The 144,179-nt window shown below is 38.9% G+C and overlaps 1 protein-coding gene and 1 long non-coding RNA gene across 5 annotated transcripts; one reads left to right on the top strand and one right to left on the bottom strand.

Moving 5' to 3' along the window:
* Window positions 1-23,840: 23,840 nt before the first annotated feature.
* On the bottom strand, window positions 23,841-132,165 carry CUL3 (cullin 3). Of its 4 annotated transcripts, XM_054723513.1 has the most exons (16): window positions 131,686-132,165; window positions 109,335-109,532; window positions 86,938-87,051; window positions 56,387-56,547; window positions 54,425-54,539; window positions 53,002-53,230; window positions 48,819-48,964; window positions 47,905-48,081; window positions 46,552-46,722; window positions 45,924-46,031; window positions 43,734-43,858; window positions 42,548-42,644; window positions 40,953-41,087; window positions 38,451-38,637; window positions 27,308-27,453; window positions 23,841-25,023 (listed from the first exon to the last, which is right to left on the bottom strand). In XM_054723513.1, the coding sequence occupies exons 1-16, from the start codon at window positions 131,749-131,751 to the stop codon at window positions 24,892-24,894; spliced, it is 2,307 nt and encodes a 768-aa protein (XP_054579488.1). In that variant the 5' UTR covers window positions 131,752-132,165; the 3' UTR covers window positions 23,841-24,891. The 4 variants fall into 4 exon arrangements, with proteins under 4 accessions (XP_054579488.1, XP_054579489.1, XP_054579490.1 ...); XM_054723514.1 differs by lacking the exon at window positions 109,335-109,532 and having other exon boundaries at window positions 131,686-132,163; XM_054723515.1 differs by lacking the exons at window positions 109,335-109,532; window positions 131,686-132,165 and adding an exon at window positions 108,011-108,073.
* Window positions 131,733-137,375, top strand: LOC114232854 (uncharacterized). Its single transcript, XR_008557541.1, has 3 exons — window positions 131,733-131,752; window positions 133,553-133,652; window positions 136,268-137,375. It is a non-coding gene; the product is annotated as an uncharacterized LOC114232854 (long non-coding RNA).
* Window positions 137,376-144,179: the final 6,804 nt, after the last annotated feature.

The following is a 144,179-nucleotide window of genomic DNA, read 5'->3' as shown; positions in this document are numbered from 1 at the left end:
AGCAGCGATGCAGTGGGCTGCGCGGGAATTTTTACTCTGTAAACCATACTTGGTTGGACAAATAACAGCACTGCTTTGGGAGGGGTTTCTTTTGAAAATACAAACCAAATAACTCTTCTTCAAACTTGATCGTATCCAGTCAAAGACAAATATCACTCAGTCCTGCAACTACTTTTATAGTTAAATATGCAAATCTTACATTTCAAAGGGCATCAGGAGCCTGACGGGGAAATGTGTGAGCGATAATATGTGTAACAGAAATGGAAGTTCAGAAAAGAATGTGTCTGGACAGACATGCCTATTTATTAGAATAATAGTCTAATAAAAGTTCGTATCCCCTATTGTTCGGGCCTTCCTTTTAGGAAGAAGTGGGGTTCCGTGCTGATGCAGACCAATCCCAAAGTAATTACCGATTTCCTCTTGCAGAGTCAGATAAAACAAGAGCAAATTCCCCACGCTTAAATGGCAAAACAGTTTCCCTTCATTTGGTTGGAAGTACTTAAGTTTATAGTAAAATCTCCAAGTAGGTAGTATTTTTTTTGAAGAGAGGAGCTGCCTTTAACTTTATCAGAAAATAAAAGAAAGTTATAGTAAAAACCTCAAACTTTCTCAACAAAGTCACTCTCTGGGGCCCCTGTATTTAGCTCAGGCACTTGGCCTTGCTAAAATAATGTCCACAAAGCTGACACTGAGCCTGAAGCTTTTCAGGAGCCAAATTCAGATGCATTTCACATACTGCAATTACAAAAGCAGGAGATTCAATAAATGCATTTTCTAAGATTTCCCAAAAGGAGCAGAAATGACTAGAGCTAAATATTCAGCTAACCAGAAAAACATGAGCTCCAGGGCCTGCTGGTAAGCATTCTGATGGTCAGGCTTTCGTGCTGCTCAGATGATCTATATTTGACAACAAGGAGGAAGGTATAACTCTACAATGTCCTGCTTGGATGATAGTTCGTCAACTGAATCCAGGTCGAAAAAAAGGTAAACAGTTGGATCGAGGCATATTTTAAAGGATGAGAGATAAGAGGAAAAATAATACTTGCTGCTTTAAGAATCACCAGTTCATGTGAGACAGGTGGGGGAGAGGATAATCTAAAGGTTTTCACAGTGAATTTTGTGACATTCTCCACTGCCCTGTGACCACCAAGAGCCAGAAGGCTTTCCAGAAGGAATGTGTATATGTCCTTTACCATATGAACCCTGAGGGGAAAAGAAAAGAGAGATACCTACTAAGAAGGCCTTGTGGTGGATAACGGGGCTAAGGAAAAAAATAAAAAAGCAGAGCCTGGCAACCATTCTGTACACAGGCCTCTCACCCGAACTGCACTTCAGAGAGAGGCCTGCACTGAACTGCCTGCCTGCACTGTGTTTCTCCATCTGAGCCAGCCCTTACAAAGGTTTCCTGGAGTCCTATTTCAGCCAATAGGACTGAGGTTTCCCTATTTAATCAGAGCTGCACAGCTCTGACCAGTTAGAGGAGCTCTATTCTGACCTATCAGAACAGTGCCTTTTGGACCAATCAAGCTTGGTGTCCTCATTTGCATGAGGACAGACCAATCAGGAACCAGGGGCGGGTACTTCTGTCCATATAAGCCAGCTCCCCTCTGGTTCAGAGAGTGCACTTCCCATGGAAGACGGAAGACTGCCTTCTCCTGGCTAGAACTAAAACACAAGATGTCTGCAGACCCTTGCAAAGCAAGCAGAGCAGAGCTACCAAGCTGAAGAGAGGTCTGGCCTGGAGGCAGCCTCACAGCCAGGTGTGCTGCATCACTATTGAGCTGTTTGCACCGAATAAAGTTTCCTTCTTCACTGCACCCCAAATTGGGGATTCCTGTTGGCGTTAAATTGGAGCCAATGACCATCAGTTGACAGCCACTGAAGTCTTTGTCTGAACCATTATCAGTAATCTTTGAAAAGGAAAAATAGTGAATTTCATAACAGCATGACGGTTTACATAAAGAGCTTAAGCTCGGGTCACCACCCCGGGAGAGGGAACGGTTTTCAGGTAAATAGAAAACATTTCTAATAAATACAAAAGTCCAATGCGGACTGGGCTGTTACCAGAAACTTAAGGTAGTTTCAGGCATGGACCTGAGAGTCAGTCTCAATGAAAAAGGTGGCTCCGCCATTCTCACTGAGCTCACAGCCCCTGGTAGATGGTCTGCAAAAATGCCCGCCAACACGCCTCCATCCCTGCGTGCACATGCGGCTCCATCTCCCCCCTCCCTGAACCTGGGCTGACCCTGTGACTTGATTTGCCCTACAGAAAGTGACCGAGGGATGCCATGTGACTTCAGACCTTTCCCTTGCGAGACTTTGCAGCTTCCTGTTTGTTCTTTTGGAAGCCAGCAACCATGTAAAGAAGAGGAGGTCATCCTACATAAGGATGAGAGACCATGGAGAGACAGAGTGGGTGCCACCCTGAGGGGAACCCAAGCCCCCAGCCAACAACCAGACGAAGGCCCCAGACACATGAGTGAGACCATCTTGGATTTTCCAGCCCCTATTAAGTGGCCCCAATAAAAAGAGAGAGACCCAGCCAGTCTCAGCGTGTCCCAGCCAGCTTAGCTGTGACCCCTAACCTCTAGAGCAGAGAGGTGCTGACCTGCTGAGCCCCACCTGAGTCTCTGACCCACCAGATCTGAACAAATAAAATGATGGTGAAGCCCACTAAGTTTTGGGGTGGTTTGTTACATAAAAATAGGTGATTCATCTGCAAAATGTGGCTAGTTACACCAAGAGTGTTTACCTCACTGTAGGGAGCGGCTAGGGTCAAGCCTTGGCTGACCTGGGGCAGGGCCACAAACAAGTCCCAGCCTGGAGGGCAGAGCTCTCCTCGCATAATTAAGCCTGACCTTGTAGCCCTCCCTAATTCCTTCCGAAGTAGCTAATGGGCTGTGGGAGGTGCAGCAAGTGTTGCCAAAACAAGAACATTTGAATACATGTTAATATACCCTTGTTTTAATCAGACTATAAAATAAAGCATCAGCTTGCAGGCTGGGTCTTTCTGTGTCCTCATCCAGGCATGGGAGATCCACCGAGCCCCAACTGTATTCTCTTTTACTGTCTTCTTGAATCCTTCACCGCCCCTCCTCAGGTTCACCCTGGGCCGTGCTGTCTCGGCACACCTCACCACGATGAGGAGTCGTGAATACATATGTGGTTCTTCAGCCGGAGAAGTGCTTAGCGCTATACCTGTTCCTGCCAGGGAATGAACACCCCCATCAAAGTTGCTGTTGTTGCTATCGTTGCTTTCAAAGAGAGGCTGACTGACTTGCCAGTACTGTTGTAATGGGAGATTGTTTTTGAAAAAGAGGTTGTTTCTCAAACCCTCTGAGGCTCTTTTCCTATCCACACATTCAATGGGTGCTGAGTCACGGGTAACCTGAGCACCTTCCCCAGATCTGAGCTGGTTTGCTCTCCCAGCAGAAAACAATCTATGTCCTGGGGAAGTCTCAGCCCCTCCCATGGAGGTGCCTCCTGCAGACCCCGCTTTGAGAAGCAGCCCCAGACAGTTCTTAAAGCGCCGTCTCCTGGGATGACTTCTTCCCTGCAACTTTTGAGGAGCAAAACTCTGCTCCTGGCCTCAGGGAGACCAAGTTGGACCAGTTGGGTGTTCTTTCTAGGGAGGTGTGAATGGGGAAACCAGAGACCCACAGTTGATGTCAAAGATACCCCAGAAGGAAGACAGAGCCTTGGTAAGCAGCCGCAACTGGGAACAGAGCTGAAAGAAAGTCGCCATGAGGGAAAATGATAACGGATCCCTGCAGGAACCTGCTTCCAGGATTCTGTTAAGGTCTCTGTGAGGGCTGCTGGTTTCTGTGGAAGGAAACTAAGGCCCTCATTTCCCTAACATCTTTAGAATAAAAACTCATTTTTTTGCAATCAAAACAACCCAAATAAAACAAGAGATGGTTGGGAGAGGTCATGCTTTAGCAGCTGTTATTTCTTTAATCTAGAGTGAGCTACTCCAAATACGGAAGCACTCTCAAATTAGTATATTTGGCCCACACAGGAGCATCCAGACAAATCCGCAGGTGTCCGGAAGGAGGTGGTTGCCACCTACACTGCAAATTCTGGAGCTGCCACTGAAGAAGACACGCTGACTTCCTTTTGAACTTGATCTTTTTCCCATTTGCTCCCCACATCGTGAGAAAATTCCTGCCCCGGGCTTTAAGGTTCTTTCAAAGCAGCCCATTCCTCCCCAACCCCTGCCCTCTTTTGATTTGTGAGCTGATTCTGTTGCCAGTGGAAATGGGGCTCTTCCATGGAGTTGCAAGAAAAGCATCTCGGGGGCCCGAGGATAGGAGGGTGAGGTGTAGGGGTGCGATTTATTGGAGTAAAAATAAAGGTCTGTGCCCAGGTGTCCGGTGTCTCATTCACGACCCGGCGGCTCAGCTCCCTCCCGCTGTGGAAGAAGTCCAGCCTTGTCCTCAACAAGCCCAGAAGGGCCGGGGTCCAAAAATTCTGTGCCATTGGCCCGGCATCGGCAGGGAATCGGAGGCTTCGGTGGTTCAGTTCAGTCCACGCCAAAGCTGGGTCCAGCTCAGTCTCTGTCCTTTTGGCAGAGATTCCGCTATGGCTATGCCCTGGGGTGTCTGAAGCTGTAACTTCCAGACTTAAGTCTGATTAAGAGTAACTTCTAGACTCAATTAGGCTTAGCCAGTCTAGCTCCCTTCTCTTCCGTTAGCTCCTAGCTGCCTACGCTAACAATTCCTATCCCCAGCACAAATTCCTCACTCTCCCACCTCCACACCAGCACTGGGACCCACCAGTCCCCTCGCTATAGAACTAACTCTGCTGTTGACCACAGCATACCTCTCTCCACTTTCACGTCTCCTGTAAGCTTTTGTCCCTACACCCCACCTTGCTGCACCCCCCACCAGCACCACGCCCTCCCATCTACCAAGTCCTTTCAGATTTACTCCAAACATCATTGTCAAGTTCACTGGGTTTTATGTGGAATCAGGATGCTGTATAAAGTTAGTCAAGGCAAGCCTTTACAAGCCTTTGCCTAAGAGGATTTAGTTATAAAATCCTTAAAGGACTTTATAATGTAAATTCAGCCTTTGTAATGTAAATCCAATTGTAAGGCCCTTGTGTACAGATGAGATCAATATTAATGTACTTACTATTTCATTATTCTCCCTTCTCCCCAACACCCCCTGGAATGTAAAGATTCCCCAGGAGCAGGAAGAATATCTTCTATTTTTTTCTCACATTTCAAAGCACCTTTGCACCCTGGGAAGGCTAGATACTGACCTTGACAATGACAAGAAAAATTGGGAAACACCCAATATCAAAATGGGTGCTGTGGCTCTGTGAAGTCCTGACAATGATGCGTTCCTTTCTAATCCTTTTGTTTAATCGATCATAAATTTGGTTACAGAGTTTTACCAGCTTTTTTATGCCACAATCTGTAAAGTTTTCAAGTATTCTTTTTTTAAAAAAATGTTTTTATTGATTTCAGAGAGAGGAAGAGAGAGATAGATGTTTTTATTGATTTCAGAGAGATGATGAGAGAGAATCATTGATTGCCTGCCTCCTGCACACCCCCACTGGGGATGGAGCTCACAGCCCGGGCATGTGCCCTGACCGGGAATTGAACCGTGACCTCCTGGTTCATAGGTTGATGCTCAACTACAGGGCCACACTGGCCGAGCTATATGACTCATTATTAAAGCCATCACCATTTCCCATCTTTGGATTGAAAACACTACCCAATCCATTAAAGTAGTAATTCTTGAATTGGGTTTACCCAAATTGCCTTTTTTTTTTTTTCACTCCACAGTTCAACCCGATGCTTTGCTTTCTGCCCCTATTTTTTTCTTTTTGTTGTGCCCGATATTCTCCAGCTTAAAGCTGTGACAAAGGCTCTGCATTGTTGCTTGTTGGAGGCCTGCTCTGTTTGGCATTCCTAGCTCCTAAACTGCTCTTTTGAACGCTGCTGATGAATGAAGCTGTTTCTCACTCCTACTGTTTACTTCCTACTCCCTAAAGTTAGTGAGGTTATCTGGTGGCAGGGCCCTCTAACTTGAGCCATTATTCTCTAAGGTATAAGTCTGTCAAGCAAATGGCAAAGTCACCATTTGAAATTTTCTTTTCATTGGGTCCACATTACAGAAGTAACTGTAATAAGTGTGGCCTTTACACAGCAACACCTGACCAACCCAAGTCCTAGGTCCTAAAAGGGGGAGGGGGAATGTCCCCCTGGATACTGCACTTACTGCCCAGTCTGTTCCTGCGCAGGTAGTTTTCGGCCCCACAGGCCTCTCATTCAGGATCTGGTGGTCCTCACCCAGCCACCCACTCAGCCTCTAACTTATCCTCCGACAACTGTGCTGGTGTCACCACTCACCTTTTAGAACAAAGAAGGAAAAACACTTTTCAGTTCCAGGAGAAAACACTCATGACCAAAAGGGTGAAAATAAGGATGGACCAAAGAGTGGATTTCCACAAACTCCCACCAAAGGAGATGGTGGAGCCTGGGTGATCATGGGACCCGGTTTGAGAACCACTTAGGGAACCTGGTCTAAGCCTGCTACTGGATCTTTGCATGATGGGCTTGGGGATGGGGCCAGGGCGGGGTTAGGGCAGGACTTTGTGTGTGTGTGTGTGGGGGGGGTGTGTGTGTAAAGTGCAAAGTGACCCCTGTGTGCTGTGTAAGATGGGGGAAGGCCGGGATAGCGAGATCTGAGCTGGGGAGATGGATCTCAGAGGAATTCAAAACGGGAAGCCAAAGAGAGTCAGGGCGTCAGGATTCAGGACCCAGAATCACTTGGTCAATGAGACAAAGCCAGAGCCAGTGAGAGAGAGGGAAGGAAAAGAAACGGACTCCCCACTACCTGCTCCAATCCCGCTCGATGGGACCCGAGACGCAGCCGGGCCAAACCCCCACCACTATCCCGGGCACCGCATCCCCCCGCCCAGACGAGGGCCCGGAACGCAGCGGGTCAGGTGCCCCCGCCAGCCTGGCTACTGGCAGGACCCAGACCTCGGCTTCCCGCCGCGCCCAGGCTCGGATCTCCGCAGCGCCCCCCACGACCGCTCCGTGGCCACGTGGGCGCCGCCGACGAACCAAAGGACCGGCGGGATGCGCTCCCGGGCGGTCCCCACAGTCGCTCTACACTTCCCTCGGTCTCTCGGGAGCAGGTCTGGCCGGTCCGCTCCGGACTGGAACCCACGCCCCTCCGCCACGCCCAGGTCCCTGCGCCCCGCCGCGGCCACCTCCTGAGGCTGCCGGGCCCCTCGCCTGGCTGTGGGCACCGCGCCCCCCGGGCCTGCGCCCTCGCCCCGAGCCACACCTACAATCGGGGCCACTCCCGTGGAACTGCCCGGGAGGGGGCGCCATCCCGGCAGCTTCCAGGAGACGCGGAGCAGGAGGGATGGAACCCGCATTGCCTCCGGGTTGAGGATTCTCATTCGGCGGCGTTTCTCCTTAGGATCCGTTTCTGAGTGAACACGTGTGGCACCTCTCCCCCGTCTCACACCGCCACTTTGGCGGGGACGCTCCTCTTCTGTAGATCCGCGGGGCCTTTCAGGGACACACACTCGCACACACACACACGCACACACCACCGCCACCTGCTTTGAGTGTGAGAAGTGCTTAAAGATAAAGAAGCATCCATTTCCCCTCTCGTGGCAAACCTTGAACTATTCTGCAGTTCACAGCAGCGACCTCCCCTCTGAAAAGCAAAACCCAGTGCAACACGCAGGGACTCCAGATTCCGCCGTTCACGTTTCCACGCGGCCCTCGGTCCCCGACCAGCATCAGCCGCAGGGCCTCGGCGGCTCCCGCCTGCGGGAGTGCGCACGGCCCCGTCTCCCCCCGCGGGCGGCAGGACCCAGCCCAGGCGGCCACCCTGACCGGCCAGGCAGGTCCCTTCTGTTTCCGGACGCCTCCCCCTCTCCCCTCGGGGTCTGTCCCAGCGGATGACGCCGCACCGGGGCTCCGGCCGCCCTTCCCTCCCACCCCTCCCCACTCCCCCCAGGTACACGGTGGACACCAGCATTCTCGTTGTTTCTCCCTAGCACGTGGGGGCAGACTAGGGTTCTCCTGAAGGAAAATCACTTCGGAATGGTTTTAAACCACGGAAGTTTATTTTAAAAGTCTGTTTCTGCAGTCCAGGTTTTCAGCCCTTCCTTCCATTTGCTTTCGCAGGTTTGACCCAGAGATATCCCCTTATCCTCAGACTATCTCCCAACCCCACCGGGACGTCTTTCCGGAGGGGGAGGGGGATGTGTCTCAGGGAGAGCCTGAAAGCTGTCATCCCTGAGATGACCTCAGGTCAAATGTGCAGCACATCGGAGACCGCTAATTTGTGGGTTGTTTCCTGAGGATAAGTCTTGGGGATCTCAACGTATAAAAGGAACCGCCGGCGCAATGGGGTTATTCATTTTTCTCAGTGACATCGGTGGTAAAGGAAGGACCGCCCAGTTGGTCTTGCAAAGCGCTGGGACATTCTCCGGACTGTCCCAGCGGCAGAGATGGCAAAGGAGAACCGGAAGGCATTGGGTGAAGTCGGTTCCAGAAGCCCCTGTCAGGCAACCCCGGCAATCCCTCCAGACAGGTGGCTGGACCTGGGCGCCAGAGAGGAGTATCCCCCTTGACTTTCAAAGACGCGAGCCCTACACCTGACCAGCCAGGGACACCGGACCGCTTTCACCGCTGAGCCCCAAGAACCAAATCAGAGGTTCCCTTACACTTCCCACACTCAGCACGTTCATAAGGAAGGCAGTTCTACAAAGGGGGGCGTCTGGTTTCTAAGGTGCTGTGAACGCCGGGTTCATCGATGCTCCCTTACTAGACAGCTGCAAACAGCATTTTCCAAAGTGCATTACGTAGAAGTTAGGTACATAAAAGCGTTCCATGGCCAAACAGATAGGGACTCGTAAATGTGGACTTGAAAACAAAGGAAGACGTCTCTGTGCTTAGGTGCTATGCATGTAGTTCTTTACCTTCCGAAAAGGGGACCTTGGTTGTGGTAGCCAGCCCCCAGAGGCCCCCAGAGGCCCCCAGTGGCCCTTGCCTCCTGCTCTTAGGTGCCCGGGAGCACAGAACTGCTGTGAAAACAGCGGGGTGTGGCTTAGGAGGCCAAGTCAAGAAGGCATGCAAGTTTCCACTTCGGTCTCTTCAATATACATACTAATATAATTCTGAATTCAATGTAGTTGTATTTTAATTTAAAATTTTTTGCATCTAAATCATACGTGACATTTGTCTGTGACTTTCTGTTCTTGTACTGTGCTCGTCTTGCTTGGTACCAAGGTTATATTCGCCTCATAAAAGGAGCTGGGTAATGAATTTCCTTTTTTTTTCTCTCTCTCTCTGAAACAGTTGAAGATAGCATGAATGCTCCTTGAAAGTTTGCTGAAGCCCTGAACTCCAAACACTGTAAAATCATCTTGTTTGGTGTTTTTTTTGGAAAAGGTGGAGAGAATGACACAACCTTTTGAGTATTAATGTAATTTCTGCCATAGCTATTGGTTTGTTCAAGATTTTAATGTTCATATGTGGTTTTTAAAATCTCCACTAAATCTATAGATATATCTTTGTTTGTTCCTAATCTTGTTTGTGTGTGTGGACATCTGTCTTTTCTTTCTTTTATATTTTTCCTCAGTTCAGCCACAAAACTAGTTTATTTCATTGATACTCACTGTTTCTTTCATTTATACTTTATTACTTTCTCCTCCTATTCTTTAAAATTCCTTCCTTCTACTCTTTACTCTGTTCTCTTGCTAACTTGAGTTGAGTGCTTTATTCATCTGTTTTCAAAACAACATTTACGCCTACAAGATGTGTTTCTAATAATTGTTTTTGCTGCATCCCACAAATTTTGATATGTAATAAATTTATTGTTCTGGTCTTAAATGATGCAATTTCATTGTGATCTCTTTTTAAATCAATTCACAAATTATTAAGGGAGCATTATGGTTTCCAAATGTGTATGCATGTTATTTATTAATTAGTACTTTCATTATTTATTTTGCTATTTTTTATAGCCTGAGAATGAATGTGGTTTGTGTTATGTATTTTTTAAATTTTGTAGACCCGATTGCCTATTATGTTGTTCATTCTTCAAGATCTTTTTGAAAATAATCCATTACATCAAATTTGTTGATTTTATTTTTTATTTCTATTTCCTTATATATTTTTAAAAATTATGTAACCAATCAGTATCACTGTAGAGATGTGTTAAAATCCCCTTATATTGTAGGTTTGTGCATTTTTCTCATGTAATATTTGCTTTCTAAATTTCAAGGCTATTTTTAGGTACATCTGTTCATGAATACTATATTTTTCTTTTATTACTAAGTTCTTTTCTTCTTTATCTATAAAATGTTTTTGCCATAAATTATATTTTGTATGAAATTGATATTGCTATTCTTAGAATAATTATTTGTATAATTTGTGTGGGACAAGTTTGACCACCCCTTTTGATTTAGTCTAACAGGACGGTTTTATTTTATGTGTATCTTCTATAAGAAGACTCTGCCTAGATTTTAAAAGTTCAATTTAATCTTATAACCTCTCATTTTTATAGTGAATATTTAATTTTTGATTATTCATCAATTAAAAAAATTTTACTCTTTTTGATTTTCTGTTTATTTTCATTTGTCCTTGTTTCTCTGCTTCCTCCTTTCCTGCATTCTCTTGAACTAGGACAGCTTTCTGTACTTTCCCCCTTTATGGCTAAGAAACTGTTGATGGTGTTGTCATTTTTGACTGCTTATCTTTAGTTTTTAACATATATATTAGACTATATATTTTCCTAAACAATCGAAAATGATCAGTAATTTTTTTGTTCTGAAAAACACTAGCCAAAAAAAAAAAAAAAGCCTTTAGCACACTAACTGCCCATTGATTTTCTCTTCAAATTATTATCTACTAGTAGCCCGTTTGCACGAAGATTCGTGCAATAGACCTTCATTCACCTGGCTGCCTGCACCAGGGACCCAGGCCTTGGCTGTGGCCACTGCCTTCTGCCTTCTTTCAGGGTCGGGGCTTGGCCCCGGGTGGTGGCCTTGGACTCGGCCGAACCCAACATCCCTGCTACAGATCGTAGGAACCGACCCCCTGGTCATTGCCTGCAATCTGTGCAGGCTCCCTGCTGGTTTCCTGGTGGGCGTGGTTGGTGGGCGTGGCTTGGGCGTAGCGAAGGTGCAGTCAATTTGCATATTTGTCTATTATAAGGTAAGATGGTTTTAGTTTTGCACTTCTTGAGACCAAACATTGAGAATTGTTTTTACAGTTAATAGTTACAAAACATTTGCTTACACTTGATCAATTTCCCTGTCTCCCCCCCCCCCCACACACACACACATACATTTTTTGTAATCCATTCCTTTTCTCTAGGCTCCTTTTCATTCCTAGTGAAGGATATGCTTTAATAATCATTTTAGTGAGGGTCTTTGTGTGGTTTTAGTTCTGTTCATAGCATTGCATTTCTGCTCATTTCTAGTCCATGAAATAATTTATTTCATTTTTTGATCCAGAGCCCTTCTTAATGGTTTTCCCTTTTTATGGCTTATCTGTTTTTGCTATGGGTTTGGAGCCAGGGGGCTGAGTTAAAAGATTAGCTAATGGTGCCTTAACTGGTTTGGCTCAGTGAATAGAGCATTGGCCTGTGGACTGAAGGGTCCCAGGTTCGATTCTGGTCAAGGGCACATGCCCAGTTTGTGGGCTCGATCCTCAGTAGGGGGCATGCATGAAGCAGCTAGCCGATCAATGATTCTATCTCATCATTGATGTTTCTCTCTCTCTCTCTCTCTCCCTTTTCCTTCCTCTCTGAAATAAATAAATAAATTATATATATATATATATATATATATATATATATATATATATATATATAGACACATAGAGAGAGAGAGAGAGAGAGAGAGAGAGAGAGATTAGCTAATGGAGTCATCTTGACTAAAAAGCACAGTTAATAGTTACTGAGTTCCTGGTCCTTGGAGGGAAGGATCAAAGCTGTACAAAGCAAGCAAGTATGGCAACTTGCCTGAGAGGGGGAAAAATTAATTATGGGCATATACAAGTTGCAAAGGGCATTTTTCTTTTCTAAGCTTTCTCACTTTTTTTCTTGGCTCAACTTATATTGCTATCAGAGTGGTAATGCTTGGTGTGCTGACCCCTGGTGGATTCAGCATGTGCCTATTTATTACAATTTTTGGAGTTGAAATAGATCTTATTCCATGAGTCACAGACTCAAATGCCTTCAGAGGCCAGACAGGTTATATAAATGTGTCTGGATGATGTATATGACAATAGATCATGGTGCCAATCAGAATAAAGCTGGAGAATGCAGGCTCCAGCCAAGGCATATAAACCCAATGTTTTGTTTTGTTTTTAAAGTTGGTAAAACACACACAGGTACAACCTAGAGTGGGTGCTTGATTGGGCCAATCAACTTGGCCTGACCTTTCACACTACGTCACACACAAAAAGGTTAAGCAAGCCTCTGTCTGTCCTGAGGTCACACCCAAAGCTTGTTTTGTAAGTGAATAATAAATATTCTTTCCATGATTCACTCTTACTTTCCAAAAATGTAGCAATAATTCTATAATGGGCTACATTTGTAAATTAAAGTGACACATTTGTTGACAAAGCCCAATGCAGGGAAAATATTAATCCTCAAGTGCATTCATATATTATTTCTGTGTTTTAAGGTAAAACAAAACAAAACAACGTTGTCCTAGATATTGAAACATTGAGTTAAAATATTAAATGTGATACAAATTTTTATTTTTTCTGTGATTTATGCAGTCATCTTAAAGTTTTAAAAATGTAACCTCAGAAACTAATCTCAAAATGCTATACTTTTGACTGAAGAGCACAATTAAAGAGAGTAAGATTGAATTGTGTAAGATTAGAAGGGCAGTAGCATTGTAGACCAAATACTTTGTCCAAATTCTTTGGAAAAACCCAAGTTACATTTCTACTAAGAACATTTTAATTAATTTTAATTGTCAAAGGGCACTTAATCTTTTTTTCTGATTTAAAATTATCTAATTCATTTTCCAGCATCTGTCTGATGTCTCCCTTTGAAATATCAGTGGCTTCTCTTATCTACCAAGTTCAAGCACAATTTCCAGTCCCCACCATCATTCCCTCTATTTTCCCACCATATTTCTGTTATCATTGTGCCACTGGAGAAAATCAGCAGCTTCTCTTCTGTGAAGGATGCCTCTTCTCCGCCGCCCGGCTGGGGCTCAGCCTTCTAGGACCTGCTGTCAGCGGTCAGTACCCATCTGCTCTGCATATCCTAACCTTCTCCTGCCCTCTCGGATTTATGCAAAAACCAAACTATAAAAAAAACACCCTTACTCTCATTTTTGTAGGATTTCAGGAGGAAGTGGAAGTTAAATGTGTCCATACCTTTAATGAATGGTTTCTATTTATTCTTTCAGGTAAACTTGAGAACCAGTTTTGCTAAAAATGTATCTGTGATTAATCACTCTTCCTACCCAAGGTCAAACTCTTGGTTTGATCCATGATTTCTATGTTCTCTTGCTTACCAATTAATTTTTTTAAATTATATCTTTTTCTTTTGATTTGTTTTGTGGTAATTTTTACTATGTGCTTGAATTCAATGCTGAGTCTTTTATTAATAAAATATTGCATCCTGAATTTTCCTTAGCATATGACTGTGGCCAAATTCCATAGTTATTGATATCTAATACTCCCATTGTCATTTAATTCTAAGGAGCTTGTAATTTCAGTTTTGATTTCCTTTGGGACAGGAGATATTTACAAGAGCAGTTTTAAGTTTCCAAATGGGATTTAAAAAATAGTTTTACTTATTAATATTTTATCTTGTTTTATTGACCAATAGTGAAAGTAAACTAAAAATTTTACTAAAATTTTTTTCATATTATGCCACTCCTATATTAAAAATTATTTTCTACCACCTGTAAACTTCATAACTACCTTGTGAAAACTAGACATAACCATAAAGTTTCTGTAGAGTAATGGATAAAATGCTTTTATAAAAATTTATCTGCTTTTCTCTTTTGCCTTTCCAAATATATGAGTCCAAGGTGTTCATCTGCCATCAAGAGATGTTGGAAAATGAGAATTATTAAAATTCATTTATAGAAAAAGAAATATAATGATGAACAAAGAGTTTTCAGTTTCTGACATTTAAATGGCATTTTGCAGGAAGGCAATAGGCAAATATGCTTGAAAGTCAGTTGAAAACAAAGAAATGTCTAAATTCCTTCACTTCTACTTAATATATCAAATGCAAGGCAAAAAAAGCAGTAATGCTCCCAAAGTTCATAAAAAATAATGTCTGTCATAGGGTTTAGCCAAGAAGGTGGAATCAAGAATGGGGAAGATTATTAACCCAAGGGAGCAGGAGGAGTTTGTCCATTCTGGTCCTGGGGGATGGTTGGAAGGACAAGATGGAGAGGCCAGGGAGACTAACAGGGTGGGTGGGAGGAAGTCGCCGTGTGTCCATTTCTCCGGGAGCCTTGGCTTGGTGAGAGAAACTTGTGCTGATGCTGCTGAGGCCTCCATTTCCACTGGGACTGTGGAAGGGGCCTGAGGTGCAGGTGACCCTCTGTAATCAGGGAGGGCAGTGTAGGTGCACAGTGGGTGGATGTCAGTCTGAGGCCCAGTCCATCTTGTTCAAATGTGGAGGATGCTGAGCTGACAGGCAGGGGTGGGCAAAGGCTCTGGGTGGATTGTGGAGCTAAAGCTGGGATGGAGCTTCAATCACCCAGATGTTGGTGAGGGTCTCAGCTTTAGTGAAAATTGAAGGGAGGAGGATGAGGCAAGAGGGGCAGCTAGGCTCAGACAAAGCCTGGAAAGAATCGACTATGAAATCATCACCTCCAGAGGCCAGAGGCAGGCACTGGCAAGATGCCCAGAGTAGGTTGGGACCCGCCACCTCTCAGCAGATTCAAGTGACATCCAAAGATCAACTTGAAATCAGGTGCTCCCTTTACCCCCGTTGGTTGACATCCAAAGATGAACTTGAAATCAGGTGCTCCCTTTACCCCTGTTGGTCCCACCCCAAGTTCCAGAATTGTTAGAAAGGAACAAGGGGGTTAGGAACCACAAGACTGCAGTTAGCCCCCAATAAACTGAGCCTAGAGATTGTATAAGTAATTGTTTTAAACCAAATTGAAGTCTTAAATTGAACCCAAATTTAAGCTTTCCCACCACTCAGGAGGTGGGTTGTAAGAATTGAGAATTGTTTTAAAAGCAGAGCCTCTCACCTGGGAATCTTATTTAAAGATTCCTACAATATTGATGGCAATGGAGATTGGTGCAGCCATGGTGGAAAGCAAAAAATTAAAAAAGGAACTGCCTTATGACCCACTAATTCCACTTCTAGGAATATATCCAAAGAAATCCAAAACACTAATTGGAAAGAATATATGCATCCCTATGTTCATTGCAGCATTATTTACAATAGCCAAGATGTGGAAGCTGCCCAAGGGCCCAACAGTAGATGAGTGGATAAAAAAGCTGTGGTACACTTACATAATGGAATACTACTCGACAGTAAAAAAAAAAAAAAAAAAAGGAAAGCTTACTTTTTGTGACTAACGAGTATTATGCTAAGTGAAATAAGCCAGTCAGAGAAAAACAAATACCGTATGATCTCACTTATATGTGGAATCTAATGAACAAAATAAACTAACAAATTAGAAACAAGCACATACAGAGAACAGACTGACAGCTGTCAGAGGGGGAAGGGGGTTGGGAGGGTGGGTAAAAAGGGATTAAGAAACAAAAACAGAGAAACCAAGATGGCGGCATAAGGTAAACACCTAACTGTTGCCTACCACAACAATTTTGAAACTACAACTGGAAAACAGAGCGCACACCGTCCAGAACCACCAGAAAGCTGGCTGAGTGGAAAACCTACAACTAGAGAAAAAAAGAGAGGGGGACGCTGAGCCTCAGGAACTGTGGAGGTGCGGAGATCCGTGAGCGCGGAAAGGGCGGGCGGCTGAATACGCAGCAGGCTTGCTCACAGCACGCGGAGAGGGAGGGCAGCAGACGCTTTGTGGCTAGCTTTCTCGTTTGGGAGAAAAACAAAACCTCCCGACTGCACTGAAATCCAGCTGCGGTCGGGGAGAAACTGGGCTGTTTGGCAGCGGACGAGGCTTGAAAGCTGCCTTCTCTCAGAGGCGCGCAGCCATTAATTTGGGCACAGAGAAACCTGCCCTCTTAGGGCGAGGACAGAAACCAAGTTTGTCTGCGCCATTCTGAGACTCCGCCCCATCCAAGCTGAGCACAGCCCTCCCAGTGACTGGATTTCTCGTTCGGGAGAAAAACAAAACCTCCGGTCTGCACTGAAATCCAGCCCCAGCTGGGGAGAAACTGGTCTGTTAGGCAGCGGGAGAGGCTCGAAAGCTGCCTTCTCTCAGAGGCGTGCAGCCATTAATTCGGGCACGGAGAAACCGCCCCTCTTAGGGCGGAGCAGACGGGAAACCAAAGCTTGTCTGCACCACCCTGAGACTCCGCTCCATTCAAGCTGAGCACAGAAGCTCTCCCAGCAGAGACACTGCTGATCCTCACAGCCAACTGGCTTGGAGATCAACTCCTGCCAGTGATACCAACAATCCCAACCACTCTGAACTCCAGTTTCTGGGGACACGCGGGGGATCCAGATGCCTACAGGACTCTCGGCCGGTCGGAGAGTGAGAGTGACTTTTCTGTCGGTGTGGACGACACCAGATTTCAACCACTCTCATAAGGGACACATTCAAGAGGCAGACTCAGTGAGCACCAAAGCCCTTCTGTGTCTCCAGCACAGCAATTCTTCCGTTATAGACACAGCAGGCCCTCACAACCAATTGGACTGGAGGTCAATTCCTCCCAGTGTACCAACAGCAATCAGGGCTTTTAACTACACCAAGACTTTCCACTCAGCCCACAAAGGGGAGTACCAAGAGCGACCACCTAGGGTGATTGGGGAAGCTGAGCTACCAGCCCCTATAGGTCACCGACCACACAAAGCCACTCCATCAACACAGGGAGGCAGCCAAAATGTGGAGACATCAAAGTATGTCACAAGTAGGAGAGATAGATGAAAGCAAACTAATGGACGACACAGTGTTCAGAACCATATTTATAAGGTTACTCAAGAATCTTCTAAAAACCGCTGAGAAACTTGAAGAGACCTTCAAGGACCTTAATGAGAATACCAAAAAAATGGAAAAGGACCAGTCAGAAATTATGCATACACTGTCTGAAATGAAATAGACTTACAAGTTCAGGAAGCGCACAGAACCCCAAACAAGAGGAATCCAAAGAGGACCACACCAAGACACATCATAATTAAAATGCCAAGGGCAAAAGACAAAGAGAGAATCTTACAAGCAGCAAGAGAAAAACAGTTAGTTACCTACAAGGGAGCACCCATACGACTGTCAGCTGATTTCTCAACAGAAACTATGCAGGCCAGACGGGAATGGCAAGAAATACCCAAAGTGATGAATAGCAAGAACCTACAACCAAGACTACTCTACCCAGCAAAGTTATCATTCAGAATTGAAGGGCAGATAAAGAGCTTCACGGATAAGAAAAAGCTAAAGGAGTTCATCACCACCAAACCAGTATTATATGAAATGCTGAAAGGTATTCTTTAAAAAGAGGAAAAAGAAGAAAAAAGTAAAGATAAAAAATTATGAACAACAAATATCTATCAACAAGTGATTCTAAAAATCAAGTGAATTCAAAATCTGAGGAACAGAATAAACTGGTGAACATAATAGAATCAGAGGCATAGAATGGGAGTGGATTGATAATTCTCAGGGGGAAAGGGGTGTCTGTGTGGGGGGTATGGGAAGAGACTGGACAAAAATCATACGCCTATGGATAAGGTCAATGGGGGGGAGGGAACCGGGTGATGGGGAGATATGGGGGGAAAAAAGGAGAAACAATTGTAATAATCTGAACAATAAAGATTTAAAAAAAAAAGAAACAAAAACAAAAAACTCTCAGACATATACAACAGTGTGGTGATTACCAGACAGATGGAAATGGAGGTACGGTGGGGTAGAGACATGCCTTGGGTGGTGAACACACAATACAGTGTACAAATGATGTATTATAGAATTGTACATCTGAAACCTATATAATTATTAACCAATGTCACCCCAATCAATTCAATTTTTTAAAAAGTCAATTGAGAGAGGCAGCTTTATATTATACAGGTACTTGTCATTATTCTGGAGGTTAGATATCCCCTACACTTCTGAATTCAAGCTCAAATTGCCTGGCAAAGAATAAACACTCACAAAGCTAGGTCCTTCATTCCTCCCTTCCTTCTAGTGGTTGTGCCCTGAGGTTATTTTGTTTCCATCTCTAGCAGAGAAGCAAGGAGGCTGTAGGTGGCAAGTTCACTGAGGGGAGGCATCGCTCTGCTGGACTGGGAGGCACAGAAGGAATTTGAACAACTGCCTTGATGGCCATCTAGCCTTCTCAGAGACATATCGGGTGACATATCGACTCACCTCTTTTCAAAAAGATACCAACATGTGCAACACAGCTGTAGAAAAATGACATCATAAATTATGAAAAATATATAAATCATAAAAATATTTGGCTGTTTAAAATAAATTTTCATATACCATATGTAGACATCTTCATGTTTATGCATTTCTAGTATTTTTTACCAAAGAAGGGAGTTATTTACATATCTAACACACATAACCATGGGAAATTAACTTATAAACACAACTTTGTCTCCGTCAACACATTTCCTAGAGCTCCATCTATGTAGGCTTGCATGTATGTGTACATTTTCGGCCATCAGAATTTTACTGATATTTAATAAAACACTATTTCTTAGTGAATGTAGTGAAATAAAACAGGTTTAAACTTTATTACTATGTGATGTGTCACTTAAACTATATATGTAATATATTGCAGAGATTGCCAATCTACCATCAACTATCCACTTTTAAGAACTGTCACTTATCATGCTTATGCAAATTTGCATGCACACACACATACACATACGTAATTATATGTGCAAAATGTACACACAAGTGATTTCAACATTGTGATTTATGTAACCTTTAATAAATCACTTTTTGGTCACAGTGGTTGCAAAAAATTAAGTAGGAAAAAATGGAACATTTAAGCAAGGACTGCAGGAAGTTCATAACAAATTAAGCATCGTATTTCAAGAAGTTAAACTAGTTCAAAGGAGAGGGAAGAACAGTATGAACTGGTTTAGTGTATAAATCAGTATTTAGACAATAAGTTCAGTTGATGAGCACGATGTGATAAGGCTAATCAACAGCTAAGGGCTATTAGCTATACAGAAGGGTGGGCCCTACGTTGTCTCATAAATGAATGCTGCAATTAATAAGATGGAATGAAGTTCGATTGGAGAACTTGCTGACAGGCATCATGCTGAGCTGGTACAATGAGAGCGTGCTGCCCGCTGCTCCCTTGGTAAATCCAAGCTCTAAATCTTCTAGAAGCTATCGAGGGAAACGTCTCTCTCAGAAGCAGTCATGGCCTTTGTCACCCAGACTTACCACTGGATTCATAGTTGGGCCTGTGGAGAAGCAAAAGTTATAAAGAAAAGTAAACATTAATGGGTTGGGCATCCACACGGGTTGAAGCAGCAGTCACTGTGGCCAGGATTGTGAGAAGAGCAATAATTACAGAGAAATCTCCAAAGTGAACCTCTTTAAGCCAAAGACCCCCCCTGCTTCACCAACCTTGAGAATTAGTTCCCCTGTTGAGGAGCTAAGGGTTTCCTTGTGCACTTAGATCTTAATCTATGCACCAATATGGAGGAGCTATTTTTATGACTCTCAATTTCATTTTCAAGAGAAAAAAATTGAAAACATGTATTTTGCTTAATTACTGGTAGAAGAGAATATGGGTGTTTCTATGAAAGCCCATTACTGAATAAGTCAGGTTTTGAGTATTAGGGAGTTGTATCATGGTCTTAAGCGAATCACTTCTTGTCAGATTAAGTGGGTGATCATGACATGGAAGACTGAACTCCACTGGAAACACTTCACTCCTATTGGGTTACACTAATGGCCCACACTACAATTACCTTTATTACCTGACAGTTGGCAGCACAGACCAACTTTTGTCACCCACATCTCACTAAATTGCTTCACAAAGGTTCTAACGAGGGGAAAAAAAGTCCCACACTGTTCAGACACTTGTTTTCCTTAGAATCACTTTTAGTTGTTAGCTAAACTCATTCAGACCAGACACAGGTCGCTGAGCTGTGAACAGTTGGTTTCTAAATTCTCTTTCTCCCAGTGGAAGTGCCTAATGAAAACGTAAGACCACAGGCTGCCCTTTGACTCTGAGGACACTATTATGGATTCTCCCCCAACTAGGATCACCGACAATTGGTTGGTTATGATTATCACTGTGATCTGTGACCATGAGTAGCATGAAGTTCATGTCCCACTTTTAATTAAATCTCTTGACTTGACCAAATGTTGCCTTAACCAGCTGAGGCAAAGTTAAGTGCATGTAAGATGTTAAAAGATCTCACAACTTCCATCACATAAGATGCTCTCACCTAATTAGTAAAATTGGGAGTTTATATGCTTTATTATAACTTATAATCTAAAGCAATGGTTCCCAAATTCAGCTGCACAAAGACCGCCTCAGACCTACAATATCAAATCTACAAGAGGCATCAGGTTTGTTTTGAAGCCTCCCAAGGAAATTCTGGTTTTAAAACACCAAAGCACTTACCACTCCTCTTTTGGAATAGTTTAGTCTGCAGCACATTCTTGTAGTACCTTCATGAGTACCCTCTGCTTCTTTGAGAATGGATTGCATTACTTTTAATCAGTTCAAGTCAGTTTGGTGAATATGAATGCCTTATTGGAAATTGGATAATACTAATTTTGGTCAAAAAATAGTTAAGAATGCTTTCCTTAGTACTGCAAAATTGCTTTGCAGGCAAACTTTAGATTGAAAGGGCACTCCCTTCTTTCCTCCTCCTTCATTCAGATGTAGATGTTGCATAGGTTTTGGGCAGAATCTCCCTATTTTATACTTACACATACTGGTTGCCTATTGCTAAGGCTGCACTGGAACAGAACACAGATTTTGTCCTCCCCAACCTGATGCCAGGTTCCTTTTCTGTCTCTTCCGACCTACAATTCTATTCCATTAAAAAAAAAGTCTAGTGGATACCTTTTAATACAGCATCGTATAGGAAATGTGTTAAAATTCATTCTACAGATATTAATACCTAACATTAATTAATTCCTATATACTATTTACACCAAAATGCACAGGTAATATCACAAAAATTTTCTTTTGTTCAGGATCTATAAAAGTTCCACAATATCAAATCCTCTAGGGAATATTTTCTAATTGATCAAAACAAGCTTTCACCAAAATACTCACCAAGAAAATTTACTTTCAGATCTAAATTCAATTGATAGTTCTGATCAGAGTCTGCCAAAACTGGAGACACATTAACACTCATTAAAAGCACAATTTTCAAAATCAGACAGAATTGGGCCCAAATTCCTGCACCCCAGTAACTATGAGAGGGATCTTGAGTTTTTCTATCACTAAGTCCGAAATATTTTCTTTCATAGGATGTTGGGGCTCAAACAGCTTTAAAATCAGCATTTAATATCATCTGGAAGAAGCCAGAGGTTGCTTTACATTTTCTACTTTTTAGCTAGTTGAAAACCAAACATGAAATAATTTCCATTTATAAAAATATAATCCTTATACAATCAAATATTAGTCATACTCCCAAAAATGCAGTACAAATTTTACCAAGTTTGATTCTTTTAGGACTTTCTTTCAAGACATTTAGTGATCATTAGGCACATTCATCTGAGATTTACTGAGCGCCTACACCCACCACATGCCAGACATTGTGCTGAGGAATTTAAGTATTGCAACTGCAGAAAGAATTTTGAGAGTTAGCAATTGTAATTATCCCCACATTGCAAGAATTCTTCCATACAATTTTAGGTATTATTTGGATTGTACTTTCTCATCTGAGTATTGAAATTTGACAGTTTTATTAAGTTATTGGGGGAACAGATCAACAGTGCTTTACCATGAGAAGAGTTCATACTGAGAAGGCATATCAGCATCTTGGGGGTTTGGGAATGGAACATGTCTGTTTATAATGCTGCACAGGTGATTCTAATGCATCCTTCCCCATGCCCTTTTAAAATTCACTGACATAAAGAATCCTTACAATGACAACCACATTTTATTTGTGAGGCTGTTCCCTAACTGCAAAGAATTTTTAATATTTAAATAATATAACTATATAACAATTCAAAGTAAACACTGTCCTGGATTTGAGGATATCAGAGAAGTACAATTAAACAAGTGAACAAAGATTACATCATTTTGCAGTTGGAAAACTACATATCCACCCTCCTTAAAATTCTTCAAGTATAAGTCACCAAAATTTATTCACATCAACAGGATTAAATAAATGGTTAGGATGCATTAGTCTTTGAAATTAAGACATTAAAAAAACTGAGAAAAAGAACATGAATGACTTCTTGCTGAAAAGAAAGCAACATCAAAATGTATTATTATGAGCTTACATAATAGTCATGACCTAAAACACACAAGCATGTTAGGTGATCCAATTTTGCTTTTCAATGCAGCATCATCGTCCGATCATTCAACTAAACTGCAACTGATTGAAATGCAACGGAGTACAAATGGTTGCATTCTCCACCATTCAACTCAACTGCAATTCAGAAATGCGTTGCAATATAAAACATTTAGAAGCGTAAATATCAAACCTGTGCCTCCCAACGGACATGTCTCTAAATTCTAGATTTGACTGGTTATGTCCACACTTGAGATAACGACATAAATTTAACTTTACAACTTTTAATACTTTAAACTAGTGTTTAACTTTTTCTTTTTGTCTCATTTCTATTTCAAGTGAAGTTTTTACATGCTTCATATTTATTAACCTGGCAATGAGTTATTCTAATAATCCCCAAGGTGTTACATATCACTTAATTGGGAATTGAGAGCAATAATATTCTGAAACCTTAAATACTAGTATCTTCCTGTTGATTTCTGTTACAGAAATCCCAATTATGTAAAGAATCAGAAGCGAAATCCTTCAGCTTTCTGTTACACCTGACCTACTATTGCTCAAGTATGGTTAAAGTATCCTGAGAATAATATTCATGATAGTTTTCATCTGTATCTTAATTGCATCATGGTAAAGTGGAAAATGTAGAGACTAAGAGCATAATGTTTATAATTCTACAGTAAAAAGGAAGGCAAAATTAAATGCAGTAAGAGCATATCTGCAAGTCTACAAGGAAAATTATAACCCAAGACGCATGGGGAAAAAGATTTATGTGGAGTTTTTAATCCATATTAGAATTCAGTTGTAACTTGACCATAAATTTAAACAGAAACCATCTTCTGAGACATACATTCTAATAAATGTATCAACAGTACTGGTAGTCAATGAAGGGTCAGTTATTTTAACTTATTAATAACATTTCATTTTTCTATCCAATAGAATCTATAGTGGTTTGCCCCAATTACATATCTGAAACAATGTCTTATTAAAACAAAATGAGACAAAATTAAACGAAAGATAAAAATACTCTGATGTTATTAAAAATAAAGCAAACTATAATCCTTGGCAGATCAATCAGGTAAAAAACATTGGTGGAAGTTGGAAGCACAGGATAACCGACACGAATCTTCAGCACAAAGCACATCTTTAAAAACATGAAACGATGACTCTTTGGAGGACAATAGCTAAATATCCAAGAATCATCAGGTTTGAAAAATATTGCTTAATCACTTTCCAAAACACAGTTAGCTGCAAGAACTGAAGATCCTGTTAAAAATATCAAGGTAATCATATTTATTGCATCTTTAGAATGCATTTCGAAACAGAAAATTAACATGCACCTCAGCTTCACCAAAATATATATATTTAAGAGGGGGGAAACCTACGATATTTTATAAACAAAGTGTAGACTATATGTGCTTTTCAAAGGGGCTGAATTAAATATAACCAGCTGCCAATGTTGTGCTCTAACATACTTGAATTAGTGGGTATGTGTATGCTAAATTCATTTATTTTTGTCAACAATAAATGAAATAAAAACACTGCCCTATACAATCCACTATCAGCAGTGAGTACAACAGCAAAAAATTATTGTACAATTTATACATACTAAAATATTTTCTTCCTCTAGAGATAATGCAGAACAAAACCTAATCACTATAAGACTTAATTTGGGAAATCTCAAATTACAATAGGGAAAAACCAAATCAGGGTGTGTATTGAGCCCAAAACAAAGGTTCCTGGTCATAAGGCTATAAGATTATAAGTGCAAGTGGTAGTAGAATAAAGCATGCTCAAATTGTATGCTCGGGTCGTTGTATATTAAACCTTTAAATTAAACAAGACTAGCTAAAGAAATGCCTTAAGCATAGCAAGATAATTGGGAATCGTGTCATCTCCTTTACCACTTTTGTTACCCAACTTATACAATGCGCAAAGTGCTAAGCAACACTACAAAAACACATTTACATCAACACTGAAAGACCTGGGGAAATGAAATCCAACAATTTTATTTAATGAGCTTGTATTTTCTAAATTTTGTTTTATTTTTTCCTGTTTTCATACAGTATTGAAAACAAAACGCGGCACATTCACATTTTCCCGAGGAACTGTAAAGATGATCTCTACAGGGATAAACGTTGTAAAGCCTGAAGCTCAATCAATTGATGTTGAAAACTCTCAAAGGAGTAAAGGCTTGATCTGAATGGTCTAGAACATGTACTGTAATTTAATAGAAGAGATGGTCGTCTTAATATTTAATGATTTAAAAGAACTTCCCAGTCCATGCGAAGAGTACAGTCCAAGAATAAATCAAATTTCTGGACGCATTTTATGCTACATATGTGTATACTTTGCGATCCTCAGGTGTTCGTGCCAAGTATTCTCTCTCAATAAGTCCTTCAATACGCTTCTTAATAACAACTGGACTTGGTAAGAATCGAGCCTTCAATTGCTGAGTTACCTAAAACAGAAGGTAAAACAACGATTTCTCACCAGAAAATTTAAGACACATAACATTTCCATATTAACACAAAAATTCTTATCTTTGAATAGAACTGATGTGTCACTTTAAGACTCAGATCAAACTTTTAGTAATCTGATTACCTTCTCACATCAGAATGTGAATACTACAGTAGGTTACAATTAATGGAATATATCAGTATGATGTATACCACCTACTACTTAACCATTTTTACTTCTGGGATATCCTCCCAATTCACAGAATTTGGGTAGCATGTGTGTAAGAGCACAAACTCTAGACCCAAACCGCCTGGACGCAAATCTCAGCTCTCTGACTTACTAGCTCTGGGACATTGGGAAAGCTACATAACCTCATGAAGTTTCTATGTATATTAAATGAGTTAACAGACGTGATGCTTTAGAATAATGCCAAGTGCTGCTGTTGCCATTATTTTCTCCAACTGAAGTCAGGATTCTAAGTATTGTGACACCAGTTATAATAAAACAGTAACTATAGCAGCAGCCAAAGTCTTGACTGTGCACTATGTATCAGGCATTTTGTATATATTCTAATGTAATGCTCTTAGCCCCATAAAGTAGGTTGTCTAATTTTTTCAAGTGAAGAAAATAAGCCACAGAGGAAAACTGAGATCAACAAGTAGTAAACTGAGCCAGTAGTTAGAGAGGAGAACCCACACCGCTCTGCCGCAAGTCCATGCTTTCCCCAGGAATCCACCGGCCTCTCTTGCAGAGCATTCATCCATAAGTCAGCTTTTTTTTTTTTTTTACTCCTGCTGGATAAGCTCATTTCCCAAGGCCAGTGAATTGATAATCCTTTAAAGTCTGAAACTTCAGCATCTCACTCTCCACCTAAAATCTACTTGTTCTCAACCCACCTGAATTCTCTAATCCTCTGACCCTTTCGTCTAAGCAATTAGACAACCTACTTGAATAACTTCTTTTGAACTTACCTCATCTCTGATGGGGGTTTAGACTGCACATAAGATCATTTCAACACTCAATAGTATCCTCAACTCTCTGATTCCTTTGGTTCTAGTCTATAAACATTCTTTTAACACTTACTACATCATTCAAAATCTACTACTTAGCTCCCTGCTGAGTACAATTGTAGTTTATAATACCTTGTGTAGACCAGGAGGCAGCAAACTGCAGCCTGCAGGCCTAATACAGCCAACTGCCTATTTTGTTAATTCTTACTAGAACACACTCACTTGTTATCTATGGCCACTTTCATGTTAAAACTGATTATTAAGCGCACACACACACACACACACACACACACACACACAGTCTGCCAATCTGAAACAGACTGATAACACAAATTTATAGTATTCAAGTTCACCAAGTTTCTAAGGACAATAACCTCACATCCTGTTTTATGTAGGGAAAAAAGATCATTTCAGTTTGAAATTCCTCGAACTCCCACCTTACACATATACGTTTAGCCATACTTGAGTCCATTCTTGACTAACACACCCCTGCACCCTATATGCTGAGGAAGAGGAATATTCAGTAACATTCCTCTTAACACAACTACCACCCACCTGTGCCCTGAACAATCCTCTCCCCTTTCCTTTGACTTTGGTACCTCAATTATCCCGTTTCATTTTTTCCTTTTGTTTTTAAGCATTCCCTTTTTAAAATTTTTATCCTTATATAAACATGCTCAATATCTTCCCATCTAGAAAAAGAAAACCCAGAAACCCTCAACCCTCAACCTTTAACACTGCTCTCTGCCCTTTCCTACGAGCCAACATCTCAAAGGCTAAGCCACTCTCTTATGGTTGCACCTTCATTTTACTTCTCAAGGCACTGCCATAAAATACCCACTCTTAGCAGTCCAATGAAAATGCCTAGGAAAACTAACCAGTCACCTAAGTGCCAATGTGCCTTAAGTGTTTGATTTGATTTTTCCATTTTTGAAATTTGTAACATGTGAACACTCAATAAACAGTAACTGATTAATTTTAGAAATAAAGGTAGTTTGTTTTATACAAAAGTATTGAATAGCAGTGAAATTTTTTGTTTTCATGTGACAACATTCTATGATTTTCGTAACAAATGTTAGTTCTTGAAGTGTGCACATATTTCGATGTATGGCTGTGTTTAAATATCAAGTGTGTCATACTTTTAATAGTATTATTTGATTATAGTTTTCTAACTTAAAAATTCTATTTTAAATCAGTTGAATATAGTACTTTCCTAAATTTCGACTGTTCGTGTTGTTTTGCTCTTCTACACTAATCCAGCGTCAGTGTCCTCACCTCTGCTACTAACACATTGTGCTGCATCTTCTTTCTAGACTTCATTATCCGCACTATAGCAGCTTCTATCTCATGTTTCCTGTCGTCATCTACTTTCTGCCTTGTTTCTTTCCTTTCTGGGTCAGATTCACCTTGTTTGGCAGCAACTAAAAGAGAAATAAAGACATTTATGTGATTATCATGTAATTTCAAATGTAATGAAAAAATGTGGCTTATAAACAAAATATAAGTTAGTAATATCCCCTGAGAAAAACTACAGCAAAACCTTGTTTCTAGAACTTAATTCATTCCAAGAAAGCTGTTCAAGAAGTGATTAGAAAACCAAATCATTTTTTCCCATTAGAAATAATGTAAATTGAATTCATTCCCGACCCCCTGATGATTCCATTTTAACCTTTTATATAGTACATGTCTAAGGTACTGTTTAATTTATAAATAAACACTTCTTTTCTTAAATTTATTGAACCACTCCCCACTAGCCTTAAGCGAATTTTTCATACATCACTGCCTCGAAATTTCTATCACCAGCTAAATGCTTTTTGTCCAATCAACAGCAGTTTTTCTACCTATTCAATTGCCTGTGATTGTTTTGTTAGCACTTTCACACCCTTAGCAACATTAACACTCTTGATGGCCTATTTACATTTTAAAATTGTGGTAATCATTAATGTGGATTTTGTCAGCAATAAAAGCATTTTTTCTTTTGTTTGTTGCCTGAGAGCCCCTTTTAGTCATGCTGAGGTATCAGCATAAAAGGGATGTCAGGTTGAAAAGTGAAGTGTTGGTTGACAACCAAGACATTTTTTCTGAGAACTTGGTCCAGAACTGAATTGTTCGAGATGGGAGAAATTGGAGAATCAAGGTTTGACTGAAATTTCAACCTGACTATACACATATACTAATTTCTAGTAAACATCCCAAAAGTGCCAATTCAGTGGTTAATAAATACTTAAATAACAAGTAGTGATATAAAAATCCTATAATCCTAAATTATTTATTTTAAATATTAGGAATTTATTTTTATAGAGATAAGAAAACAATTTTATTTTTTATAGAATATGATTCCTTTCCTGAAAGAAAAATGATAGGTGATTATCTTTAGCAGTTAACTTATCAGTCATTTTCATTGTTTGTTGACTCCCACAGGTCAATTAGTACCACTTCAACTCCAAGCTAATCCTCACTAAAAGTATCTCAGGTAAGAGAATACCTGATGGTTTACCAACTCAAATTATGGCTGTAATCTCTAATGCTTAAAGAGGAGGCAAGAATGCCAACTAAAGAAACTCCATAACAATTAATTCATTTACACTTCTCACCAATTATCTAACAATTTGTCATGTATCTTATTAAATTTTTTATTTCACAATCTCATTATCACTAGGCATACTATATTCCAATCTTCAGGAGAAATCTCATTCTGTTATTCTCTACAGACTTCAAGGCAATTGCTAAGGGATTAAATATAGAAGTTCCTTTCTCCTACAACTTTACTCTCTTTGAAGTATCAGAGAAAGAAAAGTGATAACTAAATTTTGGGTTATTGGTGTTCAATAGGAGATAGATGTGAAGTTTGTGGTGGTAGAAATTGGAAAATTACAAAGAACCATAAGGGATACTGCTGTCTTAGGCAGGGGCACTCCCATGAGACAGTAGACACACAATTCAGATCATTCTGGTATGGCCATCACATACATTTATAAGTTCCTAGCTGTTTCTAACCAGAATCCCTTGGCTGAGAATTCTGCTTTCAGTGTCTTTCCAAGTTAAAGATCATCAGTCTTAATGAAAAAGAGTAAAATTAGATTAAAATGTTCTACCGTATTTTCCGGCGTATAGAAGATTTTCCTGGGTTAAAAAGTCGTCTTATACGCCGGAAAATACGGTACTAAGAAAGAATAATGCTTTTCCTCAAAAAAGTCAATGTCAATGTCACTTAAAAAAGATAGGGATTGCTTTCAACAGAATTCAATTCAATTGAGACATATAATTTTGTTGGGTGTGATATAGGATTACAATTAGGAAGGGAACTATCTTATTTTAAGGACATATATGTATGCTGAACTATTTGGAGGGAAGTGTTATGATGTTTGCATTTTCATTTAAAAACTAGCAAATACATACCTATATGGAGGGACAAGGGAAGGGCGCCTGAGCAAATGTGGCAAATTTTTAATGACTTGTAAATATATGTGATGGCCATACCCATGTCCATGATGGTACTTTTCACCTTTTCTGTAGATTTGGAAATATTTAAAACTAGAGGCCTGGTGCACGAAATTCATGCACGGGGTGGGGGAAGGGTGCCCCCCCCCCCCAGCCCAGCCTGGACCCTCTCCAATCTGGGACATCCCTCTCACAAACCGGGACTGCTGGCTCCTAACTGCTCACCTGCCTGCCTTCCTGATTGCCCCTAACTGCCCCCCGCCCCTGCCAGCATGATCGCCCCTAACTGCCCCTCCGCTGGCCTGGTCGCCCCCAACTGCCACCCCCCCGCCAGCCTGGTTGCCCCTAACTACCACCCCCCCCCCTGCCGCCAGCCTGGTTGCCCCCAACTGCAACCAGTGGTTATTTATTATATTCTATTAACTTACACAAAATACCTGTTTGCCCCCGACTGCCCCCCCCCCACTAGCCTGGTTGCCCCCAACTGCAACCAGTGGTTATTTATTTATTATATTCTATTAACTTACACAAAATACCTGGTCGCCCCTGACTGCGCCCCCTGCTGGCCTGGTTGCCCCTCACTGCCCACCCTGCCGGCCTGGTCGCCCCATGCAGCCTGCTGGTCAGTTGTTTGGTTGTTGTCCATTGCTAACCCCCCTGCCGGCCTGGTCACCCCAAGCAGCCTGCTGGTCAGTCGTTTGGTCGTCCCTCGCTACCCCCCCTGCCGGCCTTATTGCCCCACGCAGACTGCTGTTCGGTTGTTACTGTGAGGGCGGCGTGACCAATTTGCATATTACCCTTTTATTAGTATAGATAAGAAGTTGGAGGGAAAAAGAAATAATATTTTAAATAATCCATTTGGTTCATCTGGATTTGGTCACCTTAATAGGTGTACTCCAAAATAAATGTGAAGATTGTGGTGAAACACACTCTATTATGACTTTTTAGAAAACATGAGGGCAGGCACTCACTCCTAGAGCCTAGCACAGTATACTCTGTACTTAAGAGTACAACAGAGGTGTTTGCTTGTGTAAGTGGGTACCTATCTATGCAGATGTGTGGAAGGGGAACAGAGGAAGAAGGTGAGCAGTGGTGATGGAAAGACTCTCAACTACAGAAACTGCTGTAAATTACAAAGAACCTAGTTCTTTTCAAAGGTTGCATTAGGTAATACTTTTAACTCCTTTGCTGGAACTTCTATTATTTACTACAGTAAAAAGCAGCATAAAAAGGTATGGTTACAGTGTCTGAATATTTGATTTTTATTCTAAGTACTTTCTCCAAAAGGCAAATGGGTATTTTGACAACTTAAGAAAACCTTCAGGGGTCCTCAAACTTTTTAAACAAGGGGCCAGTTCACTGTCCCTCAGACTGTTGGAGGGGTGGACTATAGTTAAAAAAAAACAATGAACAAATTCCTATGCACACTGCACATATCTTATTTTGAAGTAAAAAAACAAAACGGCAAAAACACCCGCATGTGGCCCGCGGGCTGTAGTTTGAGGACACCTGAGTCCTATATGGTCACAGTACTTATAACCAGAGATAAAATTTTAACTTACACAAAATACCAGTAAGAACTTTAAGAAGTCATCTAGTCAATTTTTTTCATCATTTATATACGTATATAAAAACCTAAGCGACCGTTACGACCAGTTACTATGATGATGCACTGACCACCAGGGGGCAGACGCTCAATGCAGGAGCTGCCCCCTGGTGATCAGTGCACAGCCAACCTCCTGTGGTCCCTCCCGCGGCTGGCTGGCACCGATCGCCCCGATTACTGGCCAGGCAGAGGGACCCCACCAGTGCATGAATTTGTGCACCTGACCTCTAGTCCTATCTAATAAAAGAGTAATATGCAAATTGACTGTACACCCGCTACACACAAGCCACACTCACCAGCCAATCAGGAGCAAGTATGCAAATTAACCCAACCAATATGGCTGCGGCCATGGAGCTGCAGCAAGCAGGAGGCTTGGGTTTTCCCTGGCAATGGAGAAAACCAAACTTCCCTGCCACTCTGGCTGGCCCAAGCCTACACTCAAGGCTACAAAGTTTCAATGATAGAAGATAAATAAATCCCAACAAAAATGGCGGCAGCCACGGAGGTGGAGAGAGCAGGAGGCTTGAGTTGACCCTAGCGATGGAGGAAGCCAAACTTCCCTGCTGCCTTGGCTGGCCCAGGCCTACACTCAAGGCTACAAAGTTTCAATGATAGAAGATAAATAAATCCCAACAAAAATGGTGGCAGCCACGGAGCTAGAGAGAGCAGGAGGCTTGAGTTGCCCCTGGTGATGGAGGAAGCCAAGTTCCTGCAGCCCTGGCCTGCCTTGGCCTCCGCTACAAAGTTTCAATTATAGAAGATAAATAAATCCCAACAAAAATGGCTGCGGCCACGGAGTGAGCAGGAGGTTTGGCTCCACTCAATGATACGAAGTTTCAATTATAGAAGATAAATAAATCCCAGATACCAGGGCCTCCGGCTTGGGTTGCCGGGGGGCGTGGCCGGCCTGCAAACCACCACAGGCCCCTCGCCCAGGCTGCCATGCCCCAAGGGAACCCCAACCCTGATCTGGGACACCCTTCAGGGCAAACCAGCTGGCCCCACCTGTGCACCAGGCCTCTATCCTATCTAATAAAAGAGTAGTATGCAAATTGACCATAATTCCAACACACAAGATGGCCACCACAAGATTGCCAGCAGGGAAGGTCAGTTGGGAGGGACCAGGCCTGCAAGGGAGGACAGTTGGGGGGGGGGGGAGGGACCCAGGCCTGCAGGGGAGAGCAATTGGGGGGGGGGACCAGGCCTGCAGGGGAGGGTAGTTAGGGGCAATCAGGCTGGCAGGGGAGTGGTTAGGGGGCGTTCAGGCTGGCAGGCAGAAGCGGTTAGAGGCAATCAGGAAGGCAAGCAGGCAAGCAGTTGGGAGCCAGCAGTCCTGGTTTGTGAGAGGGTTGTCTGACTGCCTGTTTAGGCCCGATCCAGGTAGGGGTCCCAGTTTGGAGAGGGTGCAGGCTGGGCTGAGGGACACCCCCCCACACACACCGTGCACAAATTTCATGCACCGGGTCTCTAGTATATAAATAACTATATTACAATTTTAATCAGATCTAAAACACTACACACACAAACACCACCAAAAATTAAAAATTCATGAAGAGAAGACTTTTTAAAATAACAATACTATCTGACAACATAATTGGTGGATATGATGAAACCTGTGATTGCAAAGATATTTATTTAGGGTAAAGCATTGTGAGGCTAAGTAATTCAGATCTATTATGTATCACCATACATTTTCCTCCAAATCTAGGATACAAGTCCTGAAACCTGAAACCCATATCTGTTGAAAATTATAAATTCACATGTCTTGCACTTTGGAGAAAAAAGACATTTTATTACAGGACTCACTGGCAGAGTTGTTTTATTTTTACTCTATAACTGTGTCCCAAAGATATGGGATCAATTTTGGTAAAGAAGATACAATGACATGGTTTTCAACTATAGGACAAAGTAGTCAAGACTCTGACAAAAACACACCACACTGCTTTGCCAAGCATAGGGATCCTATCAGGGTCAAAAAGGAAAACAAAAGTGTGTATATAAAGTTCTTGAATCAACATATTTTGGCAATCCATTGTATATTTAGCATTAAAATAATTTTAAAAAGACTATCTTTTATTAACATACTAGAGGCCCGGTGCACGAAATTCGTGCACGGAGCAGGGTTGTCCCACAGCCCAGCCTGTACTCTCTCCAATCTGGGACCCCTCAAGGGATGTCCGACTGCCCGTTTAGGCCCGATCCCGGATCGGGCCTAAACGGGCAGTCGGACATCCCTCTCACAATCAAGGACTGCTGGCTCCCAACTGCTCGCCTGCCTGCCTTCCTGACTGCCCCTAACTGCTTCTGCCTGCCAGCCTGATCACCCCCTAACCACTCCGCTGCCAGCCTGTTTGCCCCCAACTTCCCTCCTCTGCCGGCCTGGTCACTCCTAACTGCCCTCTCCTGCAGGGTTGATCACCTCCAACTGCCCTCCCTTGCAGGCCTGGTCCCTCTCAACTGCCCTCCCTTGCAGGCCAGGTGCCTCCCAACTGCCCTCTCCTGCTGGCCATCTTGTGTCCACATGGGGGCAGCGATATTGTGTGTTGCAGTGATGATCAATCTGCATAGTACTCTTTTATTAGATAGGATAGAGGCCTGGTACAGGGATGGGGGCCAGCTGGTTTGCCCTGAAGGGTGTCCCTGATCAGGGTGGGGTTCCCTTGGGGCGTGGGGCGGCCTGAGCGAGGGGCCTGTGGTGGTTTGCAGGCCGGCCACGCCCCCTGGCATCTGGAATTTATTTTCCTCTTATAATTGAAACTTTGTAGCCTGGAATGGAGCCAAGCCTGGGGCTCCCTCTGTGGCTGGCAGCCATTTCTGTTGGGGTTATAATTGAAACTTTGTAGCCTTAAGCGGGTGGGCTTGGCCAGGGTGTGCAGAAAGCTTTGCTTCACCTGTTGCCAGGAGCAACCCTGGCCTGCTCTCTCAAGCTCCATTCTGCCGCCATTTGTTTGAATTTGTTTACCTTCTATAATAGAAACTTTGTAGCTTGAGTGGAGGCTTAGGCCTGGCCAGGGCAGGCGGAAAGCTTGGCTTCTTCTGTTACCTAGGAAACCTTGCTCTCTGTGGCTGTAGCCATCTTGGTTGGGTTAATTTGCATACTTGCTCTGATTGGATGGTGAGCGTGGCTTGTGGATGTGTCAGAGGCATGGTCAATTTGCATATTTGTCTATTATTAGGTAGGATAATGTAAACACAATTTTTTAAAATAAAAACTATTTAAAATTTTCTCTTATTTTAAAAATAGTTTTACCACAAGATATTAGCTGTAATAAATAAATTAATACTGGAACACTTCCTGATACTAGTTTTAAGACCAAGTAGAAAACTACATTAGAGTTTAAATGTCAACTAAGGTAGAGGGCCTTTTTTTCCTTTAAATGCATTGAAACACACATTTTACATAATGTTAAATATACAAGAAACAGAATGTTCTTAAAAATGAAGCTGTACTAAAAAGTGCTCACAACAGTCACTTGTACATTTTTAAGTTAGAATATGAATTTTAAGGTTTTCAAACTTAAAAATATTCATCAAAATATAAACAGCTTCATCTAAAGATCAAATTTTAGATAGGTAACTCAATTTTGAGAAATCTGTAAGTCAGTTTTAAAAACAGACATCCACTGAATATTATTTACCCACTTAAAAAGAATAACTTTATAAGTAGTAATATGTTCATAAAAAACTGTAATTCCTCAGGGATATTGGCCTCTAATTCTTTTTTCTTTATAGTGTCTGTATCTGGTTTTGGGATTAGGGTAATGCTGGCTTCATATAAAGAGCTAGGAAATGTGCCTTCCTCTTGAATTTTTTGGAATAGTCTGAGGACAGGTTTACTCCCCTGTGAAGCCATCTGGTCCCAGGCTTTTGTTTGTTGGAAGTTTTTTGATGACTGCTTCAATTTCCTCCTTAGTTATCGGCCTGTTGAGATTTTTTGATTCTTCTTAACTGAGTTTTGGAAGGTTGTATTTTTCTAGGAATATGTCCATTTCCTCTAGGTTGTTAAGTTTGTTGGAATAGAGTTGTTCTAGTATTTTTTTACAATCCTTTGTATTTCTGTAGGGTCTGTTGTTATTTCGCCTCTCATTTCTGATTTTGTTTATTTGGGTCCTCTCTTTTTGCTTCTTGGTGAGCCTGGCTAGAGGTTCATCAATCTTGTTTATCATCCTTTCAAAGAACCAGCCCTTGGTTTCATTGAACTTTGGTATTGTTTTTTTTGGTCTCTATGTCATTTATTTCTGCTCTGATCTTTATTATCTCCTTCCTTCTGCTCATTCTGGGTTTTCTTGTTGTTCTCTTCCTAATTCTTTAGGTTGCAGAGTTAGATAATTTATTACCATTTTTTCTTGTTTTCTGAGGTAGGCCTCTAATACTATGAACTTTGCTCTCAGGGCTTTCACTGTGTCCCATAAGTTTTAGATTGTTGTGTTATCATTGTCATTTGTTTCCAGGATGCTTTTAATTTTTTCTTTGATCTCTTTGGTAACCCAATCATTGTTTAATAGCATGCTATCCAGCCTCCAAGTGTTTTAATTTTTTTTGACTGTTTTTATTGTAGTTGATTTCTAAAATTATGCCATTGTGGTCTGAGAAGATGCTTGACATGATTATAATCTTGAATTTGGAGAGACTTTGGTCTGTGAACCAAAATGTGTGCTAAAATCCTTAACAAAATCGGATCCAGCATTACATTAGGAAGATCATACACCATGACCAAGTGGGATTTATCCCAGGGATGCAAGGCTGGTACAATATCCGAAAATCAATAAATGTGACACATCACATAAACAAATTGAAAGACAAGTCATATAATCATATCAACTGATGCAGAAAAGGCATTTGACAAAATCCAACACCCTTTCCTGATAAAAACTATCAGCAAAGTGGGAATAGAGGGATCATACCTGAACATAATAAAAGCTTTATATGACAAACCGACAGCAAACATCATCCTCAACAGGCAAAAGCTAAAACCATTTCCCCTAAGAACAGGAACGAGACAGAGATGCCCACTTTCACCACCCTTGTTTGACATAGTACTGGAAATGCTAGCCATAGCGATCAGACAAGTTGAAGAAATAAAGGGCATCCAAATTAGAAAACAAGAAATAAAATTGTCATTATTCGCAGATGACATGATACTGTACTTAGAAAACCCTAAAGACTCCATCATAAAACTACTAGACTTAATAAATGAATTCCAGCAATGTAGCAGGATACAAAATTAACACCCAGCAATCTATGGCTTTTTTATACACAGAACTCACAGAAAGAGAAACAAAAAAAAAAAATCCCATTTACCACTGCAACACAAAAATTAAGGTACATAGGAATAAATTTAATCAAGGAGGTAAAAGACCTGTACTCAGAAAATTACAAAACGTTGAAACAAGAGATAGAGGAAGACATAAACAAATGGAAGAATATTCCGTGTTCATGGATTGGTAGAATCAACATCATTAAAATGTCCATCCTACCCAAAGCAATCTACAGATTCAATGCAATCCCTGTTAAAATACCAACAGCATACTTCAAAGATCTAGAACAAACTCTCCAAAAATTCATTTGGAACAAAAAAAGACCCTGAATAGCTGCAGCAATCTTGAGAAAGAAAAACAAAGTTGGAGGTATCACAATACTAGATACCAAGCAATATTATAAAGCTATTGTTCTCAAAACTGCCTGGTACTGTCACAAGAACAGACATATAGACCAATGGAACAGAAGAGAGAACCCAGAGATCAACCCAAGTCATTATGCTCAATTAATATTTGACAAAGGAGGCAAGAGCATACAATGGAGACAAGACGGTCTCTTCAATAAATGATGTTGGGAAAATTGGACGGATACATGCAAAAAAATGAAACTATGCCACCAACTTACACCATATACAAAAATAAACTCAAAATGGATACAGGACTTAAACATAAGACAGGAAACCATAAAAATGGTTTAGAAGAAGCCATCGACAGCAAAATAGCAGACATTTGTCGTAGTAATATCTTTACCAATACAGCTCCTAGGGCAATGAAAACTAAGGAGAAAATAAACAAATGTGACTACATAAAAATAAAAGGCTTCTGCACAGCAAAAGAAACCATCAACAAAACAATAAGAGAGTCCACTGCATGTGAGAACATATTTGCCAATGTTATCTCTGATAAGGGTTTAATCTCCAAAATTTATAGGGAACTCCTACAACCTAACCTAACAAAAGGAAGATAAACAATCCAATCAAAAATGGGCAAAGGACGTAAGTAGACACCTTTTGAAAGAGGACATATAGAAGACCAAGAGACATATGAAAACATGCTCAAAGTCACTAACCATCCAAGAGATGCAAATCAAAACAACAAAGAGGTATCATTTCACACCTGTCAGAATGGCTATCATAAACAAATCAACAAACGACAAATGCTGGAGAGGATGCAGAGAAAAAGGAACCCTCTTGCACTGCTGGTGGGAATGCAGACTGGTACAGCCACTCTGGAAAACAGTATGGCATTTTCTCAAAAAAATAAAAATGAAAATGCAACTTCCATTTGACCCAGTAATCCCACTTCTAGGAATATATCCCAAGAAAACAGAAATACCAATCAGAATGCACCCCTATGTTCATAGCAGCACAATGTATAATAGCTAAGATTTGGAAACAGCCTAAGTGCTCATTAGCAAATGAGTGGGTTAGAAAACTGTGGTACATCTATACAATGGAATACTACGCTGCTGTAAAAAACGAAGGAATTCTTACCATTTGCAAAAGCATAGATAGAACTGGAGAGCATTATGCTAAGCGAAATAAGCCAGGCAGAGAAAGATAAATATCACATGATCTCACTCATTTGTGGAATATAATGAACAACATAAACTGATGAATAGGGAGAGAACCAGAGTCATAGAGGCATTGAATAGACTGTCCAACCTATGAGGGAAGGCAGGGGGTGAGGGGGTAAGAGATCAACCAAAGGACTTGTATGCATGCATATGAGCATAACCAATGGATACAGATGGGGGTGTGAGGGCATGTGCTGGGGGTTGGGGGCGGCTGGGGAGAGGTCAATGGGGGGAAAGGAGACTTATGTAATACATTAAAGAACTTAAATTAAAATAAATAAATAAAACAACTGTAATTCCTGCATCAAAAATCTATTCAAGTATCAAATTCACCACTATGAATTACTTCTTAAAATGTTTACTGTACTTGGATTCCACTGCATTGTGACAGGAACAAAGATCGATAAAAGCGGCTTTAATTAAGCCTATGTGTCATGCAGCACCAGAAAAGACTTTTTTAAAAGCTAAAAGTCATACTGATAAGAATTTTTAGAGAAAAAAACAATACAATTTGTTTTAAGAGGAACAATATAATACCTGTTTGAATCTTGACTCTGTGTAGTTTGGATGTGAATTGATCATTAACTGTGAATATGTGACCATTTTCTATTTCCTTTGACTTGGGTTCTTTTGTGAGAACCCGTTGTGTTGGTTTACCACAGGCGAGGGACTGCAGGGCTCTAACAAGTTCCCTTTCAGGGATATCCGTTTCTTGTTGAATTTCCTGAAATTTTATCAGATCGACATAATTATAAATAGACTTTTTGACAGGTTAAGGCAGATTAACTAGTAAGTAAAACTGATCAAGCAGTGATGAGAGAGGTAATATCACTAAGGTAATATTTTACAACCAAGAAATCCCCCCATTATGGTACTTCACCAAAATCTCACTAATTTGGAAAAAACAACAAAAAACAGAGAAAAACGTGATTCAAATTATAAAATACAGAAAATACATGTACTTTTTTTTAATTTTAGGATATAATGCCCAATCTAAAAATATCATCCAGCAGAGAATATTAGGAACCTGCTTTAATAGTTAGGTAAAAATAAAGTGTTAACCAACATATAATTGCTACTTTTAGAAATACTCTACAATCTTCCTTACAAGTTTATTAACATGATTCCTTTGCTTAGTAACTTCTTTTGTAGAGAGAAGCGAAGTAAGCTTGAACTAAGACCTTCTATCAGACAATCAAAATTTATATTCCAAGTTGACCATATCTACTGTCTGTATGACCAAATTAAAAAAATTAAGTACCTGGTAATTAATACTAAATATGAAAAGCAATAAACCGTTATGAAGTGCAGGTGATAGCAGGTGATAATTGTTGCTACAAGTTATGAGATAAATAAAATACATTAAAAGCAGTTCATGAAAAAACTGTATAGTTGCCACGAATGACATGGTTTGAACTGCATGGGTACACTGTGGATATTTGTCAACAAATATAGTCGACTCTTCCCATCCATTGGTTTCACATCAACGGATGCAAACAACCTGGGATGGAAAACAGTATTTTTGCATTCTCAACAACAGTTTTATAATCTGGGAATGTGAAGGGCCAACTACTTATAGAGTCAAACTAGGGCTGGATTTTCAACTGTAGGTGGACAGGTGTTGGACTCCTAAGCTCTACCTTGTTTAAAGGTCAACTGTATAATTTTTAAAAATATATTTTATTTTTTTAGAGTGAAAGAGAGAGGAGAGAGGGCGAAATATCGATGAAACAACTATCAGCTGCCTCCTGCATACCCGCTACTAGGGATTGAGCCTGCATCCCGAGCAAGTGCCCTGAACTGGAATTGAACCCGTGTCCTCTCGATGACTGGCCAGGGCTCAACTGAATAATTTTTAAACTCATTATAATCTTATGTCAGTGGGAAAGCAAGAGAATTGTACATGGATAGGATTTAGTCCCTACCCTACACAACTAGAGGGATGTATGGTGCAACAAGTCTGCACACTAGGCTATACCACTTTGATTCACTGCATATTGCATAGTCCATGGACACAGAAAATAATACAGTGAAGGCCTGGAGCGGGGGGGAGGCTTTGGATAGAGTGGGACAAAGGGGGGCAAGAGGGGGACATCTGTAATAGTGCAACAATATTAAAAAAAAGGAAAAAGAAAAATCATACCACTAGGAAACTGAAAAGGCAAGTGAAAGTCTGAGAAAATATTCATAGGACATAGATCTGACAAAGGATTTGTATACAGAATTTATAAAAAGCTTTAAAAAAACTCAATAAATATATGAACACCTCACCAACAAGACACATAGTGATATATGAACACACAAAAGATGCTCAACATCAAGGAAAGGCAAATTAAATCCACAATGAAATATAATTATACATCAAATGTTAAAATGGCGAATATTAAAAAGACTGATAATACTACATTTGGGAGAGTATGTGGGGCAACTGGAACTCTCCTACACTAATGGCAGGAATGTAAAACCGTACAATTTGGGACATAGTTTGGCAGTTTCTTAAAAAGGAATAAACTACTAAAACTACACATGCAACAACATGGATTATTCCAAAAAACAAACAAACACTGTGCTATGTAAAAGAAGTGCCACAAAAGCAATTCATATTGTATGATTCCATTTATGGGAAATGCTAGAGAGGTAAGACTAGTCTATGGTGATAGAAAGCAGATCACTGGCCGCCTGGGTATGGGAATAGTGGGAGGGAATTGACTGCAAAGGAATATAAACATTTTGGGGATAGTATTCTATAGATTGTGATGGCAATTACACAGGTATGTACACCTGTTAAAACTCATCAAATTGTGCTCATACATGGGGTATGTTTATTACATAAAACTTACACATCAATATAGCTGATTTCAAAAAGCCAAATGAAATGTGACCCAACAAATGTATGATTTTTCACAAAGTTTACTAAAATAGTGATAATAATCATCATCAAATAATAAATCTAAAGGTTATTCATATAAGAAAGATTCAAGTAACATGTGAAAATTAGAAATAAAACAACTGGTTAAAATTTATATAACCAAACCATACCTCAAATGTATATTTTTCTCTATTATTAAAGAGCATTAATATGGTCATCTGGAAAGTGGAGACTTGCAGTATGTGTTTCCGTGTATTAGAGCCAGTGACTTGTGCCCCTCCAACACCAACTTCAGATCCATCTTCCTGTTTCATTTTTTAAAAAACATAAAGAAGACATTATCACATCCTGGTAACTTTAACAGTTTATTTGAGAAATAACCCCTGTAATGACAAACCCCTCCTTTACAAAACTACATTAAAAAGAAAATGTTATTTAAAAACATGTATGTGTGTATGTATACATATACCAAATCTTCAACTAGGGTTGTCGTTGTATGTGTAAACAATTTAATTTTACAACTAAAAAATTATTTTAACAGTACACAATAGAATAATAATGGACTTATTATCACTCCTTTATACCACTACCAAAAGTAGTAGGATTAGGTTTCTTTTTGTGTGGTCTGGTCATAGCAAGAGATCAAATGATAGCTAGGATATGGGGGAATTCTTTGCCATTCTTACAACTGATTTAAGTACAAAGTAGAAATTTAAGTCTCCAATAATTGACATATAAATTTTGTTTTAAAAACCTACTGATCTGTTTTATAAAACTTCAAAAGATAAAATAATGGTTTAGGAAAAAATCCTCTCCTTTAAAATCAAAACAAACAATTAAAAGCTGAGTTTTTTGGTATCCTTGACCTTCCCACTTACACTTAAATACAGGGTGGATCAAAAGTAGGTATATAATTGTGAGTATGAAAAACAGAGTTTATTCTTGTATTATTATTTACTAATTATTGTATTATTTTTCCACACAAATAGCTATAAACCTGTCCTCTCACCCTGTATATAAAAGTTTCTAACATTATTCAACTAAATAAAATACAAGGAATATTTCCCATTTCCATTAAATATAAAAATTAGAATACACATAGCCATTTTAATAACATATAAAACTACTAAAATTCTAATTACAATATAGAATAAAACAGTCATTTGCTGCCTGGATGACAACTTATGTATTATCTTTTATGTTTTGCTGGAAGCTTTTATTACTTTTCTATTTTTAAGGAAAATGACCCTGACTAGAGTTATACCAAGCAGTAAAAGTACTCTAAACCTCACAATGTTAGATATAAAAAAGCGATTACTTTTTAAAAATGAAGGCCATTCACTAGCATAGTGCTCACTTTAAAATAATCAGTTTAGTAACATTTTGTACATCTCACAAATCTCATGTTAACGTTTCCAGTTTTGATTGCTGAAAATTAATAAGGCTTATAGGAAACCAAAAATTTTGGAAAGGGGAGTCATAGCTTTGTATGTCCTCAAATCAACTTACTTCTTATTATTTTATGCAATATGATCTCAAGTCTAATCTTATAAAAAATGTGTAATTATTCACTCCAGGAAGGCTATTGGTATAATCTTCATATTGTCAAATGAAATTATTTAGCAACTGAGTGAACAGAGGTAAATAAAGCAAAGTTCCCACCTTTTTAATATTTGAAACAAGGATATAGGAGAAATAACTGACCCAAGTCAACAAAAATCACAAACCAGTTCTATAGACTAATTTTAAGTTACTTAATATTTACCTTTTTGACTGGTCCATAAAAGGTGGCATTGAGATCTGCAGAACCCATATGATGCTGGAGTGTGAGCTGCCGACCACTGTGTTTCGCTAAGTAAAACCTTCAGCAAATCAAACCAGGTTTTAGAGAATCATACAACTTACATATTTGAAATTATAAACTACTAGTGGCCCAGTGCACAAATTCGTGCACACTGAAAGGAAATTAATTAGAATATTTTAATATCGCTATTTGCCCTCTGTCTATAAATAGAAGTATCAACCAAATTCACGATTGACAATGACAGATCAAAACACATATGTGTGATTGGCATCAGCAAGAACTTTGTATGTATTATGCATGCGCGAGTCAACTTAGCCTTTAGAGATATAGAATAAACTTGATTAATTAGACCGGCTTTCTGATGTAGCTAAACTTTTTCCAGCCCAGTGAAGCACCCCAACTTCTCTTTCAGGTAACTGTCAGCAACACAGCAGTAAATATCAACATGAAGCAGATTATTATTGCAGATCACACTGGGAGAACAAAGGGTAAAATATTTAACTGCAGCAGTGTTTGACTATATTCTGCGCAGTGAAAAAACCTGAAGTCATTTTTAAGGTCCACCATTTCTTACTTCTTTTCAGTTGGGTCAAATTTCTAAACTTTCTAAATCTCCGTTTTCCGGCTAATGAAAACAGGATTCCACTGAGTCTCCTACCTACCTACTCCAGGACTTCTGTGAGGATCAAATGAAATGAGGTATGGGAAAACACTTCACAGACATTTGGTTACAGTGTGAAATGTTTCCACCTGGCTATAAAGCAAGTCGTGTTCCTGGGCTGAAGAAACTGCAAGGAGGCTAGTTTGCTAGGGAGAGGATGCCGGGCATTGCTACGTGACATCATTACCCAGACGGGCACTTAGCATATTAGCCTTTTATATGTATATAGATAGGATAAAACTTATGTAAGGTAGAGTTAAAAAGTTAGCATGCAATAATGCTGAAGGACATCAATAAAAAATTCCTTTGAAAAGAGTTTATGCAATGCATATTCAAAGCATAAAGGATAATTCTCCTTTTGAACATGAGGTAAAAAATGGAGTACAGCATATTTATCCTCAATCAGGGACACTACAAATGCTCAAATTTATTTCAACTTTGGACAGTTATTTGTTCTTAGAAATACTAAGTTTGATCTACATTTACCTCCTGAATATCTCAAAAGCATGTCTTGGTGCTGGTGGGATGTTGCACTTTGGTGTGGCTGACTGAGTGGGCCAATATCCTGTTGTGAGCACCCGGACTGTGAGATCAACACCACCTAATGATACCTGTGTAAAGGAGAAAAAGATGTTCCCCAACAATTAACTAGGATTTGTTATCTGTTCCATATACACTGTGTCAGTTATCAAAGTAGTTAGCTTCATATCCGATACTGAGCAAATAAAACATTATCTTCTTAAAGGTAAGGCCCACCTGTGTTTTTCAAATTTTAACTCTCCTGTCTAGGATTTATATATATTGCTTAAGATGTTGACTTTAAAACACTAGCCAAAGGACAGTTGTTAGCATGTGAACAAAGGGTTAGTGGTGTCATTGAGAAATGCAAACTTTGGCCCTGCAGCTTTTTAAGATAAAATGTTAAGTGGTCATATCTGTGTCATTTAAAAGAAAAATTTAGGATATTAGCTCTCATCTCAAATTTTAGTATTTTTATCATATTAACACACAAATAAAATAATTCTATTGCATTCATACTTGAAGTATATTGACCAACATGTTTTTGCCTGTAGTTCACATTCTAACAAACTTTGCATAGGATACTAAATCCTGTTCTACATAGTAGATGCTCTATGAATATTTGAATATGGATGACTACTATCTCTATTACATTAGGTATTTTCTTCTTGCTAAACAAATTAATTTAACAAAAATAAAGCATACAAAGATTCTTAAAGGTAAAATAGCATCTTTATTATTGATATTCACAGCTTATGATATTCTAAATCATTGTATTTTTATCTAACCTGATTTAGTGACAGATTTTTAAAAGGAAGAGATCAGCTTATAAAAAATACCTTGAAATATTCCACTCAGATTTCTTCACAAATACCTATTAAATGATCACTCCATTTCAAAGAAACTAAAACTAGATAGAAATCCTAGATGATGCACAGGAGAGGATCACAGCAGAGACTCTTAGATGATGAACGGAGGAGGGCTGAGAACTGCTGGTACTTTGTAAGTTGGGTGGACTGGGGTGTTGAGCTCACATCTTGGTTCAGTACACCCAAAACAGTCTCTCTCTCTTTTTTTTTAAACTTTTTAACCTTTTCTCCCATATACTCAACAAAGACTTTACCTTCAAGTCTTTTCTTAAAATCTAATTTTTTAAAAGAGACCTTATCTGACCACCCTTCCCTATTACAAATTTCCTTTGTATGTTCTATTGCCAGCTCAGATGCTATGTGTTTACGCATCTTGTTTATCATCTGTCTCCCAGATTAGAATATAAGCTCCACACTGGCAGGAAATTTTGTCTGTTCCACTCTCTGCTGTACACCCAGTGCCTACAATGCTTGGCACGGACAGTTAAGTGGGTCAGAATGCCTTGATAGGTACTTGCCCTTTTCTACAAAATTAGCTATTTTCACATATTTTGTTTGTTATGAGACTGTGGGACCATTAAATACTAAAGGAAAGACCTAGTATTTTAAAAAATGGTCGTGACATATCTTAACTACAAAGTAATATACAGTCACTTGAGAGAGAAAACTTTTAAAGAAAAACTGCGGAGTTCTCTAAACTTAAGGTAAAGTTGTAAAACAGTTAAAAAAATAAAATTCCGAACTTAATTAAATCCTCACAAAACCCCACTGGTCTCCAAAGTCATACAAGTTGCAGCTCACCGCCTTCTAGAGTCGCAATACAGAACCACACTTAGAACACACTAGTGTCTATGTTTTTATACTCAGCCCATCCCCACCAATCCCGAGGATGTCAGATCCATTTAATACCAATTAAATAGGAGGTAACAAAGACAGCTCAATCCCGGGGTAAAGTGAAAAAAAGAGAACTATACTTTAGAAAGCTTGCATAAGCCCAATATTCTTTTCACAATCTATAAGAATTTAACAGCAGAATCATTCTATTTATTAAATTTTCAGCACATTCCTTCAAGTGAGGAGGATAAACTGTTTTAGAAGAATAAAAAAAATAATTTAACATCAATAGTTAGAAAAAGAGGTTATATGAGGGAAAATAATTTTTTAAAGCACTCACAGATACTACTGGACATTTTAAAAAATGACAACAGTCCATTTGATATATGGATGAAAATGTCCACTACAAAAGATTTTACATAAGATATATATAAGCAGAAATAGAACAATTTACCCCAGTTGCCTGTAGATGTTGCCTGAATTCATCCATAGTTGTATTTGAGATGCTCATATCCCTAAACATTCCTTCCAGTTTTGATGTGAATTGACATCCACACTCAGTCTGTGTAAGAAAACAACAAATAAATGATGTTTTTTTTTTATGAGAAAACATACAAATAAACGATTCCATGTTACTGTCATCATTTCTAAATTTTTCCAATGGTTGCTCTAAAGTACAGGTACCAAACTTTAGTGTTTAAAATGCAGATTCTAAATCTATCAATAACCTCACTGAAGGCAGGGGCTCAGAACTCGTGTTCACAAGCACCTCATGTGATATGTGTACAGGTGGTCTGTGGACCACACCTTTGTACTTTTGTGACAGAACTATATAGCAATATGGCCTTTATTGTTTCCCTTGTACTAATCCTTCCCATATTGCCATGAATGTACCCTGCCATGCTAAGAGAAATTCCAGCAAACTCCAAATATTTGAGAACTTGAATAAATGTAAGTCAGCTTTATAAGTTTATAAAAATAGTATTTTAAATCAGTTAAATCTTTTCCAATCAAATGTTGCTGTTCAATCATGTGACAAACATTAGTTAGGTACACTCCATTCCATCTTATACACACCTTACCTTTAACTTAGATATCATATTTTTTTCAGAGTCATCAGAAACACTTTTATTTGTAAGAAGTCTCCTTGCCAAGTGTTGTTTATAATAACGTTCAAATACATCTTTTTCTTGCATAAACCTAAATAGGACCATTGCCTTATCCAATATTGTTTCTACTTCTTGTTCTGTTAGCTGCAAAATCAATTAAAAGAGTACTTAATAATTTCAAAATTTTAGTTGTACAAAAATAGCACCACAGTTCAACAGTTTAAAAACAATACTGCGACAACAAACATAAATACTTGGTTGTGCTATGTCAGGAGGGATCTCCTTAAGAGAAGGTGCCTCCTACTTCATAAGGGAGCACACCACAACTCTGACATCCTATTCTAGTGCAGCATCCATCAGGCATTGATGTGGAGTTCCATTTCCTAGAGAAGCGGTTGCCAACCAGTGGTCTCCAGACCACTGGTGGTCCGTGAGGTCCGAAAGGTTAGCCCTAGAGGGCTACTACTGAAATGATACTTGGCTGGATTAAACGATGATGAAGAACAGATGAAATAAAGTTGTAAATGCAAAAAAAGAGTATCTTACAATGCCTTTGCATAATATGTAGACAGGAACTTAGATAGCCAAAAGACAGATATTGTCATATAAGATCAGTCAAATCTAAACTGTGCAAACAGAAGGATAATCATTTGCTGTAATTTAAAGCAGCGGTCGTCAACCTCTCGGACCTCTCTGACCCCCAGTGGTCTGTGGACCACTGGTTGGCGACCGCTGCCATCACCCTTATCTTTTAAATAGGGAAAGGTGATACTGTGGCAGGTTGTATTAAGCGTATATTAAAATTTATGGAAGAATAAACAAATGTGTCTTTTATTCTGTCTTGAACTTTTGTTTCTGCTAGAGGAGCCTGTAAAACCTGTGGCCATTCATTGCTTTTCCCTTTTGTCTAAAAAATTACAAGGTGAAGTAAAAAAGAGCAATTTGTGTGTAATCACAATACTCTTAATTTAATTTTCTATGCTATAGTGAGCTTCCAAGATCCCATGCATACAATCAAAACTTGAAACTGAGCTTCAATATATGCTTTCAAACTATTTTCTGTTACTCTAGCCTATGCCTTCAAATTCCTGGCATCCAAATATTATCTGATACATAACCCCTTTAGTTTGTTTTTATAGATTAAGTGAAATGTCAAAGTACCTCTGGCCATTTCGAATACCGTAAACAATCCTTTACATTTAAGCATAGCACATGGTTATTTTTATATTTAAAAATTCCTAATTTTGTATTTGATTTCCCAAGCTCATATATAATTTTATATCTATAAGTTAAATTTAAATGTATTTTCAAATATACTATACTTACCCCTTTGACTCCCTTTTTCAACTTATCATCAATAAATAATGAGAGGTATTCAGGGGACCTGGAGTTGAGGTTGAGAAAATACTCAAAGTCACCCGCAATAGTTTGTTTAAAGAGTCGGTCATTATTAAATGATTCCTGCAGGAAGCGATCAAACCTACTCTTCAGATCCAATAAGCCCTTCCAAATAAAAAAAGAAAGTTAAGATTCATTATAATAATGTCTCTAGAAACAATATGCATGCAAACATGTATGTTTATTTTAACTTTGCTGGTAATATAAATGTGTGCATTCAGTGTTAAACTTAGAGATTCTATATTATTTTCAAGCCCGTATCTAAGCCTGTATTAAAATGTCAGTGATGAGGGAAATATTCTATCATTCATTTATTTATTACTGCACTTAAGATGAACCAAAGAACCTCTTCACTTGTTTCTCCTCATCCTATCTTTATTAAGTGGGCAAGCCCGAGAAAACTAGCTTTAAAAATGTACCATGAGAGCCCTTTATTTATATTAAAACAGGAAAATTTGGAACAAAATCTTCTGCTCTTACTATTGCTTGAAAGCAAAACATTTTGAAACAAAAGTATTTAACACATGGTTGTTTTTGTAATACACTAAAGTATATGAGCACTTAGGCATATAAAAAAGTAGAAAGGAATAACTTTCATTCTTAAGACTATTTAAATAAGGTCTTTACCAGACAGAATAAATAAAAAGTAGCTGAGTCTGGCTTCCTAATATATACATACTTTGCAAAACTCTAAAATCTTTAAGGATAATTATACATTCTAATTTACTAAAAGGGACAATTAAGTAAAAAATACATACTACATGTCATAGTAAGTGACCTTTTTAGTACTTGTCAACAGTAGTTTATCATAAACTTAAAGATAATCTTCTGTATTTACCTACCTGGATATAGTCAACGGGATTCTTTCCTTCGCCTTCCTCAGAAACAAGGGCTTTACCCTGCTCTCTCAAATAGGAACTCATACACTCACACATTGTTTTCAAACCATTTGGCACACGACTAAATAACTTGTACATGCAAGCAAGGTCTGTAATCAGAAAGCAAACACAAATCGGCCACATTTAAGATTAAGAAAAAGTGTGAATCTCTGTTCATGCTGGTTTGTAATACTTAAACTTATTTTTCCATTGCAATCATTTGCTGACATGAAAAACTACTACCCACTCCCCCAAGCAAAATAGAAAAAAGGAATAAACAGGCCAATAATTAATGGTTATTATTGCAATTTATGATACAGGTTCAGATGAGACACTCTGAAAGCATCAATAAAATGTCTCAGCAATTTTAGTTTACATGGAAGAGAAGATGCCCAAACTGATTAACAAAGCCACAAAAATGAAAACTACAATTTTTAGTTTCTGTATAACTTATCCTAAGTAATTCTAATCTAGAACCTAGTATTACTATAAACTGTATAAGGATAACTTTCTTTATGGTGTAATTTGTAGTCAATAAATTTTTTTTAAAACCTATTAAAGTCTTATGAATATTTTTAAGCATGTCTATTTTAAAAGTTCAAACAATAACCATGAAAACAAATATACTAGAATTTATTTCATTTCATATCATGGTAAAGTTTACATGAAATGTATAGCATAAATTCCTATTCTTTAATATTTTCCTCAGAGCAATCTCTAATATTTCCCAGGTGATGTCTTAAAGCCAGTATCTGTATTTGAAAAATTGGTTTATCTCAGAAAGAACACTTTTGACTCTGTCCATTTTTGGTATCATGTTCACAGATTAAAATGTAGAGTTGAAATACTGCTTTTCCAAATGTCTAATGTTTCTTTGAAATAAGAACGTATAGGGAGACTATCATATTAGAACTTTACAACAATACAAAAAAGTTTTATAATCAAGAACTTTTGAAAATGGAGCTAAAACAAGCAGTAGAGATTAGAGACTGAGAATTTTTTTTCTGTCAAGTGCCAAACAGTAAATATTTTAGATTTGTGAGCCACATATGGTTTCTGTTGCTATTCAATTTTGTCATTGTCAAGAAAGAATCCATAGACAATAAATGGGCATAACTATGTTTCAATAAAACCTTAGTTTTTAAGTCTAAAATGTTTATTATGTTCTGTGTAATAAAACATATTCTTTTTAAAAAAATATTTTTATTGATTTCAGAGAGGACGGGAGAGGGAGAGAGAGATAGAAACATCAATGATCAGAATCATTGATTGGCTGCCTCCTGCACACCCCCTACTGGGGATTGAGCCCACAACCCAGACATGTGCCCTTGGTCGGAATCGAACCTAGTACCCTTCAGTCCGTAGGCCAACACTCTATCGACTGAGCAAAACCTGCCAGGGTGAAGCATATTCTTTAAAAAAATTTTTCCCCCACCAAATTGGTGGTGGGCTATATTTGGCAAACAGGCCATAATAATTTACCTAGGCTGGTCTATATTTACAAGAGAAATTAAGTTCCTAAAACTAAAGTTGTATGTATTTTTAAAATAGTTAGAAGCAAATTTTATAAAAGGGGCTTCTAAAATTTGTTTTTGTGACTTACAAAAACAAATTTTATTTAAAAATAAGTTTTCATCAATAATATAAATCTATAGTAATCTATGCAGAACAAAGCTTACAGTCTTTCTCATTTAGCATACAACCAAATTTCTCATGCTGAAAATAGTTATTACAAATTCAACAGTATAGATATATACTACAGTAATTTGGCATATCAAATACCTCTAACACAACGGTTCCCAACTTATGTTTTGTTCCTATGCTGTCACAGTTTTGCTTAATTATATGCTATATAGTTAATTGTATGTAAATTAATACATTTCATTGTCTTTCACTGTATATAAATAATGGTGTAGTGGAGGATGTGAAAGAGAAAATGAAAAATACTTGGGATTCAAAATTAAATACCAAAATGAGATGCCATTTGAACTTCACAGCACTATCTGCATCTGATAATCAGTCAATCCTTTTCATCCTCCAATTACGGTGGGAAAACTGTTTTTCACTTTTTGATTTATGAGACATTTGGCTTCATAATGGTGAAGCTGTGACCCTGACCTATTTTTGACAAAATGATCATGAGCAGAGCCTAGTAAAATTAAGATATTGCACAATTAGGTTTCTAGTGGGAGGTCAGGAAAATTGAAACCAGATTTTTACAATTTAGAATCACAGATAGTTGCTTATATATGGTAAGTAGCTACTGTGGTGTTTCTTCATTCGTGTACTTAAGCACTTGCCATGTGTCAGGCATAATTAATGCTTTTAACTGAAGTATCCAGGTTATAGAGATACTATAATTCAGGCATGACTAACAATCTCTCCATCAAACATTTCATAGCTCCTAATCTTCAGCCCATTTAATCTCCCCCCTCCCATCCTCTCAAGGTAGGTAAGAAAGAATTAACTCAATGGCTAAACAGTACATTAGAAAATTTTTAGATTCTAATTTTGTTTAAATACGGACAATGCTTTTCCTAAAGTCCAAGTCTGCCAGGGACCATTTACATCAGGAGTCATCAAACTGTAGTCCGTAGACCAAACAGAAATACAGCCCATCGTCTTTTTTGTACAGCATACGAAAAATAAATCAAATGAAGTTTTACAGAAACATAGTCAAGCTTATTCTTTTGTAATACTGTCTATGCCTACTTTCTCAATATGCAGTATGCAGTAGAGATGAGTAGTTTACTGTATGGCCCACACACCTAAAATATTTACTGCCTGCTCCTATACAAGAAAGTTTGCTAACCCGACTTAGACCTGAGACATGCAGGAGTAGCTTATTTTAGAAAACATGACAAACATATTTTGTAAAATGATTTTTGTTCTGTTGCTTTTACAAAAATGTTTACCAGAGGGTTTTTTAAAACGAAACTTTTTTGGCTTTAATAAAATCTACAAAGTTATACACAACTTTTTAGAAACTTATTACACGTTTACAAATATAACCATTTCAAAACACAAAGTAAGGATTCCATTAAAGGAAGCATGGGACAACCTCTCTTCTCATGTTTCTTTTCCGTTTTCTTATATCCTCCTTTTAAAAAAATTATTCACATAAAAAATTCTTCTTTTCATTCCCTACCTAGGTCATTACCCCAAATAGGCAATATGTATTTCATCTATAGGTCATTACCCCAAATAGGCAATTTGTATTTCATCTATAAGAAGTAAGTGGCTAAAACATTGCCAAAACTTCATTAAGAAGCAGGAGAAAAGAAGAGTAAGTACCAGGTTTATTTTTCAATATCATGTCAGTGATTTATTTAAAAAGTCAGTTTTAAAGCAAAACTTCAGAAATTAAGAGGACAACATAACTATTTCCTTATTTCTTCTTGGGTACTTATCACAAAATACTGTGTTCAGGAAAATAAAAGTAAATAGCCCACACAAGGAAATGCTACAGTTGTCACAAAGTACTGTTAATAAATAAATAAATAAATAAATAAATAAATAAATAAATAAATAAACGAAGGTAAATAGCCAAAGTGAGTAAAATGCTACAGTTATCTCAAAATTTCTATTTTTACTTTTATGCAATTCTCCCTTCTCCTTTTTTAGTCTATAATTTCAGAATCCCCAAAACCAATGAACTAATTTATTTAAATACACCAACAGGAAAGACACCTATTTTTGCATTTTTGGAAACCTTATCACAACTAACTCCCATAGGAAAGCCTACAAAAATTTTAAGATTGGAACTTCAGATTTTAAAAGAATCATAAAAACTACAGGACAGTATTCGTGAATAGAGTCCAAACCCTCTAGCATATAACACCAAAGTACAGGAATAGATGAGGAGCTTGTTGTCTTCACCAGTATTACATTTATCTTCTGGGTAAAGAAAAACACAAAGTGAGGAGACTTAAGACGAAAGATAGAAAAAAGTCACTTCACTAGAAACATCTAAAATCCTCAGTAAAAAATGCTAAGCTTTACCATTAAATCCTACCAAAGTAACAACTAAATTAGTGATATAAACCACTTAAAAACTGACATTCATTATCTTAATTAGAGAAAAATTTAAAAACAATACTGAGAACTTGGTAGAACTATAAGGATTTTTCCAACTGCTAAGACTTACCTTCTGTCTTTCCATTTTTCAACATATGTACTAGCCCAGAATTCTCCATTTCTACTATAGTTTTCATGTGCTTGGAAATAAGTTCCCTCTCCACCACCTTTACAATTGGCTCTTCAGTTGATTTATCAAGGCAGTGCATCACCCGTTCTATTTCTTCATTAATTCTAGCTTCTACTTTCTTTATATAAACTGAAGCACTGTTTTCTGCTAAAAATTTCTGGCTTTCCATCTGCAAATAGGAAGCATGATTCTTTAAAAACACAGAAGCAAAATGTGTTTCTGCTTTTAACTATATTTCTATAGTGTTTATCAAAAATCAAAACTAATATATAATAAGCACTATTAAAACTTTATATAGTTTATTACACATGATCATACAGTCTGCGTTATATACTTTAAAGCATTATTTACATAAAACTGAATTAATATATTATCCTTGAGCAGTGTTTTTCAAATACTGCCAATGTACTCCAAATAGCAGCAAAAGTAAACACATGCCAGAATAAAGCATCTGACTCAAAGTGAGAGTGGCAAATTCTTCTTTGATCTGTTTTAATGTAAAGTTATGCCTAGAAGGAATTATCACGTTTATCATATAGTTTTGCTGGCATACTGTTAATTACTGAAGTCCTCCTGTCACCCCGACTCTCAGGCTCAAAAGAGTATATATAATGAAGTTGGAGAAATGGAGCTTTTAAATAACTATCAATCTTGCCTGCTAACACCAACCTTATAGAGGTTCCACTAAATTATAAATGTCAACCCAAATGATTTAATAAACCTATTTGAAAGTAGGATTAATGAATATATCTAAGAATTACATAATAAAAGACATGTTGATATGAACTATAGATAAATTTAATAACACTTGCTACTATTGTAACAAAAAGTAGTCTTAGTCCTTGAAAATAATCAAATTTCTAAGAACAGACATTAACACACCAAACAAAAATCTTGGTGAGATCATCTTAATAATCCCTGGCTATCATCATTACCTTATAAATACTGTCTTCTATCTGTCATGTTCCTCAGTTATTGTTATTATAACTTCATTATAAATGAGTAATAGTTTAGCTTTGCTTTCAGCAATTTAGTTCGTTTTGGGTTGTATACTGCATAATGCTGCAAATGTATATCAATTGTACTTACTGACCTATAGCTTTCCAATCAACAGTCTTGAAGACATATATGCACTATGGGATCATGCACATTCCTACATTTATTTTACTAGTTACTTATAATATCAAAAGCCTGTATAGTGAAACTTCACTGGTGATACACTGCCTAGTAATTTGTGGGTAAATAATTTGCAACATAATAGCCTCAGTAAAAAAAGGTAAAAAAATGTTCAAATTAGTAACCACATTTAATAACTTTAAGAACATCTTAGAAGAGCACTTATTTATATATCTTCACTGATTACCTGAAAAAATTCTGCAGACATTTCCAAAAAAGGAGCCTCAAAATCTTCTTCATAGACTGATCGTCCTTCAAGACCTAAAATCATTAACATCTGGCATGCATTTCTTATTGCGCCTCTGTCAAAAGAAGTTACAAACACTTGAAAATCAAATTACATCAAAGATTCATATAAAAAATACAACAGAAATAGCTAGAAAGTTTCAGAATATGTTCTAAATCAGTGACCAATTTCCCAGAAGCAGCTTCTTTGTAACATGAGGTTTTAAAGTAATTTTCATTGGAAGGCAGTACCTTGACTGCACAGGTATTTATCTCATTGTTCTCATGCAATAACTTAAAACATCTGAAAGATATGTTTAAGATGTCATGTCTAAATAGTCCTGTGTATTTAAAAACACCGAGAGAATAAAAAAGCTATTATATCAGGAAGCAAGGAGGATGAAAGGAGGCTGCACTGCTTGATTTGTAAATTTTTGTACCAAATGACTTTTGAGCAATTCTGACCAGGCACCAATGTGGAAATAAAAAACTTTACAGCCCTAGCCGATTTTGCTCAGTGGATAGAGCATTGGCCTGCTGAACAAAGGGTCCTGGGTTCGATTCTGATCAAGGGCATTTACCTGGGTTGCAGGCTCCTCCCTGGCCCGGGCCCTGGTTAGGGCTCATGCAGGAGGCAACCAATTGATGTGTTTCTCTCACATCGATGTTTCTCTCTGTCTTTCCCTCTCTCTTCCACTCTCCCTAAAAAAATCAATGGAAAAATATCCTCGGGTAAGGATTAAAAAACAAAGAACTTTACAAGTCTTCATCTACTAGTTGCTTTGAATAGAGAAGCAGAGAAAGCAGTCTTGCATGTTTCAAGCCACTAGAGCTGGTGTCACTGTAATCATTAGAAGGAATATGAGAATGGTACAGTAGTTCTTAGCTGGCTTAGACTATGTGCAACATTTTTCTTTAAATACGTTAAGAAGAAAGGCTAGCCAAAAACCCTTAAAGACAAAAGAAAAAAAAATGTTATCACCCAGCCAGAAAAAGAACAAAATGCAAGAATAAAAAATACAGCTCCAACCCGTTTGGCTCAGTAGATAGAGCGTCAGCCTGCGGACTCAAGGGTCCCAGGTTTGATTCCGGTCAAGGGCATGTACCTTGGTTATGGGCACATCCCCAGTAGGAGGTGTGCAGGAGGCAGCTGATTGATGTTTCTCTCTCATTAATGTTTCTAACTCTCTATCCCTCTCCCTTCCTCTCTGTAAAAAAATCAATAAAACATATTTTTTTAAAAAAAGAAAAATCAAAGGAAAAAAATTGCCGTCCACTGCATACTCTGTGGGGACAAGGCAGAAGAGAAGAACTCTTGGAGAAAGGTCTAAAGGTGAGAGAGTATGAATTACAAAATAACTTCTCAGATATTGGAATCTTTGGTTTGGGGATCCAGGAACACATCGATCTGGGGATCATAAATGACCCAAGCATTGATATCTACAGCCTGGAATTCTATACGCTCAGTAGGCGAGGTTTCAGCATCGCAGACAAGAAATGCAGTTCAGGTTGCAATGGGGCTCATCATAGAGTCAGCAAGAAGGAGGCCATCTGCTGGTTACAGTGAAAGTATGACGGGATCACCCTTCCTGGCAAATAAATTCCCGTTTCTGTCTAAAACGCCAATAAAATATTTTCAGTGAAATGTAAAAAAAAGAAAAATCAAATGGGAAGACTAATGGCTGAATTGCTTTAAAAAAAAGTATACCAAATTAAAGGTTAAAATGGTCTCTTCTAAAAATAGAAGTGTGTTTTTAAGTTAACATCTATGTAACTTTGTTAACTGTGATGCAAGTTTTTGAAAATTTTCATAATGTGCTAGAGACAATCAAACTTTCATTTTAATAAAATGTTGACAATAAATTGGTTCTCAGGGTATAACTGCTAAAAACCAAAACCTAATGAGTTAAAAGATGATTAATACCGGTCTACAACTTCTCCTTTCCGCTCTCTTGCGATCATATCCAATAATGTTTGTCGTAGATGATCCCTAATACAGCCATATCGTACAACTTGATCTCGAAAAATAATTAATCCCAAGTTGTAGACATTCTCCACATTATTTTGTTGTACATATACACGGTCCTGCAGTGAAAATAAAATCATAAAACATGAGTAGAACTCCTGCAGACATAATAATCACTGTAAGCTACAACAGTAAAGGAAATAAAATTCCAAAAGCAGTCAGTTTTGCAGGTGAAAAACACTTCAAGTTATCTTAAGCAACACAGAATATTTTACTACCTCCTAAGTTACATAAAAGATTTTTCAATTTATAATCGTTACTGAAACAAACAATGTCCATTTACCCTAAGAAAAAGGGAGAAAAAGCTAGCACACACCAGGAGGGGCAAGTAAACAGAAAGCAGAGGAGAAAGGTAGTCAGATCTTTCTTTCTCTCCAAAGCCGTACCATGCTCAAACATGGTTCTTACTTTATTAAATACTCTACTTGAAGATCATATTCTATGAATGAAAATTGTGAGCTGAATGAAATACAGATCCGAATGATTTAAGTTGATTGCTTATTGGTAAATATTAAAAGACTCTAAGACTTATAACAGAGCAGCATTAAATATTACATAATTAAAACACCTCCAGTTACTATCATTTTAAACAAATTACCTACTAGTAATCATCTTATGTTCAAGTTCTTACCAACATTGATTACAGGTATCTCACTATAGAGCAGTGGTCACCAACATTTCGGACCTAACGGACCACCTGTTGGTGACTGCTGCTATAGAGCACAAGTAACCCAGAACTATTGGCTATGAAAGTCCTATTTTGGGCATTATTTGAAAGTCAGTATTACATCAAAGTACACAGAAACAACTATTGTTTTTAAGTCACAAGAGGATTAGTAATATAATTCTTTTCTGTTCTTAAACACGATTTCTCTGGGCTTTGGTGGGGCTGTGAACTTCCTAAAATTATAAAATTAATATGTTTGTTCATTTATAAGTAATTTGGAAACAAAGCTCAGAGCTTTCACCAGATTCTTAAAGGCATCTGTAATCCAAAAACAGTTAAGAACTTCATACGGATTTTTTAACATGTGTGGTGTTGTGTGTTGTTTTTTTGTTGTTGTTGTTTTTTTTACATTTTGTCAAAGTACTACAGTACTTAGATTTAGTAAATTTTAGAAGCTGTACAACAAACAGTTAAGAATAATTTGTATAATTTCTTTTAAAAGAAACATTGTCATTACAAGCAACATCAAAGCTGCAAGCTGAACAAGAACAAAAGTTCTAACATATTAGCAAAGCAGCTACAATGATATTGATTAACATTCCAACCAATTTTTAATAAATTCTCCATGAGTACCACTCTCTTCATATATCATTCCTCCAATCTTCTTTTATGTATCTTACATAATGGTACATAATGGACACAAGGAAAGCTGCTCTTTTATTAGCATCTGTGGTGCTCACATTATTTTTTTTAAGTCCTGAAATCAACTTTAGTGAGTTTGAAATTTTCATTGATAACTTCGACAAGTTCTCAGGCTTCACACTACTATCCTCAAGATCTTAAATTCCAAAATTCCCTCTGCACACATCTTTCCTGCTTTTTTATGGCTCTCACTGTTTCCTATGCACTGAAGCTACTCTTTATAATCATGCCCTTCAAGTCCAACTTCCCTACTGTCATCCAGGTTTGCCTCACGTTTCAATATAAAACAAGTTGTCCTTAAAAACTGGCACAAATCTAACCTAATGAAGGAAAAAGTCACACAAGTTCAGGAGGCCCAGAGAGTCCAAATAAGAAAAAGCCATACAGGCACACATCCAGCCACATCATAATTAAAATGCCAAAAATTAAAGACAAAGAGATCATCTTAAAGGCATCAAGAGAAAAGCAATTTGTTACAAAGGAGCTTCCATAAGGCTGTCAGCTGATTTCTCATCAGTAACTGCCAGAAGGGAATGGCATGAAGTATTCAAGGTAATGAAAAGCAAGGATCTGAAACCAAGATTACTATATCCAACAAGGCTATCATTCAAAATAGATGGTGAAATAAAGAACTTCCCAGACATAAAAAGGCTAAATGAGTTTATCACCACCAACCCAGTACTGTAAGAAATGCTAAAGAAACTGCTGTAATGAAAATAGAGAAACAGACATAAAGAATAAAAATGTCAATAAATAAGTACCCGTCAATTATAACCTTAAATGTAAACGCTCCAATCAAAAGACAGAGGGTAGGTCCATGGTCGGCAAACTGTGGCTCGCGAGCCACATGCGGCTCTTTGGCCCCTTGAGTGTGGCTCTTCCACAAAATACCACGGCCTGGGCAAGTCTATTTTGAAGAAGTGGCATCAGAAGAAGTTTAAGTTTAAAAAATTTGGCTCTCAAAAGAAATTTCAATCGTTGTACTGTAGATATTCGGCTCTGTTGACTAATGAGTTTGCCGACCACTGGGGTAGGTGAATGGGTACAAAAACATGAACAAATTACATGCTGTCTACAAGAGACCCACTTCAGAACAAAAAGGCTCACAAAGAAAGAGAGGGAAGGGATGGAAAAATTTTTCCATGCAAATGGAAATGAAAAACAAGCTGGGTTAGCAATACTCATAAATGACAAAATAGACTTCAAAATGAAGGCCATCACAAGAGATGTAAAGGTCACTACATAATACTAAAGGGGTTGATCCAACAAAAGGATATAACCCTGGGAAACATATATGCACCCAACATAGGAGCACCTAAATATATATATGTATGTATGTATGTATGTGTGTGCGTGTGTATGTATATATATATATATATATATATATATATATATATATATGTATAACTTCTAGAGAACTTTAAGGGAGAGATTGACAGCAATACAGTCATAGTAGGGGACTTTAACACCTCACTAACTTCACTGGAGAGATCTTCCAGACAAAAATTAAGAAGGCAACAATGACTCTAAAGGACACACTGGATTAGATGGATTTAATTGACATTTATAGAACATTTCACCCCAAAGCTGCAAAATATACATTCTTTTCAAGCACACATGGGTCATTCTCAAATATAGACCACATGTTAGGACATGCAAGAAGACTGAAATCATATGAAGCATATTCTCAAATCACAATGGAATGAAATTAGAAATTAACTACAGTAAAAACATTCAAACACATGGAAGCGTGTTATTAAACAATGAATGGGTTACCAATGAGATCAAGAAAGAAATCAAAACCTTCCTGGAAACAAATGAAAATGAATACACAACAACCCAAAATATATGGGACATAGCAAAAGCAGTCCTAAGAGGGAAGCTCATAGCACTATAGGCCTACCTCAAAAAACAAGAAAAATTAATAATAAACTATTTAACCCTATAACTTAAAGAATTAGAGAAAAACAAAAAAAGCTCAGAGTAAGTAGAAGAAAGGAAATAATAGAGAAGAAATAAATGATATAGAGGCTAAAAAAAAAATCCAAAAAAAAAATCAATGAAACCAAGAGCTGGTTCTTTGAAAAAATAAACAAGATTGATGATCCATTAGCCAGACTCATTAAGAAACAAAGAGAAAGGACCCAAATAAATAAAATCAGAAACAAAATTGGTAAAGTAATAACTGACACCACAGACATACAAAGGATTGTAAGAAAATACTATGAACAACTACATGCCAACAAGCTGGACAATGTGGATGAAATGGACAAATTCCTAGGAAAATACAATCTTCCAAAACTCAATCAGGAAGAATGAGAAAACATAAATAGGCTGGTAAGTACTGATAAAATTTAATCAGTAAAGCCCTAGCTCAATGGATAGAGTATTGGCCTGGGGACTGAAGGGTCCCAGGTTCGATTCCGGCCAAGGGCACATGCCTGGGTTGCGGGCTCAATCCCCAGTAGGGGGCGTGCAGGAGGCAGCCAATCAATGATTCTCTCTCATTATTGATGTTTCTCTCTCTCCCTCCCTCTCTCTCTAAAATCAATAAATATATTTTTAAAAAATTAAATCAGTAATAATAATAATAAACAAAAGTCTCCCAGCAAACAAAAGCCCTGTTCCCGACAGCTTCGCAGGGGAGTTTTACCAAACATTCAAAGAAGAACTAACACCTATTCTGCTCAAACTATTCCAAAAAATCCAAAAAGAAGGAACACTTGCAGCTCTTTTTACGAAGCCAGCATTATCCTAATTTCAAAACCAGATAGAGACACTACAAAGAAAGAAAACTACAGGCCAATATCCTCGATGAACACAGATGCTAAAATCCTCAACAAAATACTAGAGGCCTGGTGCACGAAATTCATGCACGGGGTTGTGTGTGTGTCCCTCAGCCCAGCCTGCAACCCTCTCCAATCTGGGCTCCCTCTCACAATCCTGGACTGCTGGCTCCCAACTGCTCGCTTGCCTGCCTTCCTGATTGCCCCTAACCGCTTCTGCCTGCCAGCCTGATCACCCCCTAACCACTCCCCTACCAGCCTGATTGATGCCTAATTGCTCCCCTGCCAGCCTGTTTGCCCCTAACTGCCCTCCCCTGCAGGCCTGGTCCCCCGCCAACTGCTCTCCCCTGCAGGCGTGGGTACCCCCCAACTGCCCTTCCTTGCAGGCCCGGTCACCCCCAACTTCCCTCCTCTGCCAGCCTGGTCAACCCTAACTGCCCTCCCTTACTGGCTTGATTGACCCCAACTGCCCTCCCTTGCAGGCCTTGTCCCTCCCAAATGCCCTCCCCTGCTGGCCATCTTGTTGCGGCCATCTTGTGTCCACATGGGGGCAGCCATCTTTGACCACATGGGAGCAGCCATCTTGTGTTGGAGTGATGGTCAATTTGCATATTACTCTTTTATTAGATAGGATTAGCAAATTTGATCCAGAAGTATATTAAAAAGATCATATGCCATTGACCAAGTGGGATTTATTCCAGGAATGAAAGGTTGGTACAATATTCACATCAATCAACGTGGATTTTCTTAAGAACAGCAACTGGGCATGGAGGGACCTGGAGAGTATTATGTTAAGCAAAATAAACTAGTCAGAGAAAAACAAGTATCACATGATCTCACTCATATGTGGAATCTAATGAACAAAATAAGCTAATGAACAAAATAGATCCAGACATAGAAGCATGCAACAGACTGTGAAGTATCAGAGGGATGGTGGAGGTGGGGTGGTGGGAAGAGATCAACCAAAGAATTTGTATGCATATATGTATAACCCATGGACACAGACAATAGGGTGGTGAAGGTCTGGGGTGAGGGACAGAGGAGGGCTAGAAGGGGTCAATGGGGGAAAAAGGATAAATGTAATACTTTCAACAATAAAGATTTAATTTTTAAAAAAAGGAAAAGAAAAACAAAAACCTGGCACAAATCTAGTAATTAAAAAGCCATGATAATCCTTTTTATTATGAAAATAGTCACTCCAATTACAGCATAAATTATTTATAAACTTGATTTTTACACCTTTGAATATACATTTTCTGTGGTAGAGAAAAGTACCATACACAGATCAAAACCAGTAACTGGTTGGTTAATTAAAGAGATGTGGTAAAATAGAAATACTATTAAATACGAATACACATATATACATGCATCTTAAACATTTTAATTTAAAATGTACAGAAGTGTACGTTGAGATATCAAAACTTTCTTTGAATAAGTCCTGTAATTAGATTCCAACACTGTGTTTCTTACACATGTTCATGTCTAACTTTTCTCCTTCCAGTTTCATTAAGATAGAGTATGAGCAAGGAATCTGAATGTAAAATTCTCCTAGATTTTTACAATTTCCACTCCAGTCTTTTAAATTACTCACACCTAATTCAAACCAATATTTAGCGATTTGCCTTTGTCAAGTCTTTCCAAAACATTCTATCTAGTTTGCCAAAGAACGAATTCTATTGGTTTTTGCACCTTTTTATTGTTTTGCAAATATAACAAGAAGTACAACTGGCATAAACAGGTTTGAAAACAAGCACAACTGACTCTCAGTAAGAACACAGCTCAACTGGTTAAGAGCAAATAGAGAAGATATACTGTGAAGTGACTGAATAACAGAGCAGTGAGAGAACTTGGTACCAGTCAGGCTACTTCAAAACTAAAATAGAAAATACTAGTAACCTGCCAAGTACTATAAATTTCAACATTCTATATAGGACATGAAGCAAATATTATAGGGGATATGTATGTGTGTGTGTGTGTGTGTGTGTGTGTACACACACACACACACACACACACACACACACACACATATATGATATTAGTAAGTTTAACACATTACTCAGTATTAATCTTAATTTAGGCTAAGAGAAATGTCAAAAATTAGGTCAGATTAAAAGGCACATATACTGTAATCTTCAGAGTAAATTAAGAGCTAGAGTGGTTTTTTTTTTAAAATATTCCTCTTTTGTGTTTTATTGCAGTATATTTCATATGCTATAAAATGCACTCATTTTAAGACTACAGCTCAATAATTCACAGTAAATTTTTATAGCTATGTAACCATTGCCACAATCCAGTCCTACACTATTTCTATCACCCCCTCCTCCCAAAAACCTTTCAAGCTATTTGCAGTCAATCCCCACTTCCAGTACCCCTGCTTTCTCTTTCTATAAATTTCTTTTCCTAGACATTTTATGTAATTAAAATAATATGTGATCTTTGGTGTCTGATTTTACACTAAGCATAAAGTTGCTAAGGTTGTAACGTTTCAGCATTTCATTCCTTGTTAGTGCTGAATAGTATTCCATTGTATGAATACGCCATATTTAATTTATTCATTCACATCAGCTGAAGGATATTTTGAGCTGTTTCTAGTTTCTGTCTACTATGAGTAATGTTGCTATGAACATTTAGGTACAACCTTTTTGTGGACATACGCTTTCATTTTTCTTGGATAGATTTCTAGGAGTGGAAGTACTGAGTCATATGAAAAGTGCCTGTTTTTCCTATAGTGAAAATATCAATTATTATAAATTTCCAAATATGAAAATACTAGAGGCCAGTTGCACGAAGATTAGTGCAATAGGCCTTCCTTCCCCTGGCTTCCGGCACCAGTTTTCCTCTGGCACCTGGGACCCAGGCCTTTGCTCTGGCCGCCACCTTCCACCTTTGCTCCGGCTGGAGTCTGCCGCCTTTGCTGCTGACTCTGGCTGGAATCTGCCATCTTCGTCTTTGCTGCAGACTCCGCCAGATTCTGCTGACTTCGCTGCACACTCTGGCTGGTCTGCCATCTTCGTCTTCACTGTCCTGGAGTGCCGCTCCTGTAGATCCCTTCGCCCCCCGCCCTCTCTCTCATAGCAGGCATCCTGCCCCACCTGGCTACTCCACACCTGGAGCGGCTGGGCAGTGGGGCCACTGCTATCTTTGTCCTTCTAATTTGCATATTCCCTCCTGATTGGCTGGTGGGTGTTGCGGAGGTATGGTCAATTTGCATCTTCCTCTTTTATTATTGTAGATTAGATGTAAAGTTAGGAATTCTTCTTTATTTTCTCACGCTTTACCATTAACAACTATATGATGGTTAAAGTGTTTGAGCAAAGCTTAGAACATTTAACTCCATGGAAGGTGATTGTGGATAAGGGAGATACAGATGATGTAGGATAAAAGCTACACCTTTTAATCAGAGTCTGTAAAGGTGTATATAATGATTATACATAAGTAACAAATAATACTAATCCTGAAATTTGATTATGGGTACCAAAGAGATAATAAAATGGAGAAGGGAAACCCCACAAAATTGAGTGTGACTATTTAAATTAGTAATACTAAATAGTCATCCTATATAACAAAGAAGGAATATGCTAATTGACCACCACGCCCTCACAAGATGGTGGTGCCCAGTCCCCTCAGCCCTGCCGGCAGTGAATTTTTTTTCTTTTTTAAAAATATATTTTATTGATTTTTTACAGAGAAGAAGGGAGAAGGATAGAGAGTTAGAAACATTGATGAGAGAGAAACATCTATCAGCTGCCTCCTACACCCCCCCAACTGGGGATGTGCCCGCAACCAATGTACATGCCCTTGAACGGAATCGAACCGGAGACCCCTGAGTCCGCAGGCCGACACTCTATACACTGAGCCAAACCAGTTAGGGCCGGCAGTGAATTTTCATGCGAACATTACCTTTTAAAAATCCTTACCCAAGGATATGAATATTTCTTTTAGATTATCTGTTCTTGGGGAGCAGGCCTAAGCCAGCAGGTGGGCATCCCCCAAGGGTCCCAGACTGTGAGAGTGCAGGCTGGGCTGAGGGACCCCTCACCCGCGTGTGCATGAATTTTCATGCACCAGGTCTCTAGTTTATATTAAATGTCTGGTATGTATGATTACCATTAAGCAAAATAAAAGCTATGCATGATACACCCACCATTTATGTGTGCATATGTTAAACATATATGCATGCACATATTCACAATAAACTTGATATATGTGAAAACATTTGCTAAATGAACATGTTAAATCTGTTGATTGTTTATTAGCACTATCAGAAGGAATACACAATAGCATTTTCATAACAGATTCTAATAGGAACCTCTTTTTGTTTCAATACAATCTCAAAGTACAGATAAAATAAAATCATCCCAAGAGAAAAGATATTAAACAATAACCTAAAAATAATATTTTAATCTCAGGCTTTTTAGCCAAAATGTAGTCTGTATGAATCCAACATTTGTCATTTATCGACTGAAAAGAGCTCAGCAAAGAAAGTTGGTGGCTGCTTCTATTTTTCTTTTTAAGTCAGAATGCAGGCATTTTAAATATAAAGTGTTCTGAAAAACATGTTTGAAAGCCCAATGTCTGGGTCAAACACCAGACTGAATAAAGATATGTGAGTTTCATCACCAAAGAGATAAGCTACATTTTAAATTTCTAAATTTATGGTTATCTCTCAGGAGTCGCTAATCTGAAGTGGGCAAAACCCTTCAGAAGCTAGGTGGACCAGAGCAGAGTCTGTGCAGGGGGTGGTGGTGATGAGAAGGAATAATCAATGACAGGACCACTTCATTGTTCCTGTTTTCACAGAGCTGGGAAAAAGTCAGACTGCTTTTGCATCTGATTTCATCTGTGCAGTTAGCTTGATAAACGAACTTAGAAGTACTTATCTGTAATGCAACATCCACCTCACAAAGTTATTCCACTTACTTACATTTCTATTCTCAATAGCTTTTTTTTTTATAGAAAAGCTTTTATAATATAAACTTCCCTGCCAAGAAGAACTATAAAAGCTAGATTTTTAAAAAAGTATCACTTTAAAAGCATGAACTAGGATAGGCAGGTCTCTAGGAGTTGAGGTGGAGAGTTGCAGTCTTTCTTCCTCTGCTACAAAAAAAGGGAACCTCTCAACCAGCTGATACTCAGGTAAAACTCCTTTGGCAAATAGCTACTCCTGAACTAGGGCTCTTTTCTCAGAAGACAGAAGACATCAGCCTACAAGATGCTGGGCCGTACAAGGCCACAGATATTACTACTACTACCATCTTGGGAAATATTTGCCTTTTCCCCTTAACTAATGCTTCACCAAGATACCTAATCCCTCAAGACACCTGAATATTTAACGTCAGACGGATCAAAGTCAGCATGCAACAGTATTCTTAGAAGCATCAAGATGTGCTATGTAAAAATATACATTTTATGAAAAATCTGTGCAAAGTCAAAAAATGACTTTGTAAGTGGGCTAAAGAGCTTCATTACTTAGGGAATGGTATTAAATACAAATAAAAATTTGTTAATGAAGTTCAAAAAGTAACTTAACTCTTACCAATTAGTTTACCTGCAAGAAATGTTTTAGCAAATATTTTTAATCAACAGTCATTATGTCACAGAAAAGCAAAGTAGGATAAATGGATATTAGGCACAGTGCACAAAGGTGCACCCATGAAAAGAAACAAATTATAAGCTCTTTCACAGTATTGCTCATATCTTGTGTTTCATTGAACAATGTTTTCTTGCTAAATTAAATAGGTATTTGGGAAGCAAATTCTAAAACTAACCTATGAGTCACATTTAATTCTGAAAGTTAGTACTACAAATATAAGTACAACAGCCCATTGTCTTAATTAGAAAGTTTAAGGGAGCTCTTCATAAAATTTTTGCTTCAAATACAAGTAGCTCAGTACTTTAATAACACCACTAATTAATCAAGGGCAGTTACAGATTAGTATGCATTCATCTACATTTCCCTGCCTGGTCCCACTGTGGTCACTGGTAGCTATTTATTTAGACAAAGAGCATGTTAAAATTGTAGCAAAGAGCTCTGAAAGGTGGTTCATCAAGGAAACTGTAGAGTAGGTTAATCAAACCCTTAAGTTTTCATTTATTTTTTAAAAAGAAGATAGGAAAAGAGAAATGTAAGCAGCGTGCAAAATCTTTATAAATATTAAACATTTATCCTGTTCATACACTAGAGATAAACCCTGAAAAATAAGATTTATTTAAAAGAACAAGTAAGCAAATAATTTTCTTTAGCAAGTCGCTACTGTCTGTCTGTTAGGACATTTTTGTACCTACTTTCCCAAGCATAATCACTAGGCAATCTTCTATCAACAAGTAATAAATTTAAGAGTTTTCAAACAGCGTTCCCTTTCTAAACATGACTTAAGAAGGCTTAACACAATGAGTATGGAAAAAGAAATTTTAAAAAACAACCACACAAAAACCGATAGTATAATTTTCAGTAGAAACAAGTCTAATTAGCTCAAAATTTAAAGAACTGTCCCAATATTTTCCCAATGCTAGTGGTTCACTACATTATTGAAAGGGCATCAGTGAGATATGAAACAGTAAATTATACAGAAACAGCAACATTTCTGCATTGAACTTTACTTGTAAAGTGAATGAAAAAGCAGAGAATATGGTGTCAAAAACCTGCTGGAAAACAGCTCTACAACAAAAGCTGCAAGTTTTCATCACTGTAAAGGGACCCCAAATCTCTGTCTCAGGCCTGTGAAAGTTTAAAAACAATGTACTTATAAGAAGTCCTATTTAAAAATATTTTTCATTCATTTTAAGAACTGTATCCTAGAATGTTTGACAAATCAAAATTTGTCATATTTCTCTAAAGCTGTATAAATCGCACCCAAATCATAAAAGACTGTTCCGTACTCCACAATTTAATAAATTTGGTAGGAAAAAAAAAAACAGGAAACAGAACCATAAGAATAATCACTCTCAAGGTCTTGGATCAATTTCTACACTAATAAAAGAGAAACATGCAAATTGACAGTACCTCTGCTACGCCCACCAGCCAATCAGGAGCGAGCAGGAGGCTTGGGGTTCCCCGGCAATGGAGGAAGCCAAGCTTCTCGCCCGCTCTGGCTGGCCCTGGCCTCTGCTCAAGGCTATAAAGTTTCAATTACAGAAGATAAATAAATCCCAACAAAAACGGCTACAGCCACAGAGTGAGCAGGAGGCTTGTGTTTCCCCGGCAATGAAGGAAGCCAAGCTTTCTGGCCTGCCTTGGCCTCCGCTCAAGGCTACAAAGTTTCAATTACAGAAGATAAATAAATCCCAGATACCAGGGCCTCCACTTGGGTCGCCGAGGGGCGTGGCCGGCCTGCAAACCACCACAGGTCCCTCGCCCAGGCCACCCCATGCCCCAAGGGAACCGCCACCCTGATCCGGGACACCCTTCAGGGCAAACCAGCTGGCCCCCACCCGTGCACCAGGCCTCTATCCTATCTAATAAAAGAGTAATACGCAAATTGTCACTTCAACACACAAGATGGCTGCCCCCATGTGGTCAAAGATCCTGCCCCCATGTGGACACAAGATGGCCACTACAAGATGGCCAGCAGGGAAGGGCAGTTGGGAGGGACCAGGCCTGCAAGGGAGGGCAGTTGGGGGCGATCAAGCCTGCAGGGGAGGGCAGTTAGGGGTAACCAGGCCAGCAGAGGAGGGAAGTTGGGGGTGACCGGGCCTGCAGGGAAGGGCAGTTGGGAGGGGGGTGGGGGACCATGTATGCAGGGGAGGGAAGTTGGGGGGGACCAGGCTGTCAGGGGAGGGCAGTTAGGGGCAATCAGGCTGGCAGGGGAGCAGTTAGGCATCAATCAGGCTGGCAAGCAGAAGCGGTTAGGGGCAATCAGGAAGGCAGGCAGGCGAGCAGTTAGGAGCCAGCAGTCCCGGATTGTGAGAGGGGTCCCAGAGTGGAGAGGGTTGCAGGCTGGGCTGAGGGACACACACCCCCATGCACGAATTTCGTGCACCGGGCCTCTAGTATATATATAAAACCCTAATATGCAAATAGACCGAATGGCGGAACAACTGAAAAACCGAACTGAATAACTGGTCACTATGATGTGTGCTGACCACCAGGGGGCGCGTGGGAAACATGGCAGGCGTTGGCTATGGTGGAATGGTGGAGCAGGTGAGCGGGGGCACCAGACCAAGGTGGGGCGCCAGTCGCTATCATTGGGGCGAACCTCTGATGGTTACTGAAAATTCTTTGCTCATGCGTTCCACGGTCCTGCCCAGCCCTCGCACATGCTGCTGGTACTGGAGCCGCTGCTCGCACCTGCTGCCAGCGCTCGAGCCACTTCTTGCACCTGCTACAGGCACCCAGTGCCGGCCCCGATTGCCCCTCAGGACTTCTCCACCTCCTCCTGCTCCTTAGGAGTGATTGGGGCCGGCAGCTACCTCTTGCACCTGCTGCTGGTGATGGCCCCGCTCGCACCCGGGGCCACCATCAGCGCACGGGAGCAGCAGTGGTAAGAGTGGGGCTGCCAGCAGACAATGGTACCGGGGCGGGGGGGGAGGGAGGAGGGGTGGGGCAGGAGGGGGTTGGGGTGGGGCACAGAGGATGGGCCGAGACCCGCCCTTGTGCCCACCACAGACTCCCAGCCCACAGTTCCTTTCAAGGTGTACGAATTCGTGGACTGGGCCCCTAGTGAGATTATAAGAAGTATAGGAAAGAAGACCTGTATTACAGAAGTGTTATAATTCAGTGGTTAAGAGCATAGATTTAAGAGCCAGTCAATCCTATCTCTGCCGTTTACTAGATTTGACCTTAAGCATCTGTGTCAGCTTCCCCATCTGTGAAGTAACATCTACTCTAGATGCCAGTCCACACATTTCTACTTCTAAACTTGAAAGAACATCTGTAATAAGACCAGGTCCTCTGCCAAGAACAACTATAAAAGCTGGATGAAAATAAAAAGCTACCACCTCACACACATCAAGATGGCTGTTAACAAAAAACAAAATAAAACAAAACCAAAAACACCTCAGAAAATAACAAGTATTGGGGAGTATATGAATAAATTAAAGCTCCTGAGCAGAGTCTTAAAGAAATATTTGCATACCTGTATTCACAGTAGCATTATTCATAATAAAGGGTGAAAACTACCTAAGTGTCCAGTTATAAATGAATGGATAAACAAAGTGTATTATATACATTCAATAGAATTATTATTCACCTTAAAAAGGAAGGGAATTCCGACACATGCTATAACAGAAATGAACTTTGAGTTACAAAAGGACAAGTACTCTAATTCCATTTATATGGCATCTAGAGTGGTCAGATTATTTATAGAGACAGGAAGTACAATGGTTGTGACGAGGCACTGAAATGAAGGGTGAATGGGGAGTTGTTATTTAATGGGTACAGAGTGTTAGTTTTGCATGATCAAAGTTCTCGAGGTGGGTAGAGGTGACAATTGCATGACAGTATGAATGCATTTAATATCTATAAACTTTACACTTATAGTTAACAATTTTGTTATGTTTATTATACAACAATTTTTAAAAAACTAACAATTTAAAAGCACCAAAAAACAACAAAGACAACCTGGAATTGTGGAGTCTAGATTCTGGAGAAAAGGCAGGTATACTGAGAGGAGCCCCACATTCACCTTTACTCATTCCCTTGGGCCATTTGTTTTATCTGGAGGACTGGAAATAGGACAACAAGCAGAAAGTCACAGGTGGGCTGGCTATCAAGCAGCTAGAACTCATGAGGGGTCAAAGGCTGAAGAAGAGAGAAATCCAAATAAGAACCAGAAATTCTGCAAATAATTTTCATTAAGGTGTTCATTGACATATTACCTAAGCATGGATGAGACACCAAAACACCAAATAGCAGCACTGGAAGGCAGAAGAGCTGAACAGAGACAGTTGGCTTACTTGCAGTGGTGAAGAGACAAAAGTTGGAATTCAAGGCACAGTTATATAGAGAGCAAACTGGTAAACACATCAGGCTTTCAACCTGAGACCCCCCCCAGAAGGGCTAATTCCCAGTCAGCAGATATATGCCTTGGAAATAGAGGCAAACTAAAAATAGACCAATCTTAACATAGCCTAAAAGCCAGCTTCAACAAACTCATAGTGATCTGCCCATACTGTACCTGCTTACTCAAAGAAAATTATATTTCCCTTTAAGAAAGATAGTCTCCACATTTTTCATATAGTGTTGGTAAAAGTACCAGGTTTGTTCCCCACCAAAATAAAACACCCCAGGGTCAAATGTCTGAAAACCAAGGGAAAAAGACCCAGGAAGTCAAAAGTATTCTAAGACACATACAATGAGGAAGTAGTTGAAAACAAAACAAAACTAATATAAAGAAAACTATAAGTCAAAGATCTATGCTGTAATCACTAAGATAACCACTAAAATAATTTTAAAAGACTATGTAATTAATAGCTAATGGGGAAGGAGAATGGGGCAATAAAACATATTTGATGCACTTATAGTGGGATGACAAATTTAAATCCAAAGATATCAATAATTACATTAATGTAAATAAACTATATGCTTCAATTTAAAAACAAAGATTATCAGGTGGGTTTAAAAGGCATGTTACTATGTGGTGCTTACAAGTGAAATATAAGGACACAGAAAGGTGGAAAGGAAAAGATGTTAAGAAATTCTCCATGCAGGCATTTATCAAGAAAGCTCATAAAATAATACAATACAAAGCAGACTTTAAGGCAAGAAGCATTACCAGAGATAAAGAATATTTCATAAAAATTCAACAGAAAGATAAAATGATCTTAAATTTATATTCATTTTGTAACAAAACCTCCAAATATATAAACTAAAAGGAGAACTAGACAAATCAAAATTTATAATAAATGATATTATAAATCTAAAGATATTAACATTTCTTAATAGTTGATAGGACAAGCAGACAATAAAAATTAGTGTGAAAGATTTGAACATGGTTAATAAATTTGACCAAACTGATGTGTATGCAACACTATCTAACAATTGCAGACAAAAACGGGAATTAACTGAAATTTAAAACTTTTCTTCAAAAATACCATTAAGAGAAAGGCAAGCCCAGAATGGAATATTTCACATACATATATCTGACAAAGAACGTCTATCTATTCTAGACTATATAACGAACTTCCAAAACCCTCCAGGAAACTCACATTTAAAAAAATGGGCAAAAATGATTTATGTACTTTTTACATTATATAGCAACAAAAATGTTTTCAAAAATTAGAAGAACAGTTTCAAATTAGTGTAGGGCTAGTGTACCATCAAGTGGATAGATGAACTGCTAGGGTATCTGATTTTTTGGTGAGTTTCTAAGTATTATGATAATAATGATTTTAAATAACTTCTAATGACAATTAGGAATCTAAATCTTAGAAAATCAATTTTTCAATGAGGATTTTAATATTAGATTCAAAATTTAAAAATGAGAAAGAAACATAGAAGACAAAGGATTTCCAATGTTCTTTGATAGCTTACGTAAGTGATTTTCAACCAGTGTGTCCCAAGCATATTAAAAATATGCAGGGGCAATTATTTTAGTCAGGAGCAATTCTTTTCCCTCAGATTGTCAAATAAGAAAATGACAACATTGTTTCTTGGCCTTTTAGCTAAAATCAAGTGTAAAAATATGACAACAGTCAACACAACAATAGCCATCCGGTGTGAATGAATCAAAATTATATCTATTTTTTTTGTCAGATTGGCAATATATATATTTTTTGGTGTGCTGCAGAATTTTAGTAATTAGTTAATGTGTGCTATGAGATTGAAAATTGTTGGCTTAAATCAGAGATAAGTCACTGTTCTTAAATTAGGCTTGGGAAACCAGTGTTATCTGCCCAGTTTTCCATATCATAAAAATTTCCCAATGATAGAAGAACCTGGAAAAAGGAAAACACAGGTTTTTAGAAAAGGGCTTGATACATAATACACACTTGATGTATACTTGCTGAATGAATGAATTTATCCTCATAAACACAAAGGTGAATGAATGTTATTAACTCAACTCAGTAAATTATCACAAATTATTTTAAACCGAATCTATAATAATAAAAGCATAATATGCTAATTAGACCAGATGTCTTTCTGGACGAAGCTGGGGCTGCAAGGGAAGCCCGGGTCTCAGGTGCCAGAGGGAAGCCGGTGCCGGCAGCCGGGGGAAGGAAGGCCTACTCTTGCATGAATTTCATGCATCAGGTAGGGTCCCTAGGCCTGGCCAGTGATCAGGGCCGATCGGGGCCTTCGGGCTGCCGGCTGGGGCCTTCCTTTGTTCTGCGCCATGCCCTGGTGGTCAGCGCAAATCATAGCAAGCAATTGAACTCCTGGTCTCCCGGTCAAACTCCTGAGGGGACAATTTGCATATTAGGCTTTAATATATATAATTTTTTTATCCTCACCCAAGGATATTTTTCCATTGATTTTTTAGAGAGAGTAGGAGAGAGAGGAAAAGACAGAGAGAAATATCGATGTGAGAGAAACACATTGATTGGTTGCCTCCTTCACACGTTCTGACCAGGGCCCAGGCCAGTGAGGGGCCTGCAACCGAGATATGTGCCCTTGACTGGAATCGAATCCAGGACCCTTCATTCCACAGGTCGATGCTCTATCCACTTAGCCAAATCGGCTAGGGTGAGTTTATTCTTGTATTATTTATTTTTTGTATGATTTCTTTATATTTGTCTTCTTATTAGTTACCAGAGGCCTGATGCATGCAAATTTGTGCAAGAGTAGGCCTTCCTTCCCAGCTGCCAGCACTGTCTTCCCTCTGGCACCTGGGCTGCCTTACCAGCTTCCCTCTGGCACCCAGGACTCGGGCTGCTTCCCTCCTCCAGCCGCCCGCAGGCACCCAGGACTTGGGCTGGGCTGGCTTCCCTCCGGCCCCAGCTTCATTAGGAAGGACGTCCAGAATGATGTCCGGTCTAATTAGCATATTACCCTTTTATTATTACAGATTATGTATGTGCACTAGAGGCCTGGTGCATGAAATTCGTGCATGGGGTGGGGGGGAGATCCCTCAGCCAGGCCTGTACCCTCTCACAATCCAGGACATCCCCCTTGCAATCCGAGACTGCTGGCTCCTAACCGCTCACCTGCCTGCCTGCCTGATCACCCCTAACCACTCGCCTGCCTGCCTGATCACCCCTAACAACTCTGCCTGCCTGCCTGATCGCCCCTAACCCCATCTGCCTGCCTGATCGCCCCAACCCCATCTGCCTGCCTGCCTGATCGCTCCTAACCTCTCTGCCTGCCTGATCACCCCTAACAACCTCTGCCTCAGCCCCCATCATGGCGGCTTCATCCAGAAGGATGTCCGGAAGGTCAGCTATCAGGTCTAATTAGCATATTACGCTTTTATTATTATAGATAATTCTTCTGCAATGAGGTGAAGACCATGAACTTTGGAATAAAAAAAGACTTTACTACTTCAGTAATGTTAGTAACTTTGTGCTCTCGGCAGGTTAATCTAACTTCAGTTTATTCATTTGCAAAATGGAGAATATGATACTCACCTGGAAGTTCAGGTATTTAAAACATTTTGACAGAGATATAGCCATGTAGTAAATTATATCTGTTGATTTGTATTTTTACTTTTTCGAATAAATAGAAATTTTATTGCTTTCCCAAACTACAAAAGTATTTTTACTTTTTCAAATAAATAGAAATTTTATTGCTTTCCCAAACTACAACCATAAATTGATATAAATTAATATACTCAAGGTGCTTAAAACAGTGCCTGGCACAACTAAGAGCTGTGAAAATGCTATTACATGGAAGAGTACTGGGTAGACTCATAGGCAACCAAGGCTCTATCAACACACCTTAAGAGCTGTTGAAGACACTGCCATTAACTTAATACTAATCAACCCACATCTTCCGTTTTTTCCTTCATTACCATGCCCTAGACATCATGTGTAGCTATTCAATTTCAGTTTTAAAATGGTATAAAACTTCAGAGCAGAAAGAGCTCTAAAACTTAAAATGATCTAATCAACACATCTTCCAATCACATCCCATAGATAGGCTTCAGGGAACCAACCCATTAATTCCTTGAAACTGCATATATAAAAGGGTATGTTGTGTAATGAGTGTATGCACACACATGTCTTCTAGGAAAGGGCCCATGAATTTTGACCATTCTCCAAGGGGTGTCTAACCCCCCAAAAGATAAGAACCAAAGCTCTTACCCAGTAAATGTAATTTATTTTCCTTATAGATAAGGAAACAAGAGTCTTACCTCGAGAGGTTAAATGACTTAGGCAAATTAGTGACAAAGTAGGAACTAAAGCTGAATATCTCATTAAGTATTTTTCTCACTACTCCAAATTTCCTATATATATAGTATTGGGAGCATCTGCTTTATGTATAAAAATTTCACTTCCTTTATACATCAACAAATATGTGCTCTATTTCTGACTGTACCATAGGACCTACTTCATGCTGAATATATATGTGCCTACCTAAACTCAATGTCATGGACTGCTTGCTATACCATCATTGCACAAACTCATAAACAGCCTACAGGTCATAGTATTTAAGGTGTTCATGGTTCCATTAATTTGTTTGAAACAGAAACTGAGATGGAAGGCAATGAAAAACTCCCAATTTTCAAGTACAACATGCTTAGCCTTTAAAGTATTTATGACAATGCCCTGGTTTTATTTTTCATAAAGGGTTAGTGCTTGGCTTTTGATCTAACCATAAAAAGATGCCAAGGTATTATATCATCAGTCACAAACTAGAGCACATATGGGGAAAGCCTGTCTTGAACAGACCCCTCTTGCAAAAGCAGTCAGTAAAAATTCTGAACAGGTGTGAAGTTTAATAGCCCCAAAGCCATTGAATCCACTTCCTTATAAGATATCATTTTGAAAGCAGAGAAAAGTGCTGAGAAGATTCTTAAGCAACCTGTGTTCTTCTAGAATATAGTTACTTTCAAACTGCTCTAAATGTGTAATCTATAAATGTTTTTTTGAACCCCAAACCACCAAAATCTATAGAAAAAAACAGACTCACAAATTCCACTATCTCTATGTTCTCATCCCATTTATGACTTCCAAGGACACACAAATACTTGTTAACTTCAGCAAATAGTATTTGTTTCTCACAACATTATTTTTCACAACTCTATTCCTTGCCATCTATTACCTTTGGTAACTGTAACATTCATAATAACGTTTAATCTGGAACACTCCTTACAGATAGATAGCTTAATTTTCATCTCCCATCTTACCAGGATTTCCTGCCCGCCTCACCCGCCCATACTGACATAGGCAAATCCTAAACCTATCTTGAGAAAGCATCAAACATTTCTGGCACTGAAGAGCTTTTTCCTCCCACCTTTCCCTATTTTGTTACACTGCTCCTCGCTCTCACTGGATCTTTGAATCTACTGATCCCTAATACCTAATACTTCTATTTCTTGGAACCTTGTGATTCACTTGCCTACTTATTAAAACAGTCCATGATCAACCATGTCATTAATGCTACTAATGATCTTAGAAATCTCCCCTACACCCAATAAGGCAAATTCTATTAGTGACTTCCTTATTTTGAACATTCTTCTCTGTGACTGCTTAAGAACCCCTTGGAAAAAGTACAAACTCTGCTGATTGCCTCCACTATACAAAATGTGTGCCAACTCACCTAATGATCCATTTATTTACAGACTAGAAGCCCGTTGCACGAAGTTTCGTGCAATAGGCTTTTCCTTCACCTGGCTGCCGGCACCAGTTTTCCGCCAGCAGCAGTTTTCCTCTGGCCACCCGCTGATCAGAGCGCCTCCAGCCAGCACGATCGGCCCCCGCCCCCCCGAGAGGAACTCCAATCGGGAGGAGCTCCGATCGGCGGGTGGCCAGAGGAAAACTGCTGCTGGCAGAAAACTGGTGCCAGCAGCCACGCAATCGGCCACCCCGAGTTCCGCCACCAGCGTCTTCCGCCAGCCCCATGGGTCCTTCCACAGCGCCGGCCGTAGGAGCGGGGGAAGCAGATTGTTAGTGTAGGTCACACAGGGTGAACAAAGGGTATTTAACTGCAGCAGTGTTTGACTCGAGAGTCCCCGACCCCCCGCTCCTACTGCCAGCCAATCGGCCGCCCTGAGTCCCGCCCCCAGCTGGCCCAATCGTGGGCATAGCGGAGTGATGCAATTTGCATATTACCTTTTTATTATGTAGGATAGCTGGCCCAGCAAAGGAGTTATCCAAACATTTCCCTTATATTAGTTTCCTACTGCTGCTGGACAACTTACTACAAATTAAGTAACTTATATATTCTCTTACTAGAGGTCCAGTGTACAAATTCATGCACATTGAAAGGAAATTAATTAGAAGAAATATTTTAATATCGCTATTCGCCCTTTCTCTATAAGAGAAGTGTCAACCAAATTCACAATCGATAATGACAGATTGAAATACACGTGCAATTGGCACCAGCAAGAGCTTTATATGTATCTCACATGCGCGAGTCAACTTAGCCTTTTATAGATATAGAATAAACTTGCTTAAATAGATCTGCTTTCTTTTTTATTATTATTATTTTTTAATTTTTTTAGATCTGCTTTCTGATGTAGCTATAAACTTTTTCCAGCCCAGTGAAGCACCCCAACTTCTCTTTCATGTAACTGTCAGCAACACAGCAGTAAATATCAACACGAAGCAGATTATTATTGTAGGTCACGCAGGGTGAACAAAGGGTATTTAACTGCAGCAGTGTTTGACTATATTCTGCGCAGTGAGAAAACCTGAAGTCATTTTCAAGGTCCACCATTTCTTACTTCTTTTCAGTCGGGTCAAGTTTCAAAACTTTCTAAATCTCTGTTTTCCAGCTAATAAAAAGAAAACAGGATTCCACCGAGTCTCCTATCTACCTACTCCAGGACTTCTGTGAGGATCAAATGAGATGAGGCATGGGAAAATACATCACAGACATTTGGTTACAGTGTGAAATATTTCCACCTGGCTATAAAGCAAGTCATGTTCCTGGGCTAAAGAAACTGCAAGGAGACTAGTCGTCGCTAGGGAGAGGAAGCATGGCGTTGCTACATGAGGTCATTACCCAGCGCCCACAACCACCGTTTCTGGGCTGGGCTGTGGGCCGCATTTTGTGCCATGGGGTCTCAGTAGCGTTGGCTATTTGGTGGGGTGTTGCTCTGGGGTGGTGGCGGGGCCTGTGTCCCACTTGGGGGAAGCCGAGTGTTGCTTTGTGGGTGCCAGGTCTGTGGTGCCGTTTCTCTGTGCGTGTCACGGCAGCTCCTGCATTGAGTGTCTGTTCTCTGGTGGTCAGTGTGTATCATAGTGACCAGTTGGAGAGTTGGACACTTAGTATATTTGCCTTTTTATATATAGACTAGAGGCCCAGTGCACAAAATTCGTGCACAGAGGTGTGTGTCCCTCAGCCCAGTCTGTACCCTCTCCAATCAGGGACCCCTCGAGGGATGTCCGACTGCCCGTTTAGGCCCGATCCAGGCAGTTGGACATCCCTCTCACAATCCAGGACTGCTAACTCCCAACTGCTCGCCTGCCTGCAGTCCTGATTGCCCCTAACCACTTCTGCCTGCCAGCCTGATCACCCCCTAACCACTCCCCTGCCAGCCTGATTGATGCCTAACTGCTCCCCTGCCAGCCTGTTTGCCCCTAACTGCCCTCTCCTGCAGGCCTGGTCCCGCCCAACTGTTCTCCCTTGCAGGACTGGTCCCTCTCAACTGCCCTCCCCTGCTGGCCATATTGTGTCCACATGGGGGCAGGATCTTTGACCACATGGGGGCAGCCATCTTGTGTGTTGGAGTGATGGTCAATCTGCATATTACTCTTTTATTAGATAGGATATTTCTAGACTAAAATCAGTTTCACTGGACTACAGTCAAGGTGTCTACAGGGCCTGTTCCTTTTTTAGGCTCTGAGGGGGGAATCCACTTTCTTGCCTTTTTTAGCTTCTAGTGGCCACATGCATTCCTTGGCTGCGGCCCTCCTCCATCTCCAGAGCTTATCAATCCCATCTCTGCCTCTGTCAGCACACTGCCTTCTCCTTTGTCTCTGACCCTCCTGCCACCCACTCTGTGATCACTTTGGGCCCAGCAGGACAACCTAGGACAGTGGTCGGCAAACTCATTAGTCAACAGAGCCAAATATCAACAGTACAACGTTCGAAATTTCTTTTGAGAGCCGAAAACCGACTTCTGCGCATGGGCCACGAAGTTTCAATCGCACTGTACGTGTGCGCCCACACATGGTATTTTGTGGAAAAGGGGCCAAAGAGCCGCACGTGGATCACGAGCCGCAGTTTGCCGACCACTGACCTAGGATAATCTCCTCACCTCAAGATCCTTAACCCAACCACACCTGCAAAAGTCCCCTTTACCTTTTAAAGTAACAATCTTTAGGTTCCAGGGATCAGTCATGGACATATTGGGGGGATGGGAGAAAAGGACCATTATTCAGTTTTCCACATTCCTCAACACCTTACATGCCTGTCACCCTAAACCAGCAGTTTTCAACCCTTGTCATCTTATGGCACGCGCAAACTTTTACTAAAATTTTGCAGCACAACCAAATATCAATTATATATTTTGCCAATCTGACAAAAAAACATATAATTTTGATCCATTCACACCTGATGGCTATTGTTGTGTTGGCTGTTGTCATTTTGTTATTTGATAATCTAAGGGAAAAGAGATCTGTGCCCCTGAGTAATAGTCAGGTATTGCAGTTTTAAAACTTCTTACAGCACACTGATTGAAAATCACTGTTCTAAACTAATGGTCCCTTTTCTATTAACTAGGAAAAGCATCAGTAGAGACTTTCTCAGGTCTTCTCCACAAAGTTGTTGCTACTTTCTACCTCACCTCTTTACCCATCCTTAATGACTTTCCAAATACCTCAAAGAAGCACTGATCCTCCTTTCCCGGGTTAACTCCCTGCCATGATTTTGAATTTATAGCCTCTTATCTTTAAGACTAATCAGCAATACTACCATATCTTTGCAGTTTGTAAAAATGACTGGAAATATAGACAAATTTGAGTAAAAACATAAAACGACCTTTGAAATTCACCATAGTTTTAGGCAGAAAACTCATTTATTAATTTTCTATTATCCTACCTAATAATAGACAAATATGCAAATTGACCATACCTCCGACACACCCACAAGCCATGCCCACCATCCAATCACAGCCAGTATGCAAATTAACCCAAACCAAGATGGCTATAGCCACAGAGAGCAAGGTTTCCTAGGTAACAGAGGAAGCCAAGCTTTCCGCCTGCCCTGGCCAGGCCTAAGCCTCCACTCAAGCTACAAAGTTTCAATTACAGAAGGTAAACAAATTCAAACAAATGGCGGCAGAATGGAGCTTGAGAGAGCAGGCCAGGGTTGCCGCCGGCAACAGGGGAAGCAAAGCTTTCCGCACTTCCTGGCCAGGCCACCCGCTTAAGGCAACAAAGTTTCAATTATAACCCCAACACAAATGGCTGCCAGCCACGGAGGGAGCCCCAGGCTTGGCTCCATTCCAGGCTACAAAGTTTCAATTGTAGAAGGAAAATAAATTCCAGATACCAGGGCCTCTGCTTGGGTTGCCAGGGGGCATGGCTGGCCTGCAAACCACCACAGGCCCCTCACTCAGGCCGACCCACACCCCAAGAAAACCCCCACCTGATCCGGGACGCCCTTCAGGGCAAACCAGCTGGCCCCCACCCCTGTACCAGGCCTCTATCCTATCTAATAAAAGAGTAATATGCAGATTGATCATCACTGCAACACACAATATCGCTGCCCCCATGTGGTCAAAGATCCTGCCCCCATGTGGACACAAGATGGCCACCACAAGATGGCCAGCAGGAGAGGGCAGTTGGGAGGCACCCGGCCTGCAAGGGAGGGCAGTTGAGAAGGACCAAGCCTGCAAAGGAGGGCAGTTGGAGGTGATCAACCCTGCAGGAGAGGGCAGTTAGGGGTGACCAGGCCGGCAGAGGAGGGAAGTTGGGGGCAAACAGGCTGGCAGCAGAGTGGTTAGGGGGTGATCAGGCTGGCAGGCAGAAGTGGTTAGGGGCAATCAGGAAGGCAGGCAGGCAAGCAGTTGGGAGCCAGCAGTCCTGGATTGTGAGAGGGGAGTCGGACATCCCTTGAGGGGTCCCATATTGGCGAGGGTACAGGCTGGGCTGAGGGACAACCCCCCTCCGTGCACGAATTTCGTGCACTGGGCCTCTAGTCCTATATATAATGACAGAAAATATTTTCCTATTTCCTTTGACATTAATTCTAATTGCTCAAAGTTGTCTATAGAATAACATAGATAATTTAATTTCACCCTAATATTGTACAATGTTTAATGGGAAAAAATAACTACTCATGGATTATAATAATTAAATAACCTATATTGTAACAAACTTTTCCCATAAAATATTAAAAATTTTCCCCAATCATTAATCTTTTAAACAATTAAAACTGAAAAGAAAGCTTATACTAAGCAATGCTAAACCAATCTTAAAAGTTCAACATCTTAGTTGTTCTTTAAGAAAAGATGAATTAAAAATAACTAATTTAAGTAAAGCAGAGATTATAAAATCTATTGCCTTCAAGGGCTAAATAGGTATAATGTTAACTCTCAGCTATTAGAAAGAGCTGGATTGGTAGAAACTAGAGGCCACATGTTCCATCTAGAGGCATAAATACTTTTCTTTTTGAAACGCTGAACCTGCCAAACAGCAAAGTTATGTGGAACAAATTTTCACCAATGGCTCCTTCCATGTAACCTGTGAATAATTTTCATTTTCAGGAGTTAGTGTGTCCCATCGTATCTATGCAATGAGGCTCATGCATGACACTTCAGACACATACACCTTGTTAAAGTCAGCTAGCTAAGTAAGTGGTAGGTGGGTAACAGTGAAGCATCTTCTTTCCTTCCTCTCTGAACCTTAAATCTAACATTCCAACAGTTAGAGCCAGTATTCAGTGGAAGAAATAATCTGTTTAGTCTCCATGAAGGTATAACAACTACACCTCAGGTATATGCCCTATCTAGCAGGTAATGTGACCTGAGAAAGTCTGGAATGAGGGTAACAGCCTTCCCCACTGCACCCCTGCAAAAAAAATGCAGACATCGACTACGTTTTTTATTTTTGGAAAACTAAAATCATTTATTTACCTTGACTGAAGCACTGGTTACATGGGTATGTACACCTATCAAAAATAATTTTACATACTTTATTTCTCAACATTTCAAGGTATATAAATTTTACTTTAAGTTTAAAAAGCATTCATTTATAAGTTCTTTATATATTTTGGAAATTAACCCCTTATCTGATCTATCATTGGCAAATATGTTCTCCCATACAGTGGGTTTCCTTTTCATTTTGTTGGTTTCTTTTGCTGTGCAAAGCTTTTTAGTTTTATGTAGTTCCATTTGTTTATTTTTCCCTTTGTTTCCCTTGCCCTAGGAAATACATAAAGAACTTATATAACTCAACACCAGAAAGACAAACAATCCAATAAAAAAATGGGCAAAGACCCACATAGACACCTTTCCAAAGAAGACATAAAGATAGCCAGTAGACATGAAAAAATGCTCAATGTCACTAATCATCGGAGAAATGCAAATTAAATCAACGAACAACAAGTGCTGGCAAGAATATGGAGAAAAGTAAATCCTTGCTGGTGGAAATGCAGACTAGTGCAGCCACTGTGGAAAACAGTATTGATGGAGTTTCCTCAAAAAATAAAAAAATGGAACTGCTTTTTAATCCAGCAATCCCACCTCTGGGAATATATCCTAAGAATCCCAAATAATTCAAAAGAATATATGACCCCCACCCCCGTTCACTGCAGCGTTATTTATAATAGCCAAGATTTGGAAGCAGCCCAAGTGCCCATAAGTAGATGAGTGTATAAAAAAAAAAAAAACCCAATTGTGGTATATTTGCACAATGGAATACTATGCAGCTATAGGAAAAGAAGGAAATCACACTTGTTGCACAGAATGAATAGACCTGGAGATTATTATGCTAAGTGAAATAAGCCTGTCAGAGAAAGGCAAATACCATATGATCTCACTTATATGTGGACACTGATGAACAAAATAAACTGACGAACAAAATAAAAACAGAAGCATTAATACATGGAACAGACTGACAGTTGTCAGAGAGGAGGGAGAAGGGGGGGACTCAATGAAAGAAGGTGAAAGAATTAGCCAAAGAGCATATATGCATGACATAGACACAGACAACAGTGTGGTGATGGCCAGAGCGAAGGGTCCGCGGGGGCTGGGTAGAGGTAGGCAAAGGGAAAGAAAATGGGGATATCTGTAATATTGTCAACAATAAAAATAAAGTTAAAAATTTTTTAAAATAAATAAAAGCACGTAGTTAATTAAGCTCAAAATACTGCAGATAAAAAGGCAAAATAAAGAGAATGAAAGAATTCTACTTTGTGAAGCATGAAGATATCTCATTAACACTTTAATTTCTGAATCTAAAAGAACATATTTTTATTTAAAAAAACATTTTCAATAAGCATTTTGAAAAAGCACAATCTATTTAGAAAACTATGTATATTAGTCCATTTGAGGTATATGTAAGTATCTACTTTGTGCAAGGAGCCCTGCTAGGTGCTGGAGACACAGTGTGGTGACAGAGACATTGGCCGCTCATAAAATTCAGGCTAGTTGGGAAACAAGGCAATAAACAGCTGTTAATGAATGTGATAAATGTTGCAAAGGGATAGTACTGGGTACAATCAGAGCAACTGTGGCCAGGAGGCAGTACATACAGCTTACTAGAAATGTAAGCTAAGTTTTAAAGGATAAGTAGGAGCAAATCACATAAAGAGAGGAAACATTCTAGAAACATTTCCAGACAAAAGAAATGTGTGATGATTCCAAGATGAGAGAGAAGAATCTCAGCAGGGAAGCAACATGACCACATGCTTGAAAATAGTAACTCTAGGAGCAATATTGAAAAGAGAATACAGAGGAGCACAATGAATGTTGTAAGATTAGTTATTGAATGGAGAGAAATGAAGGTGCTCTGGTCTTGGGGAGACCTAAAAACAGAAATAAACTGCAGATTCTAGAAATATATGATGGCGAGAGAGAGGGACAAGAAACTGACAATAATAAGTCCCAGATTTCTGGCATAAACAATGAAATAACACTGATTAGGAGCTCACTTGGAAATGCCATGTTTGAAATACCTCTCAGACAATGAAGGGAGCCATCACCTAGACAAATGACTATGAATCTGAATCTCAGAGACTGAGGCTGGAGACCTAATTTGAGATCATCTGCACAGACACCAAATAAAATTAGGTGTACCAGGAGAAGGAAAAGTCAGAAAGGTAGAAGCACACAAAGGGAGTGAGTGCTTTGTCACAGAAATTAAGAACCCAACATGTTAGGAGAAAAGACTGGCTAAATGTACCAAATACTGCTGAAAAATATCCAGGAGCATGATAACTAGCAGTGATCTTTGCCTTCATAGATTTTCAGATATGGTAATCTTGATAAGGGCAAGACTGAACAGAATAGTTCAGATAAAAATGCAAAATAGAGAGAATGAAAATTTGAATAGTTGAGACAGAAGCTTAACTGGAACATATTGAAAGCAAATGAAAGATGAGAAAAGGGAAATAACGAGTGTCAACAGTTCTTAAGAGACATTTTAGTTGTGAATGGAAATGCAGAGGTCCAAAAGAAAACTCAGAAGGTTTTGAGGAAGTGACTGGCCCAAACATATTTAAGCTGATAAGTAAGATTGAGTAAAAAGGCAGAACCTGAAAATACTTCAGGTTTTTCACAAGGTAGAAAGGGATGTGATCCTTAACACAGGTGGAAGACTGGCCTTTGTCAGAGACACTACCCTCCATTAAAACAGGAAGGAAAAAGAAAAACACAAAAGGGGAGAAAATACAAGTAAAATTGTAGATTCAGTGGCAAGACACAGTTTCTACCTTATGCTTTCTCTTTTCTCTGAGAGGTAGAAGGCAAGGCACTTACTAAAAAGCGAAGTGACCAGTAGGAAAGCTGAAGGTTTGAAGAGAAACTATTTGAAACTATTTCAAAGTGGTGGAATGAGCTCACTAGAGAGTGCTGGGTAGCGTGGATGGCTGACTGGAGGTTTGAGCTCACTAGAGAGTGCTGGGTAGCGTGGATGGCTGACTGGAGGTTTGTACAAAGTGGCACTCACCTACCCTGTGAGGGATTTCCTCCGGAAGAGGCCCAAGAAAGGTTTAAGTGGCTGAGTTTATTCACAGTTATAGCACCACCAGATGTGTTTGTTTAAAGGTTGAAGGAATGAGAAATATTAATACTAGTTAATTTTTACTGAGCACATTATAGTCCGGGGCCTTGCTAGTGCTTTATATGAATGGCCCCTTTAAGTCTCAGGGCTATCCCTACCAAGTTGGTACCATATTATTTTCATTTTATAAATGAGGAAGCTGAGGAATGAACTTGACAATCAGTGTTCACATAACAGCTAGCATTCAAGGTTTGAGATTTCATGAGAAAAAAATGAACTGAAATAAAACTAATTTTAAAAATAACCTGATATAAGATTGAGTGTTGTATAATCCTATCCTATATAATAAAGAGGTAATATGCAAATTGACCATCATGCACTCGCACAAGATGGCCACCCCCATGTGGTCACAAGATGGCTGCCACAAGATGGCCTGCTGGGGAGGGCAGTTGTGGGCGATCAGGCCAGCAGGGAGGGCAGCTAGGGGCAACCAGGCCTGCAGGGGAGGGCAGTTGGGGGGGGACCAGGCCTGCAGGGGGGCGGGCAATTGGGCCGGCAGGAGAGCAGTTAGGTGTCGATCAGGCTGGCAGGGAGTGTTTAGGGGGTGATCAGATTAGTGGGCAGAAGCAGTTAGGGGCAATCAGGCAGGCAGGCAGGCGAGCGGTTGGGAGCCAGCAGTCCCAGATTGTGAGAGCGATGTCCGACTGCCAGTTTAGGCCCGATCCCACAGGCTGTCGGACATCCCCTGAGGAGTCCCAGATTGGAGAGGGTGCAGACTGGGCTGAGGGACACCCCCCACCAGTGCACGAATTTCGTGCACTGGCCCTCTAGTTTTAAAAATACTTCTGTATCAGAACAATGGACCATGAAATTACAAGTGGTTTTCTTAATGTTAGTGTTAGACAGTGTTAGAATTTAAAGACTCAACAAATCCAGAACTTTAAGAGAACAGCAATAAACTTATTTCACATTTATATCCCAGACATGATATATTTTCTTATGCTAAATCACTGCCTCAAAATGTCAACACAACATGAATCTACATCCTGAAGAAAGTGAAAATAAGGCTCAGAAAGACTAAACAATGTGTTACACCTTTTATCAAACCCCTGAAAAATGAAGTATCCTATCACTGACCGCCTTGCCACTAGGCCTACAAAACCAGAAATAACAGTCCTGACTGAATTCATCAGCAGAACAAAAAACTGTATAGCTGTTTGCTCTCATTGAAAATTATTTCCAAACATTACTTTATTCTATCAAGTGAAAGAAACTAGGTAAGCTTTCACCATTGTATTACAACTAAAGAAAAACAAAATAAAAATTTGAAAAGCAGAGAGTAAAAGCTTTGAAGAAAATCATTCTTTCCAATTTCCAAACATGAACACTACGCAACAAGACGTTATTAGACTAGGTAATTTTGCACTGACAGAATAATTAAGCAGCTTGATGAATTTTGTTTCATTCTATTATACTAAAGTTAAAAAAACTGATAGTTTAATCTCCTTGAAAGTAATTAAACACCTTCGCTCATCAATGTTTTCCAAACTGTCATGCTGAAAATATATTTTTCTTGACTGACAGAAACAAAAAACAGTAATAGGTGAAAAATAGAATATATATTTGAAGAATATAAATACTAAAAGCATTTACTATTAAGAAAGATAGATAGTAGCTATTAGAGTATAATTATCACAAAAGTATTTCCATTAATGACATCCCCTATCAGGAAAGATATGAAGACATTATAAATTTGTAACAGAATATTCACCTTTCATTTGTCATTCAACCACCTTTAGTCAAAAGAGATGGTAATAAAGCTTTTTGGTATTTCCCATTTTAAAGCAAAAATGCTAGATATTCAGAAAAAATTACATCTTTCCCTTCCAGTCTTTCATTGTAATCATAAAGTATATAAAACACTATATAAACTAACATGACCCTTGCTAGGGCAATATTGTTTATTTTTTTTAAAAGCACCTTCCACACTGACATATACTACTCATCTACATGTAACAAAGAAAACATTGTTTTGAAATGCCTAACTTCTTATAGGGAAAAACAATAAAAAAAACTCTACTTACCATATACATTAGTATGTCTCTAATCATCACCATAGCTGTTTGATGATCATTCCAAGCTTGATTTAGCGTTTGAAGAAAGTTGTTATTCAATGAATTAAGTACATCCTCTCGCACCTATTAACAGAAGAGTTCATTACAGTTTGTTTATACACACACATATGTGCACGCACTCATATGTAACATGCACTTATATCTGTTCAATAAAATAATAAAGTGGACTCTTCAATTTTAAATTAAAAAATGTTATAGACCAGTAGAAACATTTTAAGCTATGTTATGTACAGATGACTAATAAATGTGTTTTGTATAGTCCAGGCCTTTTCCCTTGATCTTCAGAATCAAAAAGCAATCTCCTGGGCACTTTTTAACATCACAGTAAAAAAAAATAAAAAAATCCTAAATACTTATATGGAACTAAAAGGCTCCATCTGTAGAACCGGCCCCGAGGCTATTGCTCCAACTCTACCTTCCCTCCCCCATTTTTGAAGAAATAGTGAGACCACTGATTCCTCAGTCAAATTACCTGGGCTGGAATCCCAGCTCCCTGACTAGCTGTATGACTTTAGATACATTATTTTATCTCTATGCTTCAATTTCCTTATATGTGAAATAGTGTCCACTTTGTAGGATTATTGAAAGGATTAAATTAACACTTGTAACATACTTAGAACAGTGTCTGGCACTCATTCAAACACTCTAGTTACAATGGAGCTGCATACAGCAAATGTGCTCTGCTATTTCTTTTGCCTTGATTCACAGCTCACTCCTTCACTGTTTTCTATTCAAGTCCTACCTCCTGTTTTTCCCTGACGACTCTATTTCGAACAACCTCTACCTTTACCCTACAGTTTATTTTTCCTCACAGCACTCATCATTACGTACTATATTAGTAGTTTCTTGTTTATCACACCAAAATGTAAGCTCCATAGCACCAGGGATTCTGTCTTTTCCATGTGTATCTCCCACACCTATAATAGTGCCTGGCATATGTAAGATATTTTATTTTATCCCCACCCTCCAATACCATGATCCACTTCCAACATGGTAAGCTCTTTCAGGGTATCTGGCCTTTGCACATAAAGTTCCCTGAGTCTGAAATGCTTTCCTAATGCAATCCTTATAACTACGCAGATTTCAAGACTTCCTTCACATAATCCACAAGCATAATACTGCTATCTTCTCCAATAAGAGGTTACTGACCACTACTACTTCCTGTTAGTTCAATGGAAAGAGTATTTAACTAGGAAACAGAATCTAGATTCTGGTTCTAGCTTTATCATGAAGAAGTTGCTTGTTTTCTAGGTTCCTGTAACTCTTTTGTTGGACTACACTGCCAAACTCTCCAGTTATTCAAATCCAAATAATCCTCCATGGTCTAGCTCAATTGTCAATACTCCAACCTAACAGACAGCTTTATCTCCAAACATCCTTTACTATAAACAATCTACAGTAGTAAACAATTTTTCAGGTTGGGGAGAATCTGAAGTCATGGTGTTTTTTGAGAAACAAATATAATACATGTATTAAAATATATAGATATCTATGAACCTAAATTCTAAACAAAAGTAAATAAAAATGTCATCGAGTATTATAATTAGTATAAACAAGTGATTGGAGGTACCAAACATTGAAAGAAAATTACACATAACACACTAATCCCAACACATGGGAGAATAAGTTCAAATTGGGAAAAAAAAAACTGTATCTAATTTACTTTTTCTTATATATTAGAGGAAAAGAGGTTTTCAATAGAAATTAGTGATGAGACTATATGTCTATTCTACTAAACATGTAGTATAAAAACCACTAGCTTATACTACATAATTTAGAATTTTATTGTATATTTAATCTTTTGTTCACAACTGTATTTTGTCTTGTACACAAGATGTATTTTGAAGCTTCTGGACTTCAAAATATATCACCCAGAAATTATTCCATAAATATGTTGACTATATCTAAAGTGGTAAATATCCATGTCAGTTAGTTGAAAGCACTGTGTTGAACAAACAGTATTATGAAAAGTGGATAAAATAAATCATTTATTTCAACTTATTAAGTCTACCAATTGTCAGATACAAATTCCCAAGGTAGCTAACACTACAAAAAAACACATCAACACAGCAAGTTTAAAATGTAGCTATATACAAATTCTTCACCACACTTATATTCTTTCACTGAACTACTAAATTTTGAGTGTCAATTAAAATCATGAAAATACTAGAGAAATTGCACTATGTAACAAAAATAAAATGGTATATTCCAAACACCAAGAATATTTAACAATTAATTATTCTTAAGGACTTAAGTAAACTCTGTATACCCCTTAGTTATAAAAATCAAGTTATGTGTTACCTACATTAAAGTCATCCTGATTTGGGGACGCAAAAATGTGCTTGGTATATTTCATTCATCTAAAAATGTGTTTAGATGAATGAAAAAGTGACCAATTAAATAGTTATAAAATAAACCACGTTTTTCAAAATTACTAATACTCTTTAAAATAAAATATGTCAACAAGCACCTATATAATATTTATACTTATACCTGACTTTCAACAAAATAAGAATGTGATCAACTAGCACAATGTGTCATAAATAAAACTTCATTTGCATCACACTTCAAAAATTATCCTCACAAATCACTAAGTTGCATATAACTTAGCAAAAAAAAAGCTATTAAGAGCTAATTTTGTTAAATTTATTTTTGAATGACTATGCATATACACACATACCTAAGACATAAAATAAATGTCTTATATAAACTTGCTGTAATCGTCTCTTAATTATTCAAATCACTCTATAACCAAAAAATTATTTTTCTTTAATACTACCCCCCAAAATATCTTTCTACTCTGATACATCAAAAGTGAATTGATATTTTTTCAAATATATATCATAAAGTGGTAGGAATTAGATGAAAATACAACCTTTATGAAAATTAAAACAGGCTTTTTAAACAAAAAGCTGACATATAAATGAAAAATATACACTAAATGGAAAAAGCCTCATTTTACAAATTATTAATGTAATAATACAGACATTTTGAAGAAGAGAAAGTGGGGGCTGTGTGTGTGTGTGTGTTAACATTGTTAGTCTCACACTCAACATAACCATTAATTTCTGCACCAGAAAAGGCAAATGGGAAGGAACCCTGCTATAAGAGGTGATCATAGGATCAAAAGGGCCTGCTGACAAGTAAGACCGGTACTATTACTTAAGAAGACCTCTAAGAAGTTTACTCAGTTGAAGAGTTGAAATTTGAAGGGTGAGACAAGCAAGAACAAGTAACAAAGCCATGGAAGGTGATAAAAGTATGACAGGGTCAGCTGTGACAGGATAAAATGAGACATTGAAAACTGGCTGTACATGGTACTTAGCTTTGAAAAGGATAAAGCAATGCACACATAATAATTCAAAACAGATCACAAACCTGGTGAATAATTAGAATCATTTGAATAGTAATAGATTTTTGATAAAGAGATAGAGAAGACAAAACACAGACTGGGAGAAAATATTTGCAAAAAACATATCTGATAAAGGACTGTTCAACCTTGTGTTCTTAGCCTCTGGTACAACTGGCTTCATTTTATGTCATTTCACTTAAAGTCACAGAACCTATCGACGATGTTAAGTAAGGACTTACTATATACAAAGAATTCATAAAACTCAACAATAGAAAACAAATGACACAATTTAAAAAACTGGCAAAAGACCTGACACTTCACCAAAAAATACAGATGTCAAATAAGCATATGAAAAGATTTTTGATATCTGATCATTAAGGAAATGCAAATAAAAACAATATTGGGATATCACTACATATCAATTAGGATGGCCAAAATCCCAAACATTGACACCACCAAATGCTGGTGAGGATGTACATTAACAGGCATTCTCATTCAATGCTGGGGGAAATTCAAAATGGTACCAGCCACTACGGAGGGCAGTTTGGCAGATTCTTATAAAACTAGACATATTTTTACTATAATGATCCAGCAACTATGCTCGTTGGTATAAATACCAAAGGAGTTGACAACTTACATCCACACAAAACCCCCCACACAGATGTTTATAGCAACTTTATTCATAACTGCCAAAACTTGGACAAGATATCCTTCAGTAGATGAATAGATACATCCAGACAGAATATTATTTAGCACTAAAAAGAAATGAGCTATGAAGCAATGAGAAGACATGAAGGAACATTAAGTGCATATTACCAAGTGAAAGAAGACAATCTAAAAAGTCTACATACCATATGATTCCAACTACTATATGACATTCTAGAAAAGGTAAAACTAAGGAGACTGTAAAACCACCTGTTACCAGGGGTTAAGGTGGAGGGAAAGATAAAAAGGCAGTGAGGCTATTCTGTTTGGTACTATAACAGAGAATACATTTCATTATTCATTTGTTAAAATCCAGACAATGTACACCAAGAGTAATCCCCAATTTACACTAATAAAAGAGAAAGATGCAAATTGACTGTACATCCACGATGCTCACCAGCCTATCAGGAATATGCAAATTAACCCAACAATGATGGTGGGTTAATTTGCATATGCAGGCACCAAGCAGCTGGGGGCAGGGCAGTGCCAAGCGGCCTGGGTCCCGGGGACGGGTACCAAGCTTGCAGGCTCCTGGGACCATCGCCGGCCCCTGGAGGCGAGGGCAGCCACGCCAAGCCATTTCTGCAAGCTCCCAGGATCATCGCCGGCCCTGGAGGCAAGGGCAGCCACGCCAAGCCATTTCTGCAGGCTCCCAGGACCATCGCCAGCCCCGGGAGGCGAGGGCAGCCATGCAGCTTGACAGCAGGGCCTGCTTGGCCGTAACCGCGGTGACCCGCGAGCAGGCAAGCGGGCCCGCAGGCAGCACCCAACAAGGCCTGCTTGGCTGTTACCGTGGTGACCCATGAGCAGACAAGTGCGGCCCGCAGATAGCACCCAGCAGGGCTGCTTCCCCATCGCTGTGGTGTGAAGCAGGCAGGCCCCGCAGAGAGCAGAGAACCATGGGGAGTGGGCCTAAGCCATCAGTAGGACATTCCCTGAGGGCTCCCAGATTGGAGAGGGTGCAGGTCGGGTTGAGGAACCCCCCCCACCCCGTGCATAAATTTCGTGCACCAGGCCTCTAGTGTAAACTATAAACTGGGTGACAATGATACATCAATGTAGGTTCACCCACTGTTACAAATGTACTACTCCGGGGTGAGATGCAGAAAGTAGGAGGGACTATATGCGTGTGTGGAGGAAGGAGGTACATGAAAAATCTCTACCTTCTGCTCAATTTTGCTGTGTCTGTAAAACTGCTCTACAAAATAAAGTCAATTAAAAAAAAAAAAAAAAGCTAACCATAGCAGTCAGGATTTGCAAACCATTGACTTTAAAAGAACCACACCAGCCATTCCTGTTCCTTCCTTTGCCGAATTTCTTCAACATTACCATGTTTTTGTATAGTTAGAATAATAATATTGATGCAATTCTGAGTCCTGATTTTTTTAAGCCTTCAATCAACATTAACCTCTGCTTTAGAAAACCTCTAGTTATAGCATATCATTTCCAAAGCACCATAATAATTCAAAGAAAAGGGTCTATTAGAAAGAAACACAAGAAAAAAATGTTACCTGAAATTTAAAGCAACTTCCTACATAACACCAAAAGCATGATCTATAAAATAAATAACTGTGCTCCATCAAAATTAAAACTTGTTCTGCAGATACAGTTAAAACAATAAAAAGATAAGCTCTAGACTGGGAGAAAATATCAAATGACTTGTATCCAGAATACATATTTTAAAAACAACCTTACAAGAAACCCAAACAATTAAAAAGTGGGCAAAATAATTGACCAAAGATATATAAAAGCAATTTTGCACATGAAAAGATAGTCAACAACATTAACCATTAAGGAAATGCAAATTAAAACCATAATGAGCCCTGTTCTGGTGGCTCAGTTGGTTGGAACATTGCTGTTTCGCTCACATAGATGTCTGTCTGTCTGTCTGTCTGTCTCTTTCTCTCTCTCTCTCTCTCCCCTCCCCCTCCCTCCCTCCCTCCCTTCCGATCTCTCTAAAAATCAATTTTAAAAACATATCCTTGGGTGAGAGTTAAAAAAATAAAACATAATGAAATGCCACCACACACCTATTAGGATGGCTAACAAAATACAATGACAATACCAAGTGCTGAGGAAGATTCCCAGTAACTAGAACTTTCATACATTACCAAAGAAGGGAACACAAAATGGTACAGCCCCAATGGAAAACAATTTGGCAGTATTTTATGAAGTTAAATTGCTTACCATATGACCCAGCAAGCCCATTCCTAGGTATTTACCCTAGAGAAATGAAAACTTATATTCACCCAAACACCTGTACATGAACATTCCAAGAAACACTATTCAAAAATCACAAGACTCTGTTCACAATACAAATGCTTTTCAACAAGTAGGTAAGTGGATAAGCACACTATGGAACATTCATACAATTCAATATTACTCAGAAAAAAATAAAAACTATTGATACATAAAACAGCTTGGATCTATCTTAAAATAGTTATGCTGAATAAAAAGTATGTCTCAAAAGGTTACAAACTATATGAGAAAACAAAATTATAATGACAGGGAATAGATCAGTGGTTGCCAAGTACTAGGGGTTGAAGAAAGGTGTGACTATAAAGGGAAAACAGGAAGTTTTCTGATGTGAGGGAATGTTCTGTATTGATTGTGATAGAGGTGTTCCATGATTCTACACATGAGATAAAATTCATAGAAATATACATGAAAATAAAAGGCTAATTTTATTGTATACTGATTTTTTTAAACTTGCAATTATGATTCCCAAGTTGGGTCCTATTTTATTACTACACCATAAACATATAACACTCTTTACTCATAAAAGCAACTTGAATGACAATGAAAGAATTCTGAATTGTTTTTATGCATGACCATGCAATAATTCAAAATTGGTATATTATATTCTTCATTACTGTGAATATAATTTTTCCTGTTTTTTTTTTACATCCTTAGCAAACATTAAAGTGGAATTACTAAGTCAAAAGAAAACCTTTATTTTTTTGATGCTGTAATAAACCATGTTCACTGATAAATTAATGCCTAAGTTGCAAAAAACACATTTTCAAATCAAATTACTGGCCAAGGGAAGAGGAGGATGAAAAGGAGGATGATAGGAAAGGCCAGCAGGCATGAACTTGCCCTTGAGTTTTCACATCCAAGTATCTTCATGGATTGATAAGGAGGCTGACCCTGGGCCAGCAGCTCTTGGCTGTGGAGAGCTGAAGAACATTAACAATCTGCACAGTACCCCCACCCCCTGACACAGACACATGCAAAATTATTTTTTAATCATTACTTTAAATTTTTTCACCCTTTAAGTTTCAATGCCTAAGGCAAAATCTTAGGTAGCCAATCTCATAGAATGTCTAGGTAACACAAAAAAATTCATCAGCTAAAACTAATTATAAAGATTTTAGTTCTAAAATTCACTAAAATTAGAACTGAGCCATATAATTAACAATGGTAGAGATTACTGAAAGTTAAGAACTTTCTTCTCTAAATCTCAAAACTCAAGACAACATTTAATTCAAATATTAATTAAATCTCGGATGTACAGAAATTTGTATGTAGCATTATTTTGTTGTTGTTGTGTTTTATTTTGTTTTAATCCTCACCCAAGGATATTTTTCCATTGATTTTTAGAGAGGGTGGAAGAGAGAGGGAAAGATAAACATAGATGTGTGAGAAACACATCAACAGGTTGCCTCCTGCACATGTCCTGACCACGGCCGGGGCTGGGAAGAAGCCTGCAACAGAGGCACATGCCCTTGACTGGAATTGAACCTGGGACCCTTGGGTCCACAGACTGATGCTCTATGCACTGAGCCAAACCGGCTAGGGCTAGCATTATTTTGCATTAAAATAGATATCATGACCTAGCCAGCATGGCACAGTGGTTAAGGATAGACCTATGAACCAGAAGGTAATGGTTGATTAGTTGATTCCCAGTCAGGGTTGTGACTGGGTTGTGGGCTGGATCACCAGTATGGGCGGAGGCAGCCAATCGATGATTCTCATCAATGTTTCTGTCTCTCCCTCCCTCACTGAAAGCAATTAAAATACAATGTAAAAAAAAATAAAATAAAATAGACATCATGTATTAAAAACAAAATGGGCATGCAACAGGAGTACATGCTACTTATACAAAGAGCATTAAAAAGTATCATAGAGATACTATCATTTTAACAGGTATGACCTCCTAGAAATCTGTAGTATTTTAACATTCACCCAGGAGCTAAAACAATCAAATTAGTATTTGCAAGCACCTGCCCAGGGCAACTACTAACTAGTTACTTAACCTATCTGGTCTGTAGCTCCTCTTACTTATTGATTAGATCAACATCACATCAAGCTCCACTAAAATGCTGTATTATCAATGCAGGGCAGGCTCAATTTCCTCTAATTAAACATCATTCCTATTGGTTTTGTTTGATTTTAAAAGTCAGGTTTGTTTTCTACTCTTTTAAAATAACTGGGAGCCACTGAATGTCTGTTATGTACTTTTCTGGCTCTAAATTCTGAAACACATTGCTTGTTTCACGTGAATATGTACATAAATATGCAACATTTACCATAATTTTAACAAGGACTTAAGTTCCCACTTATAACACTTGAATTTTTAGAGTCCTACATATGTGATCTAGGGCTTGCCACTTTATAAACTTTACCAGTTACATAAATCCTATTTTTCCAAGAAATGCCATTAAAAAATTATTCTTAAAGATCTCAAAAATTTTTCACTTCATCCTACTAGAGTAATGTGATATAAACCTATAAAAAGTGGCTTAGTACAAAAGTGAATCTCAATGGAAACTAAGTAATCCTCCTATATAATAAAAGCCTAATATGCAAATTGTCCCCTTGACCGGGAGTTCAACCGCTTGCTATGATGTGCGCTGACCACCAGGGGGCGGCACGGAACATGGCAGGTGTCGACCATACACTGCAACCTTTTGCCGGCTACCTGGGGGCAGGGGTGATGGGAACGGAGGTGCGATGAGAATGCAGGGTGTCCTCCGAGCTCGCTCTCACTCCCCCTGCTACCTTCCCCGAGGATGCCAGGGCTTGCGTGCCGGGGAAGCCCCTGCACTCAGGTGCCAGGCACCCGCCCCCCGCGCGTCTTCCGGGCGAGCTGGGCTGCAGCCATCGGGACCATAGGGGCTGGTCGGGCTCCCCGTGGGTTCGTGCAGGAGCTGGTCTGTGAGGTCAGCCAGGAGAGAGCGCGATGCCCACCCGGCTTCCATGCGGCACCGCAGGCAGCGCTCACAGCATCTCAGCATGGGGACTCGGGTGCCATGACTCAGATGGAGGGGGGAGCGCAGGGAACTGGGACCTGTCCTTCCACACCAGACGCTCACACTTTGATTACCGGCCAGGCCTAGGGAATTTCATGCACCGGGCCTCTAGTCCTATATAATAAAGAGGTAATATGCAAATTGACCATCACTCCAACACACAAGATGGCCACCCCCATGTGGACACAAGATGGCCACCACGGGAGGGCAGTTGTGGGCGACCAGGCCAGCAGGGGAGGGCAGTTGGGAGGGACCAGGCCTGAAAGGGAGGGGAGATGGGGGCAATCAGGCCTGCAGGGGAGGGCAGTTAGGGGTGACCGGGCCGGCAGAGGAGGGCAGTTGGGGGTGACAAGGCCTGCATGGGAGGACAGTTGGGGGGGACCCAGGCCTACAGGGGAGGGCAGTTTGGGCGGACCAGCTCTGCAGGGGAGGACAGTTGGGAGGGATCAGAACTGCAGGGCAGGGCAGTTGGGGGCAACCAGGCCTGCAGGTGAGGGCAGTTGGGGGCAACCAGATCTGCAGGGGAAGGTAGTTGGGGGGATCAGGCCTGCAGGGGAGGGCAGTTGAGGGCGACCAGGCCAGCAGGGGAGGGCAGTTGGGGGGGGGGGGAACCAGGCCTGCAGGGGAGGACAGTTGGGGGGGGACCAGGCCTGCAGGGAAGGGCAGTTGAGGGCAACCAGGCCAGCAGGGGAGGGCAGTTGGGGGCAACCAGGCCTGCAGGGGAGGACAGTTAGGGGCAATCGGGCCAGCCGGAGAGGGCAGTTAGGGGCGACCAGGCCGGCAAGAGAGGGAAGTTAGAAGAGACCGGGCCAGCAGGGGAGGGCAGTTATGGGAGACCAGTTCTGAAGGGGAAGACAGTTAGGGGCAACCAGGCCAGAAGGGGAGGGCAGTTACGGCCAATCGGGCCGGCAGGGGAGCAGTTAGGGGGTGATTGGGCTGGCAGGCAGAAGCAGTTAGGGGCAATCAGGCAGGCGAGCGGTTGGGAGCCAGCAGTCCGGGATTGTGAGATGAATGTCAGACTGTCCATTTGGACATCCCTCGAGTGGTCCCAGATTAGAAAGGGTGCAGGATGGGCTGAGGGACAACCGCCCCCCCTCCCCCCGTGCCATGCACAAATTTCGTGCACCGAGCCTCTAGTGGAATATAAAAGACATTGTCCTAATCCAACAGAAATGGTTTAAAGAGTTCTACAGCTCTTTGTCTTACCCAAGAATTCCTGATCTCAAAGATTAGCCATATACAGTGAATAGTGGCAGCACAGAAATACAGATGCTAAAAAGCCCCTCAGCCTGATTCAAATCACAGATCCAACACTTAGCAGATGTGTGCCCTGGAGAACTTAATTACTTTGTGTATCAGTTTTTATAAAATAGCAATAATAGCACCACACCTACTTCAAGGAGGTGTTGTATGGATAAAATGAGTTAACATACACAAAATGCTTAGAACTGTGCCTAGCCTACAGTAAATGCCATACAAGCATTTCTACTATTATTTCTTGTATTACATATTCATAATCTTATATAATAGAAGCCTAATATGCTAAGTGTCCGGTCAACCAGTCGGCCGTTCAACCAATCAACGCTCAACCACTAGCTATGATGTGTACTGACCACCAGGGGGCAGACAGACAACCGGTCGACCAGTCGGTATGACATGCACTGACCACCAGGGAGCAGACGCTCCAACCAGTAGGTTAGTTTGCTGCTGGGGTCCAGCTGATCAGGACTGGGTGAGATGGGCCAGACACTCCCTGGAGCCCTCCCACGATCCCTCCTTGGCTAGTCAACCTCCTGCGTCTCTCCCTGGCCCCAATCGTGCACCGGTGAGGTCCCTCAGCCTGGCCTGTGCCCTCTCGCAATCCGGGCCACCTTGGAGGATGTCAGACAGCCAGTTTTGGCCCGATCCCGCAGGTCAGGCCGAAGGACCCCACTGGTGCACGAATACGTATATTTATATATGTATTTGAATCTTGTTACTCAAAGCATGTTCCTAAGAGCAGAATCATGGTCAAGATCATCATCACCTGGGAGGTTGTTAGAAATGCACAATCAGAACCTACATTTTAACAAGATTACCAGAAAGTTCTTAAGTACCTTAAAGTTTGAGAAACATGTGACATAAAACACATATATTTACATATTTTATATAGTATTTTCTAAACTCTCAATTGCCACGAGTCTTGCTTTCCTTTCTTCAATACAACAGATATTTCTTCATAACTAGAAGGAATTCTTGTAATGTAGTCAATCTCCTACCATCTGTATATTCAGTAAGTTTGGTGAGTAGATGTTGCTATCTCATAACATATATACCTTAAAATTTCTGTATTTCAAAACAAGCTTCTGCTGAGTTAACTTTCTAAGAATTCAACAATGACAAGTGATTCCTGATGCCTTCTTGATTTTTTTCTAGACTGACAGGATTGTTCTAAACAATTACTAAACTTTTAGAATAAAGGTGGCAATCTTGATCAGAGGAATCATTATAGTATCAACAAAACAAAATAGCCACTGCAGGGAAAACTTTTTTTCTTGATGCTATAGGAAGATTCTTCTCTGAGTAATTTACTAATGTATACATAGTTAGTAATATTAGTTTAAGCATTTCACAAATTTAAAAAAAATGTCAATCCTTGTGGCAATATTCCCCACTCTTTAAATATCCAAAGTGAAGCTCTTAATTCAAAGCAATAAATAAAAAAATCTTTCCCCAAACTAACAATTGAAATATTTAATGATTACTTCCAACAAGCAAAGCAGGATGCTTTGGGGCACTATGGGGGATACAAAATGCATTCAGCAACTTTTATAATCTCTATGGGGGAAGGGAGAAAAGAGGAGCCTAATAGTAGCATTCATCTGACCTCAATACAAAGCAGAAAACAGTGACTAGCAATAGAGAAGTCAGGAGTTTCAAAGGAGGGGCACACAGTGAGAATTAGGACAACACACTTTCATAAAGAAAATTTGCTACATGTTCAATCAAATAATCATCTAAATTTGGTATTGTTTTAAAAAATACATTCTTAGTTCAAATATTTAAACTCTTAAAAAAATAACAAAACTTAGAAAATCAGGATTTCTCTATGAGTACAAGGTAATGACATTAAAAATATGGAAGCTTTTTACCTATTGGTTTAAAAGGGAAACAAAAAGAAAAGTAGTATACCACAGAATAGCAATATAAGTTATCATTTGTACAGTACTCTATTTCCAATGGTTAAGACAATAAGAGATATATTGAAAGCCATTACAGCATTTAGTATTCTAGTTAAATAATGGGGACACTGACAGAATAAGTAGTAAAACACATACAAAGTATGGCAATATGGAAATTAGTCTTTTTGTTCTCTTGGGTACCATGGAAAAAAGAACTACAGTTCTACAAGATCACAGGACCTGTGCCCAGCAGACTGAAAAACTCCAGTCTCAAAAAACCAGAGGTATACAGCCCCAAAATTATACTGTGCTTTTTAATGGTGAAACACATTCTGCTTAAACAATGGTTAGATTCAGCAATTAATTTGGGTAGGTAGCCACCAGACAACACATCTGGACAGTTCAGAAATATAAACCATGATGGTTTCCATTTGAATGCTAGAAACATTCTTAAAGATTCACTTCGACAGACAATTATTGAGTGCCAACTATATTAAGGAGCAGGAGACACAAAGATGAATGAAACAGGTCCTAGCTTGTTCATTCACTTATTTAATAAATATTAAAAGAATGTCACTAGAGAATACAACAGAAAACAAGATAGACGTACCTGCCCTCAGTCTTTTAGTCTACTCAACAATGTAATCGGAAAGAATTGTAGTTTAACATAGGTGAACTTGCTAAATAACAACACTTTAAACATGGCTCTCCTCAAGCATCTTTTCTCTACTAATCCTTTCAAAATAGATACTACTCAATTTCCTGTTACCCTCATATCACAAGACTGCTATCTTTCTAACTCTCTAATAATCCCTATTTCCTACCCTTTCCCCAATAATTTCTTTCTCTTTTGAGATTATCCTATACATATTCAAATAACTTTTCCATATCTGATTCATTAAGATTCTGTACACCTAACTCACACAGTACACCTTCCTCTTCTGTTTGACTCCTGTTATCACCTTAAGCAACTCTAATATTCAATATGATGGGTTCTCAGTTTCTTCGGGCAACTTTAAGTGAGAAAAAAAGAGAAGTGAAGATGGCAGAATGAAAAATAAGTCACAATAAAGCATTGAAAACTACACTCCTACTGAACCTTTACTCCATCTTCTCCAGTCTCTGGCTGCTACCACCACAAAATAAAGGCCAAACCCCCTACAATGTCTTTCAAAACTTTGTCCAAGTAACTCTCATTCTTATTTCCTACAAATGCACTTGAAATCCTTTATATTCCATCTACACTAGTAATTTTTAACTTTTTTCATTGCATGGCACACATAAACTAATTCCTAAAATTCTGTGGCACACCAAAAAATGAATGATATTTTTAACCAATCTGACCAAAAAAGGTATAATTTTGATTGATTTGCCATGAAAAAAAAATTACCTACTCTTTGTGCTCCAAAGTGACTTAAAAAAAAAATTCAGGGGAATACTTGTATATAAGGATTTCTGCTACCAATAACTAACGAATCAGATACAACCTTATTATGCGACGTGACCAATAAGGTACAACTCTTATACGACCTACATATTTATGGTTCAAGACAGGGCATTCATACTGAATGGCTATTATGTGGGCTGCTGTCGTTTTTTAATCTGACAATCTAAGGGAAAAGAGGTCAGGTATCGCATGTTTTAAAAATTCTTGCGGCAAACAGGTTGAAAATCTCTGGTCTACACTGATCTACCTGACCAAGGCTCATACCTACCTATCTTTTCTACTCATGCCATTTTTCCTACTGAGGCTATCTTTGGCCTTTGTTTATTCACATGGTGAGTCTAATAATGCTTTAAAACTCATGACCTTTTCTTTCAACCCTGCTCCGAATTCCTCAGGCACAACAATTCCCCTTCAAATCTGATTACCTCACTAAAACTGGGAGCTTTCTGATGACAAGTATGATATCTTAATTATATTTTGGTGTCTGAAACACAGAAGAGAGTATTTGTGGGCCTCTGAATCTGCTAATGAAAATCTTATTTTCTAGTGCTTTTATCAACATTCTTCACAAATCACTGCAACCATTATATTTATAACATTTTATACATAAATGCCATTAAAAAATCTCTCTACATTCATTCACATTTACCTAGAAAGGAAGGAAAAGCACTAAAAAGCTTTATTATAGAAGCTGAGTCTGATTAATTGGCCTACACAATAGAGACTACCATAAAGTTACCAAGTTAATTTCCATATGCGATTAGTACCCTCATATAAACATCTTAATTTACCTACAAATAAACATAATATCTAAAACTCTGGCTATTTTTATTTTCCTCTAAAACTGGGGAGACAAATCAATATATTAAAACAATAGTTTACATAGAAACATCATTTTCAGCAAATGAGACCCTGTGTACAAATAATGAACAGTAGGGTGTTATTCTACAAAGACTTCAACTTACAAAACAAAATCCAAAAAGAAGGTCACTTAAAAATGGAAACTATTCCCTCTCAAGGCTTCAATTTTCCTACCTAACGAAGAGCTTAGAATTGAGCAGGATTATAAGACACAGATTCAAGTACTAAGTCCAAAACAAGTTCTGCAAGAGGAGGGATCTTTGATACATTGCAAATACTTAGAACAGTGCCTGGCATGAGTAGGTCCTCAATAGGCAGTTTTCTGAATGAATGAAAAGTGAGCAGGATGAAGCTCTTCTTATTTTGCCTTCTTCCCCGTTCAATCAAAATAAGATATTATTTGAAATATAGGATATATGGATAGAAAGATCTTGACAGCCACTGAAATAAATGTTCTTTTTTAGCAATAAGGAACTATTTCTAGTTGAGTTAAAAAATCAACATCTTTTTTTTGTTCAGCTGCTTTTCTAAGAGGAAAACAAACCTTCAAAGTATAAGAATTAACTTTTATAAGCTCATTTGTGAGGCTGCCATATTATTAAATTATTACTATAGAGTAATAATTTGAGAGAATGTCAAATGAAGCATAAGCAAATCTAAGAAACCTGTTAAGCATTCTTGACATGTTAAAACAAATTTTATCCGACTGTAAGAAACAATTAAGAATAGAAATTTTTTTATTCTATACATATTATGGCACAGGAATGAACAATGGTAAACTGCAAAAACTATGATCCTCTTAAGTCTCAATAACCCAAAATTGTCAAGAGGCACTCATTATATAATTTTAGGACTCATTGAGGCTAACAAAACCAACCCCAATTTCAGAAAAGTCTAGTAATTTGTTCAAGACTGTTGGTGGCAAAATTAGCCCTAAGTCCAGCTCTTCCTACTTCTTACCCAGTACTTTTCTACTGCAGCTGCTTCTAAATTATTTATTATTAAACATGGAATGCTCAACAGTGAGTAAAAGAAAAAATGGCAAGTTCTAGTTTAATGTACTATGAACTTAGAGACTGTCAAGTTTAAACTTCAAATAGAAATCTTCTAAAAGGAGATAATCCCTCCAAAACAAAACACTTCAAATATTTTACAATTTTAGATGTCAATTATACCTCAATAAATTTGTAGAAAACTTTAAAATATATGATTCAATCCTTACCTAACCTTGCCCACAAGTAACAGAACTGAGTATTTTTTAATTTAAAACTACCTTTTAACATAAAATACACATATACAGAAAACCACAACTCAAATCAACAAATGTTGAAATTAAATTATTTTAGAATTTAAGGTTAGCACTGAATCTAAGTAACACTAAACACTCTGGCCATTTTTCAGTCTCTACCACAATCCTCAAACTATCTGAAATGTTTAAATTCATCAGAGTTCTAGCTGCATCCCTCATTTCTTCTTTCTGTGTGATTTCATCCACTTCCAGGGCTTTACATGTCACTTATATGCTCATAATTCCCAAATTTACATTTCCAGTCCAAACTTCTCAGAGAACTAGATTTGCATATCCAATTTCATTGGCATCTTAAAAGTAATCTGTCCAAATGGAGCATCTTTTGGTTTTACCTCAAATCACTGCCCAAAAACTATAAATCATCTGGGATAATCAATCCACAGGCAACAATATTTCTACATCAGAAGTTTTTCTTGAAATGGAAAACTTTTCTTTATCCCCACTGTCACCTGAAGCTATTACTCTGTTCCCCTCACTTCAACTCTTGAGCCTTCCAACTTTGAGCTCTCACAGCAACCAGAGTTAAAGTTTTAAAAACCTACATCAGATCATGTCACTGTCTTGCTTACAATCCTTACATGACTTCCTATTGTACATATAATTAAGTATGAAGCTCTTATTCCCGGGCTTCAAGGCCTACCATGATCTATCTGGCTTGTTTCTCTCTCCAATTCCATTCTGCCTCACTATTAATCTTAATTTGCCGTTCACAACTGGCTTTCCCCCTCCCCCATTTTCTCTAGTCCAGAAATGGGCAAATGATAGCCTGATATCCTTATAAAAGAAAGTTTTCTTGGAATACTGCCCTGCCATTCATTATACTAGTATATGGTCTATTGCTGTCATTGTGCTATAACAGGAGAGTCAAGGAGCCCTGACAAAGAATGGATGGCTTTGAAAGCTGAAAATATTGACTATCTGGTCCTTTACAGGAAAAAAAAAAAATTTTCATAGGCATTCCTTTTGCCTGGAATGCTCTTCAACCCACTTGTCTCATGAGCACCTTTTTCATTCTTCAAGTCCCAGTTTAAACATCACCACTTCCTCCACGAGCCCTTTCTTGGCCTATGTAGTTGCCCTCATTTTTCTCTATCACTCTGTATATGCTGTTTTCTCCACTGTATTTTGTAACTAAACACTTGTTTATCTGTTCCATGAGTACAGGAATCAGATGCATTCTATTTACCAATGTATTTCTTACACCTAAGTCAGAGCCTGTCAAATAAATACCTTCGAATGTTGAATTCGGTGATAAATCTTACAAAGGACACATTTGATTTGACAAAATTATCTATAATTTAAAAATTCTTAAAACTGGAAAGTAGCAGAACATTTTTTCTCCAATATAACCATGCTTTCAAAGCTATTTTTTTTAGAAAAGAGTTAAAGAAAAATAATCCCTGTGAATTCTGAAAAGGTTTCATATTTACTAAAATAAGACAAACTTTTTCTTATGGCGAGACACAAAGGCCACATCACACCCTCAGTTTTGCTTTGTGGTCTTCAGAAATTCACTGAATTCCTTTGAGTCTCAGTTTCCTCAAAGGGAACATTCTGCTAGAGTTAGAAAAAAAATACTACCAAGAAAGAGAAATTAGCATTTAGCTTTTCCATGCCTGTTTCAATTTTGTGAACTCATTTCCAATGTCAATCAAATTTCATCTCAAAGAAATGTTCTCCCTTCATATGCCCTCTGGTAGTTTATACCATTCTGCTTTAACAAAAATGTTCCTCAAAATGTTCATTATTCTCATCTTGAAATCAGGGTACCAATGAACTACAATAAACCAGCCCTGATTCCATGTAAAAATTGTATTTCCGTTGCATTTTTTCAAGATGAAAAGATAGGTTCTGGCTATCTAGGCCGTAGCACTAAGACACTAAAAGGTTCACTTCAGTAGAACCTTTAAGCAAAGGTTCGTTTTGCTTAAACACACACACACACACACACACAAAAAAAAAAAAAAAAAAAAAAAAAACCCACTATATACACACACACACACACACAAGTTAGGCAGTTTAGCAAACTGCTAAAAGCATAGAAAACACAAAGCTGATGAACAGACCATGTAATAATGTTTTCAAAACACAAAGGGATATATTTCGTAAGACTGAAGATAGTTACACTGACACCACCGAACCCTAAACCATTCCTTCATTTTCTAGTCAGAAGGTGCAATGATGAGACTGCTAATACTGATTTTCATGCAAACTACTCTTACTCACATTTAATCGGAAGCATTTCTAAAAGTCCCATTTGGTAGAACAAGTGTAAGATTTTCTATATCAGGAGACAAACATTCTGGATTACTATATGATGACCCTGCCTGTCAGTTAACAGACTTCTTTTGGTATCACCATACAGTAGTATTTACAGTTAAATCAAATAAGATAAATGGAAAACACAAAAATTTAAGCACAGATACTAACAGAGTTTCAAAAAGTTAATTCAATTGAAAGAGAGACTTAGCTATGCTGAAACTGGTACATTTCTTAGTCAGAAATTGACAGTTTAAACTGGTCAAATGAGTGCTTGTGAAAAAAAAATACGAAAGAACATTTTCAGATGCTGGTGCTATATCATTAATACCTGTGTAAAAGAAATAAAGAATTTAGCAAATATATTTTTAATTTCTTTAGCACATTCAACTTGAATACATGTTCTCTGAAATATATTGGGGAACTGCCTATATTTTGAAATGACAGTTAACCTTAATGTAGGATCACTTTAAACAACTGAAAAATGCTAAAGCTCTCGCAGTTACCATGGAATTATGTGTTCACATGACTTCAATTTCTACCTAACCCCATTGGAGAGTCCAAAAATTAATCATTTAAATACTGACCTCCCATTCTGGCCTTCTCTCCTCACTTTTTGGATAAGCCAATTCTCAACCATAGCACATTATCGACAGATGATTTTTCTGTTTCTGTACCTAAGCTGCAAAGCACTGCTTAAAATAATGATAATAATAATAATGATGGTGATCACACATTCGATCTATTTTCTACTGAGCTTTTTCCTCACTTGGCAATTCCTCCCTATATTACCTCATTTTCAGATGTATGGCTTAATTATTAGATTCATAACAGTTTTAGAACTAAAGAATCTCAGAGATGTTACTGCCAATTCCATCATTTGAATAGTATAAACTAAGATTTAGAATTTAAAAGACTATAGCTTTACAAACATTGAGCCAATTTACAATTTATATATTTATATAGTCTTTTAAATTCTAGATCTTAGTATACCTCAGGAGCCAATCTACAGAGAAATCAAGGACTCAACCTGAAACCACAATGACTGAATGTTTCATCTTGGCCATATACTAGCTACATGCATCTGGACAAACCACCAATCTCTGTGCCTCAGTTTCCTAACTTCCAAAATAGGTATAATAGTACTATCTAGCTCATTGGATTGTGACCATTAACCAAGTTAATACTTGTAAAAAGCATTAGAACTGGACCTGGCACATACAGTAATTAAGAATCAATTGTGTTATCATCATTCTCTGTAGAACTCTGGCAAATGAGAACATGCCCCTCTCTTCTACCTTTACTTCCCCATTGTTCCCAACTCTCTCCACATCCAAGAACTCAGTTGCTCCAATCTTCTCTCCCTTCAAGAGCTTTAAGCAAAACTCTTCCACTCTATTTTTCTTTTTTTGTTTGATATCAAGCTCCTTAGTCTTATTTTCTCATACCTATTTAACCACAGTTTAATTCATTCCTTGGCTCTGGGATTTTCATTCTCTGTGATCTCCAACACTTATTCCTCAAGATATGCTACCAAATGCCAAATCTTTATCTTCAGTGTTGAGCTCCTACCCAAGCTCTAAACCTGTATCTCCAAGCATATATTTTTACTTGAGCATTTTATTATGATCTCACACTCAATTATCCTCACATGTAAAATAATTTCTAAGGTGCCTGCCAACTATAAAAATTTCCAATATAATCTAAAATAAAATTTGTCATTTCCTCTACTCATTCCAAATCAGTTTTCCACTATTATTTCACAATATTTCTATTGGTGGCACCATATAATTCTCCCAATAACCAAATACCACCTAGTCTTACTTTATAATTTCTGACATTATCCATTCATTTCTAGCCTAATGTTTTACTCAGATTTTCCTGGGTTTTCTCCTGCTTCCAGCAAACAACCTCCCAATTCTGCATTATATAAGTTCCATTTTAATCTTCCTAAAATGTCACATTATCATCTACTTAAAAACATCCAATAAACCTCCACTGTTAAGTTCAAATCCCTTAACTTGGCATTGAAGTTTTTCTCCAATTGTTTCCCAAACCATTTTTGCAACACCATAATCCACTAATTCTCATACATTATTATATACCTCAATCAAACTCTAGTTACCACCTAAGTGAACATGTCTGTATAATCACGTGATACCTGCAATCTCTAGAATGCCTTCCACATTGTTCACTTATATCCCAAATTTATCATGGCTCACTTCAATTTGATCCTTTCTCAGGAAATCTTACAGCCCAGGGTAACTTAATACCACTTAATTATATAATGCCTCACAGTTATCTAATGTGTGTATCATCTCTCACATCAGAGTAAAAACAAACCTATGAATCATTAGTATCATGTATCTCTTTGCATCTACCGTATTTTCCTAGTAGGAAAATAACCACTGAATTGCCTGAAGAACATTATCACCTGCTTTATGAAACCCTAGCTACTGCTCATGTAATCCCACTTAAGAGAAAGGACTTGCAGAAGGAATAATAGAAATAAAAAGTAACTATTTTGTAACCACTAGAGTAATAATGATTCATGCAAGAATCATCAATGGATGCTAAACCATCACATGAAAGTTTCTTGGGGAACAGGATATTTATACAGTCTCAAATATATCTGAACAAATTACTTATGAATTACAAAGGGAAAAAAGGTACCTTTACAGTGGAGAAATCTGGCGGACACCAAGTGATCAAAGTTAACATCACCAATAATGGGATAAACTGACATCATGTGCCTCCTGATGTGATGCACTGAGGACACAACATCACTTATGTATTATTCCTGCCAAAAATGCATAACCTGAAACTAGTCATGAGGAAACAATCAGACAAACCAAAAACTGAGGGACAATCTACAAAAAACCTGACCTATACTGTTCAAAAATGTCAGTGTTGAAAGACAAAGAAAAGCTGAGAAATTGTGTATGCGATCCTGGATTGGATCCTGGATCAGAAAACTGAAATAAAGGATATCACTGCTACACAGGACAAGGGTGAATTTATATGTGGACTGTATCAGGTAATAGTATTACATTAATGTTAAACTGCCTGATTTGGAACATTGTTCTTTGGTTAAATAAGAGAATTTCCTTATTCTTAGGATAAATATTCCCAAATATTTGAGAGTAAATAAATCTAACACGTATTCTTTAATTGTTCAGCAATAATATCTGTAATTTGAATAATAACATGTATCAATAAACGGATTGGACAAAAATGTGGCAAAATATTAATAACAGGTGAATCTACAATGAGATCATTGTACTATTGGTACAACTTTTCCATTTTCTCAAAAATAAAATTTAAAAAATGAATACCCTAATACCACACAAAAACTTTTGAGTTTTTATTTATTTGTGGCATTTACATCTTATCTGACCATCTTAAAGCCAGACATACTTGCAGTGGAAGAGTTTGCTTTATAAAAACATATGTTCTAAAAAAACAAATACATCTTTTTGGAACCAAAGAACCATTTGATAATGTTAACAGCCCACCACTATTTTTTTTAAATTCACATTTCTAAAGTAAACCTCAGTTAAAATAAATAAAGTCAGTTTCAAATGGTAAAAAGTCTTAGACAAATAACAAAGTAGTTTTAATATTTTCAACTATGCAGAGAAAGTGGAGAAAGCTAATATTGGTTGATTAAGCATTTTAAGGAAAAAATGATGCTCTATAATTAACATATTAATAAATAAGCATTTGTAAATTATTGAAAGTTTGCTTCCTTAACTATGATTATAGAATATTGAAAATATTGCTCATAGAACACAAATTTCATCTTTCCTCAATTATAAAAAAATTCCAATTTAACTGATTATAAGTTTTGAGTAAGGTTTTGTAATATAACCATTAATTGATTATTTCTATAGGCTTCCTAAAGCCTTTAAAAACAATACTTCTAGTCATAGTAAAATATGGTACAAAGATTTTCTAGATTCAGTATAATTAGTAACAGTCCTTTAAAGTTGGATACCTTATTTATGAGATGTTCGGTAACAACTTCTCTTAGTCCAGTGTAGAGCTTTTCTCCATGTTTATGCAAAACCATTGTATATGCATTTCTATAGAGCTCCTCAAAACTAAGACCACTGTTATTCTTACGCTGGATTTCTTGAATTGCATTTTTCAGAAGGTCCCAAATGCTGTTTACATATTTTTCATCCATGGTCATCTGTAATATCCAAGAGAGAAAAAGAGACAAAAACAAAAACAAAAACCAATGGTTGAAAACTTGTCTGTATTTATCCATACAGTAAATATTTTATTATATGGCTATGATGATAAAGCTGTATGACTTATAAGGATGTTAACAATCTGTTTTAATAGAAATAAAATACATTTACAAAGTTTTTAGTTGATAGAAACCATTTTTTAAAAATCCTTTAAGACCTCCCTCCCTTATCTGCAGCAGAACCCCTCCATTTAAATAAAATCACAATCTGTTATTAATACTTGCTTTAGCAGAAAGTGTGAAACATCTTTCCCCTAAGTTTATTTAGTAAAACACAAGCTCAGAGATTTCCTCTCCTGTAGATTTATAGAGCTCCTTGATAAAATTAAAGATTGAGGAAAGACCTGCAATTCAAAATAAAACAAACAAAAAAAACAAAATTAAAGCCCCACATTTTCTGTTTAACCTAGCATACTCTAATTTTCCTCCTTTCCCAGATTAGATTCCATGGTCCATCATTTGTAACTACCTTTTATGTAACATTTGTTTTAAGTCACTTGTCCCTCTCTTCCTCCCTCCAAAAATACGCCATTAGAAGACCCAACTGCCTGCCTACACTGCACCCATGTGGTTGAAAGTAAATGAAGAATAAAACATATGCTCATATTCAATTCATCTCAGTTTAAATTCATGACCACTAATCACAAATGGGTCCTTAGTTTAACCCCACAATCCTACTTTTCTCTAATCTACTGACCCAAATATCCTAGATGATTTTACCATCTTTCCGGATAATGACTTGCTTCCTGTTCTGAGAAAACAGGAACCTGAAAAGAAACTACAAATTCACCATATCCACTAATCTAGTTGACTGCATACCAATATAATTTGTTAATTCTTGTGCTACTAGCAAATTAGTGCCCAATTCTTATACTCAAATTATAGCACAGGGACAAAAAACACAGGCAAATTCTAGGAACTTGTTATAAATGGAGAATTTCAGAACCCCAACCCAGACCTACAGAACCATAACTTGCATTTTAACAAGAACCCCAGGTGATTCATACACAGAATGAAGTTTAACAAGTACTGCTCTAGTTCCGTAACAACTCATCTATTCAAGGACCCCCGTTGGCAATCTTCCTTCCTAGCATTATCAAATTTTTTTCTCTTCTCTGCTACATAATTTCCATCTGCATTCAAAATAATCAGTTTTCCATCTTAAAAACAAACAAACAAATCCTCACAACCCCACATATTTCTCCAGCACGACCTAATTTCTCTCTTTTCCATTTACAGCAAAATCACAAGGCAGGGAAGAGAACTCTATGTTGACTGTATCCAAGTCCTATTTCCCCCATTATATCTTGAAGCCCCTCTAGTAAGGATCCCCATTTTCTACCATTTCACTGAAATTACTCTTGAAGAGGTCATCAGTGACTTCCACATTGCTAAATTTAATGGTCAAAGTCTCAGTTCTTATCTTACTTGACCTATCTAGCAGCAATTCAAAGAGCTAATCATTCCTACTTGAAACGGATTTCTCACTTGCCTTCCAAGCTATACCATCTTTCTACTCTACTGGCTTGTATTTGTCAGTCTGCTTACCGGTTCTTCTTCATCACAACTGCCAACCCTAAGGATCAAGTTCTAAGCTTTTTTGTCCATCCACACTGTTTTTAAAAGGTGAAGTTGATGTCATCTATTCTCATGGCTTTAAGTTAACCTCAAAATTTATATATCCTATTTGGCCCTCTCCCCTAATATCGGTCATATTTTCAGCTTCCTACTCAATGTTTCTACTTGAATGCCTATTAGCAAGTCTAAAACAGAAACCCTAATCTTTCCCCCTAAATCTACTTCTCCAAATGCGCAAATGTCCAATCCACCCTTACAATTGCCAAAAAGCTTGTAATCCTCGTTACACCCTTATCTCACTTTTAATCCAACTGGAAATTCTATTGTCTCTACCTTCAAAATATATCCAGAATCTAAGCCCTCCTCACCACTTCCATTATTACTAGCCTAGTCCAAACCATCATCTCTCAGTTTACTGCAAGAGCCTCCTATCTGGTCTTGGTTTCTGCTCTTAGCCTATAATCACAGAGCAACCAGACTGACCTTCAGAAAACATAAAATCAACTTATGTAACTCATCTCATTTTGCTTGGAGTTGAGGTTCCGACTCTATGCTACAAAGCCTTATTCGAATCTGATAACCTCTCTGACATGAGCAAGTCCTCCCGTCTTGCTCGCTTTGCTCCAGCCATACCAGCTTCCTTGCTATTTATTCCCTGTATACGTCAAACAAGTCCACTTCAAGGTATCTGTATCTGCTACTCTCTCTGAAATGTTCTTACTCTAAATACTTTCATGGCTCATTCATGTATCAACCTCAAAACTCTGCTCAAGTGTCACCTTAAAATGAAGCTTTAACTGCCCACTCTTTTTAAAATAGCAGCAGCCTCCTACTAGTGACCCTCAAGTTCCAATTTTTGGAACTTTCTGGATTTTTCTTGGCCTCCCTCCTCCCACCCAATGTCAGCTCCATGAAGACTGGGATTTTTTTCACTGCTGAATCCCTCAGCCACTAAAATCAGATCTGGCATTTAACAGGCTCTTACTAGTATACTTGTTGACTGAATGATTTCCTGCTAATCTTTGGGTAAGGAGCCCTTTTTGTGCCACATGAACTTTACAAGTTCTGTATTCACAATCTGGGAAACCCTGCAACAATTACTTATCAGCTTCACACATACTTCTGACCTGAAATGAACAGAAATTACTGAGCTAGTAGAATTTCCTCCAAAGAGGGCAGGAAAAAAACACCACCACACCAACTTTTGGAAATGATCTATATGCTTACTGTATTGATTTTGGTGATCATTTTCACAGGTAAATACCTCCACACTCATCAAGTTGCATACATTAAATATGTACAGTTTTTTGTATGTCAATCTACCTCAATAAAGTGGTTTAAAATAAATCCTCTCCAAGCCACGTCTAATGGGTATGAATGTCAAAGAGAAAGGAGTAGGTAGGCAAAACAAGTCTTTCAGTCATTCTACCAATAAAATACCAGCTCAACTATCAATGAGGAGGATTCTTAAGCAGATGATTCAAACTGAGTCTTATTATTCTAAACTTTTTTGGAGAGCTTAAAAAGGAACCCTTTAAGAGAACAATGCCTTTCCTTTATTTAAATATTCAAATCCCAGGTCTATTGGACTTTTCTGAAATGGCTTTAATTGAATTTACCCCTACACCTAAACTACTATTTTTTTTTATTAGATATCCTGATACATAGGATGCCATCCATATAAAATATAAATAAGATGTAGCTATTTAAACTTTTCACAAATAAAAGATACAAGCCCATGTGATAATAACAACTTTAATAGTCCGTGTACAGTAGTCTCCCTTATCCACAATTTTGCATTCTGTGGTTTCAGTTACCCACTGTCAACCATGGTCTGAAAATACTAAATGATAAACTCCAGAAATAATTAATTCATGATTTTAAAATTACAAGCCATCTGAATAGCATGATGAAATCTGGCACCATCCTGTTGTGTGCAGCCCAGGACAGGAATCATCCCTTTGTCCACTTGGCAGCTATCTTGGTTATCAGATCAACCATCACTGTTTCACAGTGCTGTGGTTCATGTAACCATTATTTTATTTAATAGTGGCCCCAAAGAGCAAGAGTAGTGATGGTGGCAATTGGGTATGCAAAAGAGAAGCAAAAAGTGCTTCCTTTAAGTGAAAAAGTTAAAGTTCTCAACTTAATAAAAAAAATTTCACATGCTGGGAGGTTGTGAAGATAGACAGCAAAAATGACTCTTCTATCCATGACATTGTGAGGAAGGAAAAAGAAATACGTACTAGTTTAGCTATCATACTTCAAACCACAGTACTTACAGCCACAATGCATAAGTGCTTAGCGAAGACAAACAGGCATTACACCTGTGGATAGAAGACATGAACAAAAAACGTGTCCCAAATGATAGCATCAAGAAAGCATTGAGTCTGTATGAAGACTTTAGTAAGAAAACCCCTCAAACAAATGACCACATTCACATAACTTTTATTACATTATACTGTTATAACTGTTCTAATTTATTATTGTTGGTACTACTGCAATTTCAGGCATCCACTTGAGATATCAGAATTCAGCCCATAAAAGAGGACTACAGTATGTGGGATGTGGTTTTGTTTGCTGATAGCATATGCAGACATTACAATAAAGCAGACTAAGACACCATCCCTTAATATTAAGTAATAAACACTTGAAGTAGAAGGAATATTTAGAATGATTTCAAAGAAAGAGCTGTGTATCAACTATAAACTCCAGAGATAACTATACTGCCAATAGTTGAGCAAAACTTCAAATGATCTTTTCAAGCTCTATAAAATAAGATTCCATAAAAGCTAGAAAATGTACAAAAAATGTCTCTACCCAGCATGAATTACTAAATATTCTATTAGAGACTAAAGAATTTTAAAAATATAAACCAAGAGGCTTCAAATATTGTACAAGTACTCTTACATTATACTAAAGTCATTTCTCATATAAGTAAAAGCTGTTTTATAATCCAAGACTGTAGTAGTATTTCCCTTAGTATTCATGCCTTATAAAGCACAGATGGAACAACAGGACAATGACGTTTCTTCTGGTGATTGCTCAGGTATAAAAATTTTCAAACAAAGGAAAAGAGATTAAATAATTTATCCAAATCACAGAGCTAGGATTAAAACTCATACATCCCCAAATCTAGTTCATACTATTTGGCTCACCTCACATTTCACTGTGCTAACATGGTAAAGTAGTGTCACAGTGTCAGTCACTAATTATCCTGGTAACCACAGGATGGTATACTAGTAGAGAACATAGGTTTTGCTGTCTGAATGGCCTGGATTTGTGTCATGGCTGTTTTAAATTCACAAGCCATGTGACCTTGAGCAAATTAACAGCCCTAATAAGAATGTCAGAAGTTAGCCCAGCCCAGGACACAGTATAATTCTTCTTATGTTGACTAACAAGTACCCAATGATAGAATCTCTTGAATTCTCATATATGGGCATCAAATGTCAGAAAAAAATATATAGCTCTTCAAACTTAGCAAATAAACAGATATGAGCTAAAAGAAAAGTACCGTAAGAGTACAACTATGCTGCCCTGGCCAGGTGGCTCAGATGGTTGGAGTGTCATCCCGTACACCGAAAGGTTGCAGGTTCAATTAGGGTGAGTGCTGGAGGCAACCAATCGATGTTTCTGTGTGTTTCTTGTTCCATCTCTCTCTTTTTCTCTATCTCTGTCCCCCTCCCCCCCAATAAAAAAATCAATAAAAACATATCCTTGGGTGAGGATTAAATCATTTAATCCGAGAAAGTTCTGTCCTGGGCTCTTTTCGCTCTACACTGGGTCCCTAAGGATTTTCATTCATGGTTACAACTACTACCCACACATCTAGGGTTCTAAAATGCACAAGACTAAATTGGCAAGGGATTCTGGAGACTCCTAGAACTGTATACAAAAATTTGCAAATATAATGTGTGTACACTTTTCTGGGTAGTGGATCCCTAACTCAGATTTCCCAAGAAGTTTGGCCCATATCTCCAAGAAGTTATATGTTAATTGCTCCCAAATCTATTTTGGAGCCCAAATATTATCCCTGAAGCCTATTTTATTCTATTTTATTCAACTATCTGCTTGCCGAAACCGGTTTGGCTCAGTGGATAGAGCGTCGGCCTGCGGACTGAAAGGTCCCAGGTTCGATTCCGGTCAAGGTCATGTACCTTGGTTGCGGGCACATCCCCAGTTAGGGAGTGTGCAAGAGGCAGCTGATTGATGTTTCTCTCTCATCGATGTTTCTAACTCTCTATCCCTCTCTCTTCCTCTCTGTAAAAAATCAATAAAATATATTTTTAAAAAATAAATAAATCAACTATCTGCTGGATGTCTCGTATCCCTCTCTCTTCCTCTCTGTAAAAAATCAATAAAATATATCTAAAAAAAATAAATCAACTATCTGCTGGATGTCTCCAATCAAATGCTCCAGACAAAACCCCTGGTAAACTCACTCACCACGCTCACCCAAATCTTCCTCTTGTATGCTCGGATTCAGTAGTGGCAATATAATCACCTAGTTACAACAAGATAGAAGCATACCGTTATCTTTTTTCCTCTCTCTCAAAACCTTCGCATCCATTTACCAAGTGCTGCTAACATTAGGACAAATATGCCCCCATTCTTTCATCCTGAATAGTATTGCCTTAAAACTTTCATCTAGATCACCGAAAGAGCTTTCTAACCATCATGAATGCTATATCCTCAAAATCACTATCAAAATAGACATATGAGCATCATGCCCTATTCAAAATCCAGCTCTCATTAATGACAGGCCTGTGGGGGGTGTATTTTAAAAGGGAACATAACAACTCTTTGAGATATAGTGTAAGCAACTTCAACCAGTGAAAATGTAGCCAAAGTCTATGCCTACTTTAACTTTATTTTTCACTCACCACTACCTATTTTACATTTATTCCCTAACAAAATTAAACCAATAGCAAATCTGGACCACTGTCACTCCTCTCCATTCACTTTCCCATGTCTTCTTCTGCCTCTTCTTTATTTGATTTTCACATAGCCCCTGAATACAACTCAGGTGTCATATTCTCCAGGGATCCTTCTGACTTCAAGCAAAACTCATGACTCCTTCTCAGCTGTTTCAGAATATTTGGGTTATATCTATCATTACATTATCATAATGCTTCATAATATGTTGAATACCTTTTTTTTTTTTACTAGATACTTAAGGGATTGTATGTTTTTCTTCAATGCAACTTAGAAGGCTATAAACAAATGTTTGGTGAATGAGTTTTTTACCTTATGTTACACCAATGCAATTTTTAAAACATGAATATTTGAATTACTAAGCACAATAACATGGAAGAATATTTTAATGTGCTTATCTACAGCAATGAAAGTAATGTTTAAACAATCTAATGTCTTTTTCAAATAGAAATTAAGTACAATAACGTGCAGCGACAAACTCCAATTTCAGATATTAATATTTTCAGATTTTTCATTCACCTAACTAAATACTTCAGATGGCTACTTAATCTTGAATTTTATTAATAAGTGCTAACTGGGAGGAAACTACTGAATGGAAAAAGCCATTAAGGTGAAGATTTATAAGCTACAATCTCTCCTAAAATTAAACAAGTCCATAAACAATACACTAAAGAAAACTAGCTTCAAGTGCAAATTCCTACATACACATGCTTTGGTCTTGGAGTCAAGTGAACATGTCAACAATAGTAGCAAAATAATTACGCTAATAATGAACTTTTAATTTCTCCCTCACCCATCCTGATACAGCAAGCAACATTACCTGTCTCAAAATTTAAAGGCTCTAGTTTTATGTACATTTAAAAAAAGTTTTAACATCCTTATCTTACATATTTATGTGAGTACGATTTTAATTCCATTTGATGAAACTGATTTACTTAGGTTGCAATAACTGCAAATATACTCAAGAGGGACTTGGTAACAATACTTCAGCAAAACAAATGATAAAATAAAATGCATCCACAGACATATACACAAAAATATTTGCTAATTGTTAAGTGTATATGATATCTACCCGCAAGAAGCTCAAGTACAAAGTGATCAGCCAGCAAAGTAAATTCATTTAGCAGGAAAAAAAGCAAAAGCTCTTTTTTAAAGGGAAGATAAAATTACGTATTCTTAAATTCTTAAGGTTTAGTAAAACTTTTAAAAATCAAATCAAGACTTTCATTTTTAAAGGTGACCTTCTTCCCCTTACCTTTCCCCAATCCAAGATTGAAATTCCCTCATTAGAAAGTACCAATAACAAAAATAATGCTAACAGTCTTAATTTTCTTTCACAAACATCTGACTTTTCATCTACATTACTTCAAATGATACAAAAACATAACTTTCTAAAGGTCTGAATTTGAAAGGATGTAAGTCTATTATATATTTACACATCTTGACAGTCAGGTAACTACTAAGAGTTGGAGAGAACTATAGTATGAGCCAATTAGAACTAAAATGAAGAGAACTATATTCTTCACATTTACTATATACAAAGGACAAGAAGTCTTTAGTCCCCTATGAATAATTTTCTACAAGAAATTTAGAACAGGGTGGGTGGGGGAAAAGGGTGAGAATTTGAAATTCCAAGCAATTCAGAATGACACAGCTAGAAAAAAATAAACAAGGAAAAATGCTTGATCTTAATTTTAAACTTCAGCCTCAAAAAAGTTGCTTTGGTAAAAATATCTGAGGAATGGCAGTGTTCTAGTCAGACACAACTAAGCCATCAATTATGAAAGGAAGCTCCCTCCCCGATTTTAAGCATCTCAGAGTAATATAGTCTCTCTTCCTTTATTTTATTGTATCCTTTATAATACACAGCACAATGCCTAATAACAGTCAAAAATGATTTAAATGCAGTCCAGTTATTGTTAATGATGATTAATAATATTTGATGACAAAGATCTATGTAATGATTTATGACATCTGCAATAATCCTATCCATCAGTTAATCTTTAAGCAAACTCAAACAGCAAAAATATAGCCAAAGACCCAAGCTTTGAGGAAAAACAGCCCAGTGGGAAACATTCATACTTTGGACAAGTTATTTAACTTTCCAAACTGCATTTTCCTCATCTTCTTGGGGAGGAGGAAATGGGAGAAGACACTGTATTATGTGGCAATTAAGTAAGTTTGTGAGAGCATTTGGCACACAACACTTGCTGTTTCTTTACTATGCAGGAGAGACACATATAGTCTTAATGACTTAAAACTGTAGTTAAGACTACTGATGTTTGATTGACTGGTTTCTCTTTGATTCTAGTGGAGACCTGAGACAGAGAAAAATATTGTCAATTGGTAAAGCACAATAGCCTGGGACAATTCTGTGAAATCATAAACTAAGTCTCATCTACACTCAGTTGGCCTCCAATATCATTAAATTATAGAATAGTAATGTGATGAAAAAGCTAAATCACCAACAGAAAGTTCAATTACAATCTGCATTTCAGATCTCACAAGAGTAAGCTGTTCAAAAATCAATTTGAAAATTTTGTACATTCTTTTCCAAAGACACAAATCAAGTTTCCAGATTAACCAATTAAAATCCATTTAAATCACACCTGATTTAAGAGTTCAAATGTCTCTCTGTGAATGACTTTTGCATTTATGAAGAAATGTATGTATAACATTTAAGTCTCATGATGACCATAATAAGTAAGATGCACTCCTAAGTATTTTCAAGGAGGCAAGCAGTTTGTCACTATCCTATACTGGTGTTAGAGTTTTTACTTGGCACCCTGAAATACATTTTACCCAGAGAATAAACCATATTCACCTTGATTAAGACTCTTCAAACATTTTAGAGATACTCTCTATTAAGACAATAAAAGTTACATCTGTAAGATCAACACTTTAAAATGATAAAAACATTTGCTGCATTTTCCCATATACTATTAAATATCAAACACTACTAAGGATCCTGTGTATAAAATTGCTCTTTAAACATTGATCTGGAAAACAGAAATAGGAAAGCAGGACTCATATTTGGGATAAAATTTGAAAGAAGCAGTAGTAATGTTACAGGGAAAAATACTTTATATCTAAATGCATGTCTAAGTTCCACATTTCTATCTATAATATAAAATTATTGATTTTAACCAGAAGTGACAATATTGGCTTCTCTTTAGCTTTAGTCACTAAGTGTATTTTTTTTTAATTTATTGTTTGATTTTAGAGAGAGGAAGGGAGATAGAAAGAGAAATACTGATTTGTTGTTACCCTTATTTAGGAATTCAATGGTTGTTTCTTGTATGTGCCCTGAACTGGAGATCGAACCTGAAACCTTGGCTAATTGGGAAGACATTGTAACCAACTGAGGGATCCTGAAAGGGCCACTAAGTTGCTTTTTTTTTTTTAATGGGTAAATCAGTTTTTCTAAAACTATGATAATGTGTAAAAGCTCTATAAAATGTAAGGCAATAACAAATTAGTATACACTGGAATCAGCTACATACAACCCATAGAGAGAGATAAAAACCTGTGAAATAGTATAAAGTGCCACAGTTAGTTTTGTCTTTTAATTGAATGAACCTAAACTTGTAACTAAATGTGGTATCACAGCAAAAAGTCTATCATATAAAATTATTATTACTAAAATCTGCTATCAAATCTGCTCAAAATTTCTCTAAAACTACCAGTTCACACAGAAAGATGTAGAACATAGCTCACTTTCCCACTGCTTCATATTAAGATTTAACCATCATCACTGAAACACACCATGCTTATTTTAAAGGAAATTCTAAGGCTGAAAAGGTAGGTGAATTTTGCAACATCACAGAAAGTGTTTTAGGCCATGGACCGACCATACTAGCATCAGTTCATAGATTTATCTTCTATATATATAAAGAGCCAGAGACCGTAACGCCATAAATACCCTAACGACTGGTCACTATGACGCCCACTGTGGCCAGCGAACAGACTGATCAGGGGGTGGGACCAGCGGCCAACCTCCTGCAGCCACTCCCCCCGGCCGGCCCCTCCCCAATCAGGGGCAGGGCCAGCTGGCCAACCACCCATGGCCGCTCCCCCAGACTGTTGGCCCCCGATTGGCACCCCCCACCCCATTTGGGGCGGGGCCGGCTGGCCCACCGCCCCTCCCCATGGCCAATTGCCCGTGGACCTCCCCACAGCCAGCCCAGCCAACCTCCCGCCATCTCCTCCTCCCAACAGGCCTAGCCGGACCCCAACTGTGCATGAATTTGTGCACTGGGCCTCTAGTGTATATATACAATGCCTTTGCTAAAATTTTTAGAATTGGAATGAGCCTAAACCCCAAGTTAAAATATCTTCATTTTACAATTTCGGGAACTGTGGCTAAGAGGCTTATCCAAGAACACACAGCTAGTTAGAACAATGAAGAAATCCAAGTGTGCTGGCCTAAGTGTAAGTTTTCCTTACTCAACTCAAATCACCTGGGTGCTCAATATTAAGAAATCATTTTATAATTAAATATGCTAATCCTATATAATAAAACCCTAATATGCAAATCAACCAAAACAGTGGGACAACCGGTCGTTATGACTTGCATTGACCACCAGGGGGCAGACACTCAATGCAAGAGTTGCCCCCTGGTGGTCAGTGCATTCCCACAGGGGGGGAGAGCTGCTCAGCCAGAAACTGGGCTCATGGCTGGCAAGTGCAGCGGTGGTGGCAGGAGCCTCTAATGCCTCTGCTGCAGGTGGCCAGTAAGGAGCCAAGGGTCCCAGAATGCAAGAGCCCCAGACTGTGAGAGGGATGACTGACAGCCGGCTTAGGCCCGATCCCTGGGGTGACCAGGCCCAAGCCGGCAGGCAGACATCCCCCAAGGGGTCCCAGAATGCGAGAGGGCGCAGGATGGGCTGAAGGACTCCCCCGACCCCCAGTGCACGAATCTTGTGCACTAGGCCTCTAGTGTTAACAATAAGTCACTAGAGCCAAATACTTATTTTAGTTTGGTCTAGAAAATAAAAGCTCTCAATTGGAAATCAGGCTTCTAAGTCATGGTTCTTTCTTAAGTTAACGTTCTCTCTGGTCCTCTATTTCCTCATCTAATAAATGAGATTAGAACAGATCTCTCTAAAGTGCCTTATAGTTTTTAAAAACTAAAATATAAATATACCTTATAATAGACAAATATGCAAATTGACCGCACCTTCGCTACGCCAAAGCCACGCCCACCAACCACGCCCACCAGGAAACTATTGCAGGGACGTTGGGGTGTGGCGGGGTGTGGCGGAGCCTGCACAGTTTGCAGGCAACGACCAGGGGTTCGGCTCCTACAATCCCTAGCTGGGACGCTGGGTTCGGCCGAGCCCAAAGCCAGGAAAGCCTGGAGCAGAGGCCTTCTCGGCCCTGGGCACCAGTGGGGAGCCTGCAAGGATCGCAGGCAACGACCAGGGGGTCGTAGCAGGGACGCTGGGTGCGGCCGAGCCCAATGCCGGGAAAGCCGCCCGAGGCTTTCCCGGCCTTGGGCACCAGCAGGGAGCCTGCACGGATCGCAGGAAACCACTGGGGGTCGGCTCCTGCAATCCCTAGCAGGGACGCTGGGTGCCGCTGAGCCCAAGGCCAGGAAAGCCTCGGGCGGAGGGTTTCCCGGCCTTGGGCATCAGTGGGGAGCCTGCAAGGATCGCAGGAAACCACTGGGGGTCAGCTCCTGCGATCCTTAGCAGGGATGTTGGGTGCGGCCGAGCCCAAGGCCACCACCTGGGGCCAAGCCCTGACCCTGAAAGAAGGCAGAAGGCGGTGGCCACAGCCAAGGCCTGGGTCTCCGGTGCCGGCAGAAAACTGGTGCAGGCAGCCAGGTGAATGAAGGTCTATTGCACGAATCTTCGTGCAAATGGGCTACTAGTATAAATATAAATAGCAGCAAATATGTCACTTTATTTGACTAGTGATTAGGGCTCATCCAAAAATATATCTCTTTTGTCTCATTTGCACATACTATGAGGAAAAGTGAAATATTTTAAAATAGCTAATCTGTGTGCTCCAAAATTCATTTTACTGCTTAATCAACTTTAATATATTCTCAAAGACAAAAATTAAAGATTATATTAAAATATTTACACATTAATAATTTTAAGAAATCACTTTTTTTCTAAACATACACTTACCAAGATAAATTCCTATTAACTGAAAAAAGGAAATTAAGAAATGTGTGCTATCAGCCCAAAAGAAAAGTGTTAACTAATAAATATGACAACTAATGTGTCTTTCTGATAGGTTATGACTTTGACTAAAGTCAATACACACTAGGGCCCATTTAAGCAATTTATGTACTCAAATTTTACTAACTATATACTTTTATAGATTCTGTTTTTATAATATTTACTCTCATGAGTGGTGCATTTACCTTGAATCTAGTGAGACCTAGACTTGCAAAAACAGAACAAAACAAACAAACAAACAAAAAAACACACAAAACTTCCAATGCTAGAACTTAATTTTGATTTCATAACAAATAGTGCATTGTATAAGCTGCAGGACACCCCAAATCTGCCCCTGGATAGTAATTTAAATGAAAACTTTAGAATTATTTTTCTAATACATGCCTATTAAGAAAATTTTTTTTTCAGAATCCAGCAAATTCTTAACAGAATATAATTAGGTAGTATGGTATAGTGCAAAGAACATGAATTTTTGAGTCAGACATGCCTGGGATCTGAATCCCAGCTCTGCCCTTTCATAGATGTAAATGTATTTCACTGTGTCTCTGAGCCCCAGATAAATTTAAAACAAGAGTAACAACATCTAAAGATTGTTGTGAGTATTTAAGGTAATTATATTTCAAAGTACTTAAAACAGCCTAATACAAGGTAGACATTCAACAAACTGTAGTTACTAATTTTATAAAGAAACTTCTCATACTATTAATAAATTGGAAAGGAAAAAGAATTTTTCATGATTACTTTCAAGAGGACAGGGCAAATAGAAGAGGCTAGGATGGTGTTGCTCAGTGAAGGGCCGCTTTAGATAAGAATGACTTACAATCAGTATGGTAAAGTATTCCTCTTAGCAAGGATGGCTTGCTTTTAGAGAGAAGTACTGTATCTCTAAAGAATATTTATTGTATTTTCTTAAAATAGGTAAAGATATCCCTTTGATGTCTTTATTCTTTTGCTTAGCAGTACAACTTTATTTAAAGAGCAAATTTGAGTCCATTCTATTCTCAATGATTCCAAGTACTAAATGAATGGAAGTCAAATTAATAAACTTTACTCAATTACATTTTCAACTTAAAAACTAACTTTAGAAAAAGAAGTAATGCTTTCTAATAGTAAAAGCTCTGGTTTAGGGATTAGAAGCTCTGTTCTCAATTTCCTATTAACTTGGTCAATTTAGACAAGTAGAACTCTCCTCAATTTAAAAAAGTCTGGATTAAGGACTGGTTATTTTAAAGTAATAAACAATTTATACTTACGGCAACATAGGAAATGCTCTAAATTACCAGAGAGGGAGATTTTTGAAGATACTTACTTCACTCTCCCTGGGTCCTAGAGACCACATAAGAGTTTGAAAATAATTGTCCCACACGAAACACATTATTTTTAGTTGAAAATTCTGACTTTACGATTTAATTCTGACTTTACGATTTAATTCTTTTAAATGTCTCAGTGATGCCATCACTAGACAGCACTTTCTGACATCATTTCTTTTAATCCTCACAATTAATCTGTGAGAAAGATTGCTACAGAACACATCTTAAAAATGAGAAAACAAATCGTCACTGCTGGGATACCATTCTGCTGCACTGACAAAGAAAATTGTGTTCTAATAAACGACATACAGACTATTTGAAGGCTCATGGCTATGAAGGTAGTATGGTAGTCACCAGGATTGGGAAGAAAAGAAAAGAAACATCTTCATTCTCTAAGACCTGAGAGGAGTTGAGAATGAGTCAAGATACAGGTTAAAGAATATAAATGAAAGGGAAGAAAGTTGAAAGAACTTAATACAAGTTAACATTAGTTTTCTCAGTGAAGCAGTAGTTAAATTTTTTGAAGAAGAGAGATAAGAGAATTTAAAAAATATATAAATTTCTATTGATTTCAGAGAAGAAGGGAGAGGGAGAGAGAGAGAGAGACAAAAAAAAAACCATCAATGATGACAGAGAATCATTGTTCGGCTACCCACCTGCACATCCCCTAATGGGGATTGAGCCGGCAACCTGGGCATATGGCCTGACTGGGAATTGAACCAATGGGTCTTGCAATTTCCCCCAGGAGTGCAAAATAGCCTAAAAACTATAAGTATTAAAGGCAGATAGGTGGAATGATCCAAGATGCTTTTTGATGATATTTCTGGCCTTGCTCTGAGGAGTAGCAGGACAGAAAGGGCAACTAGTAACAGGTATCAATCACCACAGCTTGGGAGAATGAAAGGAATCTTCCTGAGATCCAAGAGGACAGTAATGTGAGAAGGAAATAAGCATATAGAATAATTGAATAATAATCATAGCATGCATTTTTTAATAATGCTTACTATGTGCCAGGCACTACTGTAAGAGTTTTACATGAATTCACTCTATTCTTACAATCTTGCAAGGTAGGTATTATTGTTTTGCCTTTTAACAAAAGAGGAAACTGGCAGAGTTTGGTGATTTGCTCAAGTTCTACATCTAATAAATGGAGGAGCTAGGATAGTATGCAACATTGGAGTTTAAGATTTCTAAAGTAGCAGAATGACAAACAACAAGACAGGGTGCAGATCACAAATACAGAAGAGGCCAAGTCTGTTTGATTATTATTTTATATCTAGTGCCTGACTCCTAGTGGGAACACACAATAAATGAATTTTATAAATGAATGATTATGCCCACATGCAATGGATCAAGTTAAGATTTAAACTAGAACATGTCTGTGAAGAAGGTATTAAAGTCTTCAATGACTGGGTGAGCACAGATAAGAAGTCAGTACATAGTCATAAGAAGCACTCAATAGAATAGTTAACAAGGGCCTGAGCCACAAAAGAGGATGATGGAAGTGGCAATAAATGGCACCTGGACCCAGTGATTCAAAGATTATAAAAAAAAAAAAAAAAAAGACACCTCAATTAAAGAAGGTAATCCCGTATCCTCAGGGCAAAGCCAGATCTCAGATGAAAAGGCTAAGAATTCTAAGAACGGGCTGAGGATATGGAGGAGTGAAGTAGTGGATCAGAATGTACAGGTGAACAGATTGGGAGGAAAAAGTCAAGGTGGAGGGAGCAAAATATAAAGCACATCTAGAAAACAGAAAAAAATGGACCAGAGAGTCTTCTGACACTTAATCCAAGGTTACTGCCAATGCATCATACTACCTTTACTTTCAAGTCATTATCATTTCAGGAGATTAGGCTGACTACCTGTCTGAGGAAAGTGCCATAGGATCATTAATGACCTACTTATATCTTAAGACTTCACTTATAGCTGTGGAGTTCAAACATTTCAGAGTACTACTTCCATACTTCCATCGACTTACTAAATTAATCAATTACTATAGTTTGGCTTAAATGACTAGTTTCTCATTTAATCAATCATTCAATAACCACCTACAGTGTTTCTAACACTATGCTAAGTGCTCTGTGGTTCAAAAGGGTGTCTGGTATAAGCTTTGGGCAGGGACCACAACCTAGTTCATAAGTGAAACCAAAAAAGGGTGGAGGAGAAAGGGAAGAAAAATGGGAAGGAAATAAGAAAAAGTGTATTTTTAGATAAAAAGCTAATGTACATATTAGGCTATACATACTAAATGAGTGTTTACTCCTTTAATAAAGTTACATACTTCCTCCGACTCCAATAATTATGTGAGACTCATTATTAGAACTTCTCTTTTGAATCTATCCCTCAAGGGCCAGTAGCATTCTTTTGAAGTGTCCCAGTGGTACCAAACCTATATCCTTTGAGACTAATTTTCTTAGTGTCGTTCACAAATCGACTCTGTAGGTTTTTCAAAATGTAAGTTCTAAAAACTGTACCAAAAAATGACAGCATCACTAAAATAAGTGTCTAGTATCCCCATATAACAACTTGCAAACATAGTATCAATTTTAGTATTTACATTGTGGCATAATCATAGCTACATATTAATATAGCAATAGGTTCTGTTCTAATGCTTTATTTTCTTTACCTCACAACAACCCTGTAAGGTAGGTACTACTAGTATTTGCATGTTACAGAAGGCTAGAAGTGATTAAATAACTTGTTAAAAATAACACAGCTAGGAAGAAGTGAAGCTGACATTCAAACCCTGGCAGCTCAGAGCCCTTACTCATATGCTCAGTCTCTTTACTTTTTAGGGATATTCCTAATACATACAGTATGTTGACTACTCTAATGTAAAACTAAGTGAAAATTCCCTACAAACTATCCAGTTTTATTCTTACAAGTAGTCGACGAAATGCAAATTAAAGTACTATTTTTTTTTTTAACCTATGGCATTAAAGGTATATGTTGACTAAGACACTAATATACAGAAGTTAAAATGACACAACCTTGAGAGGTATAATTAATTCTTAAGAGCCTCACTTTAGAGCCAAACCGGCTGGGTTAGAATCCCAGTCCTGCCACTTACAAGTATAGGGACTTTAAGCAAATTACTTAACCTCTTAAGCCCTCATATATATAACAAATGAGAATAGTAGTATTCTACAGAGTTGTGCATTTTAAGTGAGCTTATATATGCAAAGCACAGAGAACAGTGCATGGCACATGGTAACATTCAAAAAGTGTTAGCCATTATTACCACCTTTCTGTCAATTTGGTAATAGATATCAATTATGGTTAGCCCAGTACTTCAATAATTATAAATGAGCTCAAATATTTATGTGCTGTCACAGCTGCATTATTTATAATAGAGAAAATGTGGGTTCACTAGAATTAATCAAAATACTTGGCAAAAGAAATGATTAAGCAAATGAAGGTACTATAGAGTATTACACAGTCATCAAAAATTATGTGTTCAATATATTTAACATAAAACTATATGTACAGTAAGATAATAATTTTTTAAAGGCAGTATATAAAATTATATTGTACCTCACTTTTACTGTATGCTCACACGTGTATGCCAGATTAAAAGAAAACACATCAAAATGTCATTGTCCTGTTTATTTCCAAGTGATAGGGTTACAGGTAATTTTTATTTCCTTATTTATAAATTTAGATATTTATTAAGTTTTCTATTATGAATATACATCACATTTATAATTAGGAAAGCTACCAATAGGAATTCTTTGCTTTGACAGATTATGATTGAACAGTTTTCACAATATACTGATAGACAATAACTGTAACTCATATTTCATCCCAGTGACTTGTTCTTACTAGTAACACCTTTACTTTTCTGTTGACTTTACAATGGATAAACAAGAATTATTCTCAAAAATTGTAATATTTAAAACTATAAATTGCCCAGAAACCTTTATAAAAATCTAACAAAATTGTAAATATCAAGATGACCTTGAATGAAAATAACAGCAAAAATTACCTCTAAGGCCTCACAATTTATAATACAAAGGAAAGGCATACTACTTTTTTCTAGTCCTAATTATATAATCTTCCTAAATTAGAGAAATTCTGTTTTTTAATTTAATGAATAAATGATGTGCAAATAAAGCTTTCTATTTTGTTTGAATGAATCCACTTTGTGACTTATGCGTTATTTAAAAGACCAAATTCTCACATTATATTCTCTACTACCAAAAATAGTTTCAAATTTAATATTGATACTAATGATTTTCCAGGTTCCTCTGAACTGCCATTTAGGAAGATAATGCAAAATGAACATGTTATAAGTACCTATTTTATGCTTTTATTTTTCAACTTCTAACAGCTACAACACAGTGGGCTGTCCTAAAACTACTAAAAAGGAAGAATGAGTCTAAGTATAAGCAACACTTCAATAAATATCCTACAACTTACTCCAGGATTTCTCTATAAGAAAATGCTACAGAATGAAAAACAAACTTACAATTAATTCCCTACCCTGGGTGACTTGCAAGACTATTATTCAGCTTTCCTGTATGTATGTCCTGGTAGTTTTAAGCAACAATTACTCTCCCTAAGGAAGAGAAACCTATTATCAAGATCAAAGCTGTTTCCCCAAATCTGGCAAATATGTAGCTGGAAAAACAAAAACATTAACGGTACCCATTAGTCGTTAAGTTCTTGTGACCTTATATACGTAAAAAATAATCTTAAAACTTAATCGCTTACTAATGTCAGTCACTTTATGGGTTCCATCTACTGGTAACCTCCACATCATTCCCTGTCCGCCACACAGGTAGAGCTCTGGTAATCTAATCTAGAATTATGGAGTGGACATCACAGTCAGAGATTCTTTATCATGATTAGCATGCTTCTATAAACGAGTAACTGAACCCATTTCCAGATCATATTCTAAAGGCAATCACTTTCAAAATGTGTCTTTACTCTGAAGGCTAAGCCAATTAAGGCAAATCAGAAGAGAGGCTAGCACTTCCATTCAAATATATCCCCTTCAATCCAATCAATCTTTCCAAGCTCATGTGGACAAAACCCTGGACAGTACAGATGGTGAGGAATGGCTTTTCAGAGATAAGGACAAAAGGTTCATCTGACAGTAACTAATCCTACATAGTGGAACAAAAGCTCAGGGTTGAGACACATGGCAACATCAAGGGAAGAAGAGTAGAAACTCCTTGGGGAGCATTCTCTGGTCCAAATCCACTTTGTTTTCAGGAGTTTGGCAACTTATAGCCTCCTTCCTTAAAATAGTTTTGTGGCCCTTGCTGTTACTTTGGGTACCCCAAAACCAGAAAGATGTTAAATGATATATGTACTTTGTACACTGCAAGAAAGCTCAAAAACTGGGATAAACTTTTCCTCCATCAACAATGTATAAAGACAGAAAGTTACTTATTGTTTTCCATCTTAAAAACGAACCAATTTCTCTTGAAATCTTATGAAAAGGTCTACTTAAATGTAAATTGTGCATAAAACTGGTATGGTGTAACTTCTATTCTTGTGAAGAATGATGAAAATACACTTAAAACATGCACTCAAAACACTAAAAATGCCTGATTCTACTGATGGGATTTTGTCTGGAATAGGCTTACATGACTATAAAATATAAGTTCACTTACCACTCTATTCTGCAATACAAACAAAACAACCCCCAAACATTTTTATACATTTTGCACATCAATTTTATAAAACGGAATCTGAAATGAGCACTTCAGACCTTTGGTTAAACTATAATTTCCCTTAAATTATAGTAACTATATATCCAAATGGTAAAATACAGTATTTGTATGTACATATGTACACACATAAACAATATTTTTTCTTTATGGAACACTATGTATTTTCTACTTCTGACTACCAATTTATGCAGACTACAGTTAAGCAAAAGATCACTAACCTGAAATAAAAGAAAAATTTTGAAGGTCTATAAATACTCATTTACCAATGTGAAATACCATACCACTGAGGCATATCTCTATCCTTATTAAAGGCTCAAGGAACTATGACTTAAAAATTTATATATCAAAAAACTATAATTGTTCTTTTCACTGGCAACTACGATGATGTTACTAATTATGAAATAATAAAGTCTATACTTTTAAAAATTAGCAGATGTTAACTACTGAATATCAAACACTAGTCACAAACTTTATTAAAGGCTTTTAGAAAAACTTAGAGGGCAAAAAGTCGGGACAGAAAGGGTCCAAATTAGCTCATAACCATATGCTACTTAAAAATTCCCTAAAACAGTGCCTGGCACATGGTACTCAGTACTTGTTGAATGAACGAAGGAATGGGAGAACAGGTAGGAACAAGCTAAGATACTGCGCTGAGATACTGAGCTGAAAATACATAGATAAAGGTAGAACCAGCTAACCAGAACATTAGCATAAGTAGATGTCAAATGTGAGCTATTCCACATTTTAGTCATAATCCGAAAAAGAACTCACACTCCAAGAATAGCAAACTTTTCCTAGAAAACTTGTTGCATAAACTTATTTAAAAAACTAAATAATTCTAAATTCTGCTAAAAAGATTAGAACTGATTCAGTAGGAAAACTAACATTACTCGCAAATTCCTAACACTATTCCCTTACATGGGAAAACATGCTAGTGGACTTCATTAGTGCTCTTTTGTCAGCATTTCTTACTTTGTAGTTTCTCACATTTACTTAGAAAAAAAACTTCAAAATTACAAAATCCCTTCAAAACATTTAATTCTCCTGAGTATATATCCCACCTTGTTTACATAAAGCAGGAAATCTCCACACATCGACATTCCTGTTTACAATTTCATAGTCTGCATCAGGCATGTTGTTTCAAACTTTAAGAATTCAGAAAGGTCAAGTTCCTTGAGTGAATTTCTTACTTAAATCCGACAACTATATTATTAATAAAGTCTTTCCTCACTGCAACCTACACTTGACAAAAAATCATGCTTTAAAAAGTGAGTACACACCTCCTCCCTTTTCCTCCTCACAGGATTGTGTCTATGATTCTATGAAAGGAAAAAGCAAGATCTTTCTGTAGTTTTACTATTTTTAAGGCTCCTGTTCAATTACTAGTCTTTCTTGACATATAGGTGTTACTGTAGCGACATGAGCAAGTATGTCCAGTTTCTCTTAACACCAGTAGTTTAAAGGCTTGCCACTGACTACCTGCATCATATAAGTTAAACACTATATACTCGACACCGCAAGCGTGCGACTCAAAGTCATTCTAAAAAGTTTCTCAACAGAACACATTTGCAGTCACTAACACCTATAGAGTAAAGCAACCCAGGGTGGTGATTCTTCATTCTTTTGGGCTTCCAGGTCTGAGAAACAGAGAACCAACTGCCCAATTTGTTCCCGCTTGCTTCTCCAGACCCTCCAATTGGCGGGGGGGCGGGGGAGATTTCTGCACAAGAGAGTTTGTCAAGTGCTTTGAAAGCCTGTGGATGAAAGATGCTATAAATACATCTGATATTACTAGTATGTTTCTGTCGAGCATTACGTGGAACCACTGTCATTGCGTTGAGGATAGGTTGATGGTATAACGCTTCCTGGGGAGGGGGAGAGAAAGAGGGCAGTCCCCTCCATCATCCTCAAGGTTTGACTGGGTTGTTTTGTGAAACCACAGCGAAACCACACGTGAAAAGTTATACACAGGCCCCATACAAGGAGGACTTCGACAGTCCCCATCCCCGTGGGTCTGTGGGTCCCGGGAAACGAGCCGGGAGAGGAGTGCTAGCTGTTGGGCCTACACCCCAATAATGTGGGGAGGTGCTGGGACCGGCAAAGGGGCCCCCGGCCACAGCCGACGCCCGCGGGGCGGCTGGAGGCGCCGCTACGGGTGGGGGCGCGTCGCCGGATCGGGCGCCGGGCGCGGGGAACGGCCCGGGAGGGCGGCAGTGCCAGTGCCGGGGCCCCGCGCAGCCCCGTTGCCGGGAAGGCTCGCGCCCCGCGGCCGGCGGCGTGGGGGAGGGGAGGCCGGGCCTGCGGCCTGTTGGGGGAGTTCAGCCCGGGCCTCGCGTGCGACTCTCGGCCGGGCCCCCGGCCCAGGGGTCCCGGGTGCCCAGTAGAGACTCACCGGAAAGGCCCGGATCCGCATCTTGGTGTCCTTCCGGCTGCCCGTGCCTTTGCTCAGATTCGACATGGTGCTCGTCCCCTCCCCGGCGGCGGCTGTGGGTCGCACTCCGAGGCGCCGGTGTCACATTTAAGGCGGGCGGGCAGACGATGGGCGACGCTGGGGGCGGCGGCGCGGCCCCCGGTTGGGCTGGGGAGCTGGCCGGCCCCTGGGCGGCCGCGGCGGGGGCGGCGGCGACTCGGGCTCCGGCGGCTGGGGCTCAGCTGGGGGGCTGCGCTGACGCGGCTGCTCCGCGGGGTCCCCCTCACGCCCGGCTCAGCTCCCTTTATCGCGCTCCTCCGCGATGGCGGCGGCGGCGGCGACGGACAAACATCTCACTGCGCAAGCCGAACGTCCTCCTCCTTCTCCTCCTCCGCCTCAGCGAGACGAGATCCGGCCCAGAGGGTGGAGGGGGGAGGAGGGAGGGAGGAGAGCCGGAGAGTGGAGAGATTGGGGGGAGGGAGGTGGGAGGACAGAAGGAGGCGGACGGCCGCCGCGGGGGGACGCTCAGATCTCGCGAGAAGAGGGCTAGCGCGCGATCCCGGGCAAGGCGGGGCGAAGCCCGGGGGCGGGGGGCCACGGGAGGAGGGGAGCCGGGGGTTGGGGAAGTGGGCGGGACCAGCGGGGCGGGGAGGTGGGAAAGGGGCGGGGCTGAGTGCGAGAGGAGTAAGTTGTCTTTTCGATAGGGGAGCGTCGGAGACCGGGTTCTGGGCGGAGGCAGTTGCTGATTGGTGGAGTGTGGAGGTCACGTGGACCTAGTGGGCGGAGGAAGTTTGGGGAGCCTCAGTTGACTGTAGTGGGCTGGGTCCTGCTGGGATGGCTTCTGCTGGGCTGGCTAAGGGCGGGGGCTGTGGCCGGGGTTAGGGCGGGAGGAGAGTCTCTGGGAGGAGCGTGGGTGCAAGGTGGATAGCTACGTACTAGAACTGGTTCCTATGTTTTTCTAGGGCATGTGGACTAGGGATGGGTTCTTGAGCAGAAGCGAGAAAGTTGAAAGAAGAGTTTGTGCAGGAGTCACCTGAAGGGTCAGAAGTTAGGGTCCTGTATGCTTAACAAAATATTCAAATTATCTGTGCACACCCCAACTCTAGGATTGAGGGGTGGAGATATTAATCCACAAAATTTCCTTAAACTGCAGAAGCTCCAGGGCCTCCTGAATCCCTGATATCCTCTGAGGGAACCAGGACTTCTTAGTCTTAAAATTTATTTACCTTACCATAAAATGACAACTCCTTTAATGTAGTGCAATATTTTGGTAAATGGTGTTGAATAGAAGGTAGGATGACAGAAACCTATATTTAACCTAACAATCGTTTTTACCACTACCAAGAATATTGTAAGTTTTGAAAAGACAAAATTATTGTCTTTGATTCAATTGCTGCAAATTTGGATTCCCCCCCCCCCTCCTTTGGCAATTGTAGTCAAAAGGTCTAGTTTGATTCAGCAGTCTTGAATTTTACTATCTAATTTGCCTCTTCACCCAAATGATGTTATATTTGGATTTCTGATGCTGCAAACGAATGTGAGTTCCCACTAAAGTTTGTGATCTGTTCATTTTAAGTAAGAGCCTACCGTTGGAATGGGTATCAATATTTGGAAGCTAGACTTTTAATACTTAAAATTAGCATTTCGAAGCTGGGGTATGTGTGTATACATATATATATTTTTTTAAACGGGTAAACTGAAATGTACTTTTCTATTTGTTTACTATAAAGTTGAATTTGCCCTAAATTAACTTAATCTTGATGACTAAATTTGAACGTATGCTTTCATCCCTTACTTGGTTGAAATGCCCCATTTGAAAATATTTTCTTGTTTTGTTTTTCGTTATTAGCTAACCCAAACACGAGCTTAAGAAATGAGGATGTTGCTTGAAGCAATGCCTGTGTAAACACTGAAGCTAAAAATAGGTCATCACGAACTGGATTGATAAGGTAAGATTGGGAGGGGCTCTGATTTAAATATAAGATATGAGTCTTGGTTAGGAGTTTATAATCTGTATGGTGATTGAATGTCCATTTGTATGATCATTAGACTATATCAACTGATGTTTTTTATTGGTTGTACTGTCAAATGGCCCAGTTTCTTTAATATAAGAATATATGTTGTGGAGCCATGGGTTTATTATGTGTCTTTGGGGGCAAGGACTTGATTGTGTCTGGAGTGCTTCATCTGTAAAATGGGGATAATAAAGCTTTCTTCTTGGACTACTATGAAATTTAAATGATTTCATACATTTCAAAAAGTCTGAGAGCAGTGCTCAACACAGAATAGCCACTCAACACCTGTCAGCTATTTTTTTAAAATATGTTTTTATTGATTTCAGAGAGAGGAAGGGAGAGGGGGAGAGAGAGATACATCAATTGACCACGTCCTGCATGTCCCTTACTGGGGATTGAGCCCATAACCCGGGCAACGTGCCCTGACCAGGAATCAAACCCACAACCTCTGGTGCCTGGGATGATGCTCAATCAAATGAGCAACACAGGCTGGGCTCACCTGTTGGCTATTATTATCATGGATAATTAAAGCCAAGATTATACTGTCTTCCTTTATTCAATATGTAAGTTTCTAAAAAAAAATACTTGTATGCTTTTATAAAATGAATTTTATTTTAAACTGTGCCAGTCTTTAACACTTGGATTTCACAAAACAATAAAGTATTTTTAAAAACCTGGGGAACCAATATAGGTTTCTCCAACTTTATTTTGGCAAGTAAGGGCATTAAAAAGTAATAACTAGCATAAAATAGGTCCATAGTGTGTGTGTGTGTGTGTGTGTGTGTGTGTGTGTGTGTGTGTGTGTGTATACTAGAGGCCCGGTGCACCAAATTCGTGCAGTGGGAGCGAGGATGTCCCTCAGCCCAGCCTGAGCCCTCTCGTAATCCGGGACCCCTCTGATAGGTCCCTAGGCCTGGCCAGTGATCAGGGCCTATTGGGGCTTTCCTTCTCCCAGCTGCTGGCAGCTGGCCCCACCCCTGCCGCTGCCACTGCTTGCCATCTGTGAGGCGCTGGCCCCCCACCCCCATCACCTATCCCCTCTCTCTGTGGGCGACAGGCATGGGGTATGATCACTTGGCTGGCCTGGGCCTCCTTCTGTGGGGCGATTGATCACGGGGCCTCCAGATCGATTGCCCTGCAGAGGGAGGCCCCGCCCACCCAGCCAGGGCTCCGCAATTGATTGCCAGGCAGAGGGTGGCCTGGGTCTCCCTCTTTGGGGCAATCACGGAGCCCCCCCCTCCCAATTGATCAATCCTCTGACCCGTGGCCTGGGCCTCCCTCTTTGGGGTGATCATGGGGCCTCCCAACCAATTGCATTGCACCTGCCTTGGTTGGCCTGGTGCCAGTGCGTGTCATAGCATGGTCATCTGGAAGGTTGTCCGGATGGTCATTCTGCTGTTCAGTTGGTCAGTCGATTTGCATATTATGCTTTTATTATATATACTAGAGGCCCAGTGCACAGAATTTGTGCACTGGAATTGGGGGAGGTCCCTAAGCCCGGCTGGGCCCTCTCACAGTCCGGGACACCTCGGGGGATGTCCGCCTGCTGACTTAGGCCCACTCCCCGCAGGGAACAGGCCTAAGCCAGCAGCCCGACATCCCTCTCACAGTCCAGGATCCTTGCTGCTTACCGCCTGCTGCTCGCTGCTCCTTACCACTTGGCTCGCTACTCCTTAGTGCTGCCGCGGAGGCGGGAGAGGCTCCTGCCACAGCCACTGCACTCACCAGCCGTGAGCCCAGCTTCTGGCTGAGCAGCATTCCCCGTGTGAACGCACTGACCGCCAGGGAACACCTCCTGTGTTGAGCATCTGCCCCCTGGTGGTCAGTGAGCATCATAGCAGCCAGTCATTCTGGTTGTTCCACCGTAGGGTCGCTTAGGCTTTTATTACACACACACACACACACACACACACACACACACACACACAAACAACACACACATATATATATATAGTATCTTAACCACATAAATTGGAGGAGGTCAATTTTTGAATAAAGTACAGTTTCTTAAATTTACCTTATGAAGAATAGTACAAAGCTGATATTTCTCATTTCACTTTGAACCTGAGAAACCATCATGGGCCAACATTTAGTAAACCTCTACATTAAGGCATATTTCCATGTAATTGTGATGCATATCATCACCTTTTAATTTATTTGTTTTGTGCACACAGATTTTCATATGTTGGTTTTGTTTAAGCACAATTTGACTGCATTTAAAAGAATCACTATCAACTATGTCTTTCGGTAGTCTTTTAACTACAAAGACCCCAAAAAAACTAAAATGAATTCATCTGCCATTGCCATTAAGAAATCTACTGAACAAATCATTTATTTGTTCATTTATTTCTTTGTTTATTCAAGAAGTATTTATTTAGTAGCTGCTATATATTAGCACTAAGGTGAATGAGACAGATGAGGCCTTCCATCACAGAACATAAAGTTCTTTTTCACCCCTTGAAATTTGGAAACCATAGTCCCAAGTTGGATTTGACAACAACTGCCTATATACTGCAATCCAGAAATCAGACATTTTTTCTTCTTCCTAGGAAACCAGCATCCTCAAAATGTATGTGAAACACTCTGAAGCAGCAGCAGACTATTCTCCTATGCCCAATGATATCCCTGACTTGCAACCAGCAAATTAACTTTCAGGATATTAGTTTTTCTGCCAACTGCCACCTGATCTAACAGAGAAAGCAGGGCTGGAATTATAACTCACTAGATATTGTATGCCTGCCAGTTGGTATTCCTACTTATGCAGACAGTGTCCTGGCACAAGAGAACAGTGGCCCTTTTTCCACTTATTCCTATGGAGCTGTACACTCAAAGCTGGGAGCCCGAGTGGGCTAGCCCCTGTTCTACATCTCAGTGTAGAACTTGACATTATGCACTGTGAGAAGCCAGTGAAAGGGATAGCCTCTTCTTGGCCATGAGTTTCTAGGTATCCAGGATACCAAGCCACTTTAATGACTGTATCAGACCTGCTTGCTGATTTGATTGTGCTGATATTGGTTATTAAAACAACTGACAGCCTACCAATTCACTTACAAAGACCTCTTCAAAGGTTTTGAATAGACAAACACTGGTAGGGAAAGATGTATGTTTTTCAAATTGGGAGGAAAAGATTTATAATATTATCACTTCCATGAAAGTAAGGGCTAGATTTTCTGCATTCTTACTTGTCTCCACCAGGCAACTAAAAAGTATTGTAGGCCATTAGGTTTGTACATATTTAGAGCAGTAGCATTTGTATGCACTTTATAAGATGACGTATTAGAGGAGTATCCCATGAAACATAACCACAGACCATTCCATATATGAAAACTGTAGTAGGTCTTCTCCATGCCCCTTTTCTACTTACTATTTTCCTTACATACATCATCAAGACAAGAAGCATATAAGACATAAGAACATATGAGACAAGTTACATCGTGAATTAAAGAAAAATCTTTAAATGTGTGTTATAAAAACCCATCTCAATTTTTCATCACGTTGTCATGCTAAATAAAATTATCTCACTGTCAGCTCTGGAAACTTTTTTGTTGGCCTGGACAGTGATCTGTTTATTCCCCATTTTTCCAATAAATTGATATTTTAGAAATAAAATATATATGTAACCAACTAACATAATTTAACAGAACATAACTTCTCAATTGAAAACTATAGGCTTTGCATCCATGTAATTTTATTTTAAAGAAAAAGAATTTCCTTTTATTGATAACAGTAACTATCAAGAAATCTCCAGGGAACAATTACAAATATGTATTGCTTTCATTCATGATGAGGAAAGTGTATGCTGACATAATCATCAGCTCTGTCTTTAAAAGAAAGTTAATTTTGGAGTTGAGATAAAGCATGGTTCCAAAGTGCTATAAAAGTAAATAGCCTAAATTTTATGATAGATTTAGCAATTGTGTACATTATAAATACAAGAGTCAACAAATGTAACAAAATAGCATTATCTTTAAACTTCTTCAATAAGCTATTTGTCTTCAGTTCACTGTAAAACTGTATTCTTAGTATATCTTGAACTAGCAAAAATAAAAATCTGATTAAGCAAAGGATTACTGGTAGGGATTCAAAATAACCTTTAAGAGGCTAACAAAATAATTACCTGGGGGGGGGCAATTTCTAACCCCAAATTAATATAATAAATTATTTCCTAGAGATAAGTTTATTTGTAGTTACTGGTTTGTAAATCTGCTAGATCTTGAGTGGCTGGTTATTGTGCAGAAGACCAATTAGATGTGCAGATTTAAGAAAGGGACAACATGGACACCTTGTTAGGATGAAACCAACAACTCTATATCTAACACAGTTAAAAAACCTTTTAAAGAATTTTCATTTCTGAGACCTTTAAACGTGATACATCTCTGCTACTGAAATCCTTGTTGAGAAGTGCCTATCTCTATATGAACCTTCATCTTTTGAGAAAAGTTGCTTTAGCTGCTTTGATTGTGAAGGCGACTTCACATTTTTTCATTAATTATTATAGCGGCATTTGTCCTTGAAGGGGGTTGCTCCTATTAACAGCCTGATTTCTTATTTTAAAGAATTTTCCCATTGGTTGGTGTTGGTGGACAGTGGTGTCTACTTCCTATCGCAATAGCCAAAAGAGCCTGATCCTTCCCCTCCACTCTACAGATCAGCCTGGGGATGTGTAATGTAGAACCAGACAATTAGATCCTCTCCTAGAAACTCTCGAATAGGTGACTGAAGGACACAGGGACAGTTGGTGAGCATGCAGGCAATGGCTGTGGGTGGCCTAGGCTCTTCCCACGGAATGACTGTAGTTGTCATTCCTGCTCTTTAACTTTGCAGTGGTCCTTTGATTCCTGCTTGTTCTCCAATCCTGGTCCTCCCACCTCCCCTCATTTCTGTGACTCCAAACTTGCCTCCCCCCAAATTCCATTTTTGCTTAAAATAGTCAAAGTTTGTTTCCGCCATATGTCAGTCAGGGTCCTGACAGGAAACAGATGGCTCAGTCAAACTGGGAATTGGAGTCGACTTTAGTGCAGGGACTATTTACAGAAGAGTGGGCAGAGTTAGGGAGTGTGATCAGGAATAAGGAAGGATCTCAGGACTACCTACAGCAGGGAGCCTTGCAGCACTTCTAAACTAGAAGGGCCAAGAAGAGAAGTGGCCACCAGAACCTGGATAGAGAATTCTTTCTGTAGCTATGGGAGAGTGCTATTTGACAAGCTGGGTTTTTAGGCGAGGACCCAAGCTACTGGCTAAGTATGGAGGCAGCCAGGGGCCAATTTACCTTGGCCTCACTCTCCTCCTACCCTGAGTTCTGTTCTGGTTGGTGCCTCCCAATGGACACAGGGACAGTTGGTGGACAGTTTCCAGCTTACTGGAAACCAGGAGGCAAAGGAGCCCATTGATGGAGCTCATCAAGGTCAGCCTTCCAAGACCCAGAACAGAGTGAAAGGTGGAAAATAGATCTAGAAAGGCAAACAAGGAATATCCATGTAGAGTGCTTGCAAACAAGACTTTTGACTGATAAAGGCAAGATATACAATATTTTTTAAAAAACCCCTCATATTGTTATAGAATCTTTGCACTGTAGGAAGGTGCCCTGCTTTGGAGGTAAATGGAGGCTGATACCCAAGGCATGTATGACAAGTGCTATCAATACCTGAAAGATGGAGCACCTGTTTCCTTGATCAAAAATGCCAACTGCCCTCAAAGCTGTGAAGCTATGGGGCTGGATTCCTCTGGGTAGTATGCAGGGCCCTTTGGCTTTTATTTCATTTTATTTTGCATTAAAACCATCATAGACTAGCTGTGCTTTTCCAGTAAACTAATATTTTAAACTATGAAACAATATAGCACATGATTAAAAGTGCTAACTTTGGAACGAGACAACCTGGATCCTATCTAAGGTCTGTAATGTGTCAAGTGAGCCCCACTTATTCTCCTGGATAAAATTAGGTTAATAATAATGCCAACATCACAAGGCCAGTGTGAGAATTAAATGAAACAATGTAGGTAAGGTATGTAGCACACCTGGCATGTAGTTTAAACTTTAGGAATATTAACAACTATTTTATGGTTAATTTCTAATACCATCTTTTACTTTCATGCAGCCCCACATCATTATATTTGCTCAATCTATTTCTCAATGCACGGTCCCATCACCCTTTGTATGGTGGCCTCCCTGTCATCTATATCTGATATCTATACTTCCATCCTCTCAATCATATCACCTACCAAACAGCATTTATCTTCCTTGAAACTTTTGCTTCTCTGGACCTGTTCACTAGCTGTCTCTTATCAATAGGGGAAGATACCAAATGACCTGTCCTCCCAAGGAGACCCAGGAGCAACAAGGCTCCTAAAAACAACTGACAAAAAGTAACAATGATGGGAACTCTGCTTGGTCTTTCAAACCAGGTCAAAATCTTCCCCCAAGGTTTAAATCATTAGGACACCCTCTCCTCATGTTGATTAAGATTCACTTTCACCAGAATTCTAGGATTAACATCTCAAATCTATTATGCTTATTTTAAGGCTAAACAATGGACTTTTAAAAATAAACACAAAGCTTGGCCGGCATGGCTCAGTGGTTGAGCGTGAACCTATGAACCATGAGGTCACGGTTCGATTCCTGCTCAAGGCATATGCCTGGGTTGCAGCTCGATTCCCCAGTGTGGGGCATGCAGGAGGCAGCCAATCAATGATTCTCTTTCATCATTGATGTTTCTATCTTTCTCTTCCTCTCTCTTTCTCTCTGAAATCAATAAAAAATATTTAAAAATATAAACACACAAAGCAGTGTATTCCAACAGGTACTTCTCTTGATTTTTTTATACTGTATTTTTTCTTTCCAGAACACACAATTTATAAACTTGGGCTATGGAAATTACATGCGATCCAATTCCTCATTTGTGATCCTGCATTCCTTTCCCACCGCCATGTGACTTTTGTCTGGCACAAGAGGTCAGTAAAGCTGGACCTAACATCATTACAATAACAGAAAAATGAGGAGTCTTACTGTCAGTGTTAATTGCATGGAAAATTAAATGTATCCTTAAAATTTTGATTAAGTGTATGATGCTATATAACCTGAAGTATTTTTTATATCTACTGATAAGAAGGCAATTATCTCCATAATTTTGTTCAGACTTTTAGAAGCAAAAGAAATGAACCATATGGGTCTGCTTTGATCAACTCATTCACCATTAGTTTTTGGTGAATTTACATTGCCACCTAACATTAACCAGTGATACATGATAACAAGTGACCATGGGTAGGGATAGGGAAAAATTACAAATTAATTGAACATAAGCAACATCACTTTTTAAAACAAGGCAGCAGACTCTCCTCTATATCAATACTTGCATGTAATTTGAACTCAAAGGATATTAGCAATTTTCATATGGTTGTATCAAGGCAGTCAAGTATATGAGCAACTCAAGAAATATGTGAAATTAGCCCTAGCTGGTTTGGCTCAGTGGATAAAGCATAGGCCTGCAGAGTGAAGGGTCCCAGGTTCAATTCTGGTCAAGGGTATATGCCTGGTTATGGGCTCGATCCCTACTAGGGGGCATGCAGGAGGCAGCCAATCAATGATTCTCTCTCCTCATTGATGTTTCTATCCCTCTCCCTTCCTCTCTGAATCAATAAAAATATATTTAAAAAAAGAAATATGTGAAATTGAATGACTTAACAATTAAGGTTTTTGTAAATATAATGCATCTGAACCAGCTGAATTACTTTTTGCTGCAAGTAATAGCAAACCCAACTCAAACTGGGGTGAGCAATAATCAAATATATTATCTCACATAACAAGAAGTCCAGGGTTAGTATGGGTTCCAGTGTGGAATATCAGGACTCTGGCCCAGCTTTGTGGCAACTCTTTTGGCCATGGCCTTGGCTGGTGGAAAGGTGGCTACAGTCATTCTAGGCATCACTTACAGACACAACGAAGTCTAGACAAGAGGAATAAGAGATACAGATTGTTTCTTTCTTGTGGATCTGTGTTATGAGCTAGGAAACTATCCCCTGAAACAGCCCAGGAGACTCTCTCATGGCTTATTGGCCAAGACTAGATTACATGTCTCTATTGACTCACTCAGTGGCAAGGGGGAGTGGGCATTGTTTGTACTAATCCGGGTAGAATAGATCTTGGGAGTCAACTACCACCACCTACTAGTACAGAGCACATTTGTCTCTGAAGAGATTTTATATGGGGATTAAAGAGTTTGAGGGAGAGTGAAGGGAAATGTGCATCTGTATGTGTGTGTGTGTGTGTGTGTGTGTGTGTGTGTGTGTGTGTGTGTGTGTGTGGTGTAATAATAGGGTGTTTGGTTAATGAACGGGGCATGATCTCAGGCACCAACTACATTGAAAGGATAGCTCTGGAACACAGAACAGGAGATCAAATAGAAGCACATCAAATCCAGGGACGCACAGAAAGGTACAGCTTGTTTCCAAAAGGTACCATGGGCTTGAACATTTACACAGACACCTGCACACATCTTTCAGAGGCACTGGAGAAACCTTATTCTCTGCACCCTGCTTTGATGTTGATCTATAGACTTGAGTAGCCACAGGCAAATGAGAACAAGGTGGTTGGTTGCCCACATAGAACAGTTTGACAGGTGATTAAGAGGCCCCTTTTACTCTCCAAACTCTCCACTCTAAAAACAAAACAAAGCAAACCAAATGCCCCAAAACACAGAGGGACCAAACTAGCTATTTGCTTAGGTGGTCAAGATAGTTAGATATGGATCATGGTGTGAGAGGTTCTGCATTGTCTTTCTGAACCCCCTCGTATTCCACTCTGAGACCCCAAGCCAGCAGTCCCACTATTGGATAAAGCATCAGGCTCTGTCTAAAATATTTTCTGAAGTTAAATGCTGTGAAAAGAAGAATACATTAAGCCACCAACACCTTGATGGTCATTATTACATCATAGTGTACCAGGAAACAAGCAAATCCTAGGTGGGCAGGATCTTCAAAAAGAGAAAAGCAACTTCTTTATCATGTTGCCTGGTTTCCAACAAGATAAACATAGCTATGTAAATCACATAGAAAATAATGTGACCAAGAGATTCAAACATGTCCTACTTGAGCCAGTATGTGGGGAAGAAGCCATGAACTTGAGATTCACAGGCTAGGCTGATGTGGCCCTCTGGGAGCTCCTCCTCTCCTGGCCTAGCTGCTGAGGGGGAGAAGGGGTGAGGGAGGGCATCTGGGGTTCGCTTCTTCACTTCCTGGCTCCTCTCCAAGTTACAATGGAAATTAACCAAGATGTCTCCCCAGAATGAAGTATGACCTTGGGTTCATTATAGACCCTCATTAAGGGAGTGAGTGGGTATGTGAACACTTGTATTGGGATGCTTAGCTCAGAAATGTTCATGATTCATTGATGCAAAAATGTTTGTCCATCATTACGGAAACTTTCAAGCTCTTGAATTACAGACATTTAGCTCCAGTCTTGACTGTTCAGGAGGAAAGGAGACCCCCAAAGACTGAAAGAGCTGGTGTAACAAGGAAAATTCCCTTCAGAATAGAAGTTAGTATTTAAGGTCAGATCTACTCTTAATTTATTACCTTTTTTGTACATTCACTTACTTCTTAAAAGGAAGAAAACATCTAAAGTACAGCTTCTGATTATTCTTACTTGGGTACAGTTTTGCAAAGGAAAGAACGGTTACCCTGGATTTAACATTTACTACATGCCTGTTCCACAATTCAGCTTTGTTCACTTCATCTATCACCACGCCTAATAACAATTTTTGTGTGTGATGGGACGTCTTTTCATTACAGTTTATTATTTTGTGGGTTTGGATATACAAATGGATTTGTATGTATGACACCAGGATTGAATTACATGTGCTCAAATAAAAACAACCACCAATCAAAAACTTGATATGTTTTAGCTGACCTATAAACTAGGATTGCCCTTTGACACCAGGATTTTAAAGGCACGTCAATGCATTATGAGGTTATAGCAAATATAATTGGTGATTTGATTTTTAATATTCAAATCACCACAAAAGAGTCAATTTGGAATATTTAAATCACCCCCAAATATAAAAATAAATCATAATTGTGTTGTATGTTAAGTTTTAGTTCAAATGGAAAAAAAAAGCCCACAAAAAAATTCTGGACTCTATTTAATATATGCAGGCTGATATGTTTAGGAGGAAAGAGTACTGCTGTCTTCCACTGAGTTTCAAACATTGATAAGGAAAACTTGTTGGATGGATATAGAAATGAGTAGACAGATATGTGCTAACACAAATCTAGTGAAATGTTAGTTATAAGCTCTAGGTGGTGAGTCTATAGATATTCACTGCATAGTTCTTTCAACTTAATAATAGGTTTGAAATTTTTCAATAAAATGTTAGACAAACCATGAATGCATGGATTAAATTACTGATAGCGAGACTTCCTTTAAAAGGAGAGTCTAGGATGTGCAAGTATTATAGCAAGTCTTACAGT

Source organism: Eptesicus fuscus, chromosome 11 (assembly GCF_027574615.1).
Source record: "Eptesicus fuscus isolate TK198812 chromosome 11, DD_ASM_mEF_20220401, whole genome shotgun sequence".
Classification (NCBI taxonomy): Eukaryota; Metazoa; Chordata; class Mammalia; order Chiroptera; family Vespertilionidae; genus Eptesicus; species Eptesicus fuscus.
Note: the sequence above shows the minus strand (reverse complement) of the source record. Positions and strands in the feature narration are given on the sequence as shown.

Excerpts from the sequence above, each read along its gene's own strand:
- CUL3 (XM_054723513.1), bottom strand. The coding sequence starts at position 131,751 with ATGTCGAATCTGAGCAAAGGCACGGGCAGCCGGAAGGACACCAAGATG. Across the intron at positions 54,540-56,386 it reads AAAGGAGAAGTTGTAGACCG|AGGCGCAATAAGAAATGCAT; the intron begins GTATTAATCATC and ends TTCTTTTGACAG. Across the intron at positions 38,638-40,952 it reads GAGAAAAATATACATTTGAG|GAAATTCAACAAGAAACGGA; the intron begins GTATGGTTTGGT and ends ATAAAATTTCAG.